At 35.6% G+C, this 144,179-nt stretch overlaps 4 protein-coding genes and 6 non-coding genes across 13 annotated transcripts; 4 read left to right on the forward strand and 6 right to left on the reverse strand.

The window, feature by feature from the left end:
• Positions 1 to 13,566: 13,566 nt before the first annotated feature.
• LOC105217239 (uncharacterized) lies at positions 13,567 to 27,330 on the reverse strand. The gene is made up of 3 exons (XM_011192148.3): positions 27,132 to 27,330; positions 25,392 to 25,609; positions 13,567 to 14,696 (listed from the first exon to the last, which is right to left on the reverse strand). Exons 1-3 carry the CDS (start codon positions 27,147 to 27,149, stop codon positions 14,339 to 14,341), a joined length of 594 nt encoding a protein of 197 aa, XP_011190450.1. The 5' UTR covers positions 27,150 to 27,330; the 3' UTR covers positions 13,567 to 14,338.
• A 32,568-nt stretch (positions 27,331 to 59,898) lies between these two features.
• On the reverse strand, positions 59,899 to 95,831 carry LOC128919707 (uncharacterized). 4 transcript variants are annotated; one of them, XM_054227328.1, is made up of 3 exons: positions 95,355 to 95,831; positions 84,815 to 85,416; positions 59,899 to 60,565 (listed from the first exon to the last, which is right to left on the reverse strand). In XM_054227328.1, the coding sequence occupies exons 2-3, from the start codon at positions 85,118 to 85,120 to the stop codon at positions 60,401 to 60,403; spliced, it is 471 nt and encodes a 156-aa protein (XP_054083303.1). In that variant the 5' UTR covers positions 85,121 to 85,416; positions 95,355 to 95,831; the 3' UTR covers positions 59,899 to 60,400. The 4 variants fall into 4 exon arrangements, with proteins under 4 accessions (XP_054083303.1, XP_054083304.1, XP_054083302.1 ...); XM_054227329.1 differs by having other exon boundaries at positions 84,815 to 85,403; positions 95,188 to 95,831; XM_054227327.1 differs by having other exon boundaries at positions 95,188 to 95,831.
• A 2,464-nt stretch (positions 95,832 to 98,295) lies between these two features.
• Positions 98,296 to 100,453, reverse strand: LOC128920437 (uncharacterized). Its single transcript, XM_054227666.1, has 2 exons — positions 99,852 to 100,453; positions 98,296 to 98,416 (listed from the first exon to the last, which is right to left on the reverse strand). Exons 1-2 carry the CDS (start codon positions 100,398 to 100,400, stop codon positions 98,369 to 98,371), a joined length of 597 nt encoding a protein of 198 aa, XP_054083641.1. The 5' UTR covers positions 100,401 to 100,453; the 3' UTR covers positions 98,296 to 98,368.
• Positions 100,454 to 100,635: 182 nt separating this feature from the next.
• Positions 100,636 to 116,799, reverse strand: LOC105217240 (uncharacterized). The gene is made up of 5 exons (XM_011192149.3): positions 116,578 to 116,799; positions 103,651 to 104,261; positions 103,355 to 103,496; positions 101,879 to 102,095; positions 100,636 to 101,821 (listed from the first exon to the last, which is right to left on the reverse strand). The coding sequence occupies exons 2-5, from the start codon at positions 104,198 to 104,200 to the stop codon at positions 101,600 to 101,602; spliced, it is 1,131 nt and encodes a 376-aa protein (XP_011190451.2). The 5' UTR covers positions 104,201 to 104,261; positions 116,578 to 116,799; the 3' UTR covers positions 100,636 to 101,599.
• On the forward strand, positions 114,190 to 114,262 carry Trnav-aac (transfer RNA valine (anticodon AAC)). Its single transcript has one exon. It is a non-coding gene; the product is annotated as a tRNA-Val (tRNA).
• Positions 116,800 to 125,651: 8,852 nt separating the features above from the next.
• Positions 125,652 to 125,724, reverse strand: Trnav-aac (transfer RNA valine (anticodon AAC)). Its single transcript has one exon. It is a non-coding gene; the product is annotated as a tRNA-Val (tRNA).
• Positions 125,725 to 126,113: 389 nt separating this feature from the next.
• On the reverse strand, positions 126,114 to 126,186 carry Trnav-aac (transfer RNA valine (anticodon AAC)). The gene has a single exon. It is a non-coding gene; the product is annotated as a tRNA-Val (tRNA).
• A 7,800-nt stretch (positions 126,187 to 133,986) lies between these two features.
• Positions 133,987 to 134,059, forward strand: Trnav-aac (transfer RNA valine (anticodon AAC)). Its single transcript has one exon. It is a non-coding gene; the product is annotated as a tRNA-Val (tRNA).
• Positions 134,060 to 142,659: 8,600 nt separating this feature from the next.
• On the forward strand, positions 142,660 to 142,732 carry Trnav-aac (transfer RNA valine (anticodon AAC)). Its single transcript has one exon. It is a non-coding gene; the product is annotated as a tRNA-Val (tRNA).
• A 162-nt stretch (positions 142,733 to 142,894) lies between these two features.
• Trnav-aac (transfer RNA valine (anticodon AAC)) lies at positions 142,895 to 142,967 on the forward strand. The gene has a single exon. It is a non-coding gene; the product is annotated as a tRNA-Val (tRNA).
• The last annotated feature ends 1,212 nt before the right edge of the window (positions 142,968 to 144,179 follow it).

Genomic DNA, 144,179 nt, shown 5'->3' on the forward strand with positions numbered 1-144,179 from the left:
TACTTCTTTCGGATTATACTAAAATATTTTTTTTTTACTTTTTTGATTTCTTTAGAGCATAAAATTTGAATTCTTCTGTTTACCATATACCATATAAACACATTTGACTAAACTAACAATTCATCATGGTGATAATTTAAGTCTTGTATAAAGAAATTCAATAATTTTGCATTAATGGAAGGTTTTATTTAGCACTGCTAGAAACATTCGATTTATGTAAAATATGTACAATTTGGTTTAAAGTTGTTGAGATTTGGAAGATAAATAATCTTATAGATGCATAGGTTAATATATTTTTAAAAGTTTGCCATAGACAGGGTCACGTAATAATCACTTGGTGCTGTCTTGGACTATAAGGTGCATGCAAGAGAACCTGCCAAACAAGCTTCCCAAGTTTCTATTGAGTTACTATCACAATTTGCCGCTTTTCACAATGCGAGATATAAATGACAAAAGTCATCTCTGTGAAAATAACGGATTCTTTTTACTAGACCTACTATTTTCGAATATTGGCCTTAATGCTCATATTTATCCTTAAGGGATAACCCAGTGTAACCCATGCAAAATTAGGCGATTTCAGTGAATTTTTTTAAAGAAAGTACTCCGTCGAATGTTTCGAAGTTTTCTGGACATAATAAGCTGTACTTTCAACTATATTTTAAGATTTTTATTTTACAAGAATTTTGACAAATAAAGGAGTTATGGGTTGTCTTGGGAAGTACCAAAAAAAAAAAAGTTCCCCAACTCCTGACATGATTCCGGCCGAATGAGTAACTGAAACACAAAAATTTAAAAAGGTTATTAAAGTTGAATATATTCCCTATACAATGACCTAATATTATTGGAAAATATCAAACATTAACTAAATGGCGTAGTTCTGAAAAAAAGCTATATTGCTGATTGCTGATTCGCTTTGAGAAAACGCGAATTTGAATAACTTATTTGTTCTATCAACATAAATCTTATAATAATAATTTATTAAGTTTTGAATATTAATTAAATCAATAAACAACTTCTTATTTACATATGAATTGAGTTGCTTACTTATTTTGTGATGCTATTTGACTTTGTTTTTATTTTTTTGCTATACTAATTTACTAAATAAAGTTGTTGATGAAAGAATCGGCATCGGCATCGGCCAAAATTTTGGTATCGGTCGGACACTACTATTTATTTATAATTAATTGTATATTATATAATAATAATGATTTTTAAAGCGAAGTAGATTTACATTATCATATTAATTTTGCACACACCCGTATCAAGATAACATTATAACTCTCTCTCATAACATTACCGCACCTTAAAGCATGTAAAATCTGTCAAACTTCAAGCAAATATCACTCATACGCCACGTAGCGCAGCTGCATCGTACACATTTCCCTTCATAACTAAAGTTTAACTAACGAATACCTTTCGCCATGCAACTGTTTCTAGTTTTGTACACAAATACGCATACATTTACATATTTACTTTATAAATATACAAATATGCTCACACACAGAGATTTGCATTTACTCGAGCTGCTAGAATCCACTTACTTACACATATATATGTATGTTATCGTGTGTAGACTCATAGCCTTGCATATGCATATCCGTTAGCAACTAAATTTGCATATCTGCCTATTCCGTTATTTGTTTGCACGTAGTTGTTTGGGGCATGTTAACTCCGTGATTAATACAATTTACGCTCGCCTACAGCGTTTCAACTTGCTGAGTACTGGAAGAGTGAAAAATATCGCCAAGCGCTGTGTATCCTTTAACCCACCTTCGTACATATATATTTCGATTTACATATATCACATCACATTTTAAATGCCAGCATACATTTGCGCGTATACATACACACCACTTGCCACATACATACATATATCGCGCATGTTGCAACATCCCAGTTGCATGGCTTAAGTGCAGTTGTAAATGTAAAATTTCGCGCAAAATAAGCGGAATCACTTGAAAATACGTTGAACCCATTAAAACGTCCACACGTACTAGTGAACACATACCCACGTATCCAGCAAAGCTGCGGCACCTTGCTGTGCTTTCACTTAACACCTGCCACAGTATTACCATTGCCACTGCGCTGAAGTGTTTTTATAGTGGCTATTGTAAGCCTCTTTTGCATGCAAGCACCCACATTTGTAGATATGTATGTACTTGCAATATGAGTCCTACTACGTGTGTGTGGCAGCAATTGCGAAAAAGTGTGAGCGTGGCAACACCAAAACTGCAGTGGCCAAACGACCGCTCTCTAGAGGGTCAAGTGGTGTGTACTATGTGTGCGTTCAAGAAATTTATAGCGTCAGAGATTTTTATATAATTTAATTTCATTTATTTAAGTGCATTTCCTTGCATTTAGTATGCCAATGCGGTCGGTTGCTTTTACTCAGGACACACATACTAGGGTACACAAGTCAGCTGATAGCACATATGACGGTATGTTTTGACACGCTAGCTCAGAAATATATACAAACATATTTGTTCATATAACTGCGCATGCATTTATGAAGTCTGCTTCCTTTCATATCCTGTGCCCATTTTTACTTGCCACCTTGTTGCAAGCACTCATGCCACGCAAGCTACGTATTGTTTCTGTAGAATTTGCAGCATTTTTATGCTGTTGTTGCTGTTGCTTGAGTTGCAACATTAATGAGTTCGCACGTACTCAGGTTTGGTGGCAACAACGGAACTCCGCGGAATTGGCGACTCGGCTTGAATGGAAGCATTGAAATACAGTTTTCCCTATATGCATACAAACAAACAAGCTTTTGATATATATTCACATTGCTTTTACTCACCCACACTCATAAGCCCTCACAATTCTGAGCCGCCTCGTCAATCGACCTCTGCTACGCCAAGCCAACTTCCGTTTGTTTTTGAATGATTGCATGCACATACATATACATACACACATACATACCCATCTATGCATCAATATCCTTCTACGCTCGTCTGTCTGTCTGCCATATTGTCTGCCACTGTGTCTGGCGCTTTAGTTTGGTTGCTTAGCTGCTGCTGCTGCTGCTGCCGTTCGCATGATTTATGAGTGTGTCCTCGCACTAATAATGCGTTTTCATACAGCACACACACTCACTCACTCACTTCAATATTTACCTCACATCACGTGTCGCGTCGCTTTGGAGCCCAAAGCTTTTCTAAAATTTCTATGCAAATTTTGTGTTGTTTGTGAGCAAAGCTGTGGTAAAAAAAGAGGAGGTTAACAATTCTAACTGTTCAGAATTTATTTGGGAGGCATAATCTCCAGTTGGGTCTATAATATTCGGACAGCTTGAGAGGTAGTTTCAACTTTCAACTGTCTCTGTTAGTAAAAGTATCATAGTCTTGGTGTTAGCATAGAAAGCTTTCATAAGTTAATTTATTGGTTAAGGCATTGAGCACTGTGTGAACTATCAAAATATATATCGCACGTTCTCACCATTAGGCCTCTCCAAAATGTTTCATATAAGCAAAGGCAGCGGTTAAATCCATTAATTGTTCTTGAGAGAGCCAAAAAAAAGTTCTGTCTGTGAATGAAATGATGAAAGCAATGAAATTATCGGCATTCTAATATTATTGGACCGATTCAATACTGCTTTAAAAGAAACTCTAACTTATAACTATCCATTAACTAACTGTTTTTATATAAATATGTCAAATGTCTAAGGCTATATATTTTGTAGTTTTGAAATACAGTCACTGTTGACAGTCATAACTTCGAAGTCGTAGATAATTTCGTATACCTGGAAACCAAAATCACTTTTTCCAACAGGTGCTACTTTGGACTGAGTAGGCAATTCAAAAGTAAAGTCCTCTCTCGACGAACCAAAATCAAACTCTACAAGGCGCTCGCGCTTGGACGATGTCAACATCAGATGAGACGACACTAGGAGTTTTCGAGAATACAATTTTGCGCAAGATCTGTGGTCCTCAGAACATTGGCAACGGCGAATATCGCAGACCTCCACTCCGTTGGAGGGACCGGATGGAGAGCGACCAGGTTACACTTGGCATCTCCAACTGGCGCCGAACTGCGAGAGAAAGAGAGGAGTGGCGCGCTATCATTTTCTACGCCAATCACATGCATACAAATACAGTTGAACTTCTCTAACTGGAATCACTATCCACAAAAATTTTCGAGTTAGAGAGGCTTCCGAATTACGGGGGAAATTTGTATGAAATTTGATTTCTATTGCCAATTTAAGTATTCGAGTTATGGAGAACTTCGTGTTATAGAAGTTCAACTGTAGTAAGTTTTTTTCCTGATTTTGTTTGTACATGTTTGTGTGTTCTGAAATCACGTGTTATAAAATTAACGATAGACAAATGCATAATATCAAGAGTTTAATAGAATATATATAGAAATTATAGAACCTAATAAACCTTTAGTCAAAAGTCGAATACTGCTGCGAATTATAAGTAAAAGAAGTCGGATATATTATTAAAACCTTAAGTCAGTTCTCTGAACACAATATCTAATAGACATGAAATCGAAATCAAACCAATTTTTATCCAGCCAAAACCTGGCAACTCAGCAACATTCTTCTTCTTTGATATATTACTATATTTGATCAAATTTAACAAGATAAGAAATCTCGAGGATCTAACTTAGAAAGTTAAAACCTTTTAGCCTCTTGTGAAAAATGTACACACAAATCTTATTGTTTCTAAGTTGACATAAAAAAGTTCAATCCTATTATTTTCAGAAATATCTTAAATACCTTGCCAAACACAATTTCAACTTTACATTTCTAAGTGAGTTCAATTTTTATCCAAAAAGGGTAACACTGAGCTTTTTGTATGACAACAAAATGGATGATGTCTCTCCTGATAGTGCAGTATATAAGTGCTGTGGATATTTGTTATGTCAACAGCATCGACATTGCCGAGCCCTGTGATAAAAGCGCATTTGATAATATTTATACATACATACACATATGCCCTGGCATCAATTTAGTCACCCTATATACCAACTTCAAACTTGAATTTCCCAACTATTATCATACAACTTAGGGAGCGTCAGATTTATAACAATTTTTGAGAAATTGGATTTAGAAAGGTAGTTCAGTATCATCGATGAATCACACATTTTTAAATAAAAAGAAAGATAATTTATACTGAACTTAGCAGTTCTGTATATGCTACCCTTTAGTATGGAACTATTATATCTCATAATTGGCGTTTCAATGCAAAATGCTTTTAAGAAAAGTAATATTGTCGGCTGACTAGTTGAGATTGAGGTTCATACTAGTTGTAAAGTAGTTTATAGTTAGTTCATTTCACTTCAGGATATTCATGTGCATACATACATATGTATGTATATATTAATATGTCTATAGTTACAATTGCACTAATCTGTGTTTGTATAATTTATGACGGAGTCTGCGATAAAATTGTTGTTAGTTCATTTGCTTGATTAAATCGGAGGTGTTGTTGTGCGTTAAGTACTAGCAACCGCACAGTTGCTTAAAAATAGTAATTTAAGGGCGACAAATTATATTCAACACTAATAAATTAGTTTAACAAAGTGTGGTTTTCATTATTTACATATACAGTATATTAAATACAGGATAAATAGTTCTAATAAAATAATAATAAAATATATATTTGCTAGCTAATCAATATATTTTCTAATTTTTTTAGACATTTTTTTTAATTTTTTCAAGTATTTGTGTAGTTGCTTTACCTAAATGCAACACTCATACAGTGATTCGTCATTTTATATTTCGAAGCACCTGAAAGTATGCTTCATTTTTTGCCACTTTATGCATTTTATTGCTTGTAGTAACAAAGAGAAAGCATTTAGTGGTTAAGAAGTTTAGCGAAGAGTAAAATGAAAACGAAATATTAAGGCATTAAAGAGAAACTTGTTTTTTAGTGAACTAAATTTGAGCGAAATTATAACTATTTTTAATTGAATTATTGGATATTAGTACTTATATTGTTATACATATATTTTTATTTTTTTAATTAATTAAAATATGTCAATAATTATTTTTTTGGTCTCGAAGCCGTAGTTCAACAATAAATAATCTATAAAAAATAATTATAACAAAATTAAATTAAATAACTAATAAAAATATGGAAATTTTGTTAAAAGCACTAACACATTCTATGACTCTCTACTTCGGTTCAATTTTTCAATTATCTAATAAGTACGATCTTACGATATTAAACATCGGTAACTAGGAGCTCTGAAATAGGGGTACACAGAACATTTCTTTACAAAAATATTTACCCTATCCTTACATTATATCCGTAAGCAAAGACCAGGCGAAAAAGTCTCATAAATTCTGAATAACCCTTAGCCAAAGACCTTACTATTAGTCAGTTGTTCCCTACAATAGTAAAATCAGGGTAGCTTGAAAATAATAATGAAACTACAACAACAACAAAGCTAACACTTAACATTTCTCACCTTTACAATGGTTTTGCTTGGCACCGCTAAGTGTCGAGTTGTTACTCAAGTGTGCAAAAGAACAATAACATCGCAACAGTGCAACAACTATCGTATTTAAAGGAGCGAGGGGAAGTGTTAAAGAGTGTGGCATATTTTAAGTGTAATGTCAGCATATTAACAATGCACCCTAACCGCTGCTCGAGGGTCGAGCGCAACCACATTAGGTGTTGGTGGTTTAAGTGAATGCGGAATTGGTTGAAGGCGCATGAATAAGCTACGCTCGCTGCTACTAGAATAATGTATTGTAGTTTTAGGTATTTGAAGGAGTTGGTCGGACGCTAGAACCTTTGTAAGTTCACAATGAAAATCGGTCTTATGCAGAAAACTTGCTTTTAGTGTTAAATAAAGGGAAGGTAGAGGTGAAGATATTTTCTTCTGGCTATGAACAAACTTATATACTCATATAGACGTCTTTAAGCATTTCTTATCGAGTAAAGTTTTATAAAATAATTTTACTAAAATTTATTGATCCCATAGGCTTATAATATTTTCTATAATACCGTCTTCTACATATATGGAAATTATTTTCTCAGCCGTTTTAATCAAGGAATAGAATCAATGATGCAAGCAATCTAATATAGTTCTTATTTTTTCTCACGCTCTCTCCAATATTCGTAAACCCTCCATATTCATTACACATTTACCCAAATTATACACCACCATTTGACAAATTTGTATGATGTAGCAAATCTTTATTGAATTGTTCGCTTAATTAGCATACAAAAGGCGACAACTCAAGTTAATTGACAACCCTTCTTTGATATGCTTGCGAGTTTATGAGGCAAATGTCACAATCCGGCTTGTATGCTGTGTTTCCAATGTTCCCTGTGAATCTATTATATGCAAATAAAGAAACCCAAAAATTGTTCTAATAAAAATTAACCGATATTCAGAATTAATTAATTTGTTACATGAGTGCGTCTGATGGATATATTTGTAGTGTAGATGTGAGAATATATTTATATTTTATGGAGATTTATTTCAATTTTATTATTTCGATTTCGTGTGAATTTTATGGTTGATATTATGAAAACATTCACTTACCAAAAAAAAAAAATCGAATATATCCCTAAATGATGATGAGTACATACTAGTATTGGACTAAACTGTTTTCTTCCGTGAGATTGAATAAAAGTAAAACCATTGCATTATCAAATTTTCCAACCCAATTTTTCTTTAAATCGAAATACTTGGTTTCGAAATTAAAAAAAATGGTTTTTCAATAATAATTATATCTTACTGCTAAGCTTATATGACAAATGCTATAAGTTACCCATTATATGTATATCGAAATATAAAATTTGTATTTCTTCGAAGATCTAACCTTGACTCTTCATCTGTTATATAAGCTTCAGCAAAAAAATTTATACATCACTAAATTAAGGGAAACATGTGTAGTATATCCCTATTTTGAATTTTCGGATACCTATATTCTATAATTAATAATTATTGTTAAAAAAAAGCTTCGAAACAAAATATTACGATTTCGGAGTCTAACTTCGGCAATTGGAAAATGCAAATTTTTTACTTATGTCTCAATCTCCAAGAAAAATTGCTTTGTCCAATACCCAGTAGAGTTTTTTACATTGTTATTTATAACTATTTCAATAATGTGAGTAGTTAATAGATGTACATTTTAATTTTCAAAACTAGAATTCTTGAATTGGCAATAGAAATCAATTTTTTTTATAAATTGCCTTCTTCTTTAACTTGAAGTCTCTCTAACGTGCAGTTTTTTTGTGGATTATGGTGATTCGAGTTGGGAAGTTCAACTGAATTTTCATCTGGCACTAAGTTTATTAAATTATTACAAACTTCCTTAAAGCTTTTGATAAATTATCTTCTAATCTTTTACTCCTCAAGCTATACATATTTTATTTTCACTCTGTACTCTTTAAGTGACTGCGTTATTTAATTTCATTCTAGTGATAATTCTTAATTTTAGCTATTTTTTAGGGTTAACAATTTATTGATCCCATAGGCTTATAATATTTTCTATAATACCGTCTTCTACATATATGGAAATTATTTTCTCAGCCGTTTTAATCAAGGAATAGAATCAATGATGCAAGCAATCTAATATAGTTCTTATTTTTTCTCACGCTCTCTCCAATATTCGTAAACCCTCCATATTCATTACACATTTACCCAAATTATACACCACCATTTGACAAATTTGTATGATGTAGCAAATCTTTATTGAATTGTTCGCTTAATTAGCATACAAAAGGCGACAACTCAAGTTAATTGACAACCCTTCTTTGATATGCTTGCGAGTTTATGAGGCAAATGTCACAATCCGGCTTGTATGCTGTGTTTCCAATGTTCCCTGTGAATCTATTATATGCAAATAAAGAAACCCAAAAATTGTTCTAATAAAAATTAACCGATATTCAGAATTAATTAATTTGTTACATGAGTGCGTCTGATGGATATATTTGTAGTGTAGATGTGAGAATATATTTATATTTTATGGAGATTTATTTCAATTTTATTATTTCGATTTCGTGTGAATTTTATGGTTGATATTATGAAAACATTCACTTACCAAAAAAAAAAAATCGAATATATCCCTAAATGATGATGAGTACATACTAGTATTGGACTAAACTGTTTTCTTCCGTGAGATTGAATAAAAGTAAAACCATTGCATTATCAAATTTTCCAACCCAATTTTTCTTTAAATCGAAATACTTGGTTTCGAAATTAAAAAAAATGGTTTTTCAATAATAATTATATCTTACTGCTAAGCTTATATGACAAATGCTATAAGTTACCCATTATATGTATATCGAAATATAAAATTTGTATTTCTTCGAAGATCTAACCTTGACTCTTCATCTGTTATATAAGCTTCAGCAAAAAAATTTATACATCACTAAATTAAGGGAAACATGTGTAGTATATCCCTATTTTGAATTTTCGGATACCTATATTCTATAATTAATAATTATTGTTAAAAAAAAGCTTCGAAACAAAATATTACGATTTCGGAGTCTAACTTCGGCAATTGGAAAATGCAAATTTTTTACTTATGTCTCAATCTCCAAGAAAAATTGCTTTGTCCAATACCCAGTAGAGTTTTTTACATTGTTATTTATAACTATTTCAATAATGTGAGTAGTTAATAGATGTACATTTTAATTTTCAAAACTAGAATTCTTGAATTGGCAATAGAAATCAATTTTTTTTATAAATTGCCTTCTTCTTTAACTTGAAGTCTCTCTAACGTGCAGTTTTTTTGTGGATTATGGTGATTCGAGTTGGGAAGTTCAACTGAATTTTCATCTGGCACTAAGTTTATTAAATTATTACAAACTTCCTTAAAGCTTTTGATAAATTATCTTCTAATCTTTTACTCCTCAAGCTATACATATTTTATTTTCACTCTGTACTCTTTAAGTGACTGCGTTATTTAATTTCATTCTAGTGATAATTCTTAATTTTAGCTATTTTTTAGGGTTAACAATTTCAGGGAGAATGTTTAGATTCATTTTCCATATAACTTTATTTTTTTAAATAGCGAAAACCGATTATGCTTTCCTTTAATGGTCGGATAGTTTGGGAGTAGGTAAAATTAAACTTCAACCACTGTTTCATCCCATAAAGTGTCATTTTGAACCCCAATGTCTTATTTAGGTTAGGGTAGGTTGGTCTGGTAGGCCTGTATGCCACGCATAGACCAATTATGGTCCTTAGTGATACCAGATGGAATGCCTCACGTATTCCCTGAGTAGTAGTTATCGTTTAGGATGGCTGCGCTTGACGTGACGATATCTCTTCCAGCTTATGTTATTCTGAAGTCCCTAAATATCTGAATCATTGTCTCGCTAAAGCAGGACAAACGCATAAGAGATGCGTTCTATCTATCTATCGATATATAGCAACAATCTTCCAAAAGGTGAGCTGTAAATATCTTTGACTATGCTTCATGATCCGTCATTGAATTTTGAGCGTGTTAGTAGCAATGAGTATTTTGTTAATTTAAAATTTAGCGATTCTAAAAATTTGGTACACTGTATATAGAGATACTGATACATTAAAATGGCTATCTCGTACTAAAAATTATGGCAGGAGTTCTTTATATAGCTTACAACCAGAGCCTTACCTTAAACTATTTTCATAAATTTCGCAGACATCTCTAGATTTATATTTTGCTATTTTGTCAAAAACTTACACTTATAAAATAAAACATACGCTGTCTTCGTTAATGTGTTCATTTCTTCCTTACAGAGCAAGTAATAATTAACGCAACTTCAAAAAAATAAAAAATCTCCTCTTTTCATCCATATATTCCACCTAAAAATACAATTATCTATCAAAAATCAATCGAATTTTGAATTCTCTTTGTTACTTGACTGCAACTCGATTATGTTCATGCTTTTCCGGGCTTCCGAAAGAAGCAATATTACTTAGAAGAAGCGCTACCTGTTAGCTCGCCACTGTCAAAAAGACACTCTCATGTACATGAATGAACATACACACGAAGCTATATCGAAGAGTATATCTAAGAAGCTAATGGTGCAAATTTCATTAAGAATTCTCTTTGTGCATCGTTCATCACTCACAAGATGCAAATTGATTGACAGCTAAGTGGCAAATGGCAGGTGGGGGTGTGTTTTGAGGGGCAGATTGGAACACATACATTCACAACCATTGTTACGGAAATTTAGGCAAGTGATGATGCAGAAAGGAAAACGGCAACATAAGTCAAATTTCCATGAAGCAAGAAGACTTATGCAGGGCTCAAAGGAAATTAGGGTGGTTCCCCATGTTTTTAAAATAAATTGGAACGGAAATTCAAAGTGTTTATATAGTACTCAAAACGTAAACTCATCAAAACAAAGACAAGCATGTTTTTTGGACAATGTTCGATTATATTTTATGTAAAGCGAGAGTAATTACTGATTAAGTCGAACTTCCAACCTTCGATATTATTTTGTACTCTCGCAACAAAGTTGCATTAACTCACTATCGAAAAACATCAGAAACACTAAATTTTACAGGAGAAATACCAGAAGGAAGATGCACTCAGATATTTTTGAAAAAATGGAAAATGGGCGTGGCGTCTCCCACTTATGGGTCAAAACCATATCGCAGGAACTACTTGACTGATTTCAATGAGATAGCAGATTAAAATTTTACAGAAATACTGTATTTGAGCTATGACATCCCTTGTGAAAAAGTTGTCGAAATCGGACTATTACTTTTCAATGCCCCGAATATCGAACATGGACAACTCAGTGTCTAAGGGTAATTTTTCACCGAAAATATCGGTAAATCTCTCACATATTTTATTTTAATCCAGAGGGAACCTTTTTCATCTAATAGTGTGTCTCTGTATCAAAAATGTATAAAATCGGGTCATAACTTCCCCTAGCTCCCATATACCTAATTATAGGTTTTTCAAAAATACAATGAGCTTCATACCTTATAAATCGGTTAATATGTGAAATATCTAAGCAAAATTAAATGACCACGTACTCTTGGTTATGGTGTACCTTGATGGCGAAAATGGGTGAACTCGGTTCAAGAAATATCTCTGCCCTCATATACTATATGTGATGATTTTCGTCATCCTATTAGACTTTAAGCTGAATATATGGTTCAATTTGTGTGTTTCTTAATAAAATTAAATCAATAAATTGCGAGAGTATAAAATGTTCGGTTAGACCAGAACTTAGCCTTACACTTGTTTATTCTTCGAGTTGTTTTCCGTTCAAAGTAGTCAAAATCTCGGCGAATAGCTGTTCTTCTTCTACTGAGATCTGAACAAGAAACAGTCGCCAGGTTCTAAAAACAAATTCAAAGGCCATTAGAGCCGCTTTATCATTGTTATCATTGACGATAGCGAAGGTTGGAGCTTTTTCTTATCCTTCAAATGAGCCTAATTTTCGACAATTTTGTCTGTTAAATGATCCATCAACGGTGGATTACTATATAATACGCGATGTTGTTATGTTTATGTTCCAGATACCCCAAATATAGGCATCTTAACTGTACCAGCTAGATTTGGCTTCATTTGGCTTGCTTTATATTCGGTTCATTGTTCGGCTCATTCGGAAGATTTTCGATTAGACTGCGCAGAGAGTTCATGGTGAGCTATCGATGAAAAAATTTCGTGGGAATAGCTCCAAACACTGCTCCAAATGATCAATTTACTATTTTTTGGTCGTTCGCGATCCCGAGCGGTACCCACAAAGCTTACGGAAAGCTTTCGGATACCAAAACATCCCCGAACGATATGTCCAACACGTTCTTTTGATATCTTTAAGGTGTAATTTATTTTATTTTACGGCTTATATCACGTACCAATTGTTCGAAAGCTGTATAATTTGTATTATCTTTTAGAGGTAGGGTCACCGAACAAAAAATAAATTGTTTTCGAAAATAATAATTGTTTTCGATCCTTTTAGTCAGTCTAGTATATAAAAAATTGTTCGAGTGGGTTGTGGGCTGTTTTATAAGACTTCACTTCAAGAGTTTTTTACACACAAACTGGCACACCCTAATAATTTTTATACTTTGCTTCAATTTCAATTCAAATTCAATTAGTACCTTAAGCTCGCTGTCAAAGTGAGTCAAACATAAAATCATAATAATAATTAACAACAACAACATGAACTACTGTTATGTATAAAAACGATCTTTATTAAATCCATCATCAACTTTACATTTCCTTTACATTTTCGTAATATGTTAATTAACTACTTACATACCAACACAAGTGCAGTGTTGCAGTACACTTGCACGTGTATGTATGCAAGTATGTATGTACTCTTTGTTATTAAGTAGATTACATAAACAAGAATAAAATCGGAGAGTTTAATTGAAATGCTTTAAAAATAAACAATTGGTGTGTCAAACAAAAATTAACAAAATTATGTGTGAGTGTATGAGTGTACATATTAAAAACTAAGAGAACAAAGAGAATAAAAATATGATTTTTTTTTTGTAATTTTTTTTTGTTGCTAATGAATAACGCATCCATACAAACTAAGTATTAAACAAACAAATAATAATAATTTATGAAACAAACAGTCGAATTGCGTTGATGAAATGCGCGCACAAGCAAAAAGTCGCTTAAGAGCTTAGAAGAGAGAGAGAGAGTGAGAATGGGAGAGTAGGGCGACTTGTAAAGAGCTCAAGCACGCACATTATCAACGCGACGCTTAATGGAAAACAACAAAAATTAACTATTTTACAAATATTTGCTGGCAAAATTCGAATAAAAAGCGCTTAGAGCTTTTAAGCTTTCGAGCTTTTGTAAAATATTTTCGCTAAAAACTCAAAAAAATCGTTGAAATTCGTATTTATAAAAAAAAAATAATAATTGCGGACCAGCAAAACTGGCACTTCGAGGCGTTGTTGGTTGTCACACGTCAAAAAAAAGTTTTTTTTCGCTTTTCAAATTGCTTAGTTAGACATTAATATAACAGTTAATAATAAAAACGAGTAAATATTAAAATCGTAGCGTATGTTAGTCAAAGTATGAGTTAAAATAATAGCGCAAATCTCCATTAAAATAAAACAAAAACAACAAGCTTAACTGTTAGGTAGTTTTAAGCGCGCAAAAGTAGACTACAAATTATGTGAAAACGGCATATTTTTCTTTTTTCTGCTTCTACTACACATACAACACTGCCACACGCTACTCAATGGATAATCTGCAACATTTTACTACTCGAAGATACGTCTCTGCTGACATACTACGTTTTAAACTTTATCTTTTCCCCTCTAAATAAAAAACTTTTCTTATTAACTACACCTGCTCCATCACTTCCTTCCTTCCAAGTATGCTTTGGATCTTTTTGTTTCTTTACTTTCCTATCTATCCATCATCCTTCTTCCTTCGCTTGCTTTGCTCTCACACACAAATTTAATGCGATGGTGCACCATATGATGAGCTGGGCGCTGATGGTGCCGATGGCGCTGCTGGTGCACCATAATCGCCCGATGGTGGTGGCGCAATGCTGTTCGGGTATGGACCGGTCTCTTCCTTTTGTGTCTTGTAGCGAATGAAGTATACCTCGGGTTTGCTGGGCTGTGTTGGTGCTGGTGTTGGGATGACAATTTCGGGTTGCTCTTCGGGCTTCTTGACCAACACATAGACCAGTGTCTTCTCTTCGTTTTGTGGTATAACTGGAATCACTGGTGCGGTTGGTGCTGGTGGTGATGGCGCCTTAATGAAAACGATTTTGTAGTGCTTCTGTGGTGGTGGGAAGACAATGGGTTTTCTGCAAAGATGGTGGAAGGGAGAAAAATGTGGAATTAATAAATGAATAGATAATAAAACTTTATATTTAAATATATTTAAATCGTGTTGCAAGCTCATAACAGCAGAGCTTTAATTGAGATTTTAAGCTTATAGGCTTTGAAAGCTCTTCTTCAAAGTAGTTAAAGACTATTTTTAAGGCTTCGGATAAACATTTAGCTTTTTGGCATCATTCTTCAAACAATTATAATAAGGTTCTAAGCTTTAGAGCTTTCAAATGACTGTTCGCAAATCGTGTGCTTTAGAGCTTTCGGTTTCTGTACTGACAAAATATGTGAAAAGCTGTAGAGAGAGGATTATTTATTTTATCTCTAATTAAGCTAAAAAAGTATAAACTACAGCCTTTTTAAGTGTCCAAACAAAAATTTAAGCTTTTATGCTTTCTACTCATAATGCTCTCGATCTTTTTCTCTAAATTTAAATGTTTTTTAAATTAAAAATTGTGCTCTATTGGAAGCTTTTTTGACAAGCTTTAACGAGAACAAACAAAAGGAAAGCTTTTTTGTGCCAGTACTTGCAGCTTTCGCTATACATTACATTAAATGTTTAAATATGGAAACAAGTATGGTATTTAGCAGCTTTAAATAGCTTTACTTAAGGTTTAGTAACATATTAGTTGTCATAATAGAACCTTTTTGAAAAAGCTTTTGAGCTTTCGTGTTCATTTTACAAAAATTAATGAAAGCTTTCTACTCAAAATCAAAGGCTTTACTCTTCCATTAGATGGATTATGTTTTATGTGCTCTTAATCCCGAAGGGTAGTCCTGTAATAACATCTCAATCTCTAAATCAGTGATTGGAAGTCGATTAAATCCGTCAAAATTGCACTCTTATTATCTAATAAATTATTTTTCCTTTGTAGATTTCGTAAATATTCAATTCTTTGCGATGTAACAGTTCATTTAAGAGATTCTTAAAGTTTAGTTCAGTCAAGTTTTCACCCAAGAAATCTTTCACATAGCAAAGCTTTCACATAGCAAAGCTTTCATATAACAAAACTTTTGGTGTTTATTAAAAGAGATGTATTAGACGAATCTAGTATTATTTTGAAATCATATTAACAAAATCTACAGCTTTTATAGAGATTTTTTGATAAGAGAAAAACGACACCTAGTGAAAGCTTGTTAAGCACAGTTATATACTCAGTAGTTCATAAACTAAATAGCTTTTTAATTGACTTTCATCACATTTTCTTCATCCATAAGTCATATCAATCGCTTTCATCAAAGCTCATGTCTTTTAAATCATAATTATTCCGCCCTCTCCACTCTTAATGACTTCAACGAAACTGTGTGTGAACGCGCGCACAGTTAATGATCGCTACACTTTTAAGCACATTGTCATTTATTTTAAATTTATCTTGTTGTTGTTGTGCTGTTGTTATTATTTTTTCTTTCATATAAGTTTAATTATCTGCTTGCCAACACATGCCGCAAGGCAAGTGAAGACAAGTGATTGCCACCACCTGCGGCTTATGCAAATGAGGCAACACCTCGCATTGTCGATGAAATCATTTAATGTTTATTTTGCTACAACACACCGCTAGCAATTCATTAGCGTCACTTGTGATTAGTTGGCTTGAGCTTGTGGGTATGATGAGAAATATGGGAAAATGAGTTATGAAGTCAGCGATCACAACATTTGTAATTACTAAAGTGAATAAGTATTTCTGTGTGTGTGTGATACAATTAGGTATGCAAAATAAGTACTTGCAACACGGCATACAAATTGTTGCAACAATAGCAGAGATTTTATGTTGTGTTGCATGTGGCAAGCATGGAACTAATTCATTATGTGCTCATGCGTTTGCTATTAATTTCAGTTTTTTTTTTAATTTTTTATTTTTCAAGTCTTCATTTCATCATTCAACTGCTCCATTTTTAAAACTTCATACACCCACTTGCTACAAACGCTCCACAAAATACGCACGCATCACTTGCAAGTTGCACCAACGTATTGTCTAGCTCAAGCGCGCAATTAGATCCTGCTGCGTGGGTAACCAACAACATCTACAACTATGTGCCTGCCACAAAGCTTGCCACATAGTATCTCAAGCGCTCATCTTTCACAGTAGCTGCGCCCGCTGCTGTTGCAACTACTGTGCGCCGCCCGCTGACTTTCGCAAAATTTATGCGATTTTTCCCGCAACTCAGCTGCGTCGCTGGGAGTGGCCGCTTTAATTGGTTTCACTTCAATGTGAATGAGTTAGTGTGGAAATTTGTGTGCGCAGACGCAGCCCGCAAGTGTATATAACACAGTCTATGCGTGCTTGTGGCACTTGCCGCGCGTATTGACACAGTTTTAAGCAACAACCTGTGGCTGCCTTACTATTCCACTACTGCTTTCCCAAGCGGTGCGGCATTTGCATTTTTCCAGCTTTTCACATGAGTATTGGGTTCAAGTAGTTCAAAGTACACGCAAGTGAAACTTAAGTGGGCGTTGGTGGGTGGTTTAGGCGTATAACTGTTTTTATAACTACTATTTTGTGATTTACTGCTTAACTGTAGTACAAGTTTACTTCATGCTTAGGTAAGTGATTTGAATCTTTACACGCTACTGATCTTAAATAAGCAAAAACTACCAGAAAGTTAAGAGCTAATCACATATTTGTACCAAATAGTATTTTTTAATGGAATTTATGAAATCTACTACTATTTTTATTTAGCTTTTTTCGCGTTATAAGCGAGAATTAAATAATTACTGATTTGTATACCAAAAAATATCTTTTTACTACTATTTTTTATGTTTCTACTACTATTTTTTTAATACCATTTTCTACTACTATTTTTAAAACTTATAAAATCGTTGAATTTGTTTTATGAAATAAATTTTTAATGTAATTATTAAGATAATTTAGGCCAATTTTACTTTTAACATTATATTTTGAAGTCTACTACTAAATTCTGAGTTACTTTTGTAGAAAAAGGCAGATTTTATACTGTAAAGTAGTTGATGGCCAAGACTTGTTAAGTTATTTGAACCTAAATAGCCGAAATTATGAACAAAATTACTTTTTTAGCAGATGTTTGGCAGCTGAAGTGTTGCTAAATGCCTACATCTGACTTGAGTATTCAATTTGGATAGTTTCTTAGAACCAAACAGACCTTACAATACAGTTTTAATCATTCTGCTATAAATATTATGCTAGATTTTAGCTTGAAATATTGAAATTTAGAATTATTTCATAATAGTAGTATTTAATATAACGCTTTCCACAATGGAAAACCCTTAAAACTTACTACGGTTATTATAATTAACTGTTTTCAACTGTTACTGCAATTATTTTTCATTTTCTACCGTTGTAAAAAATAGTAGTAGATTCTACTACTTTTTTCAAAATGCTATAATTTGAACTTTTATATGTTTTTCTTAATTGTTGAGATATCTAACTGAGGTTTTTTATTATTTACATCATCGATAGTACTCTCTTTCCCAACACTTCATCTCACTCTCTGCTCCAGTCATCATTATTTAACTCTAGCTATCACTTTCCTGTCATTCAAGATTATTTAATTTATTTTTCCATCAGAAATGTGCATTTAACTACGAAAACGCAATAAAACGTTTGTAATAAAAGTACTTAAGCGGAGCTTATATAAATATATCCACAAGTAATTTGATAGCATTCCAGCAACAACGACCTGTTACATCTCAAGCCATTTCGCCACTTGTTTTTCTCTCGAATTACTTTGCTATTCCTTCTTAAAATTTTTGCTACACAAACACCTTCAGTCAAGAGCCTTTCACTCACTGCCCAACTATTCCTCAAGCGTTAAATTATTTTGTAAATTATACGAAAAGCTTGTGAAGCGAATGAAGAGCTTTCAACGCAGAAAAGAGATCCATCAGCGTGACTTTTTATCATTACAAAAACAATAAAGGCAGTAATAATCAAATAAAATGAAATAAAAATAAAAAATAGGCGACTCATTTTGCCTAACAAAATTTTATTAAAAATTGTTGGTGTCATTACAACATTGTTGTTGTAATATTGTATATGCTTACATAAGTGCCTTCTCACTCAGTAATTGCCAGCGAAATGGCGAGCTGCAAAAATTAAAATAAATTGTGAAGGAAATCTCGGAATTTTGTTGAAATAATGACGACTTTTACTTTCTAAGTGATAGTCGCATCAAATTGCAAATGCAACTTTTCAAGAGCGTCATAATTATGAGAGATTAAAATGAAATTTTGTGATGGGATTAGTTGTAAGGCTCTTTGTCAGATTTGTAGTACTTTTCTCGAATTTGAATGGATTGTAAGTCCACAAAATAAATACTCTTCAAACGATCACGAAGGTGATCAGTGATCTTGTATAGATATTTCAATATGAAAATTATTTGTAGTGAACACTATTTTATTATTTATTATTTCAACCTTTCTTTATAAGATAAATGTCAATTTTCCCACAACCTTCTCTAAATATGATCAGTGATCTCGACTTGATCTCAACATAAAATTTTTGGGACATTTAAAGTTTGGAAATAGGAAGTATATTAACAGAGAAGTAGATCGGTTCTTCAAAAGATTCGCATATTTTTCATATTTAAAATTTGTTGTAAAAATGAAAATGATCTTGTCAGATCGCTAAGAGATAGTTTGATTAATCAAAACAGATCTCAAACTTTGAATTGTTCAAACTTTCAACTAGATTAATAATTTATTATGAATTTGAGCTAGAAAAGATTTTAAATATTATGAAAAATGTTAACTTGAATCACGCTAGAATATGATTTTGTGAGTGATCTGCTTCTTGAACTAATCTGAGAAAATTGATCAAAAATTTTCAAATTTCTATGGACTAATTGCACTATATTTGTATTTTATGATAGATTTGAAAGTATATTTTAGTGAATTAATGATACTGTGCATCATGAACTATAATTTCATGACTAGTTACAAAAGTGGTTCACTTGAAACCAGTTTGTAACTAGTCCGAATAAAAATATAATTTTTTGTTTAGCGGCTAAAATTAATTTAAAATGCATTAAATTTATACACGTAAGACATATCACACACTTTAAGTTTTATTTGCGGTCTAAAACCACTTACGACGCTTAAACGCAAGCGTGGGCGTTGACAGCGCGGCATTATATATTAATATAAGTAATTTTGTCTTTATTACATTTTATTGCATCTTTTACTGTTGTAATTTTATCTAATTGTCTGAGCGACGACAGCTTTGCCTCAAGAAAGCATGAAATGCCGTTAAACGTTGATGCCACCACCGCCGCCAACACACCTACATACATTCTCTTCGCGATGAATTTTCCGCAAAGTCACAAACAGAGCACAGATTACATGTTACATAAGTAGGAAGCGATAATACTAAATGCGGTAAAAAATGTGAGCCACAACTGACTAATATTTGTTTTTGTAGGCGTATCTAAGCGATTTACATGCACTATTTGCTATGTGGTGGTGTACTAAGGTGCTGCTTTTATACCTTTTGGGCTGCTTTTTCGTTATTTTAGTCAACGGAAAATTGAAAAAATAACGGTAAATATTTTAGTAGTATTTATTTTTAAAGTGATAGTGAGGATCAATGATCGCTGGAAAGCTTAAATGTTTCAAAAGTCGCTATAATTTATATTTTTGGACTTCTACCAACAATTGCTACTTAATTAAAAAATTAAATAATCCAAAAAGTGTTGACTTTTTATTTTTTATATTGAAAATTCCAAAAATAACTAGCTATACTTCAACTTCAACCAAAGTGGCAGCGACATGCGTGCAACTATTATAGCAAACCTACAAAACCGTAAACTATTTCAGCCACATTTACCGTTAAGCAGGCAGCAGGCAAAATACCGACGTTGATACACGCCCATGGCGACAATGTTGTCAGCGCCTTATGTGGCCTACTGGAAAATTTTTTGCACAAAAACAAAAGAGAGTTACTTTGAATTTTTGTACTTCCTGATTGCTGCTTTTAACTGTATTTCATTACAGTTGTGCATAATGCGTTTTTTTTTTTTGGCTTTATGATGTTATCGCTATTACCATCGTTGGCGTTGGTTGCTGTTGATGGTACCACTTGTACTAGTCACCCAAAGGCACTTATGTACTATATTAATAGCATACATTTTTGTTTTTTGTTTGGTTTTGTTTTTATAGGACGTTAAAATGAAAGTAAAGTTATAAATTTAAAGCAAAATATTTCGTGGCTGAACTAATTGGTTGTAATAACTAAATGGGGCTACATATACATGAATATGTAAATATATGTATATAAAAGAGTAGCCTACTTACTCATCATATTTTTTCGCTTTTTAATAATTACTTGAAAAATTAATTTTAGCTAGCACAACGCTGCAATAGCCGTCCTTATACAAAAATATATGCCGAAAAAACTAAATTTTGAAATTTTAAAGTGATCGTGGGCAAGTATTTGTAACGATCGTGATGTCACGATCGCTCATTAAAGCTTGTGAGTATATAATTCCCAAGTTCCTTGACAAAAATAGCTCAGTAAAGGGATCGCAAAATCGAGAAGTATGCACCAGCGATCGTCATTGAAGTTACTTGGACAAGATCACTCTCTAGAGTATTCAAGCTATCCAATATTTTGTAAATAATCTCAAGTAAAAAGATCAATAATTAAGGAAATGCATATTTGACGACAAAACTGGTATATGAGATTTACGTGAATATCAAGAGACTGAGTAAATATCGTGATCTTGAAGTGATCTTGTCACTTTTTCATAAAAGCAAATACAATTCGATTTGTTGGAGCTCTGATCTCTTATATATATTGTTTATTCCCTGCAAAGAATAGAGAGTATATTCTATAGTTTGAATTCTATACCTTTATTCTTATTTTACACAAAGAAACTGATCGTAGCAAGATCATTCAATTTGAAGTTGTAAAGTTTAAATTTAAATATCACTAATCACACTTCAATTATTAAGTATCAAGCGATAATTTTGTGAAGAGATCATTATATCAAACACTTTTCGCTAAAGGCAGTTGAAAGTGATCATATTGTAGTAGTGAGGATCAGTGTATAACTAGGCAGCTAGTTGGTAAAATGCTCCATGTCTTATGGATTAAAGCTCATTATTTGCCAGTGTTAAGCATTATTTTCGGCATTTAAAGTTAATTATGTCCTTGAAGAGGACTATTAGATTAGAATTTCCAACCTATAAATTGGTGATCATGTTAAGAAAAGATCGGAAAATGTTTAAGGTGGTTCAAGAAAGGATGGAGTCATATGTAGAAGTTCACGTAAGTGAGGAAAGTTTCTGACTGTCATTCACTTAGGAGTGGCCAGGAACGATTCTCTTACATGTGGCTCAAGCAGCTCACGACTTCCGGTCTTAGACCAAGTATCCTCTGGATAGCCAACAGACAACCGTTTGGAGGCGAGCTAAAGTGAGAAGGCGAAACCCGTCTATGCGGTTGTGCGTAGGGTTTGGGACCCACCACATAAAAACACCCCCCAATGAAAAAGAAAAAACAGCCTCGGATGAGAGACCCCAATTTTGATGACGACCACTGCTCTGGTGGAAGCAGAGGAAGAGGGAGACCTCCACTCCGATGGAAGGACCAGGTGGAGAGGGACCTGGCTTCGCTTGGAATAACCAATTGGCGCCAAACTGCCAGAAGGAGAGATGTGTGGCGCGCTGTTTTGGACTCGGCTATAACCGCGTAAGCGGTGTCTACGCCAGTCAAGAAGAAGAAGAGGTTCAAGAAATAATTTTGTGAATAAACAATACTGAAAATTAAAAGCAGACTAATCAATATATAGGATTTAGTAAGGACTGATCATAACTTAGTAAAGGATGATCAGTTTGTATAAAAATAATTTACTGTGAAAGCGATTATAGCTGGATTGATGCATCTAACGATATGATCAGAAAAAGAAGAAGAAGAATAGGATTCAGTTCAGATTGATCATAACTGTATTAAGTATGATCCTTTTGTATGAAAAATGTTCCTCGGAAAAGCGATCATAGCAAGATCGTTGCATCAAATGACGTAAACAAAAAAAAGGAAGAATAAGAATAGGATTCAGTTAAGATTGCATCAAATGACAAGATCAGTAGGAAAGGACGTAAAATCAATGATCACAAAATAAAATTAAGTTTTGGGAGGATTATTTTGCATTAAGTGCACATTTAATCCCACCATAACCAACGATCATCGTTCATACGATCAGTGACTAACTAATTGTTATATGAACTTTTCAAACTGTATATCAGCATTATCAAGCAAAACGAAAATAAATTTAATTATTTCTTTTTCTATTAAAATAGAAAGCTTTTGCGCATAATTTGCACTAACGTACTTCCTCCTTTCTTTGCTAACTCATCTATCATCTCATATATTTACTCAACACTCATCAAATGTTTCATGTAAATATGTAAGTCAATACTTAACTGTATGCTAAATGGTGTTAAACACATTGTTGGTTATATAAATTTGCATAATCGCAACGGTGTAGACATATCGACATTTAACACCTGCTACTTTAATAAAACAACAACAATAAAATTAAAGCATGACGACATCAATGCATCAAATCATCTCTGCTGCTGCCTTTCACCAGCGAGTGATGCTCAAGTTGCATATGCAGAAATCTAATGTAGCTAAATATATGTATATGTAAAATGCAAGGTGTTTTGCAATAAGGAAGCAAAATGTCTACAGACTGACATGCTATTGTCTACCGAAATTAAATTAAAGAAAAAAATAATTAAAATGAAATAAAAACGCAAATTTCCTCTTTAATGAGTTTTTTTTTCTTTTTTTGAAATCCTAGTCACTGCGTGGTCTTACACTCTGCTGCTGAAAAACACGTTACAAATATTTTAAAACACCAATTTATTTATTTATCAACATGAATTCGTTTTGATCACGTGCCCAATTGTGAGCGTTGCCACACTTACATAAAGTATGTACGTGTATGTGCAGTTCACTTGCGTGCGTTTTTGCCATTTTTGTCGCTTTTTTTTATTCATTTTCATATTTATTGCCACATTTTCCAATAACCATAAACAGCTTGCCGCATTTGAACGTCAATTGTCATTCAAACAGCTGCCGTCTGTCAGTCTAATGCGAGCAACTCGTTTGTGGCGCGCTGACATTGTGGCAATTATGGCTTGTGCTCGCGTATATTTTTTTGGATTTTTGGTTGTCATTTTTGCACGATTTTTAGGTTGCAGCCGTTACTATATTAACGGTTTTAAGTTCAATCAGCGCTTGTACGCGTAATTTCCGCTTAAATGCAGCGAATTCGTTTTAAGGTTTTGGAAATGCTGTCTCGTATGTGTGGAATTTGAACGTGTTTGTATTTTCATTTTTTTCTTAAAATTTTTCATTATACAAATATTTTTGTGGTGTTGATTTGGTTGTGCGCTTTGTTGTAGTGCCTAAGGAAGTGGTAATTAAGTGACATTTTTTTCGTTAGCAACAAAGCCAAAAGCAAAAAAAATGCATTTAGGGAAAATATACGAAATTAATTATTTTCTTTTATTTCATTTTTTTTGTGAAAAAATGCAATTTCTGAAATTTAGTTTGAAAATTTTTTTTGGATTTTTTTTATAAAAAAAATTATGTGGCAACTCTTTTTTATTTTCATAATTTTTTATGATCTTATTGATTTTTAAACACATTTTGTATTTGATTTTTTGTGTAATTTTGTTTAATAATTTTTTTAAGTTAAGTGGCAACCCTATATATTTAAAAAATAATAATTATGTCACTAGTCAAAATATAGATAATACAGTAATAAGAATCTATAATTTCAATTTTATTGCATTTAAAATTTCGAGTATTAAAAACAACAAGGCAACCCTACCCTATATTGCTCTACCCTTTAACTTCAACTATGATCCTTTGGTGACTCATTCAAATCTAGAAAATTCACAAATAATTTTAATTCTCTTTTTGCCTTTTTCTTCTGCATATTGATTAATCATTTGGCCTGCATTCGCTTAATAACGGCCAATGGCATGTCTCAATTATGCAATTCCAACACAAACAAAATTTTATATATTTTCCTCAGCGCCATTTGGCCATTAAATTATTACTGCAGTTATAAAAAAAAATATATGACGTTATGAAATTTTTATCGCCACTGTAATTGTCAACTGCGTAAATATTTTCATTGTCCGGCATTTCTGTGATTTATATGCGCCAGTTTAACGGCATTGTCTTAAGCAGTTTATGACAGCTTGAAAGGAAATGGTCGATAATATCATAATTCATATGACAAAAACAAAAATTGAATAGAAGTGACAATATTGACGGAATCAGAGGGAAATATGTGTTATTAACACAACATGTTTGTATTGCCAAGCTAATGCGATGTATACTGACTAATAGTTGTCCTAGTTTCGTCAAAAATGTGAGAATGACGAAACGAACAAACAACTGGTATAAATCGCTTAACAAATGGTATAATCAAATGAAGACAGTTTAACAGGCGATTATACCATTTTAATGATATCGAGTCTGTAAAGCTTCTAAGCCAAAATTCTCATCTCTCTAGTAAAGACTGGAAAACTTCAATGAGGCCGAGACTCTTCAGCTTCTAAACTAATATTATCTTCTCTCTAGTAAAGCCTGTAAAGCATCAATCGTTTTTTAGAACACTTTAGCCCTATTTTTATTTTCTTCCGGACTTTCGTCCCTTCATTTTCATCAACTTACCTTGGTGCCTGGTACTCTGGCTCTGGTGGTGGCACATGCACATAGACATGCTTATGCACCACAGGTGGTTGTTGTGGTGGTCCATATACCGGTGGTGGCCCATAGCCGCCGCTGGGCGCCGATGGTTGATAACTGCTGGGTGGCGGTGCGCTGTAGCTGTCACGTGGTGGTTCTGGACGTGCTGTGGCCAAGCCAGCGGCAATCAAAACAAGTAAAACCTGTGGGAGGGAGGAAAGTAAACAGAAAAGGCATGAGGATAATTCTCACAAACAAGTTTGTTGTCTATAAAAGCGTGTACGATCTTCATATCAATGATAGAAGATACTGAGATGAGTAAAAAAACATTTTTTTTTTCATAAATTAAAGTATTGAGTCTTGCTTCTAACCAGTTTGTTACTTATGTGACTTCTATTTAAGGAACTTCTCTTCCAATGGACTCTTTTTAGGAAAGCAAAAATTCTCCTGCAGAAATAATTTGAATAATTCCTATATTTGTGTACTCAAATGTCAATTATTTCTTTTCTAACTAAAATTTTTGTTGGAAATATGTTTTAATTATCCTTTAAGGGCTTAATGATCTTTAACGACTTTTATATATTTGTGATATTAAGTTTTTACACTTTTAAGGATTTTATTTATTAAAAAAAAATATTTTTTGAACTAATGTATGAAATTATTTATAAGATGTTATCAGAGAATTTCAAAATATTTTATTTTTATAAAAAAAACTGGATTTTTATTTGGTTCATATTTAAATATTTTTTAAATTCCAATATTTGCATTGAAATTTTGTCTTCGATTTTTTATCCTATGAGATCCTTCCATAACAAAAATTATGGATTTTTGATTTTCAAATTTGTTTTCGAAATTTTTTTGAAACTCTGAATTTGATATTTCAAATTTTTTATCGGATTTAGAAAGTTGTAATTATTTTTTATATTAATTTAAATATATTTCGAAAATATTTTTCTCCTGGAAATTTTGAAAACAGAAAACAATGTTTTATTTTTACATTTTTTTTTAATTTTTATTCATCCAAAATTTTTAGAAAATTTTTCAATGATGTGAAAAAAAATGGTTTTGAAAACTTTTTACATACAAATCTAAGATATTTTTTAAATTTATTTTTTTTGTTTTTTTTTTCAAAATTAATTTTGTATATTCTTTTCAAATTTTTTTTGTATATTCTTTAATTTTTTCAATAATGTGAAGAAATCTGATTTTTTCAATATTTTTCAAATGCAAATTCAAGATATTTTTTAAATTTAATGTTTTAATTATTTTTTAATAAATATTTCGATATTATTATTTATTTTAATAAAATTATTATTTTGGTTTTATATTATTTTAGAAAATTCTTCACTAAGTTTTAATTTATCTAAGATCCTTTTTTAATTTTATTCAATTCATTTATTTCTTGAATCTTTTTAGTGATTTTTGAGATTTTTTTCATCTATAATTTATAGTAAATTTAAAAAAAAAGTGTTTTTTTAAGTTTATGCAGTAGTATTTGAAACACAAGCATCAGCTTTCTCTATATATTCACACTTCTGTTAATCCTTTGAGCCTTTAATTATCCTTCATGAGTGTTCTTCTATTTCTTAAAATTTTCTTGTGAATTTTGTTTTATACTTTTCGGCACACATAACAATTTTTTTCAATATTAATCTTGTTTAAAATTTTTTCAAAAATTCAAAAATTTTCAAAAACCACTTTCAATATATTAACCATAACACGTACCGCACAAAAACGCTTCATTTTATTTGAGTTTTTCGAAAACAGTTTTTTTTAGTTTTTACGCTGTAGAATTCAAAGGATGTGCGGCGTTACGCTACTGGAGGAGGTTTAAAACCAATTACAAACACAAGTACACAAAGCGTCGACACAAGAGACCAAATTGACTGTACGGCGCGGCGCGTCTTTCTGCATGATTCTGCTGCGGAGTTGGTCGTTTATATAGGTACGCGTCGCAAAAACCGTTTCGGCAAAGTCAACGCTGACGATGGCAGACAGACAGACAGCGCAAAAGCAAAGCCAAGCAGATTGCTGCGCATGCGTAGAGCATCTGCAAATGTGCGCGCGCACAGGCAGTGCAGGCGCGGGAGGGTGCGGTGTATGCCGCGGCTTTTGGTGCAATTGAAGAAGACATGTGGAGTTGAAGTGGTGTACTTTTGCTTTCATTGTTGCCAATGTTATTGTAGCGCGCCGGTTGGTTATTGCTGTTACAGTTATTGTTTTTGTTGTTGCTCTTTTTGGTGTTGATTTTGTGGATCGTGTGCGATCACTTTCGGTTTCATTACCTCACCTAGTATAAGCAAAGCGACTGAAAGAAAACCCCACAACAAACTCTCTGCAGCTCCACAGCAGTTTTCCCAAAGTGAAGCGTTTTCGCTTCGGCGCGCGCTCTTCGTTCGCGTCGTCGCTCTCCACACCGCCAATCGTCTGCGCGTTGTTATTGTTTTCATTTTCCATTTCATTGTTATTATTAATGTTACTATTATTGCCTCGAGTCAGTCGTTGTTGGTGCTTGTGTGCCACCTAAATGATCATCAAGCCGAAGCTCATTAGCCACGTTTCGTTGCTCTCTTATTTGTTTTTATTTTCATTACATTTCATTTTTGTAGTTCCCTCAATTTGTTTGTGCGCTCAAATTGCTGTCTTTTCGCTTCGTTACTTCATTTATTTATTCATTTTTGATTTTTGTGTTTTTTTTTGCACTTTGCTCACTTCCAACTCAATTTCATCTGCATCTGCAACATCTTCGTCATGCGCCACAATCTCATCATGCCAATTGTTGCACACTCATCCAGCTGGCCGACGATCGCGCGCTGTTGACTGTTTGCTGTTTGTTGCTTAGCTTAGCTTAGCTTAGGTTCGTCTCGTGATCGCTCTCATTAGACCAAATGCCGCAAAGTGGCAGCGGCATGCGGTCTAATCGCATCGCTGGCAAACATTACATTCATTCAGTCAAACAGCTGCTAGCGTTTTGGCAACAACGTTCATTGCCAGCACGATCGCTCGCACTTTCGCTTAGTTGAAGATCACTCAAACGGTGCCAGGTAGTCAGCAACAGTTGTGAACGTAAAAACGTCGTTAGATTTTGGGACATATTTGACTGTGTTGGTCGCTATTTGGGGGGGATCTTAAATTTTAAATTGAAATTGTGATCTTGTTTTTTGTTCTAAAAATTAGTGACTTGAAATTAATATTACAAAATAAATCAATTATTTTTTAAGGGGCTATACCAGTGTAGCCCATAAATAAATAGGTGATTTTCGTGAATTTTAAAAGAAGAAAGTACTCGTTCGAGTATTTCGAAGTTTTTTGCACATAATAAGGTATAATTTCAGCTATATTTAAATTTTTTTTACAAAAATATTGAAAAATTACGGAGTTATGTTATCTCCGAAGGTGCCAACAAAAAAGTTCCAAAACTGATTACATGATTCCGGATGCATAAGTAGCTGAAACAAAAAAAAATTAAAAAGGTTATTAAAGTTGAAAGTATTTCCTATACAATGACTTAAAAAGTTTGAAAAATATCAAAAATTAACTCAATGGTGTAGTTCTGAAAAGAAATGTAGTTTTTTAGGTACAAAAACGTTATTTTTTAAATGCCACATTGACAAATTTCAACCAATCAAAAAGATCGTAGGTCTTTGTATAGTAAATATATTCAAGAATACTCAGTTGAAAATCGATCAGTCAATTCTCGTTGAGTTATGATGTCGGCAAAATTGAAAATAATCGTTTCCAAATAACGCGTTTAAAGTTCCAATTATACCTGTTTAAACTTGATCGTGATCGCTCTTTGGAACTCTGCCATTCAAAAACTATTCAAGATGCGACCTTACCGATTTCACAGAATATTTTTGAAAGTATAAACTAACAAATAAGCAAAAATAGAATTTTAGAAAATATCACACTGGTATAACCTCTTAATTAAAAAATAGGTATTATAGGTATCATATATTATTATAAATGCTTTCTGCCCTCTAAAAAATAGCGACAAGAAAGCAATCTCTACAGAGGGAGAGGAAGAAAAGTTAAACTTTTCAATGACAGTTTTGTAGCTTATAGTTATTATCAACGGGTTTAAGAGCTGAAAGTATCGAAGGGGCATAGTAAACAGAGCACAGCTCCAAGCTATAATGTTTCAAACTTTTAGACGACGATGCCTCAATCCATCCAATCTATTGAAGGTCTGTTTTGAAGTAGCAGATTTTCTTATCCTGAATAGCTGAGGTGTCTCTACTGGGGTCTTTAATGTATATTATTAGTAAAGAAACTTAAAAGTTTTTTTTGTGGTGGCTTTGAAAATAATTAGTTTTCCATTTTTAACGAACGTTATTAAGAAATCAGATTTCTTTGGATTATTTCTGTGGTACTTGACCTCACAACCTATTAAGTGTTACTCAGCTGCACAGTGATGTGCGCTATAGTAATTGATTTTGACAGTAATTGATTTTGAGATAATTTTATCAGAGGAAAACTTAGGCCATTAGCTTATTTTTGCAAGATTAATTTACATATTTTATATTAATTCTAAAGCTACGACTCGTGATCGTGATTATCGTGGGCTGGTTTTACACACTGTTTGATCTATACCGCCGAAAAGCAGTGGGTTCTTACGCTTTGCATTGTAAAACATGAACACATGGTACCTTTCTTTCTCTAACTTTCTAAAACAATTCTCGACCTTAACCTGATATGATTCCCCTATACATCATTAATCCTTTCGTTTACTTAATTATACACCCCTATTGCGAGTGTCGACTGGCAGTAGAGAACCGACTACTGAGCAATTGTCGACTAAAAGTGCTATTGTAAGTGTCGATCAGTCGCTCAACCATCGACTGTGAATGATTTTCAATCACTTATTTTTTGAATTTTGTCTATCACGCGATAGCAAAATAAAATATAATCGACTCATTCGACTGGAGTCTATTATACTGCCCGTCGACACTCGCAATAGGGGAGGATAGTCTCTAATGATATGGAATTCTGTACTTATGATTAATAGTAATTTAAAATCATTAAACATATTCTAGTTTTATGGTCAATAGTTCAGTCCTTGCAACACTGAGACATAACTATAGCTATTACAGTCAGAATATTTCACAATAACCAAGTAAATATATACATATGTATGTATGAACTAATAAAACTGATCTTCAGATTGATTCTATCCGAATATCTGGGTGGATGTTATCTAAGATAACATATTGATCAGGATATTATTCACGAAAGGTCACCACAGTCACAGTCATATATTACAACATACGACTCATCAAAATTTTAAGTTATCAGAGCATGAGCAGAGCTTAAATATACACAATCCTCTGATATCCTACACACCAGGAGTGTGTATTTTGTAGCACTGAGAATTTTCATAATATACATATAAGAGGTACATGAAGGGTATATGTTTTGCCAGTTGGCGAAAGGCTTGCGTTCTCCTGAGAATATTTAGAACAGCTTCTGCTATAGAAAGTGGACTTAAAGCAATTAGAAATTTATTTGTATGTTGTATTCATATAGTCATATTTAAAACATGATTTCTTATTTCTTTAAACTAACTACCACTTCACTGGTCCAAGAAAGGCAATCAAGTTTTTTTAATGAACATAAAAACAACTAGTTTTTTGGATAAAAAGAACTCTACTTTTGTAATAAGCCTATGTCGTTTCGATCCTTCAAACAATCTACGACAAAAAGAGAAGGGTCATTTTTGGTAGTTTGGCAATTGAATCCGATACCTTCGACTGAATGCTTACCTAATACTCGTACGCTCTATCGAAAAGTGTCAAAACGTCAATTAATGACCAAGTAGATCAGACTTTTACCACATCAAACACGCAGATCGTGGGAATCCAACAAAGCTCCTAATGTGCTCGTACCCTCGATGGCATATTTTCTTACACTTATGCAATGGCTCGTTATCGGAAAGAAAAGGCTAAAAAATGTTTGAAACCAAAAACAAAAAAACGTTTACAAGTGTACTCATCGTTAACTGTAACAAAAATAAAAATAATAACAAAAACAAAAAAAGCAGGAGTTAAAAAATTAAAGCACTTTCACCAAAAAATATTTTATTTTTATTATTTTTTTTATTTTTTATTTTTTTTTTTATATTTGTCTACACAAAATCTGTAACAAGAAATCTTCAATCAGAGCACATTTTCTGTATTGGAATGTCAAATGTAATGGCATTTTTAAGTGGCAACATTGACAATGCGGATGTGTGCGTGCGATGATGCAACAGCTGGTGGTTACAACATGCTTTACAGTTAGATGTGTGTAGGGGAGTAAAGTAAAAAAATAATAAAAATAATATTAGAAAAAATGAGAGTAAGAATAACAACAATAAAAATAATGACAACAAAAACCATCACAACAACAAAAACATTTCACCTGAGTCAACTTAAAGTCCAACCAAACGTCAATACTTGTGCATTCTATGCAAATGTGAAGCGGAAAGGATCCCACAAGCTTGGCTTAAAAGCTTTTTTCTTTTATTTCATGTGCTTTGCATGCGTTTCATGAGTTACAATTACCGATGATAAGTCTACAATTTTCCAACATAAAAAACCGTTACATTTTGTTTGGAGATGTTGCATGGAATTGAATTTTTTGTTGCACCTTATTATTATTATTTTTTTGTTGTTGTTATTGTTTGTTTTTTTACCCACGAAAAAGCGTGTGCGCTCATGAAGTGCAGTGCATCGGCAACGGCGCTGCAGCGAAGGTGCCAATTTACGCATTACGCAAGCGCACCACATGCAGCGCGCCAACCGATAGCGATCAATGCGCACCAAGCGCAGCAGCAGCAAGAAATTTATTTTTTCTCTTACGCACTTATTTAGTTTTCGCCTTCTTCCTACAGTCACAACACGACACAGTTGTTATTGACATTAAAAAATCGGCTGACCAACTGCAACAACAACAAATCGCAGATGGCAAAGCAGGCACTCAAAGCTATATACAGCAAATGGTGGTATCACAAAAAACCACAACAACAACAATAACAATAAAACGTGAGCAAAATGAAGTGGCAACAGTCAAATCACAGACTTGTGAACGCATTTGCAATTGCTATTTTTATGGCTACACTGCATTTCATTTTGTTGTTGTTGTTACAGCTCTTGTTGTTGGCTGTTGCTGCTCTTGCATTGGCCAAAGTGGCCAGTCGTGTGCACAAAGCGATGGGAAAATGCCGCTGTCGCTGTGACGAAGAAGCTGCAGCATCTATGTTGCTGCTGCTTAGGAAGCTGTTGGCTGCCACAAGTGCAACAACAACAGCAACTATCCACTAAACTGCAGCTTGACAACATCTCCGCAACAGCCAATGTTCGCTTTTTACAATCACTTTGAACTACTTTGCGCTTAAATAACTGCCACGGAATACTGGTAAAAAAGATAAACAAATTCAAAGCAAATGTACATATAACATATTAACCGTTATGTGTGGTGGAAAAAATTTGCTGGTGCATATTTTTATCCAGTGCTACGAAAAAGTTGAACGCGGTGGTCACCTACAGAGTATCACTTCTGTGTCCTATCTGATCTGATATACTTCTTATCCTCCACTTTTTGTCAGCGGCAATGGGAATTTTCTTAAGACAGCATAAGTTTCTGCTCTCTGAGAACCACTTCAATATTTTTAGAATCATTTGTTGTTTGCAGCTGGGAATGCAATTCCCCTAAACTGCCCTTGAACTTCCAGTTCTCTCAAGCGCTGCCTGAATATCAGATCTTGGAACATTTGCAATACGGGTCGTACCACCAAACTACTATGGGGTTATGTTGACAGAGGACAGACCAAAACACTTCTTATCTTGAGCAAAAGAGAACTAAGCTGTATCACAGGAGTTATCAAGGGGTACTTACCTCTAAAAAGCCACCTGCAGAGACTTGGTATAGTAGAATCGGCAGTATGCAGGGCGTGTGTATGTAGAGAAAGACATGACACTAGAGCATTATCTTTGCGAATGCCCAGCCTTCAGTTGGTTAAGAAGGGACATCTTCCATGGCTCTCAATACTCATACCTAACAGAATTTGGCCAGCTGGAATAGCAAAAAGCTTCGTCAACCGAGTCGACAGAGTTGTTTAGGTGATACTTATCAGGGTACCTTTGGGGAGCACAATAGGCCGTTTGCGGTCAGGCTCTCTTCACCTCCATTTTCGACCAACCACTAACCAACCATGAGCTGGAATCATTCCTCGTGTTTCCTTAACAGGTTTGGCCGGTACTTTACAGTCGTTTCCTATTTTACATTCCATAAGACCATCCATCTTATGTTGTCGGCTCAAAATGGAACTATAATAATATCGAAAAAACAAAAACTAAAAACTTGTAAATTCTGAAGAACCCAGTACTTGTATTATGTCCACATCTTTTCCATTTTAGCCCTTATTCATTTATAACTGATAAGTTTAAATTTATAGCGAGAAAGTGTTTATGAAACATTTACTTATTTTACTTATTGTCTTTGATCCAATGGCAGTTGTCTTTTGAAAGGTAAGATTACCATTTTCGAAAACGCAAAACCAGTACCGTTCTATGGCTAATACTCCATGGACCACACTTAGAAAAAATCCACTGTGATGCTAGAAACCCCGTGAGTTCCAGTTATTGAATCGACAAAGTACCTTGAACCCATCACAATTCTGCTCAGGTTAATTATTTCGATTCTAGCTTGTTCACATGTGTGGCTGAACTCTCCTAAAGGTGTCAGATCAATGGTGTCTTTCCTTAATGACACAAACGCTGTACAGTTAAATAAGATCGACATTGGTAAACATATGCACTGTATGTACGACAACATAGACAGCTGCATGATTATCAGAAAAATCAAAGCGAATGCAAATAAACAATGGATAATCGCTTGTGCATTTGTCCTGAGTTAGCGAGACGCTTCAGGTATTTAGGCGCCCCACAATACGATAAGTTGTATTTTATATATAGTTAGCGAGACCTCATAAACTCTTAAATTTCACGTCAAGTAAAGGCATCCTAAACGATGAATACCACTGAGGGAATAAGTGACGATACTCCATCTGGTATCGCTAAGGGCCATAACTGGTCTATGCGTGGCCTGTGGACCTACCAGACCAATCTAAACTAAACTAAATAAGACACTTAAATAGGAAGTTATGATAAGATGATACTACCTTGTAATCTTCCAACTAACTTCGACAAGTATTAAGGTTTCAAACGCCATTTAAATAACTGTCTGGTACAACTGGGAAAAGTTGAATCTTGCTAAGCTAGGAGGTCACTGGACCACATGAGATTTACTTAGGGTCAGAAGTAACTTGACCTTGCGGTTGTTCATGAAGTTCTTATAAAACTTAGGCATTCAGTAACATTGCTAATAGGTTTAAACGATCCGTGGACTACTCCTTAATGATTCAAAAGGAAATAAATATATGAAATTCTATATAAAATGAATGAAATTCACATCGGATAACCGGACGTTCTTTTATGACACGTTTAAGTCCAATTCAAGATTCCCGAAAGATGGATGGGCTGAGACATTTTATTTCATAATTTATTAATGTTATAGTTTCTGAAAATTAAACGGGGTTCTTTGTACCCGATTACTCTTGCAAAGGTTAATCATGGAAAAATCAGAAAAATAAAGAAAAATCACAAATGCAAGTTGCAACCACGTTAGCTGCCACAAGTGCGACGATTTTGTGCATTCATATTTTGGTCAAGTTGTCGGTCGCACTACAAAATACAATAACGAAAACAACAACAGCAACAAAGTTGTAATAAACTCGCGAAGCAGTCGATAAATGCTGTAAGCGCGGTAGCAGCTGCAGCAACAACAGTAGCAAAAACGCCACTTGCCACATTCCGCCTGCAGCACGCTGTGCTCTCGATGATTTGGAATTGTAACAAAGCAACAGCAACAAAAACAACGCACGTCATTAAGTGCTTGTTGTATTTGTTTTTATTGCCTGCTAACATTATTACATAGCAGAGCAGCAGTTGCTGTTGATTGCTACACTTGAGGGCAACATTTGCCACCACTGCCACAATGAGAGCAACTAAATTCAAGTGCGTTATGTTGCAATAGCCGCCACAAAACCATGCGGCACTGCACTCCGTCAACAGCCAAGCGCAGGCAGGCAGCCAGCCACTGGAGCAACAAATGCAATTGTACAATAATAGCAATAAAATTGCTTCAATATCGTGCCGGCAGCGCAAAGTTGGCGACATTAGACATAAAAAATTAGCGGCAAAAGAGTGTCAACAGCTTTGCTAGCGGCAACAGAGGCTGAGAGTTGTATCGAAGCGGGGGCAATTGCGGCTAGTGCAGACAAAAAGACGTCATCTAGTTGTGTAAATCACCAAGTTAGCTCCAGGCTGCAAATGTTGGTGAAGTAAATGGAACGATGACAGATTTATGCTTCCAAATTTCCAATCGGAGGGAAATGAACTTATGAATGTCTCTAATATGTTGTAAGATTATAATTTTAAGATATCCGATATGTGGAAAAGGTCTTAGATAAAAAGAAACGGGATTTTTAAAAGCAGACAGTTTTAGACAGAGCCTGAATACTCGTAAATTCGTATATACTGTCCCGAGAATATACAAAAATTATTAAAAACGTAGTCAGGGTACATTTGGTACTTCCCCGCAAGGAAATTGGCTAAATTTTGATTCTACAAAAACTATTTTCAGCCGACTTTGCACACTGAACTCTACATTTCCCAGATTTGTTGAAAATTTTGCCATTAACATTTTTTTTTTAATCCTGCTGATTTTTTACTTTGAAATTCTATACTACTTATGGTTCGGATCCACAGGTATGGGGGATCTGCCGGCTTTATATGAGGACCTTTGAAAAAGCATTTTATTCTAGAAAACCGTCATTATTTTAACGTTCCATGCCAATAAGATTAACTAAATCATAAATTAGCTCAAAAACACTTCGCTATGACTTTGGTAAATTTTTAAAATATTAAATTTATAAGACGGTTACTACCAGAAGTCCCTCAAGATCGCTTTTCGATCTTGCCTGCCCTCTCAATATGTGGCTCTCAATATTCAGATGTTTGTTGACTCAATTTAGGGTAGCAATGAAACTTTTCCACTCTGCAGAGAACTTTTAATTTAATTCACTTATGCTCTACACTCTACTCTCTTCACCACTCATTCATATAATCGTAAAAGAGTCAAATCTAGCTGACCTTTCACGGTATAATAATCAAACTGGATACTCCAGACTCAATTTTTACAGCATAACATGGGGAATGTCGAATGAAATGGCACTTACTTCTGTAGTATATCTGAAAAATACGTCATATTCCGCTCTACGAACTGTCTGATAACTTTAAAGACTTTGTTAATATTTTAACAGTTCTTATAAGCTTAGAAACTGCATTTTCGGATCATATATCTCTTGCAAACTTAATTATATTTTCTGGTTATCATGACATTTGTTGGACTTGTTAAAGAACCATTAAAGTTGATGAATCTAACATTCACTAAGTTGCCGGTTTGAATCTAATATTTTTTCAGTTGTAACTAAGTTTTAGAAATTATGTTTGAAGTGAGATCTTTTAAGTACAATTGGATCATACGATCTACCAGTTATCATGTTACATTTCAACATTGTGGTATTGGTTAAGGACTTATGTGTTTAAAATTACTAAAGTTACTTGTCCTCTTTTATTAATTTATACTATATATTATATTACAAAAATTATGGTTGTATAAGTCGTAGTGATCGTCTGTCTTCGACTTTCCAGATATAGGTCAAGATTCTACAACTCTATAAGCAAGCTTAAGTGTGACATTTTCAAAAAAATCAATTTTTTTTATTTTTTGCTTATTCGATAGTTTATACTTTCAAACATATCCTGTGAAAGCGATAAGATCGTATCTTAACTAGTTTTTGAATGGAAGCGTTCTAAAGAGCGACCGCACGCACGTATAACATCTCGAAACAATATTTCTCAAAACTTCTGACTTCATAACTCAACGAGAAAATGACCGATCGATTTAAAATTTAAACTGAGTATTCTCGAACATATTGACTATACAATAACCTACGATCTTTTTGATTAGTTGAAAATTGTCAATTTGACACTAAAAAAATATAATTTTTTTACCTTAAAAAACGATATTTTGTTTCAAAACTACGCCATTTTGATATTTTTCAATAATCGTAGGTCATTGCATAGGAAATTTATGCAATTTTAATAACCCTTTTTAATTTTTTTGATACAGCTACTCATTTGTTCGGAATCATGTCAACAGATGGAGAACTTTTTGTTATTTTTTTTCTCACCTCCGAAGACAGCACATAACTCCGTTATTTTTCAATATTTTTGTTAAAGAAAAATCTTAAAATATAGCTGAAAGTATACTTTATTATGTCCAAAAAACTTCGAAACATTTGATCGAGTACTTTCTTTAAAAAAAATTCACGAAAATTGCCTAATTTGTCATGGGTTACACTGGTATAGCCCCTTAAGTTATACGAGTATGTTTCTGTTATAAAAGACTTATCTGAGAACGAGGGAAATTTGAGACTTTTAATAAAGTTATAGATTCTAATCTAGAAATCAGTACCGCATTCGAGTTTTCTAACTCAAATCTGTTTCATATGAGCTTATTAAACTAAAAAGTAATAATAATTTTATTTCAATTTTCAAAGTTTTCGGCAATAACTTTTGTATCGAAATAATGAGCATGAAATTTATATACAAATAAAAAATGTAAATTAATGACCGAGCATAACCTCTAAATTACCGAAGCTGTTTATGAATTATATAAATTATATGCATAGCTTTAAAAATAGTTAGTCGAAAGGGCAAGCGGGCAAGTTAGTCAGAGTTATTACCTTCTAGGCTTAAATTTTATGATCTGAAAAAATTCAAGTGCACGCTCTAGACTAAAACACAAAATTAAACGAGCGCTTAAATTTATAAATAGCAATTGAGGTGACCTTCAATTTACCAAAGTCACAACGGCTGGCGGGGCTTAGTGGATGGGTAGTGGAAGGAAAATGTACCATTAGATTTGAAATAGATACTTTTAAAGCGTTTTGTAATGTTGTAGATCTGTATACGTATATTACAGCATAATTGTCGGTTGAAAATGTAACCAAATGAACTGCAGTGACCATGTTAATTTCAATTCGCGCTGCCTTCCTTTTCAAATTACATCTGTACTAGGCCCAATGAGGCTGCAAGCGCACATAAAATATATAGCTACTTACATACAGTTTGTATATATAATATATACATGTATGTGGAAATGACTGTATACTCATGTAACAGAGCGACGCATGTAATTTCGGTTTATCTACGCCGCTACGTGCAAGTCGCAACACTCACTCATTAAGGTCTACAATTTTGTTGAACATATGTTGCTGGTGTTGTTGTTGTTGCAAGTGTTGTTCGTAGATTTACGACCATAGCCATCATCAAGCGCCCGATGTGGTCACATTGTTGCTGTCCACTTTTAATAGTCACACCGGGTTGCGTTTGAATTGGGTTGAGTGGCTGGCTAGCACTCGTGTAATATACATATGTACATTATATATACATATATACATTATATACATATACATTATATACATATATACCATGTACATATGTATGTTTGTTTATATTTCACTAAATGCAGACCTTTGATTTGTGGACGTCATCGTCATCATTACAACGGTCACCAGCAAGTCAAGTAAGCAAGCAAATTGTTGTAATGTACAATGTTGCACGTTATGTTGCTGTGTTTGTTGCAACAGCGCAAACAAGCTTTAATTATGTCCACAAAAACAGAGAAATTAGTTTGTATGCATGTTTTTGCTACTTATATAGGTTTGCTAGTGTACGAGTACATAGGCGTTTCTTTACATGTTTGAGTATTAGTAGTTGCATTGGTTTGACTTCCTCCAAGCAACAGTTGCTACTGGTAAAAACAATACAGTTTTTTTATTCATTTGAATATTTTATTTAGCAGTAGTTTGAATGATCGAATTTAGATCAAATAATCAACATTTGTTCGATAACTTGTTCTCATAGAAAGCCTCGTCCATATTAGCTAAAAAGTCGATTTTCATTTTTCAGCAAAATCATTTGTCATAGATAGGAATAGGTAGTTATCATTTGGTGTCAGATCCATATTATAAGGTGAATGCATAAGAACTTCGCTACCAAGGTCCCGGAGCTTCTTTCGTTGTCCTTATGGAACCCAAGTCCGCTCTTGTTGGTCCCAGCTAGCTGCTTCGGAACGATTACCCGCTTTCTTCCTTCAAACGGTCCAACTGTTCATAGTAGTAGAGTAGTACTAGTGGACGCATCCCTGTCAATCCCGCCAACACATAGAGAAACTTCCCTGACCGTCACTCATCGCTTGACCATCGTTTCCGTCGGCTCACCGCTATTCGACCACGACCGTTTTCGCTCTTCAGAAATGTATCGCTTTTGTATAGGGCACCTATATATCGAGCTCCTTTTTGCATCCAGGCTTATTTAAATCATTTCAAACGGTTTTCCTCCTTGTTTAACTCCTGAGCAATCTAAACACTACTTACATGACGATCGGACCCGGCGACCATTATTTTATCGATATTTTCGACAATTGTCCTTTCAGAGTGAAATTCTCGGAATGGAATCGAATTAAGTTACAGTATCAAACCACAAACACTATTCATGGTGTCCATCTTTGGGATGTGTTTAAATAATACTCAAGTCAAAGACCAATAAAAAATTATCAGAATTTTTTAGTTGGAAATCTTATAATTTTTTTTATACAATTTCGCCAATTTTCCAAACAGTTTTTAACCAAACATAGCCGTCCTTCCTCTGATCCTCTTTCCGAATCCCATTAGTACTCTAACTCAATAGGCGCCTAAAGGAAACACGTTTCATGGCAGAGAAATATTCGGAAACCAATTCATCTCGTCTTACTCATCGTTTTGATAAATATAACACTAAATCTGGATGCAAATAATATTAGGTTCTCGACTCTATTAATTCCAAGTGTCATTCCTTATATTCCTTTAATTTTCAATCTAAAAAATATCTATTATTTCGATCAACATTTATTCCTCTCTTCTTTTTCATACTCTCATTTTCTGACTCACGAAATCCCACATATTTCGTACGCAACACTTTTTAATGAAGCGAATATTTTAGCGTATCTGCTTGGTATTTTGATTGTGTAGGAAAATAATAGCCTAGTTATACAGTCAGTAAGCTTCGCCATGGCTGCGCACGCGTATTTCAGCAATTTTTGCGGCACCACATGTGGCGCTTTTGGCATACAGCTGATCTCTCATCTTTGTATATATGCAGCTGTAGCGACCAGTGTGGACGTCGTCTTCGCCAAATTATTGCTACAACACATTTTTTGCATCGTCCCCACATGACATAAAAATATTTGTGGATGCTCTTCTATCTTACCTATTTGGACTTTTATATACATATTCATTTGATTCGATATGAATTTTCATGCGTGCAACAATTACACTGGAAAATATATCTTTAAATTGGTAGCATCTGGAATAGTTACACCAGGGCATTATTTAAATATCGCTGAAGATTTTGTCGTTGTTAGTATTCGGTATTTTGAGAGGATCTGAAGGTGAAATTGGGTTAGACAACACAGGTGGAAGAGGTTCAATTTGACAAGGGTAATTCACTCGGTTTGGTCTCAGAGCTTTAGGCGATATATGAAAGCCAATTCCGATTGGGAAAGTTCCTTGTTAAAGCTCGATTGGAAGCGAGATCCCTGAGTCATAATTCCACATCTTTCTTTCTTGGCAAGGGTTCAAATGGTACTAGTACTTATAATGAAAACGATTTCCATGACATTATCGAAGTTTATTAAGTATTAGTAAACTCAAAAGCTTTTCTCGCAGTGTACAAATATTTGGGCATGCAACAGCTGCAGCGACACTTATTTACAACTAAGTAAGGCATCTATGAAGAAGTATATATGTATGTTAGATGCACTGAAGATGGATAGTTAATCCAATGGCATGCGCTCAAACAAGAAATATTCGTAGCTGTATGTGAGCTTATGTAACCGACTCAGCTTTGAATCACTAAATCTTACTCATGCCAAACCTCCAGCAGGGTGCGTGTTGAACAAATTAGAGTTTAACTTGTGACTGGCAACATGTTGCGCAACATCCATATGTATATATCACATTAATCGGTTATCCAAACAAAGAATTTTGCGCGAACCGATAAAGAAAATTTGTTAATGAAGTTATTTAACGAAAAGGCTCTGAATAGAATTTTTTAATTAATTTAATTTCGATAATCAAGTAAAAATGGTGCTGTAATTATTTGTGTAGTATTATTCAACCCTTGCAATCTAATCTGATAGTCTATTATAGTTACTTCCTCCTGCGATTTCACTGAATAATTAAAAAATGATTGGTGCCTTTTTGACCCATACTATTCGAACCATGTTTCTTCTACCCATATTTAAACAGAATATCTTATTTTGATATATCAAAGTCCTCCGCTTTTTAGTTCTCTGGTACTCGCTGCAGATCAGCCTTTTCTTAGCTGATTCCGAAGTGTTTCAAAAAATACCTAATTACCGGTCGATACTTACCCCTCAGTTAGATCAAATATTCTCTCTGAGAAATGCAGATTCATCGCTGTAACCCCAAAATCATATGACGGAATTTGGGAAAACTAAACAAGGTGACCCTCTCAAAATCTCAATACTATTAAATGAGACCTTCTATGTTACACTGGCGTTATCCGAACCATTTTATCACATTGGTCCGGTATTTTACTAACGTGTACTCTTTCATTCAATTTCTGTATCATTGGAGGTGAAGCATCCCCTCATGCGGACGATCAGTTCGAGTTTTCTAATGAGACACGAGTAACCTAAGCAAAATTAAGTTCCCTCTTTTACATAATTACGATTGTCAATTTCTGGAGCCTAGATTCTGGGAAAAAGTTTACTTTTAAGAGTTCTGTGGACACTCGTCCAAAATTGGGTGAGGAGAAGAAGGGGTGAGTAAACTGGAACTGGAACTTTCCCGTCTGTTTATTTTTTATTATTATATGTACAAAAACGTTGGAGCATATGAAATTATACGAAATTAGACTTCCTTATATTATATAATTTATTTTTGTTGTTTTTTTTTCTAAATATTTTCTCAATTCAATTTTAAAGGTTTTTGGTTTTTTTCTCATTTCAAATGAATGCAACTCATTATAGATGTTAGCATTGTTAATTGATTTTAACCTCAATCTCATTATTTCCCAGACATTTCAATTTGTTGTCGATAAGTGTGCTCACTTAAGTATCTTTATTTTAACGAAGCGCTAACCGCAATGAATTGCGCCAGTCAAACACGAAAAGCAAAAAAGACAAAAATAAGAGTTCAAGTTGAAAATGAAATGCGCTTTTTGGCGTTTCCAACCTAATTTTCACATTTTTCCATGCAATTGCATTGCGTCTACAAGTGGCGGCGAGATTTATGTAATGAGTTACAACGGCTGATTCGGTGGGGCCCGAGTGCAGGCAGAGCTTCAGTCAACTTGCTGGCAGTCAATTGTTAGACTTCGACACATTTTCGTTTTGATTAACGCTTGTGAATTTTCTCCCCCTCAAAACGATTTAGAAACAAAAAACTGAAAAAGCAATTGCAATAACTTAAAAAAATACAAAAGTCAAAGACGCTTGTTCACCACTTAGCGGCTTGCGGCAGCCAGCTTGAAGAGTCCAAATTCTCAAACAGCAAGTTAGCAGTTGAGCGATTGCATCAAGATTGCAGTCCGTCCGACTTACCAACTGCCAGAGTGACATACTTACACACACGCTGTCTGTGGCGGCGTTTCCCCTTGGCTGTCACTTTTACCACGCTGTTGCAACGCGCCATCTCGCAACACTGGCAGCAAGCAGCACGCTTCCCGCGTCAATTGCCACCGGTGAAGATGGTGATGGTGTGGACGATGCTTTACCACACATATGTATGTAGGTTGCTTGTGCTTGCTGCTGCTACCTTACCGCTTATCGTTGCGATATATCACGTAATTGTTTATGATGAGTTTGCCGCGTCACAGCAGAGATTTCATTACACATTTTACGCCTTTTTCGCGTTTCATTGCACTTCCAAATACGAGATGCGCGTGCATATTTTCGACTTATGCACATAAAATTTGTTTATGCGTACATAAATTGGAAAATTGTTTAATGCAAGAATTCGACAAAAAAAATAATTCGGGATTTTTGCATATTTTTTTAAATTTATATTTATGACTACATTAAAAAAAAGTAATTACAAATTTTCGGGATTTATCGCAATCCCGAAATTTCGGGATCCATTTTTTATCTAAATGCACCAACTTTATAAAGGGGGTTTCAAAAGGGGCGGTACTTTTGATATTTCTCTACAGTAAGGTTTGCCATTTCATTATGGAAATATATACGATCCAATACCGATCGATACATATGCCGAAATTCGGAGTCACTGGCTTCAACTTTAAGAGCGCTTTGTCCAATTTTTGGTCGTCCGAAATGGATTCGTCAATAATCAAAATATGCGTTATTGATCAGGCAGCAATTCACACATACTCCTTGAGTCACCATTGCATCCCGAAAAAAACTACGGTTTGGTGCGTATTTCTTCCATGATGATCAAGAGCGGCACGTTACTGTGAATGGGAATCGCTACCGCTCAATGATAACCGAATATTTTTGGCCCGAATAGGATGATATGGACTTGGACAATATATGGTTCCAACACGACAGCGCCGCAAGCCACCCAGCGAATGTCACAATAGATTTATTGAAAACAAAGCTTGGTAAAGCGTTATCTCACGAAATGGCCCAGTCAATTGGTCGCCTCGGACGTGCGATTTGACGACGTTAGCCTATTTCATGTGGGGCTACGTCTATGGTCTATGCTGACAAGCCAGCGACGATTAATGAACTTGGTACGAATATCGTACGTGAAATTGTTTCAATATCGGCCGATTTATGCTTGAACCTTAACTTCAAGCTTCCCACGTTTCGGGATTACCATCACTAATTTCTGCATTGCCTTTAAATTGCAGAGTACCTTCACTGCAATAACCAACAATTGTTGCCAAGTTGTTGTGCCCGCTATCGCACTTCGTTATGTGGAGAGTTCAGGTGGCGTTGGGCGTTAGTGAAGGTGTGAAATTGCTTGGGAGCACGCTGTTTTTTTCAATACTTTTATTGTTGTAGTTTTCATAATGAAGTAATTTTAGATAAAACTTCGAAGTTGCAAATTTGTTTGTTTAGCGCAACAAGCGTTTGTTGTTGTAGTAAAGGTATTTGCAATTCAGTTTCAATTTTAGTAGTTTTCAATTATTTTACAAAATTGATGATAAAATGAGGTCTTGGCTCTTGACTCTCTAGTATAAGTATTCTAATCTATTGTAAGTCGTACAATTTTTGGACTTTCGGGAATGAATCTGTGTTCGTAAATCTTAAGGATGAATAATAATGGTCGTAAACTTCGGTTTGCCTCTAACAAATTAAAGCTAACTTGCCCCTTTGAAAGACCCTCAATCCAACAAACAATTATTAACCAAGAAAATCAGCCAATCTAGCCACTAGATGTATTAAATACCGGAGAGGGACTATTTTCCCTTGGTTCAATACTTTGAAATAATATACTTGAATCTCAAAACCTTTTTTCTGGTCCTCCGTACCAATTTTAGCATATTAAACTAAACTTATGGGACTATACCAGTGTAACCCATGAAAAAATATGCGATTTTCGTGAATGTTTTTAAAAGAAAGTACTCGATCAAATGTTTCGAAGTTTTTTTGACATTATAATATATAATTTCAGTTATATTTTAAGATTTTTCTTTTACAAAAATATTGAAAAATACGGTGTTATATGCTGTCTTCGAGGGTCCCAAAAAGGTTATTAAAGTTGAAGGTATTTCCTATACAATAACCTACGATTTTTGAAAAATATCAAAAATTAACAAAATGGCAAATTTCACAACTTAAAAGTGTCGTTTTTCTCGGTAAAAAATCGCCGTTTTTTTAATGCCAAATTTACAAATTTCAACCAATCAAAGAGGTGTATAGTAAATATTCAAGAATAATCAGTTTCAGTTCGCGAAAAACGCGAATATATATAGGGGTTTATATGTTTTATATGTACCTGCGAGCGGTCCCTCTGTCATTCAAAAACTATTCAGGATACGACCTTGCCGATTTCACAGCATATTTTTTAAAGTATAAACTGTAGAATAAGCAAAATAAATAAAACAGATTTTTTGAAAGTGACTCCAGCTATCCGTGTTGAGATGGAATTTTTCTTCTCCAGAAATCTAAAATTATTCAGAGATTGGATCCACCCAGGAAGGTCGACTAATGTAATCAACTTCGAGGTCAGTTCTTTCCTTCTTATACATAGGAAGAATACTGTACTGGATATTCAAAATCATTAAAGCTACATCGTCCGTAGTAACGAAGAACAAACAAGACCCCCTGTAATGAAGCTATTTTCGAGTTTTCGATTTAAAATAATTTTTGAAACATTTTGGAAAAAAGAAAGGACAGTATGACAAGCCATTGGCGAATCCAGGCAAAAATTACTTGAAAATACAAATGGTATATAGATTAAACTATGGCTAAATCGAAGATCGTGAATATATTTCTTTCTTTATTTTTCTGGCTGTACCTCGTTATTACTATTGTTTCACAATTCCATCACAATTATACAAGGTCTCTCGTTCTTTTTACATTTTCGCAATATACTCTTACTAAAAAATATAATAAAACCATTTAAAAATAAAAAATAAATGAACTGAGTGAAAAGCTTTCCACATTGAAATTCGCGTTAATTTTTTGCTGCTTTTCATTTTAAATTGTCCGCAACCAATCGTCTCATTATAAACTACACTCTTCTATTGTAGTTAGTCCACGACAAAAAAGAAACCTTTAAATTGTTTGTCTCATAAGAAGCGTTGAAAATCAATTGTGTTACTTGAATGATTAACCGTTTCGCAGTTACCTTGTACTTAACTATTGCATTACAACACCTTTGTATGTACGTCAATCACTTCTACAATGCTTGCTGGTAGCTTGGCTAGTAAATTTGTTTGCAGTTATTAAAAATCCATTATTTTTAACAATGAATCACTCGTTAAAAGACTAGTCAGTCAGTCGGATAACAATGAACTTGTTGTCAACATAACAGTTTTCTTAAAAAAATATCCATAAATAAAACTCTCAAAATATTGATTATGATGGAGTCATTAAAAGATAGTAATAATAACGCCAACACGTTTTGTAAAGGGTGTTTTATTCGAGTTATAAAACTGCAGTAAATGAAGGATTTTAGATTATATATGAAAATCATTATCTCAAATACAGATGACTAAAATTACTCCAACAGTTCTCAGATGAGCTCGTGCTCTCCAAGCATTAGTGCCTTCGACTCAGATAGCTCAACTCGTGTCTAATATATCAGAAATTATCAAGAAATAGTAATCCTTGGTCAAAAACAACTATCTAAAAGGGAGAGGGTTACCACAAATCATTTATGAAAGATGGTTACTTAGGTTTCTCTTGGGATGACGTTAAACCAATGAACTCTAATAAGAATAGTTGTATCGACTTTATCTTGGTTGTTGTTGTCGCGCAAGAAAACAGTTATCTAATATTTTCAGGAAAACTTCCGAGTTGACAGTTCAAGGTCTGATATTAATTTGGTAGATCCAACGGTCGAGAGAACTTTGTTGCTTTGGTTGCGCTTATGCTGAAGCGTGCCCACTTCCGGAAAAAATAATTCTTACCTCAAAACTACTAAAAAGTGTAATCCTGAGAGGAAGAATATTTAACCTTAAAGCGGAAGATATGAGTTTATTCAATTCTTCCTCCTTCTGAACTCTTCTCATTCTCTCTGATGTGATGAAAAAATAAAACGAGGTTAAATATCTGTTGAGAGAAAAGGTTCAAGACGTTCAAAAATAAAGACAGTTGTTTCCATATGAAGACTTAGAGATCCAAAATGTACTCTTTGATTTACCACGGATTGATCTTTGGAAATAAACGAAAGTCAGATTTATGAAAGAATGACAAATCCTTCCCCTTACCATTTTTAAAGTGAAGGCAACTAACATCAATTTTGGGGTTTTTGAGTTCTTAGATAGATTAGGGTTTGGTTTTGGTTATGAAAGAATGATAAATCCTTCGTTCTTAGCTAAAATGATCCTCTTTAAATTGGAGTCTACGAAAAATATGATGTTTTTGAGTTCTTAACCAGACCCTATGTTTTGATAATGAGTTTAGGCACTTTAACTCGGCTTCCATTGCTTGGATAATATAAGGCAAACCTGACCTAAAACTATATTTAAAGTAAGACACAGTGAAATATCTATTATAACAGGAAGCGGAAGACACTTAGGCAATGTTTATAATCGGAAGCGCTGAATTTAAATCGTGAGTGTGCCAATACGTCATATAAATGGAAGTGCACCCTCAAATGCAGAACGGCCAAAACACACTCTTCCTTCATTCAGTTGGATGGCTAGACAAATACTACTCGAAAAACCATTTCAAACGATAATCTTTAATCGCAAAGATCCATAATCAACTAAGCCTTAAACGTGTTCCCAGAGTACTCAATAGCTATGCAACAAAGTGCTAACCAGTTCAGCTTAGGGAAGTGGTGCACTTTGAGTACTGATTTGAGTTCCGCGTGCGGAGAAAACCAATTTCACAAGTGAAGCTTCCTTGCACACGATAAATCCACTCACACCACATCTTAATTCGATTTCAATCTAAAAACGATAAGCTTAAGGCACAACCGAAAAAAGAAAGAAATATGTGGCTTCATTGGTCAATTTTTGTCTGCCCAAAAACTCGCTGAACATCTGGGCAATCCGTCACCAATTGCTTGGTTGCACAAGTGTCTGCAGACGCTTCCTCATTTCAAATATTATATGTAAATATAGTGCAGGTGAGGAGAGATGGCTTTGCATTTATTTAAATCGCCTTAGGTGCCACTTTTCAATTGGCGATTTCATTCTTTAACTCGTCTCGTATGCGACTAATTCGCACATTTGCCACTGTCAGCACTGGATTCATTGACGCCGGCCTCGGCACTCACCGCCAACGCTGTATCGTGGTTAATAGTGGCTGTCCGCCAAAGCCTAAAATTCATACGATCGGTGTCATCGCAGCTGACTGTTGCCATCGTTCAACGCTCTGTTGTGTCTTCCTTGAATTGGGCAATTCGAAAGAGATGCAGAGGCTAGCAACGAAAATTTGAATCAGTTTTTTTACACACATACCGATATTAATCAAGAAATACGAGGTAAAGCATTTTCCTGATTGAATTTCGTGATTAAAGTCCATGGAATGATTTGGAACGAACGGAGATTCGAAATAAGGGCTGTGGCGAATCTCTTTTGTGTCTCAACTGACAACTATTCCCCGGATCCGTTCAAGCTCCAATTTAGTTCTATTACTAGTAATTCCATTCTATTTATTTTATTCATTAGTCCAAAATGTATATAACCGTAGTACGATCAGTCTTGTGCTATGGAGCTGAAATATAAGCCAAAAAGAAAAAACAAAATTGATGATTTTTGAATTGGACCTGTTCAGAATTGGACCTGATGAATGGAGGATAAGATGGAAAAGCGAACTTGACTAGCTAATTCACGGCGAAAACGTGGTGCGATTTATCAAAACGCAACGAATAAGATGGCTAGGACATATTACAAGAATGGATGATTGAAGAGCTCAAAAGAAGGCATTGGAGGCGAAAGCAGTCATCGGCAAAGCAAGAGGAAGGCCAAGTTCAAGATGGAAGAACGAATTAAACGAAGATATAAAGAAACTTGGACTGGAAAACTGGAGACAGATCGCAAAAGACATATGGCGTATTGTTAAGCAGGTCAAAGTTGGCAGAGAGCTGTAGAGCCAAATGATGATGACTAGTACTTCCACTTAGCCAATACTGACGAGCTTAGATATGAATTCGTCGTTCGACTTAAAATAAACTCACAGTCGAAGAGAACTAAACCTTCAGAACATAGTGAATGGCGAATCTGTACAAATCTTATTCTTATAATCACTCGACCCATTTTAAACTCCTAAAGGATTTAGTCAGTCCTCTTTCCTATAACCTACATCCAATTGAAGTCTCGTCAGAGCTCCGGGAGATCGTCAGACCTGAAGAGTTCCGGCGACGTGAAGAGGTTTTGTAATTTGTGTAGTCTCGTTCAATCATAGAGTCAGCTGATCATATACAGTGATTATACAGTTTTCTCAGACATGACTATAAGTAATGACGCTCGATGCATCTCTCTTCCAAGTATTTCCGTACTCAGGGGTCTATCAACCGTTTTTTCATGTTAAAAAATATATTCAGTCAATATTTGACTGGTTTATCAGACCGCCCTCATCTTTTGCCTACGATCTCAATCACGTGCTGTTATTTCAGTTGATTATAGTAGTTGAAACTAACTTACTTGCCTCGTCTTTCACGCCAACATGCCTCTAATAAATTTCGCAAACATTTTTCCCTGGATCGTCATTGTCAGTCATCAACACATGTAAATACAAATGTCTGGTAGCACGGAATCCAACACACTCACACGCTGTGGAGCTTGTGGCGCGCAATGAGGCATTTTACGATTTGTTATTTGCATTCAAGCATTCACGCATGCGCATCGTCGAGAGCGTGTGCGGCAGCACGGAATACACTCACGGCGCGCTTGTAGCTTGTTAGTAAGCAAATTTATATAGCAAAAGTTACCGCATGGAATTTGTACGCTGTCAATTTTAATGTTTAATACCCACAGGCATGGCGGCTTTTTCACATTTCGCATTTATTATCGCCGGTCGGTTAATAGACAAATATGAGTGCGAATCCATGCGAAGTTTTGTTACTTTGTCTCATATCACTGGGTGAGCAGTGAGTAGTAATTAAATGTACAACGATATTGTCTTGTGAATGAATGACGTGCCTTCAGAGCTGTGGAGTGAAGTTTTAGCATTTTTATGTTCATAAAATTTGAATTCCAAGAGGCATTTCAGGCTGTTATGTTATTGAGATTGATTATATCATGCCATTTGTGGTATACGTGATTGCGGCAGAAATTAAATATAAATATAACATAAAATTTAGGAGTACGGAGAATCAATGAAATAATTCATAATACTATTTGTAATTATGTATTAGGTTGGCAAAAATCTCCCTTCCGCTTTTTTGTTCTTTATTCAATGCTTTATAAAAAGTGTTCTTCTTCTTCTTGACTGGCGTAGACATCGCTTACGCGGTTATAGCCGAGTGCACAACAGCGCGCAACGCATCTCTCCTTTTGGCGCATCTCCAGTTGGCGCCAATTGGTAATACCAAGTGAAGACAGGTCCTTCTCCACCTGGTCCTACCATCGGAGTGAAGGTCTCTCTCTTCCTCGGCTTAAACCAGCGGGTACTGCATCGAAAATTTTCAGAACTGGGGCACTTTCGTCCATTCGAACAACATAACCCAGCCAGCGTAGCCGCTGTCTTTTTATTCGCTGGACTATGTCTATGTCGTCGAACAACACATACAGCTCATCGTTCCATCTTCTGTGGTATTCGCCGTTGCCAATGTTTAAGGGACCATAAATCTTCCGCAAAACCTTTCTCTCGAAAACTCCTAGTGCCGTCTCATCGGATGTTGACACCGTCCACGCTTCTGATAAAGTAGGACGGGAATGATGAGGGACTTGTAGAGTTTAGTGTTTGCTCGTCGACAGAGGACTTAAAAAGTGTTACAGTGATCAAATATACGCCGTTTCGTTCGATAATAAGTTTCCATCTAGACGGCAACTTCATAATACCCCCTCGTAGACGCCCTCTCCTTATTTGCGAAGAACTCGGACAGCCACTTTTCACAAACCTCTTTTGAGTTCAACTTTACACCACCAAGGGCGTTCGCCATGGACATGAACAGGTGGTAATCACTTGGCGCTATATCCGGGCTATATGGTGGATGCGATAAGACCTCCCATCCGAGCTCCGATAACTTCTGACGAGTCATCAACGAAGTGTGTGGTCTGGCATTGTCCTGGTGGAGCACTACACACTTCCTGTTGGCCTTCTTCTGGTCGATCGCCTGCTTCAAGCGGTCCAGTTGTTCGCAGTAGGTGGTAGAATTAAGCGTCTGGCCATATGGGAGCAGCTCGTTGTGGATGATTCCCTTCCAATCCAACCAAACACACAGCGAACCTTTCCTGGCCGTCAATCCCGGCTTGACCACTGTTTGGGATGATTCACCGGCCTTCGACCACGACCGTTTTCGCTTGATATTGTCGTATGTAATCCATTTTTCGTCGCCAGTCACCATCCGCTCATCTTTTACCGAGCATATTGTCATCATTTACCAAATATTCGCTCCTCTAAAAGTTCATCTTTCATTACCGGTACAATGAATTCCATCATTAATGGTCTATAGGTTAGAAAGTCATATAAGTACATATGCCTCAAAAATATTGAAATTGACTTATTTTTAAATTATTCATACCCATAACTTTTCATACAAACAGATAAGTACATAGCACAAATATACATTTGTATATCAAATTCCTACTGTCGCTTTTGCTCTATTTGTTTGCCCTATCGAATTTTCATACAAGCCACACAGTTCATCGGATGTAAAATTTGGAATGCGGAAAGTTTTAATTTTTATGTTTTTATTTATTATGGGAAACAAAACTTAAACATAAAGTTATGTACATTTATCGAAAGTCATTGCTAAAAAGTCAACCACTTCACAGCAAAATATGACTAAATGGTTCAGTGTCACGAAAGTTTTGCGCTTAAAAAACTATTTTTAATTTAATGACGTTCAGTCATTGAATACTTTTTTGAGCTATAACTTAACCATATACTACATAAATACATATAATATTAGGGTTACAACTTCCGAAAACAATCTAACCAAAATGTGCCGATAGTGGTAAAAGGTTTAGGCTACGCTCAAATCAGCTCGAGTATTTTCTTGTATTAATATAGAAGCATTCGCGTCTTGGCTCCCACGTCACTGTTGACAGTCATATCTTTGAAATTGTAGACAATTTCGTCTATCTTGGAACCAGTATTAACAGCAATAACAATGTCAGCCTAGAAATCCAATGCAGAATCACTATTGCCAACAGGTGCTACTTTTGAGTAGGCAATTGAAAAGTAAAGTCCTCTCTCGACGAGCAAAAACCAAACTCTACAAGTTCCTCATCATTCCCGTCCTGCTTTATGGTACATTGGAAATGGCGAATACCGCAGACGATGGAAGGAGGAGCTGTATAAGTTATTCGACGATATTGACTTAGTTCAGCGAATAAAAAGATACAGATGCGCTGGCTAGGTCATGTTGTTCGAATGGACGAAAGCGCTCCAGCTTTGAAAATGTTCGATGCAGTACCCGCTGGAGGAAGCGGAAGAAGGGGCGATCTCCACTCCGATGAAAAGACCAGGTGGAGCTTCACTTGGTATTACCAATTGGCACTAACTGCCAAAAGGAAGAATGAATGGCGCGCTGTTGTAAACTCGGCTATAACCGCAATAGATCTGTAGATTATTCTCTAAGATAATGAGAAATTTTACCTCTGTAAGGCTACCGTAACCGTTACTGAAATTAACTTAAATCAATGTCAACTTAGGAAGCTAAGGAATTATAAAGCAAATATCTTTCTACACTCAAGGATCATCCTAATATATATACATGTGAAATTATCGTTGAAATTTTTATTACATCCTGAAAAATCTCTTCTTCTGCCAATATTTAAAATTAAAATTTCCATAATTAATGAAAGCATTTAATTTGTGGTTTTCTTATTGGCGCCAACCGTTTCCCATTAACATTATATTTTTGGTACAAGGCGTCCATCGTTCCAAAACGATTCTCATGAAAAAATTTATGGTTATCTCATAAGCTTCATATAATATGGTACCCTTCGCGATACAGAACAGATTAGATTTCACAATTTAATGGATAAGTTCCAACAAAACTATTCGTTTCAGCGAATGCGACGGCGTTCTCAGGATATTTGATGTTTTGTGACTTTTTTAGGACTGATTAAGGGCTGGAAGCATTAGTTTTCCTTGATAAAATAATATGTGTACATATTCGGGAAACAGGGGCTAACCCTTAGTGAGGGTTATACCTTTGACTGGCACGAAAACTTCGGAATATCGAATTATGACTCAGAACCTAACAACTTTATCGTTATTGTGTGCGCTATGCTTTAGAGTGTATTGAACATCCATTTTGAGGTTTGCGGCATCACAAAAGACTGGCTTTAACTGTAAGGACCAGCCCTTTAACCAAACTTAACCTATTGATTGTGCTTAACATACTTTACGCTAAGTGTAATATCTATTATGTCAAGTACTTTAAACTTAGAACATATAATTTTACAAGAAACAGGAGCTTTAGTAGTCTCTTCGATCTTCCCTCACCATTCTATTATTATCTGTATTACTTAACGTAAGTCTTAATGAGCAGAGCGGCATTTCAATATTTTTATCGCTTGTTTCGAATCCAATATTTACATATTTTTTATTTCCATTATCGCAATTCATTGCAAAAATTCACTTTTATTATTCGTTTATGGCCATCATTTGCTGCGGCATGCTTTTCGCATTGATTTGCTCGCATTAAGAAAACGCAGTCATTTATTGCTTGCGTTGTGCCAACAACAGTTATTATCGTGCAATTCGAATTATTGAGTATGAATATTTGTAGCAATTTCTGTTTTACTCTTTTTCCCATCGTGTAGTAAAAAAAATATTGCGTTTTTTGGTAATCGCTGTAAACGATCATCATCATCGTGGTCGGCATGGCATGGTCTCATGGTCAACGCAAATCGGCGCTCACGTTTTGCGCATAATTCGCGTACACATTGCCAAAAATGTGGTAATGATATTACAAAAGAAGATATGGGCAATTTGAAAACAAATAATCAAAATAAAATCATAAATGAAACAGCCAATTGAAAGGGGTATACTCTTTTGGCAAGTTGTTTCAAAAGTGAAAATTTGTATGAAGCCAATCGAGGATGACCTCAATAACTTTGATTGAACTGAAAGCAAGAGTAACGAATTTTTGAGAAGTCATTAAAAGATAAGTAGAACAAAATCTGTTTGAAACTAAAATTATTTATAAATTATGGTATGCATGCGATGTGAGAATGCGATCATATTTTTGAAGGGTGTCAAATTTTTAAATTCTATATAAAGTGAGTAGATACTCCCTATATCAGAAGTAGAGGTATTACTAATTGTTTCTATATTTTTTTTTTTAAATACTACTTATATTACAGTCTCTAGGTTGTAGTATCAGTATACACATATGGGCTATGCTACTTCTATATGGTATATAGCTCAATACTCAAGCTTCAAAGACTCTCTGTATCACCTCTCTGTAACCGGACCAGAATACTCAGAGCAATAGATTAAGCATTTGCATAAAAGAGATCTTTAACGAAAATAACCTTAGATAGTTATCCAAACTTCCTTTCAATTTTACGAATGATATGAACTTGTAAAAACTTAACCTTTCTTTTTCTTATTTCAGGTAAATTCCGTTTGGTTTTGATGTATATTTTAAGATAATAATTCTTGTTTTTCGGTATATTATGAATAATATTATATTCGTTATATTATTAACCACAATAATAATAATAATATAATCTTACTAACATATCTTCGCTCAGTACTGATCAATTTTACTTTATTTATATAATCTGATTATATTATAAGTCTCGGTTAAGGTCGTTCAAAATAATTTACTTATTTGCGCTGAATCAGTCAGTAACCGCAGTTTCAATAAATAATCAATATGTAGACTGAAAGAAAATCAGTTTTCCCTCAGTCAAATCTGGATTATGAGACAGCACACTATGGCATTTAAATGTCCTAAAACTCACTATAATATTCGCCGATTAACGTTGAAAGGCTCTACCAGTGTAACCAATGAAAAATTAGGCAATTTTCGTGAATGTTTTATTAAGAAAGTACTCGATCAAATGTTTCGAAGTTTTTTTGGGGATAGTAAGGTATATTTTCAGCTATATTTTATGATTTTTTTTTTTACAAAAATATTGAAAAATAACGGAATTGCATTCTTCGGAGGTGCCAAAAAACAAGTACCTCAACTGCTGACATGATTTCGGCCGAATTAGTAGCTGAAACAAAAAAAAAATCAAAAAGGTTATTAAACTTGATACGATTTTTGAAAAATATCAAAAATTAACAAAATGGTGCAGTTATGAAAAAAATCTCGCTTTTTAAGTAAAAAAATTACCGTTTTTAATGCCAAATTAATATAAAAATTAAATTTTCAACCAATCAAAAATCATTGTATAGTAAATACATTCAAATACATTCAGTTTAATTTCAAATCATTTCAAATTCAAATTTCAAATCAGCAATTTTGAAAAATGTCGTTTCGAGAAAAGCGCTCTTAAAGCTTCAACTATAGCAGTTTACACCTGTGAGCGGTATATCTTTAGAACACTAGCATTCAAAAACTATTCAAGACACGACATTGCCAATTTCAAGGAATATTTTTGAAAGTATAGACTATCGAATAAGCACAAAAATCGATTTTTTTAAAGTGTCACACTGGTTTAGAGGGTTAAGGGTCCTTCAAAATAGTCGATCTTTTAAGAGAACACCGCGAATCCAAATAAACCCCAATTTCTTAATACTATTCAGTTCACTCCCTTGAACATTATAAGTTGGATGAGGAATATTCCAGTATACAGTAGGTGAACAGAGCGTCTTCTGGTTACACGATGAAGTATGGCGAGCGTTCTCATGGCTGTCTGCGGGTCTACGTGAACAAAATGGACCCTGCATGCTTCGTAATTTCTAATATAAGACACTTATTTACACTTGAAGATGTGTGTACATAATATAGGCATACATATAATATATGTCATTACAGGAATATTCAATACCGACGCTTCTATATGCTAATGGCAGAAGGACGCGGTCCTTTGTAAAGAAAAATGACTGCGCAGAATATATTTTTAGCCAATCTTTCATATTTTTGCATCTTTAGAGTTTCCTTTGACATTTTTTTGTTTTTTTTTTTTATCTCTTATGGTATTATTTTCCACACATCATCTATTTTCATGTGGCAATACATAAGTTTCGCACGTCATCAGCAGACAACAACGCAAAACATGACCGCAAAACAAGAGTGACAACCGCAGCGCTACAACAAAGGCAACAATGACATACTTACTTCCATACACATGTGTAAACAAATAACTTTTTTTTTCGGCGGTAGGGTCATATTTTGCTGTCGTTAAGGACAAGCGTTGTTAAAGAAGCTTTTAACTGACAGCGCCAACCTAATTATGACTTCTTAACAGCTTAACAAAAGCGGCTTTTGTTTTTGCGTTAACTTGTGTATTTTTCTTTCTTCTGCTGCTGCTGCTTCTTCTTTTTCTTCTCTTTATGTGCGCTGATGTCATCATTTACATTGTTCTTTTGACGCTTTTGTGTTTACATACTTAGCCGCCGAATGAATGATGGCTGATGCTTTAGCGAGGGCTCTTGACCTTCCCCGTCAAACTTGCACACACACACGCAGTTGCTAGCTTTTTTTGGAAATTTCTTTGAAGACAGCTCCCACACTTGCGTAGGTTTGCAAGAATATACCTACATTGACATGGTGTTAACATTACATTGCGGTGGGTGTTAAATTACAATTTGTAAAAATAATTTCTGTTTATTGATTATGTTCAAGTGCATAAGTACTTGGTGAAGTAAACTATTCCATTATGTAATTTGTTTTGCTAATTGATTAAGCTGTAGAGTATATGTAATGAAAACAATGTCTTAGAGTTCCCAATACCATTAGAGCTTAGAATCTGAGCATATACATTTATAAACCTAGTCTATTAGTTACTAGTTTTCGTCATTCTAAAAAAAGAAAACCCGCTGATCCACGTCAGACATAAAGATGTGACGGCAGAAAAAAAGTTTGTAGGAAGTTATCTTCACATTTACATCAATTTGATGAATATATATGGACTCAGCATCAACAACACCAACCATGTCAGCCTCGAAATCCAACGCAGAATCACTTTTGCCAACAGGTTCTACTTTAAACTGAGTATGCAATTGAAAAGTACAGTCCTCTCTCGGTGAACCAAAATCAAACTCTACAAGTCGCTTATTATTCCCGTCCTGATGTATCGTGCAGAAGCGTGGACGATGTCAACATCCGAAGCCTGTCTAGATGTTTTCGAGAGAAAAGTTTTGCGGAAAATTTACGGCCCTCTGAACATTGGCAACGTTGAATATCATAGAAAATGGACTTATACCACGACATTGATATAGTTCAGCAAATAAAAAAGACAGCGGATACGTCAGGTTGTTCGAAAGGATGAAAACACCCAGTGTTCGATGCAGTACCCGCCGATGGAAGCCGAGGAAGTGGAAGGTCTCAACTCCATTGGAAAGATCAGTTGGAGAGCGAGATGGTTTCACTAGGGATTTCCAACTGGCGCCGAATTGCGATGGAAAGAGAAGAATGACGCGCTATTATCGATTCGGCTATAATCGAATAAACGGTTCCTACATCGTCCTACGTAATCATACATACAGGACTGAATAAAGACAACAGCGGTTGTGTCCCTCTAACAATACAATGGTTTGCCTTTACAAACTTCCGATGAAACCATACTTTTCTAGATGCTAACAATGGGTCGTTTAATACCTGGCTAGTGTCTTCAAGAAATATTTCTCTGATTACATCGCCTTTCCGAATTAGCGATGTTACAAGGAGGTTTTGGTGTCAAAATTTCGATAAATTGTATGTGTTTTCGTCAAAAATTCTTGTTCTTTCTCCCTTAGTGGATTTAAGTCTGGAAAGAAATATGATGGAAGGATATCAAGCTGATGAATTCTTCACAATATTCTTGCTCTTCAACTCGGATTCTCGATTGCACACATAGCCAGTCCAAAATTAAGCTTCAAATATGACTTGCTAAATTTTGGAGGAAAAATAATATGATATTCGAGGTATGCATATTCCTTATTAATTGAAAGGCCCGTTATATTGGAATATTTCGATATTGATCAATCAATATCAATTAACTGGAACTGGTCCTTCTTGTTGTGCTTTCATCGTCTTGCTCCTGTTCACTTTTCTTCATTATTAGATGATATTAGGTACCTTTGTTTCGCGAAGTTTCCACTCTCACTTTTAGCCTAACCCTACAATGAAACTTAATTTCAGCTTTAAAAAAATGGTAGCAACTTAAGCTTTCATACTCATAACTATATATGAGCTTTCACATGAAAGCTCAAATTCTTTTCGAACACTACCACTGAGAAAAAAATTAAAACAATACAAAATATTTATAGTTTTCTCTTTATTGTTTAAACAAAAAGCTGCCCATTGGTTTTGATTGATACAACACATACATATGCACGAGTATATTTGTGAGTATTTATTTAAAATTTCACTTAAAATGTTTTCATTTGGTATAGAACGTAGTATGTATTATCATGGTATCGCCTTTACTATGTGTATATATTTGTTATATATAATTTAATTTAAAATATTTTTTGTTAACTCATTTAGTTTGTTTGTGTTTTTGTTTTACCGGTATTTTTTTCACTTTGTATTTGCTTTTGCCTAAAAACTACGAAAAATTATTGTTTTCATGTCAACATTTACAATTATAGATAATAAGATAATATGAGTAGATTTTTTAGTACATATTACATATACATAATAACACATATAATACATAACAGTTGTTTTTGTTGTCCGCCGCTCACTTAAATACAATTACACAATTTACATTAATATGAATGATTAAATCACTAAAATAACATGGTTTTTGGCAAACATTTTTTCTACTAAAAGCTAAATATAGTATACATACATATTGGATAATTATTGTTGTTGTTACATATATAGGAACATTTAAAGTTTTTTCTTTAGCACATACATACGAGTATATAGATCAATGAATATACATACTATATATATTACAAAGGAGAAATTATCAGTGTTTTTTTCTTTGTCATTTTGCAATAATATCGAAAATCCAGTGAGCTTCGGCTCATAATCTATTTAAACCATTCAAGACCGAAAGCTTATCATTTGCCCAAAGCTCTAGGTTAATAGTTTTTTTAATAAAACAGTTTTTATGTAAGCGAAAGTTTGCTACATCAAGAGCTTTCACTTTGACTGTGGAAGAATTTTTGAAGTGGTAGTAATATTAAAACTAATCAAAATATAAATAAATAAATTTTGTATAAAAAGCTCATCAAGTATATTTTAAGGGCCTTAAAAAGCTTTAAAACTGGTAATTGAAATTGAAAAGCTTACGAGAATGTTTTAAAGGATAAAAGTATCTTGTAATAATATTATTGAATTTTTCTAAAATCTCTTTGTGCTTTCTGAAAGCTTTCGCTTTCATTTAAACTTAAAGCTCTACAGCAAAAAGTTTGCAAAATTAATCTAAAAGTTTAGTATATGATCCACAACATTTAGGTGGAGCTTTTGAGTAAGTTTTTGTACTCTAAAAGTTTTCAATGTCTTCTCACAAAATATAAATCAATTAAAGCTAAGTGGAAACTTTTGGGTAAAGATATAGCTCATGGAAAGGTATAGCTCTGAAGATATGAAAGCTTTATCTAGATAGGTTTTTCTGCTAAGAAATTTGTCATGAAACAGAAAGACCTGAAAATTACTTTTATGGCATATTCTTTAACTTATTAAAACGCAATATCATAAAATAATTATTAGTAATTTCAAAATCAAATTTCACTTAAGCTTTAGCTAACGGTATTTCTCTTTATACATATAAATGTCATTTCACCTCATTTAGAGCTTTCTGTGGTATCTTTGGCACATTACTTTCTTCAAGCTTCATTTTGTTAGTCATCAATATGGATTTGGTTTTATTTCTGTAATTTTTTTGTCGTCAACGCCTTCACTTAACTGCTTTTCAAATTTATTTATACGTTTTTCCATAGTATATCATTTAATAGTAACGTCCATTGTCATACATGCCACGTGCGCCATATTTGCGTTGTGTCTCCACACCATCCATGGCATTCAACTTATTCAACCAGGAGGCACGTTGTGCCAATGTGTTGCCATTAGCCTCATTGGGTGGACGTTGTTCTTCGTTGCTGGACTCCAAGATCTGTGTGAAATGATAGAAGAGACGAAAATGCATTTGATAAAATGTGTTTTCATGTGTACAATCTTAAGAAATTAATCTTTCCAAACTTTCAATTCCAATTTATAATTATTCTGAAATGCAGAAAATTCTATTAATCTCTTCAAAATAAAGCAGTTCCATAAGTCCAACTTTCCCAGCTAAGCAATCAGATTGTAACTATACTATAAGGACGGGCGAACCGTAATTTTGCACACAACTTTCCGAATACATCTGAGTGTTTCTGAATATCCTATATTATAATACAACATTAAAGTCATATGGGTGATAGAACCCGGATCCCAATATTGGTGGAAGATCCCAATTACATTGCATATACAGCTACAAATCAGTAGAAAAATAGGTCCAATGTATAAATTAACGTTTCATCAATTGTTTCCCAGATTCTTAACGGACTAATTTTAGGCTTCGAATAAATTTTGCTGAATTTTCCATAGCATTCCATTACATTCACGTTATTTATTTGTGGATAAATAGATTAGCGAGTGAACAAGTGAACCTCGCTATATTTCTTCTAGTTATTAAGTTTTCGGATCATTTTTCGGTTATTCAGAAACAGAACTAAATACTGGAAAAAAGTATTCGTCATGTATATGATATAAAGTCCATTGAAAGTTGGAAACCCTAATATTAGCTTATGGGAGCTAGGTAAAGTTATAACCCGATTTCATTCACTGAGACATATTATTAGAAGAAAAATATTTCCAATGATTTTTTTTTAATATCTGAGAGACTTACTTTTTTCGGTAAAAAATTTATTCGAAGCTCTGAGGTCCTCATATTCGATATATGGGGCCTTGAATACTTTTAGTCCGATTTCGGCGATTTTTAGAAGGCGATGCCACTCTATAATTGCAGTATTTGTGTAAAGTTCTGTTCTGACATCTTCACCAGAGTTTACTTTATACATTGTAAAGTAAATGATTCAGAGAGACTTAAAAGTTTTAATATATAGGAAGTAGGCGTTGTTGTAAACCGATTTGACCGGATTTTCACAACATATCATTAGGATGGAAGGAAAATATTACAAACTGAATTTCATTGAATTTGGTCGAGTAGTTTCGGAGATATGGTTTTTGATCCATAAGTGGACGGAGCCACACCCATTTTAAATTTTGTATACCAATTTGAGTGCAGCTCTTACGTACGTTCTTTATAATGAAATTTAAAGTATTTATTGTTTTCCCTTACTGAATGGCATGGCATCCCCACTTCCCCAAAAAAATTACATCCAAATATGCCTTTTGTTGTCAACTAATCAACTTTGTTGATAAGTTTATCTTTCTCCAAGTTGTGCCAAATACATGACACTTAAGAAAACCTTTGTAAAGTTATTGAAAGAGGCTTTAATTGAAAGATATTTTTTGGATAAGGTTACCATCTATCAAAAAAATTACAATTTATTCATTTTTTAAAGCCGAAATTAGCTAAAACAAAAAAACGTTAACTTCGGCTGTACCGAAGCTAATATATCCTTCACAGGTGCACTTCTTTTAGCACCTATGTGTTTAAGCAAATCTAAAGACATAGGAAAAAGTAAGTAAAAAAAAGAAAAAATTTTGCTAATTCTTTTTAGCCGGGTTGTTTGCTAGAAACATTAAGGTTATATAGTTAACCGATCTGAACAATTTCTTCGGAGATTATATTATTACCTTAATCAGTAATCCATGTCAAATTTCGTGAAGATACCACGTCAAATGCGAAAATTCTCCATACAAGTCATTGATTCCGTTCGTTCGGTTTGTATGGCAGCTATATGCTATAGTGAACCGATCTGAACAATTTTTTTGGAGATTAAATTATTTCTAAGAACAATAACTCACACCAAATTTCGTGAATATATGTAGTAAAATGCGGAGGTTTTCCATACAAGCCCTTGATTCCGATCGTTCAGTTTATATGGCAGCTATATGATATAGTGGTCCGATATCGGCAGTTCCATTTGTCGAAACTGTAGCTTGTAACGGTAGCTTCTTGAAGAGAAAATAACATCTGCAAAATTTCAAAACGATATCTTAAAAACTGAAGGACTAGTTCGTATATATACTGACAGACGGACGGACGGACAGACAGACAGACGGACATGGCTAAATCGACTCAGTTCAACATACTGATCATTTATATATATACTTTATAGGGCCTCCGACGCTTCCTTCTGGGTGTTACAAACTTCGTGAAAAACTTAATATATCCTGTTCAGGGTATACAAATTTTCAATGGATCCATGGATAATATGTAATAAAAATACTATTTTTTTATTTTCTAATTGTCTAGAGCCATTAATTAATGATTCTGTAGAGAAATCTGCTTATCAAACTAAAATTTTTAACATTTATTACGAAGAATTCGCAATCATTTATCAGCAAGTGCTGCAACAACAATAGCAACAGCCTTTCTAACACCTACAATACATTAACATTTTCGACATGCAACACGCATAACAACACAATAACACATAACCGTTAGTTACAACAACAATAATGATGTGGAGGTTTAAGGAGATAAAGAAGAAGAAACCCAAACAAATTGCCTGTTCGCACACACTGTGTGTGGGAAGTTGGCAGATTTTCCAACAGCAACAAAACTAAGATGAGTAGGTGGCTTATATTTATACGAATATCTGTGTTGTGGCTGAAATAAATGTGTTAATGTGATAATGGCAACATTGTTAATGGAGTGTGTTGTGTATTTGGGTAACCCGCACGAACCTTATTGGAGCTGCCAGCCGTGTGGTGGCGAGAGCTTTAGCGTGGATGTTGCAAGCAAACAGCAGGTAGCAGTGGCACTCACACACACATTGTACAAGTGTAATAATGACAAAGCATAATTGATGTTGTTGTTGTTGTGGCTGCTGTTGCGCTCATAAGCGCCAAAAGTGCGATCTCATCAACATTGTCTAATCTCCATCGCACAGACTCACACATGCATATATGTATATTTTACTTCTCGCCTAGTCTATGCGCTCTAAACTCAACCAAAGCGCGACTTTAATGCTGCTGTTTTTGTTTTTGTTGGTGTTGATGTTACTTAAAAAATTACACTGACGCGATAATAACAAATTAACTTTAACAAATGAATTGTTGCTAATTAAAATGTGGCAACAAGCAGCTGCGAGGTGTAGATTGGGTTGGAGCCCGAAGTTGGTGGCAACAGATCGCTCGGTTGGGGAATGCGCCGAAACCTGGTGCCTACATAGTTGTTTGCTATTTGGCTTATTTGGCGTCTCTTACCCATTTGACTCACTGCCTTGGCCGTTCCATGCAATCTAATTATTAACTTAGCCCAGCTTATCTCTTCGTGCCACAATTTTTCTGTCAGTTTCGTTTAATTTTAGTAAATAGATGCCGTAATTGTTGGAATCGCGGCCGTCCAGCAGCAGCTGCAGCACCTGTCTCATCAAAAACTACCCACACAGAGGTACCAAAAAATCCTAGTACGAGTATAGCCGCTTTTCTTTATTACGCCCTGGTCTATTGCTATTGTTGTTGCTTTCATTTGAAATATTTTTAGCGATGAGTCTTCCATTTGACACTTTAATTTCGTTATCTGAAAATGATGTTCGTACTTTTCGTGGCTTAGCAACAAGTTGGCCGTCAGTTTGCGAGGGTTGATTGATAAGTCCGGAGCTTAGAAATGAGACATTCGAATAAGAGAAGTCCGAAAGCAATCTTCTTTGATTCTAGACTTACAAATGCTGAGTTTTCCCGAACTACTCGTCCTTTCACTAAACAGTTTTACCTCCGAACCATTTCAGTTGGTTAGAAGTCACAGAGGACTCACTTTAAAAATAAATGTATGTCCATTTAAGGCGTTTATCAAGGGAAGACTTACTAGTTACTAAGACTAATCATAAGAAATCGTCGCATTGTCTGAAGGCTTCTTCTTCTTTTTGACAGTCGTAGACACCGCCACTCCCCCACGCATCTCTCCTTTTGGCAGTTTGGCGCCAATTGATAATACCATATGAAGACAGGTCCTTCTCCACTTGGTCCTTCCATCGGAGTGGAGGTTCTTCCCTCTTCCTCGGCTTCCACCAGCGGGTACTGCATCGAACACTTTCAGAGCTGGGGCACTTTCGTCCATTCGAACAACATGACCTAGCCAGCAAAGCCGCTGTCTTTTTATTCGCTGGACTATGTTTATGTCGTCGAATAACACATACAGCTCATCATTCCATCTTCTGTGGTATTCGCCGTTGCGAATGTTTAAGGGACCATAAATCTTCCGCAAAACCTTTCTCTCGAAAACTCCTAGTGCCGTCTCATCGGATGTTGACACCGTCCACGCACCATAAAGTAGGACGGGAATGATGAGGGACTTGTAAATTTTAGGCTGAAGGCTTCTTAATGCTAAATTAAATCTCTCCAAGAAATTCTTCTCGGTTCTGAATATCTGAATAATTCTGTGACGTTTCTGAATATCAACGGTGATCTATCGACTTCAGTATCAATGATAATTCCCAACCGCTTTGAACGAAATTTATACTGATCATCTTCTTCAGTTGTTTCACTGTCTGCGTTCAGTAAACTAACAGTTACTCCGCAGAGAAGTTTTCAATATAGAGCTCATCTCTGGAAATATCCGAAAACATCTTACTCCTCGAACTGCCCTCGTCTTTGTATATATGCTACCGCTTCAAATTATTACCTACAATCAGTCCTCCGTCGTCAACTTTTCCTTGGTACTTATTGCAATCTCAGTTTACCTCTCACTTCACTTAACTGTTTGTTATCACTTTTGAGCATCTTCGGCAGTTAAATATAATTTCCTCATTTTAGCACTTATTTTCGGTGTTTACGTGCAGTCTGTACTCGTATATATAAATGTATGAAGAAATGTGTGGAAATGGTCGAAAATTGTACGGGCGTTAGGGAAGCTGGCCATCATCACGCAATCCACTTTACTATTTTCAGTTAAGAGTAAGTGGAGTAGTGTTGTGGTTGTAAATAAAATTTCAATTTTTCGTTACTTTGTTTGTTTATAATTTTAACAGTAGTCAAGTAGCTCTCTAAGTAAATGTACATAAACTACTGAGGATTGCAATGTGGTCTTGTTTCCAGCTCTCTCACCTATATAAATTGGTACTAGTACCATGACTTTCTTTCATCATAGGATTCGGAGAATATAAATAGAGATTTTAAATTAAGACCTCCTCGAATTCTGTTACCTAACAGAGTATATAACCTCTCACCGAAGGCTTCAGTATAGTGTTGACCATCAAATGCCTTAGAAGGAAGTTTAAAAGTGGCTTCCTTATAACAAGCTTTATAACTCTGCAGCTGGAAGTAGTAAACTGCTCAAGCTAGGAATACCTTTTCGTCCCTCTTGTAGGATAATTTTGTTTACTCTCAATAGACAGACAGTCTTATATCCATTATATTTAATAATCTAAAGCCCTTTCATATAATACGGAGCCTAGCCTAATACAAGCCAATTCAAGTATCGACTGTTTTCCTACGGATTGGTTCGAATTGAAGTGGGTGGAATCTTGAATCGGAAATGGAAAAAAATCATTCTTCGTTTAGATTCGTCTAGGATCTGAGATATTTTATATCTTCTCCAGCTATATGCTGTTCCAGAACTGTCCTAACCTCAATTTTTATGGTTCGTTAGACTTGTAAAGGGAAGTAAATCTCATCAGTGAGGTTAATTTTGTTTCAGAAAGTTGTGAAGGGCGAACATTAGGTACAATACACATTTTTTTTACTTAAAATTATATATGTTTTGCAGGCTTGCATTTTTGAAACCTTCACCCTTTTCATAGTCTCTGTTTCAATCCAGTTGCTTCAAAAATAATAATCCCCAGTTTATTACCGTCAACACACTTACTTGCAAATATTTTTTATGTGAAATGTATTACATACGTACACATAGCAACAATGAGCGCACAATTTAAGCGGCCATGCCATACCAGCCAGCTTAGTCCGGCTAAAGTCAAGCTTAATGTAATGCCAAAAGTTCAGCTTCAAGCTGCTACTTGTCAGGTGTAAATAATGTGCTGTATTATTGTTGTTGTTGTTTTACACATTTTAATTGCACACCGCACGAACAATTAAAATATAAATACGCATTAAAGCGCTCACCTTCATGCGTGCGGGAACAACACTGCCCCCTTACTGTTGCCCTTAAGCGGGAAATGCTAAGCCATTCAAGGCGATTTCGTAGCGTATTAAGGTCTCCACGCCGCTGCTTACTGCCTATTTTTAGTTAGCTCGTAAGCGCGTCACTCGTTTTTAGGCTGTACTGACCTGCGCAATAACGGTGTTGATGATCCACAAAATGTGTAATAATAATGATTATAAAAGCGGCTTAAAATTTTTTTTAGTTTTCATGTGTATGTATGCGTCGAATGGGGCCGCAAAGCAGTTTATAAATTCCTCTGTCACTTGACAACTATTCGCTCGTAAATAATTTTATAATTCGGCACATTTAATTATTTAAATACTTAAATTATTTAACTTTACATAATTCTTTTTTTTTTGACACTAAATCATGCTCTAATCTCAGCAGTCGTTTAATCAAATTAAGTTGATTTAGTTCATTATATTAATTAAATTAATGTAGGTGCTTCATTCATTAATGTTTCTTCGGTTGAGTCTTATTTTGGAGAAGATGAATGAATGGGTTTTCCCCCAACTTAAATAAAGGATTATATATTATAAAAAGTTTGAAAAAATCATCACGTGTAAGTCGTTTAAAATAAACACCATGACTTTGGAGTTAACTCAGAGTTGTATTCGAAGAGACCGTCAACGTAAAGTACCAGTCTCAGCGCTATATATTTCATCCGTCAGGGAAAAATAATATAAATACATATAATGAAAAGTTTATTGAGAAAAGAGCTCTATGGATGAAACAACGCAAGACTGTCTATACTGTCTATCTAGAAACTATATGAAAGCCTTGGTAGTTGCAAAAATTAAGTTTAATGGGTCAGGTCATGAAAATTTCCACAATGCCATCCTCTATTGATTTTGATCATTTTATTCATTCCAATAATATTCTTTGCATTTGCTTTGTTCTTGAATTTATTGAGTTCAACGGGAGATCTATTCTCAAAGAAAAAACTTTATTGAGATGCGGAAACCTGAATCTGAGATAAAAGTGGGCATACGAGCTTCTCAGACCCTCTAAACTAGATCACACTCCCGCTCACCGATTTGGATAAAATATTTCCTTAATATACCAACCGGAATCGTAAGTGTCAGTTCTAGGGATTTCATTTGAAAATATCGGTTTTTAAGAATCAATCACCATAACTTTACTAACACACGATTTATGAAAGGTTCTACCAAATTTATTAAACCAAATCCGTAGGACCTCAGACTGCGACTGGGTACAGACAAAAAACTTTTTCATAGCAAGAATACTCTCAGAAGTTTTATCTTGTCGGCCAATATTGGATATGAAAATCCTGTGTTGGGAATCGGACATGCGTAGTGAAAGGTTTATCACCATTGGATGCTGTTCCTAGATAGAGCATAGAATAATCTTCCTAAAGTACATTAAACCCCACAAAAATTAGTTTGTATACTTTAAGTTCGTCTGACTATCGCGTTCACTGTCTGAACAATTTAAAGTTCTTTAAATGGACTGAACTATATCAATGTCGTCGTATAACTCGTCCAGCTCATTGTTCCATCGTCTGCGGTATTCGCTGTTTGATATGTTCTGAGGACCATATGTAAATCTTGCGCAAAACCTTTCTCTCGAAAACCCCAAGAGTCGTCTCATTGGATTTTGTCATCGTCCACGCTTCAGCGCCATACATCAGGACGATAATAATAAACGACTTGTAGAGTTTGATTTTGGTTCGTCGAGAGAGGGCTTTACTTGTCAATTGCCTACTCAGTCCTAAGTAGTACATGTTGGCAAGAGTGATTCTGCGTTGGATTTCCAGGCTGACATTATAACGGGTGATTTTTTTGAGGTTAGGATTTTCATGCATTAGTATTTGACAGATCACGTGGGATTTCAGACATGGTGTCAAAGAGAAAGATGCTCAGTATGCTTTGACATTTCATCATGAATAGACTTACTAACGAGCAACGCTTGCAAATCATTGAATTTTATTACCAAAATCAGTGTTCGGTTCGACAAATCGAAAAATCGACAAATCGACAAATTTTGTTCAGCGATGAGGCTCATTTCTGGTTGAATGGCTACGTAAATAAGCAAAATTGCCGCATTTGGGGTGAAGAGCAACCAGAAGCCGTTCAAGAACTGCCCATGCATCCCGAAAAATGCACTGTTTGGTGTGGTTTGTACGCTGGTGGAATCATTGGACCGTATTTTTTCAAAGATGCTGTTGGACGCAACGTTACGGTGAATGGCGATCGCTATCGTTCGATGCTAACAAACTTTTTGTTGCCAAAAATGGAAGAACTGAACTTGGTTGACATGTGGTTTCAACAAGATGGCGCTACATGCCACACAGCTCGCGATTCTATGGCCATTTTGAGGGAAAACTTCGGAGAACAATTCATCTCAAGAAATGGACCCGTAAGTTGGCCACCAAGATCATGCGATTTAACGCCTTTAGACTATTTTTTGTGGGGCTACGTCAAGTCTAAAGTCTACAGAAATAAGCCAGCAACTATTCCAGCTTTGGAAGACAACATTTCCGAAGAAATTCGGGCTATTCCGGCCGAAATGCTCGAAAAAGTTGCCCAAAATTGGACTTTCCGAATGGACCACCTAAGACGCAGCCGCGGTCAACATTTAAATGAAATTATCTTCAAAAAGTAAATGTCATGAACCAATGTAACGTTTCAAATAAAGAACCGATGAGATTTTGCAAATTTTATGCGTTTTTTTTTTTTTTAAAGTTATCAAGCTCTTAAAAAATCACCCTTTATATACCAATATAATAGATTTTTTTCAAAAATACCAAAGCTAAAAGCTCTGTTCGAAATATTCAAAAATAAGAGGGAACATCCCAATTCGTTCAAACAGAAATGAAGCCTTCCATGACATTAAGCTTCGTGCATATAAACTAATTTCTCCGTTGGTCTTTCTAAATAGGCTGTAAATTGGGTCAGTCATTTATCTACATTAATCACTGCAATTCTACAAAAAAATAAAAGCCTTGAAGTACCAAGTAGTCAAATATAAATCGGTTTAAAACTTTCCCTTTCTTTAAAACATATAAGTAATTTGAACTGAAAAGCGCTGCTGGGGTTCAATAGGGCTGTGTTGGAGATAATTATATGCATGGAATTCATTTATCACCAACACTAATGATGAGTCTAACTTAATTTAAGTGTATTCGTAGAAATAAGAAAAAGTGCAAAATTATACAAATAGCGCCCACAACACGAAATATACGAGTGTACACTCTGGATACAAAAAACACTAAAAACCGCCTGCGGTGCATTATGTAGGAAAATACTAACTTTTTTTACTAAGATGTTATTGCGTCACAGAGACGCTTTTGTAAAGGGAACATTTTTGTAGGTTAGCAAAACAAAAGTTTTCAGTTCAAGTGCATGACCTGGATTAGCGCCAAAATATAGTGCACACATGAATGCAATAACAACAGCAATAACACGAAAGCAAGCTGCAGAGGTTGCCGAGGTAGCTTTAATCTATTTATGCATGAATGCATTACCTTAAAAAGCAAAAAGAAGCGTTGCGATTATGACGTCAGTAAGCTATAACAGAAATACTTTGAAATTACGGAAATGCATTTTATGGAGATGAATGGCGGAAGAAAAGGAAATCTTAGCAGATACTTGTGAAACTTTAAGGCGACTAACAATTCAAAGTAAGAATTTTTTGTAGATTCGAGGTTATTAGTAAGGAAAAAAATTTCAAAGTCAAAGGTGATGTGATCTTCATTAGATCGAATACAACCTTGAAGCTTCAAAGCTTTTTGACTTAAAATTTGTCACAGCTTTTGATAGCTTTCTGACCGTTTTAGATCCACTCAACATACGAATGAACAATGCTAATGTTTATGATATTATCATCTTGTCCCTCTTTTCTGTACATATCTACCATATAAGTTTCCATATCCTTAAACTTAGAGATCGAAGATCCCATAGGGAATACGCTTCGAATAACCAGTCGAATTCAGTACTCGTTAACCAGTCAAACCTACATTTACTGAGATCAGCTCTAGGAGAAAGTTGAAGCTCTAACTATTCGAGGAACATACAGAGGAAACCCAGAGTTCCGAGGTTCAAAGGTTCCGTAAATCCTTCAAAGTCGGTTGAACTTGCATTAAAGGTTTACTGAAATGTAATGTAGTAATCAAAGAAGTAGTATTTTAAAATCTAATCCATTGCAGTTGGGGGACAAAACGTACTCAATTCCTTGTGATCAACTGGATCGACTTTTTCTCTGACTTCTAGTAGTCGATTAAGTTTTTGTATTAACAGATGTTCCTTTAACATCCTTTATTAATTCTTCTGGATATATTTTGCCTCCTCATCACCTCACAATGGACTTAACATAAACATTATTTCTTTGAGCGTATACCGCGATAATTCATCAACTTTCGAGCAATGATTATTTAAAAACAATATTTCGATATATGGTCTTCGCCCTCAAGCTACTTCTTTCAATCAAAGAGTGCCGCACATCAAAATCACCGTCGAAATGAAAGCAAATTATTATATTTTTCAAAGTAACATAAAAAATGTGTTTAAAAATAAACTTTTCGTTACTTCATCATAATGATCGTCTACAAAATTACTCTAGTTAACCGTTTGTGGTAAGATACTACGATTATATATTACCGACTGCCGTTTGACCTCAACCGCAAACGATTTGAGAAGCAAAGCCGCCAATGCCGATGGCTTTTTGACGGATGTTCGGGTATTAATATGTTAGCGATTAGATGGTTTTGACCGCTTATAATTATGAACGGCTGGCGAATTAACGAAAATATGTGGTAGGAGGTAAATTGCGAATTATATGAATGTATGGGGCAAGAGGTTAGTGGAAAACCCCACAAAGTATGATATGTGATAGACAACTAGCAATATGTACAAATAATTGACTTGATATTGGCGAATCTGCAGACTTGCGGTAGACAAAAATAATAAACCGTTTTAACTTTTAATAATACTCCAAATTTTTCCTAGTCTTTACTATATTATATTCTGCCTATTTGCCTATAGATGTGCAAACTGCGGACATTTATGATTTCATAGCTTTGAATTATCACATATTTTACTTGCTGCAACTTTGTTTTTTTTTTTTAACATAAAAATAGCGTAAAAACATTAGTTGCAGCAATGACTTGTATAGCTGCTGAAAAGGCTTGCGAAAATGATTAATGATTTTGGGAATAGTTGTGAAAAATTAGCTTGTCATTATGTAAGAAAACGTGAATGAAGCTTCCTCTTCACACCAAAAAGACAACGAGTTTTTTTTTTTTGTTGAGTATAATTCAAAGTAGTCAGAAAAAAATAGAGACAAAAAGCTGACAAATGACTTACTGAGCTTAGAAAGTTAAGTGCTAGGATTATATTACAAGTAGTCTTAAAAGCTGGAGAACTTTTGATATTGATGTAGTAGAATAAACTGTCCTCATTCAAGTATATTAATACCTCAGGTATTAATTTGTTTTCATATTCAGAGGTTCTCTAAAGTTTAATCTGTTTTAGTTTCTATTTCACATAAAATATTTTGTCAATCAAGCCGATACTGTTTACATCTCGAGCCTGCAGAATATGCTAAAATCGACTACCTTCTTTGAATTTAAACTAGATTGAATCTCAATATCAGCAGTTCCCGGACATATAAACCGAGACTCAACCCACACTGGACGTCTTTCAAGACGTTTTTTCTTGTCTGATACGACATCATCAGCTTCATATGTGACAACCCACACCGAACAGGACGAGACAAAAACGCCTAGCGAACGGGTTTGTGCTGGAGCAAAATACGTGTTTATGTCTTATTAGTCAAAGACGTTTTTGACTAATCCGGTGTGGGTTGACTGTTTTGGGATCCATTTAACGGAAACCAAACCTGGGAAGCTCTCGAGTCCAAAGAACTAACTAAAATTGTATACATCCGTGAAAAGTATCCCAGTTTGGATATCAATATCAGTGGTTTCATGGAGTTATGGCAATGTCGGTACTCAAAGACCGTTAAATTAGAAAAATAGAACGCCTAGTATAGGAAGGAAAAGGTTAACTGGGACCTTTACAAAACATCAATGCTTCCGACATCTCCTAAATTTATTGATGAGGAGCTCTTCTATTAATGATAATTTGTCTTTTTCTATATTGTCAGTTAACGTAAAGTAAGTTAAGCCCCTGTTCCACCAAGTAATAGTCACACTTTCAGCACATTCGTCAAAATCTGATCAATAGTAAGCGGATATAAAAACAAATTGTTATACAAACTTCCCATTGTAAATAATTCGCGTCTTCCTTCGGGGCATCGGCACTTGTTACTAGAGAGTTCATATTTATTATGGTTGTTGGCTTTGTTGGTATGCAAATTTTAAGTATTTCGTATATCATCACATTTGTGTCAATTGCGTTGGAAGAGCCCACCCTTTTTCTTTTTTGACGACCTTCTTCTCGCTCTCTCTCTCTAAGGCAGTCCAAGTTAACCTCTTCCAACAATCACTTTATAGAGTTAAGCACTTTGTAAATCCATTGAGTAAAAAGAAAGCTTTTACCACACTCAACAGCATGACTTTTGAAAAATAATATGGCTGATAGAAATACTTGAAGACTTGGCTTGACGCTGGAAATCGGCAAATAATGCTGTTAATTGTCGTAATAATTTTTACACCCGCCTCAAATCAACACTTCAGCACTTAACTGAACACGCAAGAAATGAGCGGTGCGGAAAGGTATGTAAATGACAACAAAATGAATAGAGATAACAGTTGGGAACTCTCTTGCATATGTGTTTTTGCAGACATCTTGAGATATTTGAAGATTGAAGAGATTATATAAAATAATAAAAGGTCACACAATCGGGATAAAAATAGTGAGGATTATGGAGTAAATTATATGTTTTATACAGACGACCGGATTTATGAGCCTCGATACTTGTATTAAAACTTTTGTTCAGACATTTTATCTGAATCTTTTATCGTATTACGAAAATCTCAGAATCCAGAATACTTGATGTGACTTCCTTTTACTAACTAACCACGTTCACTTCCTTCTCACTCAGACCTCAGACGCTTTTTCCAACTACAGTAAGTTTTTCTGGGCTTGAATCGTATCTAAATATCTCGACAAAAGCGATAGATAACCCGAAATATTAGTGCACAACGAAAACCTCGTCTACCTATTAAGAAATTACAAAACGAAACTACAAATTACTGAATTTTACAACAATCAAACAACAAGTTTACCGATTTATTAGCATTAAAGTAGTAAATTCGCGGAATCGATTACCGTAACGAACCTTCAAAAATCGTAATATTTGTGGAATTTTTTACATTTTTTTCTTCATTATACAAATACTCATTCGTAATGCGAGTGCTAACAAAGTACGAGTACTCATTGACGAATATTTGATTACGACCAATAAGTTACCACTTAAACATTAAACCGAAAATCTTTTCGCTATGTTATTGAGAGCTTTTTGAAATGTTTAGATGAGACGACAAAAAAATTGTAAGTGCACGGTGGTATATTGTGGAACAAATCTTGGGTTAATTTTTTTTTTAAATATAATATAAAATAATTTCAGATTTTAAAATAAAGCTTCAACCATTATGATTTTATTCATTAAAAAACTATGTGCGATATCATCTTAAAACTCTTTCCGTCAGGAACACTTAGACTAAAGCCGATGCATTTGGGGTTTCGGAGAACCCTTAAATGGTTAGTTCTATCAAATTTAGGTCATCGTATGTACCTTGAAGAATTCTGATGCCATTTTGACCAAGATATACTTTATTGGTCTCTTCTTGACTTAAGCACTAGCAATGAAGATCTTCCAATTGGGTAGGTGAGATACCGGATACTGAAATATTATACTGGATACATCTTGAAGTCTAGGCCAATACCTGTTCCTTTAACCTAATTTTTTTATAGATCTCCTTTTCTATTAGCCTATTTGAAATTGCATAGGATCTGGATATACCTAGGTAATAACAATTCGATAGTTGTTATAGTCTATTCGTTAAACCCGAATTATATAAAGGATTCCTCTAATTTTATTGAAGTAGCGACATGAAGCATTCTTTCAAATATTTTTGAAAAATGGTATCGAATGACAACCTTAGGCCCATAAAAATCCAGATCCGTATCGGTTGCGTAGATTGGTCTGACGTGGGAGGGGTATTCATCTTGTTGTCTTATTCTGTCTTATACTTTCTCATAATCTTTCAAGATATGTTTATTATCTTTCCTTGGCGTAAAATCGCTCGATCTCGAAGTAATAAAATATCAAGATGCTTTAATGTATCGATAACCAATACATTGCCAAATCTTCTATGCAGTCTTTGAAAAGATTTTGATAGGCGACAATCCAACAACGAAACATTGTGCGCCGAAAAACCTATATAACGGTATGTACTTCAAAATAACTATGCCACAAATTGCATAAACGATTGCAAATTGTCTGTATATAATAACTTTTTTCTACCACAAAGAGATTAAACAAGACTTGATGGACTCTTTTATGAGTCAATTACAAAGTGTACCGAACAAAAAGAAACAACAAAAATATCAAAAGGACGAGAAAAACATAAGATTAATCCAAAGAATTTTGATCAAAAAAGAATCGATAACCAAAACACAAAATCAACAGAAAATAGTGAAAAATTAAGACTTAAATACCATCTAAATGATAACCTAAAGAATGTAAGTAAAACGTTAGATTAAACTTTACGAACACACATGTAGCACATTTTAGAAACAAATAAGAGTTTATGAACATTAATTTGGCAATACAATCAATAATATGTAGTTTTGTATGCAAAATAAAGTAATAAAAACTAAGAAAAATTCGACTGTGAAACTCATAAAGTTCGTGGAAAGCAAAAAATTACCGAAATTAGATAAGCCAGTGTGGCAAATGCATTAAAGCATAAAGTAAAAAATACATATACACAGGTGTTTTTGTTGTTTTACCGGTATATGGAAGTTTATTTTTAAATTTTTAAAGCATTCGAAGATTTATGGCTATGACGAATTGCTTACAGCAGCATTTCCTCTATTATAATTTTTATATTGATTTTTTATGGAGAAATTTTTTCAAAGGTCGCTCTCAAAATAGCTAATAGCGGAAGTGAACGAATGTCTTGATAAATCCAGAGTAACTAAAATTATGACATATAAGCGGTAAATTGGTAGACTAAATTTTGTAGACTTCCCCTAAAAAATAAAAAAATAATAGGAACAAAATCGAAGTAATCCCCAAATTGTTGCAGAGACCAGGAATCAGACAGCAAGCGATAAAAAAGTAGGAACTCAGTAGCATCATCTATACTTTTGTAGTACTTGACCCTACCAGAAATGATTTTGAGTTAGGCTCAACCCACGCCGGATTAGTCAAAAACGTATTTGACTAAGAAGACATAAAACCGAACAAGACATGCGTTTCTGTCTCGTCTTGTTCTGTGTGGATTGTCACATATGAAGCTATGGGCTGTTGCCGTATCAAGCAAGTAAATACGTCTTACCTATCCAGTGTGGGTTGAGCCTTAATTTTTGATTAATTTTTTTGGAAACTTTACTCATTTTTTTAATTTTTTTGGAAACTTTACTCATTTTACCAAACTTTGTATAAATTGAAAAACAAAAGGTACAAACTGGACTCAATGGCTTCTATAAATCCCATGTTTCGCTTGAGATGTTATGAACGAAACCCCATTTGTTCAGACTTAGATCATTTAGGCATTCCAAATTGCATTTTCTTATTTCGATTTCGAATATCGGTTCTGTAACATAATACCCATGAAAAATTCTGCATTTGATCGAAGATATCAACCATTAATTCAAGAAATGACCTTTCAACTTCTGCTGCTAAGATCAGTAGACTATAGATCAGTGTATATATCTCACTTTAAATATATTGCCTGATCTGGGAGATGTGTAGTTTTCCTTTTCAAATCGGGTTCCACTTATTCGCTTAATCGTCATCGTATTAGTCTTTCTTTTGTAGAAAGAGTCTCTGAGTAGCAGGAGACGGAATCCTAGCTTTCGTGGGAGATCTAGATCATTCACTTAATATTCCAAAGCAACTTTTTCTCAAATATCCCAACGTTTCAATGTTGTCATAGTACCGTTTAAGGATACTTCGGTAATATTGATTCCAAGACTCACTATAGCTGAGTCATGAACCTTGTTTGTCTGAAATACCCGAATATGGAAACATATCTCTTGAGACACAGTCAGCGCAAACTTCAGTCTTCAAGGAACAAATTTTATCGGGGAAGTTCCACCAGAGCTTCCGCTTTTTATTTCATGACCCAATCGTTTGTAAAACATTAGGTTTAGGTATGTATGTTATTGGCATTCAACCGTTTAGCCGATTATAGCCGAATGAGAGCGCGCCACTATTCTCTTTCCTTCGCAGTTCGGCGTCAGTTGGAGATTCCAAGTGTAACCAGGTCGCTCTCCACCTGGTCCCTCCAATGGAGTGGAGGTCTTCCCCTTCCTCGGCTTCCTCCGGCGAGTACTGCATCGAACACTTTCAGGGCTGGAGTGTTTTCGTCCATTCGGACAACATGACCTAGCCAGCGTAGCCGCTGTCTTTTTATTCGCTGAACTATGTCAATGTCGTCGTATAACTCGTACATCTCATCGTCGTCTGCGGTATTCGCCGTTGCCAATGTTCTGAGGACCATAAATCTTGCGCAAAATTTTCCTCTCGAAAACTCCTAGTGTCGTCTCATCTGATGTTGACATCGTCCAAGCTTCTGCACCGTAGAGCAGGACGGGAATGATAAGCGACTTGTAGAGCTTGATTTTGGTTCGTCGAGAGAGGACTTTACTGTTCAATTGCCTACTCAGTCCAAAGTAGCACCTGTTGGCAAGAGTTATTCTGCGCTGGATTTCGAGCCTGACATTGTTCGTGTTGTTGATGCTGGTTCCCAGGTATACGAAATTATCTACAACTTCAAAGTTATGACAGTCAACAGTGACGTGGGAGCCAAGACGCGAATGCGCCGACTGTTTGCTTGATGACAGGAGATATTTCGTCTTGTCCTCATTCACCTCCAGACCCATTCGTTTCGACTCCTTATCCATGCGGGAAAAAGCAGAACAAACGGCGCGGTTGTTGCTTCCGATGATATATATATCATCGGCGTACGCCAGGAGCTGTACACTCTTGTAGAAGATTGTACCTTCTCGGTTTAGCTCATATAATTTTTTCCAGCATCAGGTTAAAGAAGTCGCACGATAGTGAGTCACCTTGTCTGAAACCTCGTTTGGTATCGAACGGCTCGGTGAGGTCCTTCCCAATCTTGACGGAGCTTTTGGTGTTGCTCAACGTCAACTTACACAGACGTATTAGTTTTGCGGGGATACCAAATTCACACATCGCGGCATAAAGGCAGCTCCTTTTCGTGCTGTCGAAAGCAGCTTTAAAATCGACAAAAGGGTGGTGTGCGTCGATCCTATTTTCACGGGTCTTCTACAAGATTTGGAGCATGGCGAATATCTGGTCCATGGTGGATTTTCCAGGTCTAAAGCCACACTGATAAGGTCCAATCAGTTTGTTGACGGTGGGCTTAAGTCCTTTACACAGTACGCTCGATATAACCTTATAGGCGATATTTAGGAGGCGTATCCCACGGTAATTGGATTGTTGGATTTTTATGGATTGGGCAGAGCACACTGAGATTCCAATCGTCAGGCATGCTTTCTTCCGACCATATTTTGCAAAGAAGCTGATGCATGCACCTTATCAGTTCTTCGCCGCCGTATTTGAATAGCTCAGCCGGTAATCTATCGGCCCCCGCCGCTTTGTTGTTCTTCAAGCGGGTAATTGCTATTCGAATTTTTTCATGGTCGGGTAATGGGATATGTAGTCATCGTCATCGATTGGGGAATCGGGTTCGCCATCTCCTGGTGTTGTACTTTCACTGCCATTCAGCAAGTCGGAGAAGTGTTCCCTCCATAATCCCAGTATGCCCAGGACTTCGGTTACCAGATTACCATCTTGGTCTCTACATAAGGATACTCCGGTCTTTAAGCCTTCGTTAAGTTGCTTCATTTTTTCGTAAAATTTTCGAGCATTACCTCACGCATTTCCGCCTCTTTCTTTTTTTGTCTGCAGATGCGGTTAGGTTAGCATTAAATTGGTTTCTGAACACAACGATTTTGTTGTTATAGCGATTTTCTAGAAATTGTTAAGTTAATTGTCATCTAGGACATCTAACGGGTGGTCCAGGAAACGAGCTTTTTATTTATTATAGTTTTTAACTGTCCATCCGACTAGTTGAATCCGGAAGACACCTAGACTAACACATCTTGTGTTGTAATTCATTTACATAGACACAAGCAGGTGCATCAATTAAACTCCATAATGGCGCTATTATGATTGCCCAATATTTAATCACCGTCGCATAAACGAAGATCCACTAAAGAATGCATGCAACATTCAGTATACAACAGCAATAACTCTATTAACGAACGCATATTCGTCGAATCACCAAATTCCAGCGCAACACTTGAAGCGCAGCTCAGCAGCTGAGCAAAGCCGCAAATGTTGGTGTGTTTTTGAACGCTTCGCATGATTAGCCGTTAGCCGCCAGTTTGAGTATACGAATGTGGATGCCACAATCAATTTGCGCTTGCAACACACCGTTAAATGCAATTTATCGCACACACGGACGGACAGACGCGCATAGAATGCACCGAAAAAGGCGAAACGACAGCTCAGCCCACAGACGGACGCGCTCACGCATGCGCAATATGCGCTCGGAGGCTGGCATCGCTTAATTGCCGTTGTAGTATTTTAATGCAACTTCTAATTTTGGTTGGTGTTGTTGTTGTTTCGAACCTTTGAAAACCACATTTTTCCTCCTATATGTATATATAGAAATACGATTACGAAAAAAAACAGGAAATTCGACATGCAACATGCGCACACGTGCAATCTGTCATAATTCGGGGAGCAAGCAGCGATTTTGGAGTGGCATGCCACAACAACAAGTTGTTAACGTTGAGATAGTTGTTGTTAGTATTATTTTTCTCGTCGCTGAGAAAAGAAAAAGAAGAAGAGCAGCATACCAGGTGCAAGGAAAATGTTGCGATGTGGAAAAGAGTGGAAACCGAACAAAAACAACAACAAGTTTGGGGAGCTGCCACCTGCGCCACCGCAGTTTCAACTTAGTTGTTGTTGTCATTGTTGCACTGCATTAAGTGCAATTTAAGCACATCATCATTATTGGCAATTGCACTACAAAGCAACAACAACAGCACATGAATGCTTATCTTCTGCCACAATATGCGTGCTGCGCGTACGACGAGTAAGTGGCAACAATCTACTTAAGTGCGTTGCAACAGCGGCAACACCGGCAACACACCGCTGCAATAACTGCACTTGCCATTCTCTCTCCACTTAACGTTGCGGCCAATTAGTAAAATTTTGCACGCATTTTTTAAACAACTACATTTCCCCCTCTCTCCATCCATGCAACATTCACATTGTTCGCCACTTATGAGTGCCGTTGTTGTTGTTATTATTATTATTGTTGCGGTTGCATCTTTTTTACGATTATTGCTGCAGTTGCAGTTTTTTCATGCCTTTTGGCTGTGGTCAGCAAGCGTCTTTTGTTGCAATTTTCTGGTTGGTGTTGTTTACTTGTTGTTGGCGCCTACCGCTGTGACGTAATTGCGATTTTTATGTCTTTTATGTTATTGGCGTGACTCGTCAGCAGCAGCAGCAGCAGTGTGGTATGTCACACGAAAAAAACAATAATTAATAGTTAGTAATTGCTAGATTGTGACATTAAGAAAGTAGCTGATGCTCAGGATGACGCAGATGATTCAGTGGTGAGGTTCTTAATGAATACATATACATATGTTTCGAAGTATGTGTTTCATGGAAGTGGTTAAATAATACAAGCTTCCAATAAGGAAAGCCATCACTTGATTAACTTGTTTCTCTCCAACATTACTTAAGACCTTAAACTCATATATAGCTAACCTCTAAAGAAATCTCTGAAGCATTTATACTCTATAAGCAGTAATGGCTTAAGAAAACAATGAAACTGTAAGGTTTTCGAGAATTATAATAATAGCGCTAGCTATATACTAGAACCAAAAATTACTAGCCCCAACCGTTTTCATATTGTTTTCTCAAGGTATTCTAAAAACTTTTTCAGAGGTCTTAGATACTTGTTTCACATTTGTATCAAACTAAAAGTAATCTTAATCTTCTCGGGGAGGCATTTTCATCTCCCGACTTCAAATTTGGTATCCAATGTCCGGATTCTTTTATGGTAATTGTAATATATATATATATAGGAACCGCTTTAAGCGATTATAGCCGAATCCACCAGAGCGCGCCACTCATTCCTCCTTTTTGCTTTTTGGCGCCAACTGGAAACACCAAGTGAAGCCAGGTCACTTTCCACTTGCTCTTTCTATCGGTGTGGAAGTCGTCCTCTTCCGCGGCTTCCTCCAGCGGGTACTGCATCGAATACCTTCAGAGCTGGAGTGTTTTGTTTAGAGGACCATAAATCTTGCGCAAAACCTTTCTCTCGAAAACCCCAAGAGTCGTCTCATCGAATGTTGTCATCGTCCACGCTTCAGCGCCATACATCAGGACGGGAATAATGAGCGACTTGTAGAGTTTGGTTTTTGTTCGTCGAGACTTTACTTTTCAATTGCCTACTCAGTCCAAAGTAGCACCTGTTGGCAAGAGTGATTCTGTGTTGGATTTCAAGGCTGACATTGTTGGTGTTGTTAATGCTGGTTCCCAGATAAACGAAACTATCTACTACTTCGAAGTTATGACTGTCAACAGTGACGTGGGAGCTAAGACGCGAGTGCGCTGACTGTTTGTTTGATGACAGGAGATATTTCGTCTTGTCCTCATTCACCACCAGACCCATACGCTTCGCTTCTTTATCTAGTCTGGAAAACGCAGAACAAACGGCGCGGTTGTTGCTTCCGATGATATCAATATCATCGGCATACGCCAGGATCTGTACACTCTTGTAGAAGATTGTACCCTCTCTATTTAGTTCTGCAGCTCGTATTATTTTTTCCAGCAATAGATTAAAGAAGTCGCACGATAGTGAGTCACCATGTCTGAAGCCTCGTTTGGTATCGAACGGCTCGGAGAGATCCTTCCCGATCCTGACGGAGCTTTTGGTGTTGCTCAACGTCAGCTTACATAGCCGTATTAGTTTTGCAGGGATACCAAATTCAGACATCGCGGCATAAAGGCAGCTCCTTGTCGTGCTATCGAAGGCAGCTTTAAAATCGATAAAAATGGTGAGTATAGATTCTTCTCTCTCGGGTCTTTTCCAAGATTTGGCGCATGGTGAATATCTGGTCCATTGTCGATTTTCCAGGTCTAAAGCCACACTGATAAGGTCCAATCAGTTTGTTGACGCTGGGCTTTAGTCTTTCACACAATACGCTCGATAGAACCTTATAGGCGATATTTAGGAGGCTTATTCCACGGTAATTGGCACAGTTTGTGGGATCTCCCTTCTTATGGATTGGGCAGAGCACACTAAGATTCCAATCGTCAGGCATGCTTTCTTCCGACCATATTCTACAAAGAAGCTGATGCATGCACCTTATCAGTTCCTCGCCGCCGTATTTGAATAGCTCGCCCGGTAATTGTAATATAGACCTCGAAAATGTTCGGGATCGATTTAGTTATATTTATTTTTTTATTATTTGTGTATGAATAAAATAAATACTCGTCCTAGGCCTAAAAAGGTCATACTAAGTATAATAATTACATCCTAGAAAAATTAATTCCAAATAGAAAATGATTATCCAGATCTGGTTGACTATATTCACGAACTAAAAGATCTCTGAAAGATAGCTTCAAAAGTTTGTAGAAAGTAGTTACTTTTGGACAGTGGATTACAGGGAGTTTCAACTGTCAGGCCCTTCCAAAAATATGGTACAAAAGAATACATATGATGACAGTGTTCTTTAAATTATATTTCCCCATGTTTTGACTCACAATAATCAGAATAAATTTCTTGGTAGTAATAAAAGCTTTTGGAAAATAGAATTAATGATCAATTACTATTACTACCGAAATTCGCAGTCAGTGGCGTCAATTTTAAGAGCGCTACTTACAAAGCGATGAGGCTCATTTCTGGCTCATGAATGGTTTCGGTAAAATGGTTGTGGTAAAAATATGCGTTATTGGACAGACAGTAATCCACACGTACTCCATGAGTCACCATTGTATCTCGAAAAAATTACGGTTTGGTGCGATTTATGGGTCGGCGGCGTCATTGGGCCTTGCTTCGCTACCGTTCAATGATAACTAAATATTTTTGGCCCGAATTGGACGATATGGACTTGGACAATATGTGTTAACAACAGGACGGCGCCACAAGCCACACAACGAATATCTCAATCGATTTATTGAAAACCAAGTTTGGTGAACGAAATGGCCCAGTCATTTGGCCACCTTGGTCGTGCGATTTGACGCCGTTAGACTATCTCCTGTGGAGCTACGTCGAGTCTATGGTCTGTGCCAACTAGCCTGCGACGATTGATGAACTTCGTACGAATATCGAATGTGAAATTGCAAAAAATGTCTTTTCACAGGGATATAGAATTCCATTTATATCCCAAACCGTTTTTGTTTTATTATTATACTTTTGGAGCTTTCTATCTGATGGAATTAATACGATTGCTCTATGAGTGCAACAGGCTAACTTCTTCATGTAATGAGCTGTAAAATAGCGAATCGAAGGCGGCATACATTAACATAATATTTTTTTTATTTTTACTCCTGGAAAAGCCGGTCTTTAGCTTACCCCTAATAAGGGTTGCCAAAGAAAACGGAAAATTAATGTCTGCCATAAGATGACTTCAGTAGACTTTGGAGCAGATTACAAGTTCACTATTCACAAACCATATGAGGTTAAGAGTCAGTCCAGGATTTGTCTAAGGTATACTTTAAGACACTAAATATATTTTTCTCTTTGTTAATAGATATTTTTTCTGTTTAATGACTCTAGTGTTAAAGGGCTTGGTTCAGTCAACATCAGCACGAAAAGCCCTGTTTGCGAAGGATGAATCAGAGGACGAAATTATTTTGTCAAAATGTAAAGATAATCATATATTTGTGCTTAAAAGAGGGATATTCGATTCATTCAACTTTACTTCCGCCATTTATAAAGCCTTTTTTGAGAGCTCTAAACCCTTTACCGGAGTTTATTTATCTTCCTCCTCAAACTATTTGAAATATGAAGTATGAAGCTCGTATATACAATTACTTCGCATAATTGTCACTCCACTCATTCAAAAAATGTCTCGAATTTTTTCGCAAATTCCCCCCACGTCACTTCTTTCTCTACCAGATGAAAAGAAAAACACCACATTTTGCAGCCGTCCGCCGGGTGCGCGCGCATAATTGAAATTTAAGTGTTTCGCGCATGCGCGTCATACACGATTGGAATTGTCATTAATTTCGTTACGACTGATTAACTTTTGATTTATTTTCATTTTGCCAATATTTTTTTGTCTCTTCGCCATTTTGTTGTTCGTGCACAAATTGCTGGTAGCAAATATCGGCAAGCCTACCTGGCTACTGGCACTTTATTGCCACAATTACACCCCACTCATGTCCGCAATGCGCGTTGATTCGTTACAGTGGGGAGAAAAGAAATGCATACAAAAAAAAAATAAAATAAAATGGAAATTGCGAAAAGCAACCAATTTGGGTAGTTGCAGTTATGCGGTGACTACAGCGGGCATTCCCAGTTGTCGATTTACATGCATATGTGCATAAATATACCGTTAATAGCCATGTGGCAGGTCCATATAATTGCAGTTTGCTGCTGTGTGCGAAGCGAATTTTTGCAATTTTTTACTGTTATTTTTTGGATTTTTTTTGCGGTTTTTGCAATTTTTTACCGTTATTTTTTGGTTTTCTTTTTTTCTTGATTTTTTTTTTTGTAATTTCTTTTTTATGATTTTTTTATACCAAATTTTCATTTTTTCCTCCTCTGCGGTCATTACAAACACACACATTTGCATTTATCTTTTCACTTACACTACTACACATACATACATACACACACACTCATATTGCATTTATTTATTTATTTTTGGCACTCACCTGCAACATTAATTCGCGCAATTTATCCAAATCGTCGCCATGTGACCTTGTCGGCAGATAACGTCCCTCGCATGGTTGCTGCTGCCACGCCAACAACACCAACAACACAGGCAACAGCCACAAGCCGAGACTGAGTGATGGCGCTGAGGCAACACCGACGCCACCGCGGCGACATTTCACTTGAGCGCTGGCGCTGCCGCCATTGCTGCTGCTGCTGCTGCTGCACATAGTTCCACTCTGTTTCTTGTTGATTTTGTGTTGCTGTTTGTTGTTGTTGCGACGAATTGCCAGTTGTACTGTTACCATTGTGTTTCCGGTTGGTTTTATTGGGCGACGTGTGGCGAAAATTTCACTTTTATTGAGATTCCCTCTGCAGACTATGTTTCTGTTTCTGTTGTTGTTGCTGATGCGTGTCGCCGTTGGCTCGGTGGTTTTGTGACTTTGTGACGTTGTTATTGTTGCTGCTGCTAGACTATTGTCGTTGTTGGCTTCCCCAAATGGCGCCGAATTTTCGCTACAATTCAATTGCTGACTACACTACACTTTCTGCTGTTGTTGTTTTAGTTTTTTTTTATTTCGCCTCTCCAAGCTGTTGGAATTTTCTTTGTTGTTGTTTGTTTTTAGTTTTTCAAGTTTTCGGCGCAATAATGCGAATTGTTGCCAACAACAAAAAAAAAATCAAATACGCCCAACACGTAAGTAAAAGCGGCAGGAAGAGTGTAGAAGAAAAGGAAAAAGAAGAAAAAATTGTAATTAATTGTTTTGCCTCACAAGTGACTAAATGCCAACATATGTAGTTACATCTGGTCATATGCGGCTATAAATGTAACACATGTACTTCATATAAACTCGTTTATTTATTACCTAATTCATGACTTAACAATATTGTTGTGATACACAAATGAAAATATATACAGTGTGGTGCAGAAGAGTGTGATGTGCTTATTAAATACTTTAATACATACCTACATATGTAAACATGAAGACAAATATATGAACATCTGTATTGCACTAGTCTCTTTTATTGCTTGTTGACTGCTTTAGCTACTAGTCCCGTTATTTTCTATGTGAGTGGTCAACAGATCTCTCCTATATTTTCTATAGTACTATACATTTATCTTCTTCTCTTTATTTTTTTTTTCTGTATGCTTAAGATAGTAGTCATGTTCTTTTCTAATAGAGTAGACAAAAGAACACTCACTCACTGTCCTTGCACATACATATTTTTCGAACATAATCTAATTTTAATGAATGATATGTCTAACATGATTCCTTGATATCTTTAAAGTATCTACTATCTCTATAACCTTCAGTTAATGAGCATCCACATAGATTTTCTTCGGTGTTTTCGTGCGTAACTACCACTTTAGGAGGCCATTGGGTTCGATTTTTTGCTTTTTCTGACTCAGAGTACAATCCACATTCATCAATCCCATCGTTTTTGATATCAGCAGTATTTCTATCAACGAAAATGAACAAAATTCCAAAACATTTGCCCCTCAAAATGCTATATCTCACGATATATACTACGTTATCTTTCTATGCTGACATTCTTACAGATTTCGGGTTCTGGCTACATTACAACGACTTGAATATAAAAATCCCAACAAATATTGCTTACGAAAAAATTCTTTTGCTCTCCACGTGAAAATCAACGTCACAGATCCTTCTGTAGTGGCGTTCTTAACGCGTTTTCGGAGCTCTCAAAAATCTGTATCGAGTTTTGTTAGGTTATAATAATTACCGTATAGTTTACGAAAACTAATTCGAATAAATTTCATCGAGAGAAAATTGTATCACTTTACATAGAGCACTAAAATATTCGGAAACTGTCCGATATCGATATCTCTCTATATCAATTATTGTCTGGCTTAGGATTTGGTAGATTGATATTTTAAATATTTTAGGTCGGCGCAGTATACATAGTGTCAGCATGGTTAATAATGAACCGGTTTAAGTAATGATTAATTCCTGTAAATTGTATGGACTACAAACAAAAGATATTTTTTGGAAGATTTCAGTTCTGTTAGAATGTGGCCTTCTTCATCTGGTTTTTCCATGAGAGCGGTTTGTGATAACAATGAAATTCTTTACTCCTGCGAAAGTTCATTCGATGCCATTATGTATGGAACTCGATTTCTTTTGCATGGCCATCACGGGCACGCTTCCAGAAGTCCAAACGCTGTACCCAATTTTCGACGGTTTTCAAGCATAAATCGGCAGATACTGCTGTAATTTCACGGTCGATATTCGTACGAAGTTCATCATTCGTCGCTGGCTTCTTGGCATAGACCATAGACTTGACGTAGCCCCACAGGAAATAGTTTAACGGCGTCAAATCGAAGGACCTAGGCGGCCTATTGACTGGGTCATTTCGTGAGATAACACTTGGTTTTCAATAAATCGATTGTGACTTTCGCTGTATGGCTTGTTGTTCATATCATCCAATTAGCGATTTCCATTCACAATAACGTGCCGGTTTTGATCATCACGAAAGAAGTACGACCCAATGACGCTGCCGGACCATAAACCGCACCAAACCGTAATTTTTTCGGGATGCAATGGTGACTCATGGATTACGTATGGATTGCTGACTGACGAATAACAATATTTTGCTTATTGATGAAGCCATTCAGCCAGAAATGAGAATCATCGCTGAAGATGATTTTGCGATGAAAATCAGAATTTTTTTCAAGTTGTTGCTCAGCCCAATTCACGAACATACGACGATTCTGTTGGTCAAGCGGTTTCAGCTCTTGCGTCAATTTTATCTTCTAAGGATGTTGGCCAAGATCGCTTCACAAAATTTGCCACAACGGCTTCACAGAGATGCCCAATGGTTGAGAACGACATGTGAGAGACTAATTTGGGTCTTCCTCAATTGATGCGCTAGCGGCAGCAATATTCGCGACACTACGGGCACTTCTTTGTTTCACTGTCTCACGGGCATTTTATACTGTGCCTGTGGATTCAAATTTTTCCACTAGACACTCCATTGTTGATCTGACCAGACAATTATGGCGACCATAAATTGGACATAGCTCTCTTAAAGTTGAGACCACTGACACCGAATTTCGGACTCGTTGTTGGATCGTATATCTTGCCATGATTAAATGGCAATCCTTACTGTAAAGAAATTGCAAAAGAACGGGAAAAACATGGCGTTGTATGCTGTCCCTATCGGTCTACTTTTCACCCAAAAGATTCCCAGTAACTTATAAGGCATTTTTATAAATCTTTAAATATATTATTTTGTAGGCAAGTACCGACTATAAATTTTGCAATTTGTTACTACATTAAACAACAGTGAAACCATTTCACGCACCCCCTATAGAGGCACCTATCATTTCATAGGCAATCAATTTTCAAATATCATAAATTAAAGAGTGTATTAATATTTTTTTGGCAAAGCACACAAATTTGCGCGCACTTATCGTGGTCCACACACGCGCCCGGAAATGTGTCGTAAACGCTGTGAAAGTGCTTAATAAAAGCCAAAGCGGGGAGCCGTGTAAAATAGGAGGCATAATGATACTAATATACGAGTATAGTACGAGGCGTTCAATGCCCTTTCACATAAATATGTATGCGTATGTGTGTGACAAAAAAAACAAAGCGTTGAGTGGAAAATTCGCAATAAATTGAACTGCAATAATAAGTCGATAATTTATGACACCACAAGGGTAACCGAAAGCACAATTTGCACGACGAAGCGCGTTTTTCCCAACTCTTATGTGTGTGATTGTGCATTTCTTTAACCTCTATTCCATGTATGTAAGTGCAATTGGATGCTGGCAGCATATTCCCGTGGGCCTCTAACGGCAGTAGTCGTTGCAACAGCGTGATAAGCTTTAAACCAACGGCGGGAGAGAGGTGTTTATGGCGTGGAAATTGTTATCTCATACATTTCATATGCGATGATATTGATTTCTGTGTGTGTGTTACATTGTGAGTGGAATGACCTCAGAGTTAATCAGTTCAATCCCTTGTGTTACTACTTCAAGGCTTTTAAAGGGAACGATGTTACTAAACAGTTGTGCAAAGTCACTCGTAAGATCTCCAGAAAAAGAAAGTTATAAGTAGGAGGTTCTTCAAAACCGAATCGACAGACCCATACAAATGTCGGCTTATAAAGTTCTGCTCATTTAAGCCTAAAAAAAGTTGATCAGATGCTCATCATGACTTTGATGAAGAATCCCTAACACCTCTGTCATCTAACTCCTATCTAATATTTACTACCGTTTCCAAGAAGTACCTTGGAATACTGATTAGATCTGCGGAATGTTCCTTGAAAGGACGCATATCAACCATTAAAAAGTGTATTGTTCTATAGTTAGAAGGGTTATAATCTAAAATCTTGATAGCGGAATGGACGTTCTAGAGAAAATGAGGCTAAGTTCTAAATCCTCCAAATTTTACCAAAATACAAAATAGATTCTCATGGTCCTGAATAAATGATTCGTCCTTCTTTTTTGGGCTTAAAATATGGTATAGCCTTCCTTCTGGCAATAGTAATATAATGAAAGGGATCATAGCCTGTTTCGAGGAAGTTCGAGGTTACTAGAATGTGTATTCCAGCGAAAAAGTTTTAATCTTTAAATTCTAATTGAGAGCTTAGTTACGAGGAAGTTCGATGTTACTAGAATGTGTATTCCAGCGAAAAAGTCTTAATCTTTAAATTCTAATTGAGAGCATAATTGAATGTGTATGAATAGCACTTAAATTCATTAAAAACTGAAATACCTCAGAAAGTTCGTTTATTCTATTTGATTTAGAAAACCTTCTCTAGTCCCATCTCTTATTCGACATAGGCTGGATATATTTCATACTTGTATTTAATGAAAAGGCAATTTTATGTTAGTGATCTTAATTGATTGAGTGTGAATAGCATTTAATTCAATTAGTGATGTATTTGACTGAGAAAGTTCGCTTATTCTACTTGTATTACGAAAACTAGTGAGGTTTTTCGATTTATTATATGGCCAGACTGAATATTTGCATATTTTTTTAAATAAGAAAATTAATTTAATGCATGGAAGCTTAATTGAATGAGTGTGGACAGCACTTAATTGTCTCAGAAAATTCGCTGATTTCAACTAGAATTAAAAAGAGTTGATTTTATAATTTCAAATATTTCATTTATAATATTACCAAAACCTCTAGCGTCTGATTTATTTTATGACCTAAATTGAGTGTCTTCAATATTTTTATTCAAAAATTATATATTATTACAAAACTTTAATGGTTTTCTTCGAATGGAAAAACAAATAAAATTCAGCTGATGAATTCTAATTGTGTGACAGCTTAATTGAATGTGTGTGAATAGCACTTGACTAAATTAAGAACTTAATTATCTCAATTAAATTACCAACTCATCTAAAATTTGTAATTCCAGATTTATTAAGCCTAACTTTTAATAAGGGTATGAGTAAATGTGTTCAGATTCCATGACAAATGAATCTTTTTGGCGCTTTCTTACTTTCTGAGTTTAAATTTTTGCGTAAGTAATTTGTTTTCAGTAACTGTGTCAGTCGGGGGTCACATATGTACTGCAAGTATGTTTAATATCACACCCACTACACATATTTTGGCTACACTTTCTTCGCAAGCCCCTTAAGACGTGGTCTGTGGTCTCTTTAATTTCGGTTTTTTTTCTCAATTTTTCTGTACCATATTTCTGCCGTTTTGATCTGCGGCTGTGCTTCTTTCTCGCTTTCATTTGCATTTGAATTTTTGTGAAAAATTAACGAGCCATGGCGAAAGAGATGAAATTCAAAGTAGTGTATATTTAACTATTTTGTAATTGTAGGATTTTTTTGTTTTTCAAAAATGTTTTTTTTTTGTTTGTAAGCTTATTAATGACTTTCTACAAATGTGTGGTGCATAACGTGCTGTGTTGTTGCCAGTGCTTTTCAATTAAAATCACAGCACTCCAGTGAGCATTACGAAAGATGTTACCAGCAAGCGTTTTAATTTTTTTTAATTTTTTTTTCGTTTTTTTAGTTTTTTTTCTACTGTGTGGTTGTTGTTGTTTTGGAATTTTTAGTTTTGTTTAAAGTCAGATAATTAAAGCAGTAATGTTTGTATTCGCATGCTATTTTGTCTCCACACACACACTCACTGCTTTGCTGGTAAATAGGTGACTCCAAAGCGTGTTGCTAATGTTGTTGTACAAACATATCATCAAGCTGGCACACCAACCATCCATATGCATTTATGCAGATGCGCAGTTGCCACCCGGCTCGATGGTACTTAGACTTTTTAATTAGCGTGGTAATTATAACTGCCACCATGACAAAAGAGTGCGAATAATTTTATTTTTATTTATTTGTATTTATATTTATGCGGATAGCTATAGTGGAGTGAGTGATTAAATAACTACACCATGTACATATGCCTTAAGTCTCATGCGATGGATTGCGGCATGTTGCGAAAAAGAGGCGTGTTTTTGTGTGTGTGTGTATATATGTGTGCTGCGTGACAAAAATGTTGTATTTAAATGTGATACAAAATAAATTCAGATATTATATGTAACTACATGGATATATCACATAATATTATATGCTTATAGTCTTACTTAATGCAAGCACTCGGTATGGAAGAATACTTTGGATTATGACATGGGCTAACAGCGTTTTAAGGGGTTAGGAGTAGTCAAGTCTTCTTTGGAGAAGACCCGTTAAAATAGGATCGACACACACCATCTCTTTGTCGACTTTAAAGCTGCTTTCGACAGCACGAAAGGGAGCTGCCTTTATGCCGCGATGTCTGAATTTGGTATCCCCGCAAAACTAATACGGCTGTGTAAGCTGACGTTGAGCAACACCAAAAGCTCCGTCAGGATCGGGAAGGACCTCTCCGAGCCGTTCGATACCAGACGAGGTTTCAGACAAGGTGACTCACTCTCGTGTGATTTCTTTAATCTGATACTGGAGAAAAGAATACGAGCTGCAGAGCTAAATAGGGAAGGTACAATCTTCTATAAGAGTGTACAGCTACTGGAGTACGCCGATGATATCGATATCATTGGAAACAACACCCACACCGTTAGTTCTGCTTTTTCCAGACTGGATAAGGAAGCGAAGTGTATGCGTCTGGTGGTGAACGAGGACAAGACGAAATATCTCCTGTCGTCAAACAAACAGTCAGCGCATTCGCGTCTTGGCTCCCACGTCACTGTTGACAGTCATAACTTTGAAGTTGTAGACAATTTCGTATACCTGGGAACCAGCATTAACATCAATAACAATGTCAGCCTGGAAATCCAACGCAGAATCACTCTTGCCAACAGGTGCTACTATGGTCTAAGTAGGCAATTGAAAAGTAAAGTACTCTCTCGACGAACAAAAACCAAACTCTACAAGTCTCTCATCATTCCCGTCCTACTTTATCCGATGAGACGGCACTAGGAGTTTTCGAGAGAAAGGTTTTGCGGAAGATTTATGGTCCCTTAAACATTGGCAACGGCGAATACCGCAGACGATGGAACGATGAGCTGTATGTGTTATTCGACGACATAGACATAGTCCAGCGGCTAGGTCATGTTGTTCGAATGGATGAAAGTGCTCCAGCTCTGAAAGTATTCGATGCAGTACCCGCTGGTGGAAGCCGAGGAAGAGGGAGACCACCACTGCGTTGGAAGGACCAGGTGGAGAGGGACCTGGCTTCGCTTGGTATAACCAATTGACGCCAAACTGCCAGAAGGAGGGATACGTCGCGCGCTGTTTTGGACTCGGCTATAACCGCGTAAGCGGTTTCTACGCCAGTCAAGAAGAAGAAGTAGTTAAGATTATCAAAAAAAAATCATTTTTTTTTTGCATTTTCGTTAAGTGTATGAAATATCTTAAAAACACTCTCTGAAAATATGAAGTTAATCCGATAATTGCTTTTCGAGTTATTCAAATCTAAAACGCTAGTGTGAAACTTTAAATGAGTTCTTCCTAAAAACCATGTTTTTTGTACTGGTGACAACAGTAACTCGAAAACCGCTCAGTAGATTTTAATGATCTTTATACAGCTTTTGGAACACATAATTATCCTGGGCCGTATCGAGGCTTTTGCTTTTTTCAAAAATTTCGATTTTTTAGACCAATTAACTGTCGATATTTAACGAAAATCTAGAAAAAAATTCCTGAGGCTACCATTTTGTTAATTTTTTAAAAAGGAAAAAACTTAATTTTTCTTGTCCGATGGATTTTAGATGAATCGATAAGTCGATATCAGACTAGGCAAAAAATGTTGCTTTGACAATGCTCGAACCAACGAACTATAATTTTTAAGGCCTCAGGTACTGAACATGAGAACCTCAGCGCCAATAGCTGAATTTTTTTTACCGAAAATGTCGATCAAACTCTGAGTTGTTTTAATGAAACTCAAAGAGTTTCTTTTTCTGATTATAGTATGTCCTGGTTTTCAATTAATTAATAAATGCGGTCAATACTTCTTCTCACCACCATACATCTATTATAATGATTTTCAAACATCCGGTAGGCTTAATACCATACATAAAATCATAACGTAACCTTACTTTTTATTTATTATTAAATATTGAAGCCAAAAATTTTACAGGCTGCTTCTAAATCCTGGCAATTGAAAATTTATAAGACCAAACAGACCACTAATTGAACAATTAAGAGATTTCATCACACTAAAGATTTACAAAATTTTATTTTCTTTTAATTTTGAAATACAGTTCGTTCTTTATTTAGAAAATATCAGCCAATTACAGCAAGTGCATATAGTTTTAAATTTCAAAGAATTCAAAAAGCATTAATATCATAGCACATTTTTTTTAAATTTCAGTGTTCTTCGGAAAAATTCGTAAAATTAGTTAATTTTTCGTTGCAATAAAGTGTTGTAACTCATGCGTGACATTTCTGCATTTAACACTTAATTGAATTTAACTTAGCCAATAATTAATTAATTACAGATTAGTAAATTGATTGTTTTTGATTGATTGATTTTATAGCACAAAACATACTCTTAGAATTCAAGTTTTATATATTGATAAAGCTTTTAATATATTTTTTTTTATAATTTGTATTATTTTAAATAAAAAATGGTATTTATAATGGTACCCTGAGGACTTGTAAAAAAATGTTTGCAATTTTATTATAAAAGAAATAAAAGAAGGCTTGTGACTGAAATAATTATTTAGTTCCCTTTATGAAATTGTCAAGTAATACTCCAATTTTTTCTGTAAAAATTATTAATTATTAAATTAAATTATGTAATTAAGGAAAAATTAGTTAATTTACTCAATTAAGAAACATGTCAGAAAACTTTATACGGACAAAATCGAATTTGATAAAGAATTAATATTCTCGTACTTGTTATATGGCTTCAAAATAGTCTGACTCCCATTTTAGGCAGTATTTCATTCTTGACACAACATCGAAACGTCTTGGCTCTCACTCTTTTAAACATTCCGGAGTACTAAATTAGTCATCTTACATCAGATTTATTATGGTGTCAAAGCATTTTGTCGCTTTATGAAAGTCTATTTCGTGTACACTCATTGATATATTAGAATATTGATTGACATTAACCGTGAACGAACCATAGTGAATCAATCCCAAAAACCTAACCAAAATTTAATACAAACTACTACAAAACTACTTTTTCTGAGGCCGAATTTCAACAGTTGTTTTCGTGACAATTCGAAGTTTGGTGTATCATTATTTTTGAGAGCCATAAGTCAATTTTCCGTGAAACTTTTCATTCATAAATAAATACAGTTGAACTTTCCAAACTCGAATCACCATAATTCACATAAAAACTTCAAATTAGAGGGACTTCGAATTATTGAAGTTTCCATTAAAACAATTTTTCAAAAATCTGTAAAATATAGATTTATGGAAGAAAGAAAATTTTTATGAAATTGGTCTTCTATTGCCAATTGAAGGTTTCGAGTTCGTGTTATAGTAGTTAGACATTCTAAGTTCAAAGTCGAATGCATATTATCCATATAGATGACTATATATTGTATTTAACCGTTAGTAATGGCGATATCTTAAGAAATTGTTGCTAATAAAGTGAAATCGTTCAATATCTTTCTTCAAGCACTTTCTTCCTTTCAAGCATACATACATACATTTCTCTTAGTCCTTTTATTTTTAAAGTATGTATTATTAGTAGTAAAATTTACTTCGAAAAGAAAAAAGTGAGAGTTCTTACTTCGAAACTATTATTCTTAGTTTCACTAATATTTTCAAGCCATTTGAATAACTTAATTTAATTCAATTTACATTCAATTATACTACGCATCATCGATGCACCACCTTTCTTCAATCAAATCAAATCAAAAGCACTCAACTGTCCGCTATTCGAATTAACGGTTTAATTGAAAGCAATCGTCACTTTAATGCACTTACTCTTTCTCTCTTTCTCTCAAAGATATTCACTTTTTAATGGCAATTTAAAAGTACCACTGTTGTGCCACACAAAATTGTGTCAATTACTTTGTAAACGAATTAGTGGCACTTGCACAAATTAAAAATAGTTAGATATCTCTTATATATTTCCACAATTTTATGCTCACTTCAATATACACTTTCGACTGGCTCTACTATAGCTGGTTCGGTTGTTTTGCACGCGGCGTAGATTACGGCTAGGATAACTGTGTCGCTTTAAGCCACATTCTGGCCAGAACATTTGTATTTATAGGCGAGAAGTCAACGCTGTCTACAGAGAGACGAACGACAATGGCAACAACAACAATAATGCCAAAAACAATAGCAGTGGCGACAGTGACGACAGCGCTGGGCTGAGCTAATGGACGCAACAAAGAGGTGGCAGAGCCGAAAGGAGGGCGTGTTAGCAACGCGCTCGGTTTGGTTCGGTGGTCGGTTGGTCCTTCGGTCGCTCGGTTACTACATATGTACGTTGAGTGAAGAAGTGGCGTGCAACGAAAGGATAGGCGAAGCATGGCGACGTTGCCCCACAAAACACAACACTTTCACGTACGTAAAATTGATTTCGCTTTCGCCATAAACAACGTTTCTTCGGAGTGTATGGGTGTGTTGGTTAACATGTCCTCTACAGCTAGTGTAAACATAAAATAGCAACAAAAGCGCCATTGATAATGGCGACAAGCAGACAAAGCGCAAATCGGTGTTGGCAGCAAAGGACATGAAGAAGCAGCAGCAGCAGCCATAACGGTAGTGTAAAATAACAGCAACCGAGCAGAAGAGTCAGTGCGCAGCAGCAGCAGCAACATTTATAATATTATTCTGCAGAAAAGCCATGTGATGTGGCAAGTAGTATGGGTAGTAGTAAAAAAAAGTTGTCAATTCGCCAGCGAATGTTGGTCGAAACCACAATGGAAACAAGCTGGCTGTAGAATCACAATAAAACAACAACAACAAGCAATATTCAATATGAATTACAGCAAATTTGTTGTGTACTGCTTATGTTTGTGTTGTTGTTGTTGTTGTTGTTGTTCGCTGCTGTTTTGTTCTTGATTTCCGCTACGGGGCTGCCAGTCTATGGTAGTGTTCAGACAGAGCAACTTTTGTTTCTCATCATGCCGATAATGACTCTCTCGCTCACTCCCTCTCTCTTTCTTTTTATATATCTCTCCCTCTCTCTTCGTCTCTTTCACTCTCTTCCTCTGTTTCTCTCTCTTCCTCTATTTCTCTCTCTTCCCCTCTCTGGCAAATGGCGAAGTTTTCTGTTTTCGTCAATGTTTTTACTCTGTTGTATATTGTTTACATTTTTTTATATAATCCTCCGATAAAAATGACTGTTCCGATTTGCCATTATGCTTTTTTAATTTTATACAATTTTCGGTGGAGACATATCTAAACTCGTACACGGTATATGGACAATCTACGTGCCTCATTGTCTTTTCTATCAACTTTAGTATGGTGTGTAGAAAACCTATGTAAGTGTCTGGTCTCCATTCTCGAATCTAAAAAATTTTGCAATACAATTGAAGCTTTGAAAATAATCCTAATTACCTTCGCTATGTCTTTAATTTGCTTGACCTGTACTGGAGTGTGTACAGTGTGGTTCTCATCCATTACGCCCACACAAATATGCTTTATGTTAGCCAAATATCCTTGTAGAAACCAAAGAAAAGACCTTGGATGATATAAAATATCATCCTTGAAACTATTTTCTTTAATTAGTTTAGTCTCGATGAATGTAAGTTTATTGATTTCATCCATATCATGCCTAGAAAACAAATGGTTTATGTACAACATTAACAATAATTCATTCTTCAATATATATTGGTTGGCAAATATCTCCTTCCGCTTTTTGCTTTTTATTCAACGCTTTATAAAAAGAGTTACGGTGATCGGCTTTTGTTCAAATATGCGACATTTCGTTCGATAATCTATTTCCATCTAGACGGCAATTTCTAATACCCCCCTCGTAGAAGCCCTCCTCCTTATTTGCAAAGAACTCGGACAACCACTTTTCACAAACTTCTTTTGAGTTCAACTTTACACTACCAAGGGCCTTCGCCATGGACAGGGACCAATGGTAATCACTTGGCGCTATGTCCGGGCTATGTGGTGGATGCGATAAAACCTCCCATCCGTGCTTCCGTAGCTTCTGACGAGTCATCAACGAAGTGTGTGGTCTGGCGTTGTCCTGGTGGAACACTACACCCTTCCTGTTGCCCAATTCTGGATGCTTCTGGCCGATCGCCTGTTTCAAGCGGTCCAGTTGTTCGCAGTAGATGGTAGAATTAGGCGTCTGTCCATATGGAAGCAGCTCATAGTGGATGATTCCCTTCCAATACCACCAAACACACTACAAAACCTTTCTGGCCGTCAATGCCGGCTTGGCCACTCTTTGGGACGATTCACCGGCCATCGACCACGGAGGCGTTGATTCCAGAAAGTTTTTTTGGCGTCAAATCATGCGTCTTCCAAACATCAAGCTTTTTTGTGTATCCAGCCTTCTACAGATGGTTTAAAATAGTTTGGTAAATAACTCCCATCTCCTGGGCGATGTCTCGAGAAGCCACAAGCCGGTCTAACTCGATGTTTTCCATGATTTGATCGATATTCGTCGTCACAGGTCTTCCGCCGGCTGACTGATCCATGGTGTCGTTTCCACCCGCTCCGAATCGTCGAAAACATTCCTCCGCAGTCCGAAGTGATAGAGTATCATCCCCCAAACACCATTAATCTCACGGAACTTTTCTCTAGCGGATTTGTCTTAGCGCGAATTTCAGCGTTAGTGAACTCCATGTTTACACGTCTATAACTGTTGAACGCAATATCTAAACCAATCATACACAGTGTCGTTTTGTAAGTTATTATGTCAAGTCCTTTCAAAGATGTATAGTATTGCCAGATGCGAACTCTGTAGCGCTTTATATAGAGCCGCGAAATTCAAATGACAAAAAAGCGGAAAGGTATCTCCCTTGTCAACCTAATATTAGGTATTTACTCAAGGCCTGGTGGTTCAGTGGTAATGAGTAATTATTATATTTCGTTACTTACGTGTTTATAATCTTATGATCCGATTTAACGCCGCCAATTTTTGCTGAGTAGATTAGATGGAAATCTTTCATTACAGTTTTGAAGATGCCATAAACTAAGTCATTAACAGGAGTGTCAGTCGTAGTATCCGAATCGGTATTATCTAAAAAAATATTAAATTTAAATTTACTATATTCGCCATAAGCACAATACATTGGATACTGGAAGTATACTAGCAGCCCTATTCTGTGCACTTTACAAATTCAACAAATTTCTAATTTGTAAAAAATTGAAATTTATCAAGCATTTCGTATTCTGTGTCTAAAATAAAAAGCTTTTTTCTTTATAAGTTGTTAAGAAGTAAAATGCTCTTGACAAATAAAATATCTCGCTGTGGATAGTTGTGAAAGTGAATTTGTAGCAATGGAGATATTTTACTTTTGTCGTTATTTCTATACAAAGAGGAAAAATATGAACATGTTGATTGCTCGCGGTATTGAGCCGTTTTTATATTAAGAAGTTTATTTTTCCCTTTTTTATATAAAAAAATTAAGATAATGAGGGTAACTTTGAGGACATTGTTTTCTCTGTATTACATACGATTACAGCTTCAGCTTTTTGCCAATAATGAACAAAGATTTCGTAGTCCCCAAAAACTTTTCTGAAGCTAAACATAACTACCAACTAAATCAAAATTGCATTCCAAATAGTTTTAAATATATTGTGAAGGACATATGTACATATGTATATGTATTATATTATATAGTATTCAATGGCTTTGCGGGGGAGCAAAAGATTAGGGGGGATATGGGATGGAAAAGCGAATAGCCTCTGCCATCCGATTATCAATTAACCTCATTTACGCGTGACACTCCCTGTTTGGTTAGTGAGGCTAACGAGGCTCTGGCGACCGAGTAAAGGCGGTATAACCTTATCATCTATATAGAGTAAATGGGGTTGTAAAACCAAACCAAATACTTTGCATCAGGTCCGGGACGCTTCAGTCGATATCTCGACATCAGAACCGGATAGATAGGCTGATAACCGGTCAATCGTAAACCAAACTTATTAATGAAGCTACAATGATGAAGGCTCGGTTAAAACAAACACTCATACAAATAACGACTTTATGTATGAAAAATAGGGCCAGATTCGGAGCATGGAATATTTGCGCACTCTCAGAAACTCACGTCTAGACCAAGAGCAAATGATTTATTCTGAAATTGAAGTTAAATTACCAACTATTTTGCAACAAAAATTGAAATGCATGTGAAAACGTACTTTATAGAATAATTCAAATAAATTTTTCAATTCATTTCAATATAATTGGACAGAAATCAGCTGTTTCTGTTTATATTATTTTGTTTCCCACACGTGTGGGGAAAAGCTATGCGTACTCAAGCTTTTTATTTTATCAAAACTGTCACAGAATACCAAAAAATTTTTTACTTGATAAAAATTTGAAAAAAAATTCAATTTTTTTGTTATTTTGTCAAGTCCACAGAATAGGGCTGTAGGTCTACATCTAGATCAGCGCAATCTAATCCCAAATCTCTGCCAACTTCAAATAAAGTACTTTAATACATTTCAATACCCACCAGGAAAACATAATTGCCAAAATGTACGCTGATATTTTCACGCTCGTTGTAGGTCCAAACTTCATCACGCATATGAAATACACCACAATATTTCGTAACGTAAAACGTTACATAATTATATTTATTGATTATGAGACCATGCGGTATATACATAATGTCTGTAAGTATTCCACGTTGACATAGAAACACTTTAACTTTGTTTTTCGATTGTGTTTGCCATTTTTCTGTCGCCGCATTCTTATGCGGTTGCAGAACATTTTCATCGGCTTCCATTACGTATTTCTCCACTTTATTGAGCACAAAATTGGCCTCACTATTATGCCTATCAATGGTTTTGTGTAATTCCTTTAGATTATATGATGTTGCTTTCGGCTCTTTAAAGAATGGCAAATGTACTTCATCGCTAAAATTATCATTGCTCAAGCAAGAATAAAGTGCATGGATTTTAGGTGGTACCAGTGAGACAGCATGCTGATTTTGAACCATTATTGTACTTAGGTCCACTCGCATTATAATCCTATAGTCCAGACTTGTAGTAGTGGAAGCCATTGGTAAATATTTTCTTCGATTTTTGTTGCCGTTTGATGTCTGTATCCGTTACGTAATTGTACTTAAATATATATTTAAAACAAAAATGAACGAACAAAAATTTTTATTTAAATAATATGTTTAAAAAATTGCTAAATACCAGATATTTCGAAATAGTAAATCAGTCATGTTTAAAATATATGAACATCTGAATAAGATATAGAGAAATCCCCAATGAAAATATTATCGCACCAAGGACCTCTCGGTGCTCTTGTTCTATCCTCGTTGCTCGCACTCCAACTGACTACGAGTTGCCGCAACTAAAGTCGCCCTGTCTGAACGGACACTACATATGCTGAGCCATGCGGCAAGACATGCGCATTACCCGATTTATATGATATACTTGTTGTTCTTGATGATATCTAACAGTGCATTAACTTGTTGGTGGCAAGTGCAACGAAAGCGCTGTCGACGGCGATAGTTTTGTGGCAATCTCATGCTTGAATGCTATCAAAAGAAGAAGTTTGGTAGTGTTCAGACAGAGCGACTTTTGTTTCTCATCATGCCGATAATGAATCTCTTGCTCACTCTCCCTCTCTCTTCGTCTCTATACATATATCTCTGGACAAATGAGCTTCGGTCTGCCATGCATCTCAACATATAACACTGACACTCGTCAACTTCACCATTACGAAATAACCATAGAACACAAACACTGCACACTCACCACCTCACTCAAGAGAACACTGCGTACCAATGCACACACAACTACACCCATACACGATGAAAACTGCATGATGACACTACACGATGACACCACATTGCACATCCGAACACAACAAACAAAAGGGACGTACAAAGCGACCCGAACCCCACTTCTCTTTTATCGTTTTGGGATACCGCATTCCCGGTCACCCGATCAGCGACTATTCTCCGCCCTCCGTCGTATTTTAAATAAATAAAATTGTCATAATCATTTTATAAATTCAATATATATCAAATTACCTTGAAAGAAAACATATAATATAATATATTAAAACAGAATACACATCAATACTTGCGCTTCCTTATTTTAAAACCATTTACCAATCTTCCATACGAAGGTGAGTAAAGAAACAAAGTAAGTACTTAAAATTATACAATCTCTTTCTCTCTTCCTCTATTTCTTTCTCTCCCTTCCTCTTTGGCAAACGGCGAAGTTTCTGTTTTCGTCAATGTTTTTACTCTGTTGTATATTGTTTACATTTTTTTATATAATCCTCCGATAAAAATGACTGTTCCGATTTGCCATTATGCTTTTTTAATTTTATACAATTTTCGGTGAAGACATATCTAAACTCGTACACGGTATATGGACAATCTACGTGCCTCATTGTCTTTTCTATCAACTTTAGTATGGTGTGTAGAAAACCTATGTAAATGTCTGGTCTCCATTCTCGAATCTAAAAAATTTTGTAATACAATTGAAGCTTTGAAAATAATTAAATTTATATTATTACTTTCGTTATGTCTTTAATTTGCTTGACCTGTACTGGAGTGTGTACAGTGTGGTTCTCATCCATTACGCCCACACAAATATGCTTTATGTTAGCCAAATATCCTTGTAGAAACCAAAGAAAAGACTTTGGATGATATAAAATATCATCCTCGAAACTATTTTCTTTAATTAGTTTAGTCTCGATGAATGTAAGTTTATTGATTTCATCCATATCATGACTAGAAAACAAATGGTTTATGTACAACATTAACAATAATTCATTCTTCAATATATATTGGTTGGCAAATATCTCCCTTCCGCTTTTTTGCTCTTTATTCAATGCTTTATAAAAAGAGTTACAGTGATCGGCTTTTGTTCAAATATGCGACGTTTCGCTCGATAATATGTTTCCATCTAGACGGCAATTTCGTAGAAGCCCTCCTCCTTATTTGTAAAAAACTCGGACAACCACTTTTCACAAACTTCTTTCGAGTTCAACTTTACACCACCAAGGGCCTTCGCCATGGACAGGAACCGGTGGTAATCACTTGGCGCTATGTCCGGGCTATGTGGTGGATGCGATAAAACCTCCCATCCGAGCTTCCGTAGCTTCTGACGAGTCATCAACGAAGTGTGTGGTCTGGCGTTGTCCTGGTGGAACACTACACCCTTCCTGTTGCCCAATTCTGGACGCTTCTGGCCGATCGCCTGTTTCAAGCGGTCCAGTTGTTCGCAGTAGATGGTAGAATTAGGCGTCTGTCCATATGGAAGCAGCTCATAGTGGATGATTCCCTTCCAATCAAACCAAACACACTACAAAACCTTCCTGGCCGTCAATGCGGGCTTGGCCACTCTTTGGGACGATTCACCGGCCATCGACCACGGAGGCGTTGATTCCAGAAAGTTTTTTGGCGTCAAATCATGCGTCTTCCAAACATCAAGCTTTTTTGTGTATCCAGCCTTCTGCAGATGGTTTAAAATGGTTTGGTAACTAACTCCCATCTCTAGGGCGATGTCCCGAGACGCCACATGCCGGTCTAACTCGATGTTTTCCATGATTTGATCACTATTCGTCATCACAGGTCTTCCACCGGCTGACTGATCCATGGTGTCGTTTTACCCGATCTGAATCGTCGAAAACATTCCTCCGCAGTCCGAAGTGATAGAGTATCATCCTAGCGTATTTGCCTTTACCGAAGGAAAAATTTAAAATAGCGCGAATTTCGGCGTTAATGAACTCCATGTTTACACGTCTATAACTGTTGAACGCAATATCTAAACCAATCATGCACAGTGTCGTTTTGTAAGTTATTATGTCAAGTCCTTTCAAAGATGTATAGTATTGCCAGATGCGAGCTCTGTAGCGCTTTATATAGAGCCGCGAAATTCAAATGACAAAAAAGCGGAAAGGTATCTCCTTTGTCAACCTAATATTAGGTATTTACTCAAGGCCTGGTGGTTCAGTGGTAACGAGTAATTATTATATTTCGTTACTTACGTGTTTACAATCTTATGTTTAGATTTAACGCCGCCAATTTTTGCTGAGTAGATTAGATGGAAATCTTTCATTACAGTTTTGAAGATGCCATAAACTAAGTCATTAACAGGAGTGTCAGTCGTAGTATCCGAATCGGTATTATCTAAAAAAATATTAAATTTAAATTTGCTATATTCGCCATAAGCACAATACATTGGATACTGGAAGTATACTAGGTCTACTTCTAGATCAGCACAATCTAATCCCAAATCTCTGCCAACTTCAAATAAAGTACTTTAATACATTTCAATACCCACCAGGAAAACATAATTGCCAAAATGTACGATTATAATCTTCACGCTCGTTGTAGGTCCAAATTTCATCACGCATATGAAATACACCACAATATTTCGTAACGTAAAACGTTACTTCATTATATTGCTTGATTGTGAGACCATACAATATATACATAATGTCCGCAAGTATTCCACGTTGACATAGAAACACTTTAACTTTGTTTTTCGATTGTGTTTGCCATTTTTCTGTCGCCGTATTCTTATGCGGTTGCAGAACATTTTCTTCGGCTTCCATTATGTATTTCTCCACTTTATTGAGCACAAAATTGGCCTCACTATTAGGCGTAACAGTGGTTTTGTGTAATTCCTCCAGATTATATGATTTTGCTTTCGGCTCTTTAAAGAATGGCAAATGTACTTCATCGCTAAACTTATCATTATTCAAGCAAGAATAAAGTGTATGGATTTTAGGTGGTACCAGTGAGACAGCATGCTGATTTTGAACCATTATTGTACTTAGGTCCACTCGCATTATAATCCTATAGTCCAGACTTGTAGTAGTGGAAGCCATTGGTAAATATTTTCTTCGATTTTTGTTGCCGTTTGATGTCTGTATCCGTTACGTAATTGTACTTAAATATATATTTAAAACAAAAATGAACGAACAAAAATTTTTATTTAAATAATATGTTTAAAAAATTGATAAATACCAGATATTTCGAAATAATAAATCAGTCATGTTTAAAATATATGAACATCTGAATAAGATATAGAGAAATCCCCAATGAAAATATTATCGCACCAAGGACCTCTCGGTGCTCTTGTTCTATCCTCATTGCTCGCACTCCAACAGACTACGAGTTGCCGCAACTAAAGTCGCCCTGTCTGAACGGACACTACATATGCTGAGCCATGCGGCAAGACATGCGCATTACCCGATTTATATGATATACTTGTTGTTCTTGATGATATCTAACAGTGCATTAACTTGTTGGTGGCAAGTGCTACGAAAGCGCTGTCGACGGCGATAGTTTTGTGGCAATCTCATGCTTGATAGCGCCTCGGTTGTGGTCTGTTAATCATATGCCGATGAGTTGCTACTATCTGTGACAATTAGCTGGATAGTGTTGTTGTATACCCTCATAGTATATGAGCTGGCCTGACCGCACTTGGTTCGCGGTAATTAGTGTAAGGCTTTTCCCAGCGGTCTTCCATACATTTTAATAATGTCTATATTAAAATAGCACAACATTATCAATATAAGAAGTTTGAAAAATTGTTGGTAGAAATCACACAGTCTCAGGAAGTTATCCCATACAGCCATGTGAAACCACATTCAGTTCTCCTCTCAGCTATATATGATAGCCAAATTAAACATAAAAGATATTTTTAGATAGTGATTGGAGCTCCCAAATTCGACGTGATCCTTGACGTTCTAACCAATTCCCTTGAAATAACGCCTTAACTGGAGCCAAACTAATAAAATGGTATTAAGAAACAGTTGTTCGGTGGTGTTCTGGAGGAAATCGGTTTAGTATTACGTGATCCTTGACGCTCTACCCAATTCTTTTGAAATAGCGCCTTAACTGGAGCCAAACTAATAAAATGGTATTAAGGAACAGTTGGTCGGTGGTGTTCTGGGGGAAATCAGAAATCAGAAATCGGTTCAGATTTCCCGTCATACACATTGGATTTCTTAATTCGGTATATACTAATCATGTAAATTCGGTCTATCTTCGACATTGAAACGCTCACTAAGCTTTAAATTTGTGGGAGTCTACTTTACCTTTCCTTTCCTTGATATAACCGCAGAAAACCAATATGACGGACAGCATATTTTAAATTCCTCGGATTCGCTTGAAACTCGCTACTCCTAGGTTTTCTTGGGCGCTGATTTCGAATGCGGTGTCGATTTTTCAAAATTCAAAATAGCGGATGCAATATAGTTTGAAAATATAAATCTACCAATCTTCCAAACTTTCTTACGCCATATCATTACTAGAAACTAATTGGGGGGCATAATCCTCGACAATTTAACGTGGTCTGGGTTGTTTTTGTTAAGTGACATTTAAAATTTCCCACCTCTCAGGCTACAGCCAACAATGTAAAATGATTCACTTAACAGAATTAAAATGTCGGACTTGCGCTCCCACTCTCACTTAAACGCCCACGCAGCGGTAGAATGTGAGAAGGTCCGCGTCCTACAAAGCCAAACGCTAAACTTTTAAGCATGAATCACAAAAATTTTCTAGTCGCAAAAAGTGTGCCAACAACAACAAAAGAGTTAAGAGAGTAACAGATAAAGAGGAGAAAGAGCGAAGGACGATTTCGAAAACGGTGTTGGCTGCACAGACGCTTGTATGGGTGCCATACAATCACATATGCACATACTCACTCACTCATATGCAATAACTTTTTGAGTGTCTGGCAAGGCGGCAGCCTTGCTATATGGTAATGAAATAATGATGACGACATTACCAAAAAGAAAACCGAGAAAAAGTAAATGAAGACGAAAACAAAGCGAAAGCGATATCCTTACAAGAGGTGAGAGTGCATCAAGTTCATACGTGGCTACATGGGTGTTTGGGGTGTGCATATTTTTGTAAAAAATGCGTTTTTGTGTGAGCTGGAAGTCTGTGACGTAGTTTCTAAGCTATCTACTTATGTACTTCTTTTTCTTGTAGTATACAGTAAAATTGGCTAAAATAGACTACGGAAAACCATGAACAATGACAAAACTTGTAAATATTATAACGGGATTTCCAGTAAGTTCTAATAAAAACAGCGGAATCAATTACAATTGAGAATCTCAAGATAGAAAAGCGAAATTATCCTTTATCATAATATCCAATCCATTCTTCTAACTGTTTTAAGACTACCTAACCTCTTGCTGCGTTTAGACGAGTCCTTTCTGGTATGTCTCCATAGTCGACTTATAGTCGTTAATATTTATCACTTCAAATATCTTCTTCTATATTCTATACAATTTTTAAATGATAGCTGGAGGGTCTTGTGTTTGAAATTTTCACTCAAATGTATTCGATTGTTTTTTCTCAAATGAAAAAGTTTTTCATAAAATCGGTTCAATCTTCGAAGACTGCTTGAAACATAATAGACTTTAGGTGGATAACACCAACTTGCACACCTTAAATGTTAGTTAAATCCCAAATTTTATGATTCCGCCATATTTAGGCAATCCAGCATCATCCTCATCGTGAAACCATCCGTGTTTTATATTCTCAACGCATCAGCACCTTTATAAACCCTGAAAAACTATCTGCATTATCTGTAGAACCATCGAGAACTCTCTTCTTACATTACATATTTATGTCTCATTGGTCATATATACTGCGAAAGCCTCATATTTTGGTGTTTACTTATCGTGGTTTCACTGTAAATATTTTAAGTTTTTCATTCGTACCATATAGTTTATTGAACGATTTATATATAAAATGATGACATATACTTTGCATGTGTGACTATTTGTTTACTTGACTCTTCCATCATTCACATCATCCATAAATCCATCCATTCAAAGCTGCTGCTGCCGCCACCCTTGTTGTGTGCCACATCATCTATTATGCTCTTTCTTATGGTAATTGTAAGGACTCTTTATGTCCTTAAATCTGTTGTATACATGAATTTTGATGGTAATATTTTCGGAAATTCCTCTTTCTTTGGCTTTTTGTAGTCGTTGGCTTTTAGCTTTATCTACATATTGGTGAAATGTGACAAATATAATGGAAATGACGATATGATGAGACATCAATGAGTAGATATGCTCGTATACTTTTAGTGGGATACTCAAAATACTCAGAGTCACAAGTGAAAAAAAAATTTTGAATCATTAAGAAAAGTATCATTAAGCACTATGCTACGTAGAGTTGAAACAGTCTTATCATTGAATTGATTTTTGTGGAATTATTATTATCTTTACTACTTTTTCTTGGTTTCAGAATCAATTTTGACTAAACTTCCCCTAATCTGAATTCGATTTGTTGTTGTAGAATTATACGCGATGTTTTTGACACACTTGGATTGTAACATTCTCTCATTATTTCTTATTCCATTATTATCAGAGTGTGAATGGGTCGAAGCTCAGTTGTTTTTTTGCAGTCTATTGCCGTATGGCCGAGCTTCATGTGGACTCGTAAGCTTCTGACGCAGAGCAGAGCACTATAGATACATTGAACTAATTGCCCTCACCAAGGTTCATATTCCTACACCAGTGTCCGATTACTGGTGCATTTAAATTTGTCTGGAAGAATGTAAGGTTATAACATCTCGACTCTTTCTCTTCGACTATCCAACTTTCGCTAAACAGTGTTGGAAACATCATGGATGTCATATTTTCGAGAAAATCGAGATATGAGATTCATAACTAAGGGGTTTTGGCATGACAAAGGACCAAAGTACTAGGGATCAGGGATTAAAAACATTCACATTTACAGTAATAACCATATTTCTCCCAAAATTTCAGAAATCGTTACCAGTGCAACTTTTTTTTTCGTTCTCAACACTTTCAATATTGTATCACCACTTCCCATCCTACGTGAAATTCACTGTTATTTTTGCGTTTCAGTGGCGATTAAATGTGACCTCGATAAAAAATCATTGTATACTTCGTTGACTCTTTATTGTTGTGTTGTACATATGTATGTGTATGTAATTCTCCTTTTGTAAAGATATAAATATGTGAAATCGAACGAAGGGATTTCCAAAAATAGACATAACTTTGTAAGTAGAAGATTACATACAAGATTACGTACGAGTATGTGTGTGCTGCATGTTTTGGTATTTCGCTAATATTTTCTTTATTTATTAGCCAAACACTTACGATAAAACAATTTGCCATAAGTCTTTACTGTCACATGTCACGTTCCACGCAAAATTAATAATAAACTTTCTGTATAGTTAATGAGTTGTTGTATGTGTAAGTATGCTTGTAAATTACATATTAGACGTCTTCGATTGGTCACTTCTTTGTTCAGAATTTTTTTATGTGTAGACAACAACAAAGTTATCTCTTGAATCCAAAACGAATTTATACGAAAGGTTTATTCAATTCACTACCCTCAAAAGTCTCTTAAATCCAAGGATTTTATTATAACTTATGTATTTCCAGCACTGTATAGTAACATGTAAAAAGAAATAATGAAGGTACAATTTTGAACTTCTCTTAGGAATTGCTACAGTTCTCACACGAATTAAATTAAATTAAATTGAATTAGGTTTTTAATAAAATGAAAAGTGGACGAAAGATTTTTATACTCTCGCAACAAAAGTTGCTAAGAGAGTATTATAGTTTCGTTCACATAACGGTTCTTTTTAAGTCATGAAACTAAACGAGTTAGATATAGGGTTATGTATATCACAATGATCAGGATGACGAGACGAGTCGAAATCCGGATGTCTGTCCGTCCGTCCGTCTGTCCGTGCAACGGATAACTTGAGTAAAAATTGAAATATCTTAACGAAACTTGGAACACGTATTCTTTGGCACTCTGAGGAGATTGCTTTCGAAATTGGGCAAAATCGGACCATTGCCAAGCCCACAAAATGGCGAAAACCAAAAACCTTTAAAGTGTCATAACTAAGCCAAAAATAAAGTTATAGAAGCAAAATCTGGAATAAAGGATCGCACTAGGAAGGGGCATATTTGGATGTAATTTTTTTAGGGAAGTGGACGTGGCCCCCCCCCCAAACTTTCTGTAGTTGGTTCTCCTACGTACCCCACCACACACTATGAAAATAGTTGAAATCGGATAATAACCACGCCCACCTCCCATACAAAGGTTAGGTTGAAAATTACTAAAAGTGGGTTAACTAACTAGCGAAAAACGTCAGAAACACTAAATTTCACACAAATAATAGATTTTTTTACAAAATGAAAAATGGGAGTGGCAACGCACACTTATGGGTCAAAAACCATATCTCAGGAACTACTCGACAGATTTCAATGAAATTCGGTATATAATATTTTCTTGACACCCTGATGACACATGTGGAAAATGGCCGAAATCGGTTCACAATCACGACTACTTCCCATGTAACTCAATTTTGCATTCCATCTGATTCCTTTACTTTATAATGTATACTTAAGGAACCAATGAAGATAGCGGAATAAAACTTTACACAAATAGTGCATATCATCTCTAGCTTCACTTGTGAAAAAATTGTCGAAAACGGACTACAACTTTTTAAAGCCCCAGATATCGAACATGTTGAACTCAGCGCCTAATGGTAAATTTTAAACGAAAATATGGGTAAATCTCTGAGATAATTTAATGTAATACAGAGGAAATTGTTTTCTTCTAATAATGTGTCTCTGTTCCAAAAATTATTAAAATCGGGTCTTCAATAAATTGCGAGAGTATAAAATGTTCGGTTGTACCCGAACTTAGCATTTCCTTACTTGTTTCTTCTTGAAATGGATTACCAGGACAACTTTTAACCACGAATATGAATATTATACCCCGTTAATAAATATAATAAATACCCGTTAACCTAACCATACTTTAGATTAAGAAATCTCTCGCTATTCTAAAAATGTACTCCATTAATCTGCTTTCTGTATGGTATATATTTTTTTCGATTATTAAACTTTTTTCTGATCTTCTCAACTCAGACCGTCACCACATGCCCTTGCCTAACAGTTGACGTCATTATTTCCAATCAAATACATATATATTTGTTATCGAATTTCCGTTAAAGCGCAATTTTGACAGCGAGCCAAGGCGGCGAACCACGCAATCAGCCAAAAAGACAATGTCAATGTCGCCAACGCGCCGTCAAACGGATACGCAACGTATGAAATTGACTCCAGTAGGCGATTACAGCTGCAATGACTACGAAAAAGATTTCAAATTTACTACGCAGATTTTTGTGAATTTCCCATACAATTTTCATTCATGCGGTCCTTGGCCCGCACTTCGCTTTAAATGTTTTCCCAATTCATTGTCGCTTTTCATATTTTCATTGAGAAATTCAGTGCTTTCTGTATTCTTACTCATATATGAGGATTGATTGTATGTACATATCTATACAGTCTATCGCTTGGCGTCAGTTGCTGCCAGACGTTTCGCCTCCAATTTGTCTTACGCCTTCGTCCTTCGCTACTCTCTTTCTACACGTTTCATCTGCTCCCTTCGAATTTTCACGCTTTCTACATTCTACTACTCAAATATGCGTAAAGCATTTATAATAGTTTCACATTTGATGGTCTGCAAATTTTTGTGAAAATTGAATTTTCTTGCCATTTTTCAAGCTCACTTTCCACCACTTCTTTCACCCGTATCCTTGTACTAACTGTGTCACGTGCCGCTATTGCTCATCGCATCGTAGAAAGTGTTCACTTTTATTCCACTTGCAAGGACACATTTAATGGTCAATTTATTTTGTTGATTTATAATTTATTTATTTAAAATTTTTGTTTGCTTTCTTTATGCCGTTAAAATAGCAAATCTATACAAATATTTATTCTAAACTGATAAGTGATGAGGCTGTGTGGCCCGTCCGTGTAGAGTAATGGTATAGGGTAGAACAGTGTTTTATTGGCTTTTGAAAAATTCTGGCTTGTCTGGCTTGTTACTCATATATGCATATAGGGTGTTCTATGTCTTTTAATTTTAAACAAGTAAGGAAAGGCTAATTTCGGGTGGAACCGAACATTTTATACTCTCTCAATTTATTGCTATATTTTTATTAAGATAACACACAATTTCACCCATATATTCGGCATAAAGTCCAGAATCAGATAGACTTCAAAATTGAATTATATTGAAAGTGGTCGTGGTTGTGAACCGATTGCATCCATTTTCCACACGTGTCATCAGGGTGTCAAGAAAATATTATATATCGAATTTCATTGAAATCTGTCGAGTAGTTCCTGAGATATTCCATAAGTGGGTGATGCCACGCCCATTTTCCATTTTGATCTGAGTGCAGCTTCTTTCTGCTATTTCTTCTGTGAAATTTAATGCTTCTGACGTTTTTCGTTAGTGAGTTAACCCACTTTTAGTCATTTTTCTAATGTTTGTATGGGAGGTGGGCGTGGTTATTATCCGATTTCTTCATTTCATTTTTGGACTGTATTAAGAAGTGGCTAAAAGAAACGACTGCAGAAAGTTTGGTTTATAAAGCTCTATCGGTTAGCGAGATATATACAAATAACCGATTTGAAGGCAGGGCCACGCCCACTTACCAAAAAAAATTTCATCCAAATATGCCCCTTCATAGTACGATCCTTTATTTCAAATTTAACTTCTATAACTTTATTTATTGCTTAGTTATGACACTTTATGTGTTTTCGGTTTTCACCATTTTGTGGGCGTGGCAGTGGTCCGATTTTGAAAGTAACCCTCTCACGGACCCAAGGAACATGTGTTCCAAGTTTCTTTAAGATATCTCAATTTTTACTCAAGTCGTCCGTTGCACGGACGGACGGACGGTGACTCGTGTCGTCACCTTGACCATTTTGATATATATAACCCTATATCTAACCCGTTTAGTTTTATGACTTACAAACAACCGTTATGTGAACAAAACTATAGTACTCTCTTAGCAACTTATGTTGCGAGAGTATAATAATTTGAATTTTTTGTCAATGAACGTCGAAAAAGACCCTATCGAGACCCTAAGATGATGGGTAATAAAATTTATACATCCACACTCAACTTATTTCTTGTCTTTGTGCTCGAAAATGCATTATATTAGCAAAGCAGAATCGGAAATCCTCTCGAAATCGTAAATTCAATACACAAAGTGACATTTGGACGGAAACTCCGTTTCGATAAACTTTAAGCTTCCAAGAGAGATGAGAAGTGATTGAAGACATGACTTTAACGTTGTTAGATGTCAGTAGAAGGACACGCTAAATCACATAACATTCGATAAAAGCGGTTTATCGTGACAACTTCCGAAAACATATTAATACATGAAACCCGACCAAAACTTTCGAAAAACGGAACCATCGAGATTGGATTAAAATCGTTTAATCTACATAATATAAAGCTGAATATCTCCAATAATCCAATAATAATTCCTTAAATTGATGTTTATTATTTTTAAGACTACTTTAAAGAACACCCTGTACATACTCCTTTAAATATTTCATGCAAACACATGTGCCATTTGAATGAGCGATGGTATTTTCGTTCGTTACAATTTATAAGTGTAAATATATTTTTTTTATTAAAGAAAAAACTCTTCAGGGTCAGTGAGTAAGTGGAAAATATTTTCCTCATAAGCTCAACACTAAGGCATTAAAACTCCGAATAGATTTTATAAGAGTAGTCCTACGTAGTATTAGTTAGTTTAGATTCGGATAGGTCACACGTCAATCAAATATACAAATATACACAAATTCTTCGACCCTCATTTTTAATAATTTATAATAGAAGACACTTGATGATTAGTAGACTAAAATGAAACGATGAAATCTCAAAATTATATTTGAAAATGACCCTTTGGTTTTTTAGAAGTTAAAAGCTTTAAGCATTTGATCTTGATAGTGAACCTTTGAAGCATAAATGCTTTCGAGTGAAGAAATAGAAGACACTTGATGGCTACTTGACCAAATATTGAACGATGAAATCTCAAAATTTTATTTAAAACATACACTTTGGTATTTTAGAAGTTAAAAAATTTAAGCATTTGATCTTGGTAGTGAGCTTTTGAAGCGTAACAGATTTCGAGGGAAGAAGTAAAAGACACTTGATGATTAGTAGGTCAAAAATGGTCCATGAAATTTCTAAATTGTATTATACTTTGGTTTTTTAGAAGTTAAAAGCTTTAAGCATTTGGTCTTGATAGTGAGATTTTTAAGCATAAAAGCTTTCAAGTGATATACTGTGTACTGAGGTTGAATATCGTAGATTTAAAAAAAACATTATTAGATATATGTACATATGTAAGTTTTAACTAGAATCGTAGGTACTACTTCCGCTCTAATTTGCGCTGTAGCAGTACTTTAAAGCGCTATGCTAAAGCTCTTTGATATGTACACAAAACCCTTTCTCTAAGGCATTATGATTCATTCGTTGAGTCATTCAAATTAAATAAATTAGAAAAAAAACACAAATTATGAAATAATAATTTTAAGTATGTGGTTAATGGCGTTGATAAGCTATTTCAAAAGCTCCACAAACACACCATCGCACATTATCAGCCACGGTATTCAAAGCTATTTTTTTTTTTCTAGATAAGCATTTATGCTGTGCTACTACGTTGTTGTTGCTATGCGTATGTGCATAGCACACCCAACCGGCTGCTTGACAAGTTTATTTTTAGACGAGACCACATTTACAATCAGCTTAAGACCACTTACCGGTCACTATTGGATCGTTGGTATAAATTGTCAGAGCAAAACAAAAGGAAAAGTGACATACGCGTGCGGCATACCTTTTGCTTTGTTGAGTAGTATCTATGTCCATTCAATTGCATATTTCATCGATAACTTGTGTGCTTTGAATTTGAGTTTATTGGTTTATTGGTTTGTTGTTATTGTTTTTTATTTTTTCTGATACTTTGTGTTATTTGCCCAGCGGTGTAGGGATAACTGTTTCCGTGGTGTAGTGGTTATCACATCCGCCTAACACGCGGAAGGCCCCCGGTTCGATCCCGGGCGGAAACAGATGTAAAATTTTTTTGTAATGAAAGTATTTTGGAAGAGAAACGCTAGTATTAAATGCATATGGTTAGATCTAACAATTAAAATCTTCAAATCAATGTAATCATTGAATAAATTTTATAAATTTGTATTGTTTATATTCTCCGGATCTAGCATCCAGCCTTTTTTGTCTGATCACTGACCTCATAAAAATTTGAACTGGTAGGAAATGTTGCAACAATGTAACGAAAAGGCTTTGGTCTGACCGATAGATAGCGCTTAAAAACAACAATTCTTCTCTATTCTTGACAGGGAGTACCAACCTTAACTAGGATAATATAAACGTTTCTTGACATTTCATCCAATCGTTCTCAAGTTAAAGACGATTCAGTTGCCGGAAGCTGTTGAAGCTTGGTATACGTCTGATAAATTGTAGAAATACGCTATGAACTAGATCTCCAACCACCGTATTGGCCAGATTCGGCCTTCCCAGACTCAAAAAATTACTCTTTTGAAAGCAAGTTCATTCAAATTTATCGAACCGATATCGAAATCTTGGAACTACAAATGCCTTGCTCTAGATGAAGATTATGTCGACGAGAAAATAATGTAATTTCATTGTAATACTAAATACTTTTCAGACCTTGTATAACATCTATTCTACATATTCGAGCTATACAATCTTACTTGTACATCATTTCGAACCCTTTAGTTATAATTTGATACATTTTTAAACCCCCCCTCTGTCATGATTACAACAAAGGTACTGTAGAACACTTCAATCGTATATCCTATTGAAACTTCACATACACTTTTGTATGCATTCATTACTTAAAGTGTAAATTCATTCAAATTTGGATTATTTGATTGAGTATCTGAGTACAAGAGTGTTTTCAACTGACAGCTATACTTCAGCAATCAACTGTCAATCAGATGAGAGATGAGAATCTCATTGCTACAGGCATCACCCATTTGAAAGTGATGCCCTTGAATAACGCACAAACGTACATTTACACAAATTTTTAGAATATACTGTTTAAGCAAATGGGTTCATTTGATATTTTTGCTTTGTACTGTTCACCCTTTATCCCTTGTATAAATAGATTGAAATAGATTCAAACATACATATGCATTTAGAATTGGTATAGAAAACGAATTTCATATAAGAAGCGAAAGCATATACATACATACTTCTGGGCTGGTAGCCCTTGATCCCTTTTGTATTGAGTTTACAAGTACTCTTTCAATACCCTTAATGACCAAGACATTATATCTAATAATAACTACTACTAATAACTACTAAAGCTATATCAAAGTAACTCTCAGGATTCGTTTTCTCAGGCAGTCTGAAAATGGAGATATTCGGATTATAACCGCGCCCACCTCCTATACAAAGGTTATGTTGAAAACTACTAAAAATGCTTAAATTCAGTAAGGAAAAATACCAGAAACCTTAAATTTCATTATAAAGATCATACAGAAGAGCTGTACTCAAATGCTTCTTAAAAAATAAAATTTTAAATGGGCGTGGTTCCGCCCACTGTTGGGTCAAAAACCATATCTCCGAAACTACTCGACCAATTTCAATGAAATTCGGTTCATAATATCTTTCTGTCTTCTCAATGATATGTTATGAAAATAGTCCAAATCGGTGCACAACCACGCCTACTTCCCATACACCAGAACTTTGAAGACGATCTGAATAGTTTACTTTACAATATATAAAGTAAGCACTAGTGAAGATATCGGAACAGAAATTTGCACAAATTTTGCTTTTATATCGTGGCATCGCCCTTCTAAAAATCGCCAAAATCGGCCCATAAGTTGTCAAGGCCCCATATATCGAATATGGGGACCTCAGAGCTTCGAATATATTTGTTACCGAAAATGTAGGTAAGTCCGGTATGTTAAGAGCGCCAACTTCTAGACTTCATTATCAAAATATGAACCGAAATTCCGTCACCGACAATAGTTGTTAACGTTGTTCGCTGCTGATTATATTAATTCATTAACAAAGAATAATCTTCTACATTCCTTAGTACACTTACTGTGCGTGCGTTGACACATACATACATACATAAATTCAATTAATGCTAAGCACAACCAAAGTTCACCACGGAAATCACACAAGAAAAAAACTGGGAAACATAAAGATAATATTATGCTACATGTCAAATTAACACAATCAATTCGAAGCACAAAAATGTAAAGCATCAAAAGCCAAAAGTCATCACAACACAATACATTATCCATGCATTACATGTCCGTATCAGTTACCACATGACTACCCGCTCTAACTACAAACCACCTTCCATACTACTACATATGTAGCTACTTACCCGCTTTTGTGGACTCTTTTATCACCACTCAACTTGAGTATGCTCCAAAACTATTCAAAAGATATTCGTCCTTTCTTTGCGCGCAGAAGTTGTGGAGTTTGAAGGACACGTGGCGCCTATTGGACACAAGCAGACGACAGACGAGAGTTAGATCAAAGCACTAAACCTCAACTAGTTTGTAATTCTCACACTTCACTGTACAGTTCTTATTGTTACGAAAGCTATAAGTGCACTGAAATTTAATATTCGCCAAATTTATAAGCAACTGTGCTTAATATTGCAGTTTTTTTTTCATTGTATACATACATACATATTTACTTTTATAAATGTTATCGGTCATTTTGTCCTGAAAAAAAAACTACATAGTGACTAAATTGCCATAGTGACGAATTGGCTCTTTGATTGTGTAGAGAGTATTTAGAACTGTGAGTGTGTGTGTGTGAATTCTTTGAATGAAGAAAACAACAAAATTCTGTAACAGTTCCAAAACAGATAATCCATCAATGCTCCTAAAGGAAAATCATAAAAAAATTGTGAATTTTCTATGAAAATTGCTTGTAAAGGCAGGCGCATGAAGCTTTTCACAAAATTGTATTCATTTTAAATGCGAAAACTTTACACTAATTACTTTTACTAGGGCTTATCCTTTAATTTCTATATTTACTCTTCTCTACCTTATTTTTTTCTCAATTCTAACAAGTAAGAAAAAGCTAAGTTCGGGTGCAACCAATGCAATTGCAATTTATGATATTTATTAAGGGAGGGGTCTGGGTTTCAGCGCAAAAAAAAACAATTTTTCTGTGATTTTTTATCTCAAATATCGATTAAGCAATTTTATTCAAACCTTCGATACATTATTGAGCATAGTTTTGACTATGTTCTGTAAATTTTTCATGCAAAAATATTAAACCATTAGCCCGTGACAGAGCTTCCCCTAGGACGTCTTGAAAAAAAAAAAAACAATTTGCGGTGTTCACTGTAACTCGGCCGGAAGTTATACGAAATGGAAAAACCATGACAATTTAGTTAAATTTTAAACAAATCTTCCCCCCAACGTTCTCTGATTATTATTTTTTTTATTTAAAAATTTTTGGCGGCCATCTAAAGTGTGAACCGTTATTTTCGACTAAAATTTCCGCCATTTTCAGGGTGGAGAACAGCCTTAATGTTAAAAAAAAAAAATTTACCAAACGTAGGGGGGAGGTATTTTATTTGAAGAAAATGTGTACCAAGTTTGAAATGAATCGGTCGAGCAGTTTTCTAATGGCAGTGAACACGGACTTCAAAAAAGTAGTTTTGAGAAAAACGCGTTTAATGAGATCCGCGCACTGCAATCCCAACCGCCCGTAGCAGTTAGAGTTAGAGCGTTAAAGGCCCCGAGACTAATTAAACAATAACTTCAAGAATATTGCTTAGATCGGATTAAAATTTTGAGGACATATTCTTGAAATGTTAAACAATAAGATAAAACAAAAAAATTCGATTTTTCGAAAGTGAAAACCCAGACCTCTCCCTTAATATAGGTTTATTAAGATAACACACAATTTGACACATATATTCGGCATTAAGTCTAATAGGATGCCGAAAATCATCATATATAGTAAATGAGGGCTGAGGTTAATCCTGGGGCGATTTCACTCAATTTTAATATCAAGGTAGGTATATACATTACATCCACGACTATACGCTAACTTTTCAATTTTGCTAAGATATCTCACATATTAATCGATATATGCAGAATAACGCCCACCGCAATTTTGAAAAACCTATAATTAGGTATATGGAAGCAAGGGGAAGTTATGAGCCGATTTCAACAATTTTTGGTACAAAGACAATTTAATGAAAGAAAAAATATTCCCTCTGAATTACACTAAAATATTTGAGAGATTTACCGATATTTCCGGTGAAAAATTACCCTTAAGCACTGAGTTCTTCATGTTCGATATCCGGGACCTTGAAAAGTTAAAGTCCGATTTCGACAATTGTTCCACAAGTGAAGTCACAGCTCAAATACAGTCTTTGCGTAAAGATTTACTACAAAAGTTTAGATGGGATCCTAAATTGAGTTATATGGAAAGTTGTGAACCGATTTCGCCCATTTTCAATCCATGCCAGCAGGGTGTCAAGAAAGTGTTATGTACAAAATTTCATTGAAATCGGTCGAGTAGTTTGTGAGGTAGGGTTCTTGACCCATAGGTGGGAGACGCCACGCCCATTTTCATTTTTTTTTTTAATCTGAGTGTAGCTCTCCTCTGCCTCCGATGCCCTTTTTAGAATTTTCGACTTTCTATTATTTTGCTATAAATTGTTTCTGTTTTTATCTAAAAAAGCAAAGTTGTTCCAAACCCAACGGGTTGATCTCGAAATTGCGAAATTTTTGTAGCTAAAGATCTAGTAAATTTCCTAACTTTGAAGGACATTCGAATTTCCGAATCGCAAATCCCGATCCCGAAGTACTAATCCCGAAATCCCGAAAAAAGTTTAGAAGCCTGCAACTGTAAAACTAGCGAATTTATAAACTTTGAATAAAATGTTGATTTCAAAATAAATACATATTTAAGCTCAAAAATTCCATTTAGAGCATATTTTTTTTTAGTTGGAGTAAGCGAATGTTCTCTCCTAATCTAATATTCCGTCGTCCTTTTATTTAATTTCCGTCTTCAGCTTTCAACATTTTATCATTTAATTAGATATATCAAAGCATTCCAGCTAGTTTCCCTCCCAACCTCCCTCCTTCGTCTGTGTTAAGTGCGTGCGTAATATTCGAAACTGTCACTTTTATTGGTGCCAACATATTGCCAGCATAAATACATACATACATACATATATATATTTATATAAAGCTAGCAAACTGTATATTTCTACATTACTTAAGTACCCTCTCACTCTCGCCGTCTCTCTGTGTACCATATAGCACATTCTAGCTTGCCACTTAACTCATACTCTGGCGAAATGCATGCTCGCAGCATATCTGCGTACAATGTTGCATGAAATTGAATTTTATTACGCTACTTCATTACATTTATTTTATAATCCGTTGGTTTGCACTGCGCACTCTCCGCATATGAATGACAATCATTATATATACGCCAAATACGTGACAACGACGAAAATCATATTGCTACTGTTTCAAGCAAAGTCGCTATGCGAAGTTTACTGTTTCTACAAGGCACTCTTTATTTTTGTCGGCGATAAGGAATTCCTATTAAATTAGTCAACTTTTTAAAATTATTCTAAAACTAAACTTAAAGAGAATTTAAAGAAATATATATGTACATATGTATGTAGGTATTTCTTATTTATGACTCACTCACATTTTTAGTTAGTTTGTGATTCCCGTTTTTATTTTTGCCTCGTTGCATTGGTATGCCGAAAATCTTCATTGGCTATTTACTCGCCGCTATTTCTTATTCGTTGCAAATTGTTGCGATTTTGTACGTGTCCTGCATTGTTTAGTATCACTAAACTATTTTTATTTCGAACTCTGTCGGTTTCTTATTTACTCAACTCCTTGTTTCACACCACCGAAATCACTGTTTGTGACATCTAAAATTGTCTTTATTGTCTCTCTTGTATGTATGTAGATTATAATCTGTTAATTTAAGCACGATTTAAGGGACAAGAAATTTGTGAATATATTTTCATAATTTAATTTATGGTATGTTAGACTACCATAGTTCAAAAGTTATGTTATCCAAAATGTTAAGGCCTTTAACAGAACTGTTGGAACTTTTTAATTATGAAGACTTTACTCCTAACTAATAAGACTTTTTTCGGATGTTTCCATATTTCATAATTAGAAACTTTACCTACTTTTCTGATATGTATAGCTGATTTTTGTTTTTATACTCTCGCAACAAAGTTGCTAAAGAGAGTATTATAGTTTTGTTCACATAACGGTTGCTTGTAACACCCAAAACTAAACGAGTTAGATATAGGGTTATATGTATATACCAAAGTGATCAGGGTGAAGAGTGGAGTTCAAATCTGGATGTCTGTCCGTGCAAGCTGTAACTTGAGTAAAATATAAGATATCGTGATGAAACTTGCAAACTTGTTTCTTGGCACCATAGGAAGGTTGCTTTCGAAAATGAGCAAAATCGGACCACTGCCACGCCCACAAAATGGCGAAAACCGAAAACATATAAAGTGCCATAACTAAGCCATAAATAAAGCTATGGAAATAAAATTTGGTATGAAGGATCGCACTATGAAGGGGCATATTTGGATGTAATTTTTTTGGGAAAGTGGGCATGGGCCCGCCTCCTACTAATTTTTTTGTACATATCTCGTAAACTACTAAAGCTATATCAACAATATTCTCTGGAGTCGTTTTCTCCAGGCATTTTTTTTATATAGTCCAAAAATGGAGGATATCGAATTATAACCACGCCCACCTCCCATACAAAGGTTATGTTGAAAATGACTAAAAATGCTTTAATTCAGTAGGGGAAAACACCAGAAACCTTAAATTTCATCATAAAGAATGTACAGAAGGGCTCCACCCATTTATATACAAAACTTTAAGTGGGTGTGGCTGCGCCCACTTATGGGTCAAAACCCATATCTGCGAAACTACTGGACCAATATCAATGAATTTGGGTTTGTAATAATTTCAATTTTCCAAATCGGATCACAACCACGCCTACTTCCCACATACCAGAACTTTGAAGTCCATCTGAATCGTTACTTTACAATATATTATATAAGCACTAGTGCACATATCCGAACAGAACTTTGCAAAATACTGCATTTATAATGTGGCAGCCCCTTTCTAAAAATCGCCGAAATCGGACCATAGGTTTTCAAGGCCACATATATCGAACATGAGGACCTCGGTGCTTCCAACTTAATATTAGGGTTTCCAACTTTCAATGAACTTTATACAATATATATGACTATAATGAATATGTGGGTCAAATAGTCTGTTATATAATATTAAATAAATAAATTGCGAGAGTATAAAATGTTCGGTCACAACCGACTTAGCCCTTCCTTACTTGTTCATAATTAGAATCTTTACCAATTTTTCTTTACCTAACCGAGGTTATGTAGAAACCTGGACAAATTCCTCCCTGATAAGCCTTCGAACTTTAGAAAATGAGAGTGGAATTCAAAAACATTTGTATACATACTTATGTATGTACATACATTTATCATATTTATAGCTGACAACCCTTCAGGTATCTAGGGGCCCTACTAGGTTGCAAGAGTTATCGTCAGTGAGGCCTCATAATTTCTTAAAATTCGCGTCAAGCGCTAGCGTCCTAAACGATGCCTACTACTCATGTAATACGTGACGGCACTCCATCTGGTATCACTAAGGACCATAACTGGTCCTGTTGTCCCACCAGAATAACATAACCTAACCTATAGCTGATTTTCAGAATAATTCTATTTCGATATGCAAAGTCGACTCTAAAATCAGAGTTTGATTCCAAAAAATTCCTGCATTTTAATATTTATTCACATACTTCTTATCAGTCGTTCATTACCCACTCTCATAAATCAAATATCATCGCCCATTTTTTTCAGTTATTATCGTTATTCTCAATCACAAAACAATGCTCAGCAATTACTAATTCCTTACAAATTACCACAAAAAAAAGAAGCATAAGAAATGCTTTATTATGTAGATTCTCATTTGTTATAGCTGTATAAATGTATCATACAAATTCAACGACATACTCCCTCTCACATATGTATATGTAGGTAAATTCATCGGTTCTGAAGATCACCAAAGTGTTGAATGTCACACCCCAAAATGTAACCAAAGGACAGTCGCTTATAATGAATGATTTGAATGCGATCAGTGTGTGTAGATCGTAGATAAGCTCTTAGGTTCTCTGAATAACCTTTGATAAGCTGAAACAATTTCTGAAGAGCAAGGGCAATGAACTTGAAGATATTTTATTTATATTTTCATAGAAGCTTGTACCTTGGAGTGAGATCTGATGAAGAAGTAGTACATATAGGAGATAAATAAACATAGTAACTAGACTACTAGTATAGTACTCCTGCTTTCTCCTAACATTTGAAAGAGGTGAATCGAACAAACTAATGGTATAATAAAATAGACTACAACATAAGAAGAAGAGTTGTTGCAAGTTGTTGTCCTGGAGTACATTTTTTACAAGAGAGCGAGACCAAATTTCTCAGGCAGAAAATAGATTAATCGAAATATGCTAATTTTAAAGAATTGTCTAAAAATACAAAATACACGCCGCTCTTTCTCGATTGGCTCAATAACCAATAACCGAATTCATATTTGATACTGCTAGTTTCCAGCGCTCGAGATCGAGGATTAATGATATATGAGAAAGTTTATGAAAACTGAATTCTATGGCTTTTAGGTTTAGACGGAAACGAGTTAAAAATTTACCAAAATTTTGGAAGTTATTAGTTAGAAGAGGTTTTGCCAAGCTGCATAAAGATATGCCTAATTTTCTGATTTAAAATCTTCAATATTTTATAATATGAAATATCGTTCAACTATTATTCATTGACTTGGACCAAGATACTACAAATTTAACACGAACAATTCGATGTGATTTACTGAAGGCCCTTCAGCTATCTCCTCGAAGGTCCAGATAATTTTAATGTTATAAAGAGAGAATATGTGTCTTAGCAAAATCATGTGTGACTCTTTAATTACTCCTTTAGCCATATTTTTTTTTATTTTATTTATCTTTATTTTATCGCTTTTTCAATTTTTTTTGCGTATTTATACACTCGCAAACTTTTTATGAAACCATTTCCAATCTGGTACATCCATTCAAACGAAACTTTCGCCACATTGCATGAGTTCCACAACTTCGCTTTGAAGTATTATGTATTTGTTTATTCCAATAGTTTTGCCTACTTGCTCCTTTCAATCCAGTGCATTCACATAAAAGTCATTAGTAGTCAATATAAGGAATATATACAGTTATATGTCCGTATGTAAATAGTTTTAAGGCAAAAGTTTTGTATAAACAAATGCAAATAACTCGTATAAATCAAAAATAGATAACAATAAACAAAATAAAAATGGCAAAAGTTTGGATTAATCTAAATGCCAAATTGCTTGAATGGAAGAATGTGGACAGAAATCAGAATTAATCTGATTTGTTGCTTTGATTAAAGAAATATTGTGTGGCCGTATGGGGTAATTTACAAACTATTGACATTTTTTCGAAAATATTTTAAGATTTTATTTTTTTTAGCTGCAAAGTAATCCAAGCTTACTGAATATAGAAAAAAATATTTACTTTTTAAATGCCAAAGAGAACTTCTTACATGGTACCATACAGGCCAATATTTCCACATTAACTGCATGTCTCTGAAGTACTTGGTAACTGGCATTGAGCCTTAACTAATCATTAATCATACAAGTAGGCAGCCGATTGGCTTATCTTTATTGTCGTTACATTACTCAAAATAGACTGTAAGCTGAAGGTTTCTTTTACGAGGCATTTTATGAAGCTTTACTTATGTTCAGGCATGTCGTCAGAAGCTTGGCAATCATGTGCAGTTTAAGACACTTAATTCAAAACTATAATAAAGACCACAAGAATATAATAGCTTTTAATTTTATGCCGCTGATATTTCGGCCATAAAGAATTTTATTGTTGCACTCAAGGTTGCATACTTGTATAGCATATGAATTGTGTGGATGCATTTTTTTCACGATTATTGTATTTCATTGAAGTTTATGGGCAACATGACCTGTTAAAAGTCTCCATTCGGACTCATGCATAAGCCTAGAGCCTATTATAAATGTCCTCTGACAGCAGGATTTGTTTTTTAGCAATTTTTTTCCATTGATTTCCCACTGAAGTTAGTTCAGGGTCGGGAAATAACTACTTCCCAGACATCGCATATTCCTTAGAATATCTTTCTATTGTTAATTATTTTCCAAATTTTATTTTTTATAATATTTTACGAATAATAAATATTCCTTCTCACAGATAACATGACCAAACACATTATTCATCATCTACTTTGATCAAACCTAAATGATAACAAGAAAAAACGTTAACTTCGGCTGTACCGAAGCTAATATACCCTTCACAGGTGCATTTCTTTTAGTAGCTATGTGTTTAAGCAAATCTAAAGACGTAAGAAAAAGTAAGTAAAAAAAAAAGAAAACATTTTACTAATTCTTTTTAGCCGGATTGTTTGCTAGAAACATTAAGGTTATCTAGTTAACCGATCTGAACAATTTCTTTGGAGATTATTACTTTAAGCAGTAATCCATGCCAAATTTCGTGAAGATACCTCGATATGTAGTAGATATGTATGTAGTAAAATGCGGAAGTTTTCCATACAAGCCATTGATTCCGATTGTTCAGTTTGTATGACAGCTATATGATATAGTGGTTCCGACAAATGAGCAGCTTATTGTACAGAAAATAACATCTGCAAAATTTCAAAAGGATATCTTAAAAACTGAAGGACTAGTAGTATATATACAGACAGGCTAAATCGACTCAGTTCAACCTACTGATCATTTATATATATACTTTATAGGGCCTCCGACGCTTCCTTCTGGGTGTTCAAACTTCGTGACAAACTTAATATACCCTGTTCAGGGTATAATTAGAAGCCTGATATTTATATAGGAATTAGATTTGCTTTTTAGGTTCTTCGAAGATCTCCAAAAGGTGTAGACGGGTCTTCCTGCCCCATACCAACCATTTACCACTGCTAAACACTAAACTTTCCACATATAACTAATATATAGCAAAGTTGTTGGATCCATAACCCCTATAAGCTAAACAAATTTTGAGACCTTGATGTGTAGTTGTCTATAACAAGATTTTGTCGAAATATCTTTGATTAAAAAAACCACTTGTCATTAGCTGTTCTGACGCAATCTAAAGTTACTATTAATAATCATGAATTTGTGTCCATGCCAGGGTTTTTATTTATATCAAGTATAGGGATTATAATACACTATGCGCTAAAACTCTACTTTAGTTCAGATACATATGCGATTTCACTTTTTTAATATTTGTTCCGGTTTCTTTACAAGTATCAATTTAATACGATTTGTTTTTTTTTTAATTTCAAGTGTAATAAAAAGTTGTATGTGTTTCCGCCCGGGATCGAACCGGGGGCCTTCCGCGTGTTAGGCGGATGTGATAACCACTACACCACGGAAACAGTTGGCAACCCTGTGCCACGAGTATAACTTCATATCTTTTGACCACTAATTTTTTAAATAAATTTTAAGAAGATTATTATAATTTTTCTCTTAAAAAAATAAAAAGTACGCACCGATTATTTAATAATAGACTAATTATTTAATACTAGACTTTTTTAAATACAAGAATAATAATAACACAATTTTAGACATAAAATATACAATATAATACAATGTAGAAATTTATTGTACTCGTAAAAGTCTGTATTTGATATATGAATGCAATGATTTAATAGTAAAGTACATACTACCCTAATATAATACATGATTTCTCAAGAATTAATTATATTAATTATTTTTATTACTTTTATAAATTTTAATTTAAGAAAAAAATTTAAAAAATTTTACTTGTTTCCGCCCGGGATCGAACCGGGGGCCTTCCGCGTGTTAGGCGGATGTGATAACCACTACACCACGGAAACAACTATACCCAACTCGTCAAAGTGCTCTTACAAAAATGTTAGTGGTATGAGTAGTGTGAGAGATTGAGTATCATTTTTCACCACATGGTGGAATACTTGTTTATTTTCGAAAACTCAATAGTGGGCATTGTTGGATATATTAGCAAAAATGCCTACTTAAAGTATTAAGCATAAACTATTTATTGCATTTAAATAAATTTAACAAAGTAAACAGATGAATTGTGACAGTATTTCTTTGTTGTACGAAAAATTTAAGGAAATTATATTAAAATAATCAAAAATATCTAGCTATATAGTGCATTTAGAAGGTGTTTTCGTTCTATTGAATAGAAATGAGAATGCTCAACTTTCAGAGAATTTCTTTTAAAGACACCTATTTCTCAGCATCGGTCATGAAAAATTCGAGCAGGTTTCACCACGCCAAATAAAGAACGTCTGACAGCATAGGTTCTTTCAGATAATAGTCCAATTTTTTTTTCTTTCATACAATTTGGAAACTTAAATGAGTATGATTTGCGGTCAGAGTGATAAAACAAAACAATAGAGACCGACCGATTAATCGGCCTTGGTATCGGCATCGGCCAGTATCGGCTACAAAATTCAGCATCGACATCGGTATCGACATCGGCCATATTTGGCCGATTCTTAGCCGATTCTTTCTACTTCTTTCGGATCACACTAAAATAATTTTTTTTTTACTTTTTTGATTTCTTTAAAGCATAAAATTTGAATTCTTCTGTTTACCACATAAAACACAGATTAAACATTTGACTAAACTAATAATTCATCACGATGATAATTTAAGTCTAGTATAAAGAAATTAAATAATTTTGCATGAAATTGAAGGTTTTATTTAGCACTGCTAGAAAGATTCGATTCGATTCAGTTTTTTTAACAACATTCATACAGCATTCGTAACTAGGAGAGTCTATTTTTAAAAGTTCTCCATACACAGGATCATGTAATAATCACTTGGTGCTGGCCAGGACTATAAGGTACATTCAAAAGAACATCCCAAACAAGCTTCCGAAGTTTCTATCATGACACTATCCCCATGTGACGCCTTTCACAATGCGAGATATAAATGTCAAAAGTCATCTCTTTGAAAATATTTCGGATTCTTTTTACTAGACGTACTATTTTCGATTATAGACCTTAATGCTCATATTTGTCCTTAAAGTAAAGAGCTATATTTCTGATTCGCTTTGAGAAAACGCGAATAATTTATTTTTTCTATCAACATACAGTGGAACTTTCATAACTTTCGAACTTCTATAACTCGAAGATCTCCATAACTCGATCATTTGAATAGGCAATAGCGTTTAGAAGCCAAATTTCATACAAATTTCCTTCCCTAACTCGAATTTCTATAACTCGAAGATCTCCATAACTCGAACTTTTGAAGTGGCAATAGAAGGCAATTTTCATACAAATTTTCTTCCACAAATCGAACTTTTTGGTCAGGGCATAATACTAAATTTAAAATTTTTATATCGAGGTAGAATTTAAGAAGAGTCCCTCTATATCTTATGGAGGCGAACAAAAATATGATATTACACTTATGAATTGCATAAATCATGTAACAAAGGCATGAGATACAAACGTCAAGAACCAAACAATTGCAAAATGCAACAAACAAAAACATGTTTTAATGTATTTAAATAAAACTTTTTGCGAAGTAAATAAATAAAACTGGGTATAAAGCTAAATTTTACTGCTTTTTGAAAAATTATATTTTTAATGAAAATTCTATAACCCGAAATCTCTCTAACTCGAAGTTTTTTTGTGGATTATGATGATTCGAGTTAGAGAAGTTCCACTGTATACCTTATCATAATAATTAATTTAGTTTTGAATATTAATTAAATGAATCATCATATGAACTGAGTTGTTTACTTATTTTGTGATGTTATTTGTCTTTGTTTTTTGTTACTTTACTAATTTACTAAATAAAGTTGTTGATGAAAGAATCGGCATCGGCATCGGCCGATTCTTTGCCAACTGGCCGATTAATCGGCATCGGCCAAAAATTTGGTATCGGTCGGACAATACAAAACAATGTATTGTCATTGTCATGAAGAAGTCTCAAACGATGTAGATGACATTGAAACAGTTCCAACTGATTTTCGAACAAATATAAAATTATCTTGAACTAATCTGAAGATAAGTGTTCTTGACTTTGAGGTTATGCTCTAAAACCTCTATCATTGAACTCTTTTGTCATTAAGGTGTTCCTTTACAACTATAGATACTTTAGAGAACATTCTTCAGGAGAATGTAGTTTTGAAAGAGAACTATAGCTTTAAATAAGCTTTAAGCAACTATATTCGGTCAGCTTCTGGGTTATTTAAAAGTTAGTTTTACCAAGAGATTGATGTATTCTCTTACAGTTTGAGATCAAATGGCAACTCCAATGACCTTGACTGTTTGCATATCATAGCGTCAGACAGCTATTTACTGTTTCTTTTCGAGCCAATCTCTTTTTTGAGAGGGTGTCATATTATTTGGAAATTTGTTCCCGGATCTACAAGATATTTTAGATGAGGATTTGATAGTATAAATATTATAAAACCATATTAACTGTTATAAAATACCCAGTAGACGCTTACATAGTCTACATACGACTACTGCTTCCTAGACTAAGCTTTATATATGTATGTACATATGCATACTCCCCAACGTCCCCTTCTCCAAAAGCATACTTTTCAATTTCAATTCACGCACGCAGCAAGTACTTAACAACAATTACAAATAAACTTCAAAATCCTTGCAGCTGAGCTTAGCTTCGCACTTTGTCTTTGAAATTACATACGTGAGTGAATTTAGCGTTGAGTCACCCTCACAACGGTGAGTTATTGACTGGTTGACTGTTACACTGGTGACTTGAGGCGACGCGCTGCATGTGATGTCACGAGGGCGACTGTCAGCACCATATGCTTCTCTGCTTTTCAGCTTTTCTAATTTGCGCTAATCCATTTGAAACGAATCAAATGAAAAATCGAAAGGATAATAAATTGGGCGGAAAGAAAACAAGCTGATGCAGCTAAAAAAGGAGTTAAATACATGATAACTAATACAGGTTAACAGGAGAGGGAAATACAATAAGACATATGAGCAAATACAATGTTAGAATTATTTGCGAGTGTGCGGAAGTGGAAGTGGAAATTTTCGCTGCACAATAACAACTTCAAAGCTAACTTTGTCAAGACTATTTAAATTTGAAGTAAACAAAGTGACTTCACAGTGCCATATTGAAGACACATATGTTCGTGTGTGTTGTTGTTGTATTCTGGGTGAGCTGCAGCTGCAGGTTGTTGTAAGAAGCCTGCGCTACTTGCAGCAGGATTTGCTTAACAAGCCAAAGGTAAACAAGCTGTGCGTTTGAAATGAAAAATAAGCGTGTAAATTCACCGTTAGTTGGTGGGAATGTGAGCATGTGGGTGGGAATTACCTCGGCGGTGAAGGAGTTAACACCCTTAGCACAAGATAAACTTCATCAAGCAGCTGATGACAAGTATGAAAAGCTGGTGAGTTGAGCTTGAAGTTGCATGACAAACACACACACTCGCACATTGCCACACAGACATTGACATTGAAGCAATTCCCCCTCACTGTTGAAGCTCATATATTGTCGTATGCTTGTAATAATATTTAAATACGCGCACACATTGACAATGCAAATGAAATAACTGTCGGTGGGGGAGTGAGTGCTTCTTTCTTATTTTCAACAAATGTCTTTAGAGCGTCTTTTGTTATGACGCTCATATAAATAGTTATTTCTACATTTTGACAGCAGTTGGAGTTGTTAACACGCGCAAACACATATTTCAGTACTACCTCAGCATTTAATTTCACTACCCTCACACTTATTATCTTACCCTGCACCTTTATTATTTGCCATTGGCAATTGTGAGCTGCAGCTTAATTAAACTTTTCAACTTTATTTGTCTCTTGCAGAAATATTTACACAATTTACAAGTGGTGCGTTCGTTAGGGGAGACTTTGGAGACTTTTTAAATAAAAGGATTAAAGATTTTGAACTCGAAAGGCATACTTGTATATAAATTAAAGAACTTATTGGGTCTACTAATGTATATAAAGATATTCGAAAACTCGCCACCTTCCTAAAATTCACTCCTATATGGAGAACCTGAAAAAACCTGGTCAGCTTGAAATTCCATAGACCTCACTGAGGAAAACCTAAAACAGTGTTAAACCCAGTAATCTTGAAATTTCAGTTCTTTGACGGAGGTCCAACATCAAATTACCGACAATAACTTATTAAATTAACAAGGTGAGATCCAAGTAAAAAGATCTCTCAAAACTGGAGCTATTCTTATTCAAGCTACATATATAATCTTTGACTTAACACTTAAATTTGATCTTGGATACAGTTGCTATAATATTTAAAAGGACTTTCAATAATAATAAGCGCTACAAAAGTAGCAATATTCTTGATACTACGGGCACTTCTTTGTCTCACTGGCATGGGAACATTTTGTACTGTGCCTGTGGATTCATATTTTTCCATTAGACGCTCAATTGTTGAACTAACAGGACGATTATGACGACCATAAATTGGACGAATTCTCTTCGCCTTCCTCCAAACAACTTTGGCAACTAGCATCTGACTTGATCCCTATCCTCACCGCGAGTGTGTTTATTGGGCTCTTACCAGTAAGCACTCAAATGATCGCGGTGGGATCAGTCTTACTGAGCGACAGTAGCTGCAAAGGCCGTTTTCGATCCACTGTGAGATAGAAAGACCTCGCTACTGCGCAAGTGCTGGTTGTTCACCAGCGCCTGACGAGCTCACTCAAAGACAGTGTGTCCAGCGCTCTGGCGCAAGTGAACCAGGGACTGCCCAACTTCGGCGTTAATGTTGCTACGGTACCCTCTATTGCAAGCTGATCTGTTTTGCATTTTCCAGCGATTCCGCGGTGACCGGGTACCCACACAAGTCTAATTTTAAAGAAGTTCGAAGCTACTGATAACGATGTTAGGTACTCCCTTACTAGCTTAGAGCGTGCTGTCATCGAATCCAAGGACAGTATCGCCGCAAATTGGGAACTGAAATTTCATTCAAGTGTTTTCCCTATATGTGTTATAGTTTTCCCCAGTACAGTCGAATTGAAGAAATTTAAATAAATCAATTTGCTGTTGATACTGGAGAAAAGAGGAACTCCAGTTGAAAAGATGAAAGTTATCCGGAATATAAGCAGTTACATTATAGCCTACTGTTTCCTCTGCCATCAAATCTCGCATTATCAAATCATAGATGACAATCGAATCGAAATTAGTTCGAGAATCCTTGATAGTTCGGCCATTGACGTCACGGTACATAGTTGTATGAGTAAATTTACTTTAACTGCTGTATCTAACCTATGGTAACACTTCTTGCGGTTTATCACAGCGTTTCACATGAAAGTATGAAGATTTAAACTACCAGGTTCAACTCTTGTTCACATTTGAATAATTGCTTTCGAAAAAATTCTGATTACTTCTTACTTAGTTCCTTTTGGAATAGAAAAAGAGAGAAATGAAGTAAAAACGAACTTATTAATGAAGATGATGAATAAGAGGAGCTAATCTCAATAAGAATTTATTTGTAACTTTCTGCGATCACAAGTTTTTTCCAACAAACGAAACGAAAGAGCTTCTGATTGAACCTTCGAATAGGACACATTATTAAATATATTCATCCCAATAGATAAGAGTCATCTTTGGTCTATCGTAAATATTCCTTAAAAAACCTATTTCATATATAAAAGAGGTATAATTTTGCTTCAGCGGTAAAATGGAACTGTTCATTTATAGTGTAATATAAACAAAGTAAGTCTTGAAGCCTCGCTCTGACTCTTTCCAGCAAGGAAGTAAGGACCGTGAATCTGAAACATTATTTTTCGTAAGAGGAAAGAGCATTTGAAGATCATAAATGCATTTGAAGAATGCTAAAAAACACAACATTAAGGAATAATAGATGGTTCACTCTTCATAAAAACCTCTTTAGTTGAAAAAAAAAAATTACAAATTCTTGTCAATAAAATTTAAGAGTTTTATTTAATCAATCACAGAAAGTGTAAATATTTTTTCAGTCATCCCAAAATACAATACAAGATTTTGATAAATGCAATTTCTTGAGTAAATATTTTTTCTGCCGCCACGTGTCATGCAGCCGACAGGAGACATAACACATCTCGAGTGCAAAGAACCACAAGCAGCAAACCCAAATTACCGAAACCGTTAAAAAATGCGCAGCTATTGTTTGCAGATGAATTGCAAACGTTAAAAAGACTCTCTCTCCGCAGTGACATTACTTACAAATTATTTATTTAACAACAATAAAAGCCTAACCAACAGCGCTGATGCTTAAGCTGACACTGCGGACGCAGTCCATTGTGGTCACGTGGCGCATTTGGTGTGTTAATTTTTGCAAATTATACTAAAATTGGTAGGGCGGTTTTGAAAGAAAGGAGAGAAGACTTCGATGTTAGGAGGTAGAAAGAGATAGCACTATGCGAAGAATGATAAAGTGAAATGAGGGGTTTTACCGTCGATGAAGGAGCATCTTTAGAGGTTAGGTTGATAGATTAAATTTATATTTTGATTATTTTCAAATATTATTTTCTCATTTCATAATGTCAACTAAGCGCTGTTATTAGAAGTATTTGTTTAAGTATTTCTTTTTCACTCAAATAACTGTCTACAATTTGAGGTGTCGACTCTAATTAAAATCTAGTTAACAATGGAAGAAGGTCGAATGCAAGAAGCTAAGTGCTCTTCGCACAACCACTCAAAACTCGCCGAAAGGATTCCTATACACTCTGGACCAGCGTAGGTCAGCACATACTAGACACACAAGGACAAGGCAAAAAGTCAGTTGTTTAAATCAAAAGCAGTCCGTTTAGTCTAGTCGCGAAGTGGAGACAGTTTCTTTTCAATTTGTTCACTCCACTCCATTCATAGCATTAAGGCTCCGTTCTTTCTTCGCATAAGTGCAGCAACCCATTGACACCAACTTCAATGCGCTCATTAGCAACGTCAACTTCGGCAAACCATACAATTTCACTGCAAAACAACAATAAAAAAGCAACAAAATTGGCGGCTTACAAACTGTCACGCTGTAGAGCTAGTCTATTTCTTATTGTTGTTGCTGAAGTTTCAAATAAAAATAAGAGAAATAAAAATTAAAAAATTTCCAACTGTAAATACGAACAAAAATGCGCGCACATAAAATTACAACAAAGTTTGTAGTTACATACAGACAAACAAACAAAATTGCAACAATGAAATTGTTTATTTTTATTTGTATTTTTTTAGGTTATGTGCAATGGCAACTTCACAAAAAAGTGTCGGCGAACAGCACAAAAAAAAAAACAAAGGAGCCAGCGTCACGTTGAAGGTCATTAACATTTTCGCAGAATTCGCAAATATTTTTTTCCTTTCCTACCTTCGTTGATCTTTCAACCTTTTGTTGCTTTGAAAAAAAATTAAATATTTACTTGGTCATTGTTGCGATTGGTTATTGTGTAAAGGCCTTTTTTTTGCTGGCTCATTGGGTGTCTACAGAAATTGCGTACATAAAAACTTTTTAATGTTTCCTAATAGAAATAACTTTTAAAATTTTATTTATGACTAGCTTTTTAAGAAAAAAAGAGTAAACAAATAATTTAGATTGCAAAAGAAATAAAAAATATATAAATAACGGTACAAATATACCAAAACAAAAAGATCGAAAATATTTGAAATCCAATTTGATTTTCAAATTTTCATAATATTTGTTCAAGTGTAAAAATAACTGTTTCCGTGGTGTAGTGGTTATCACATCCGCCTAACACGCGGAAGGCCCCCGGTTCGATCCCGGGCGGAAACAGATACACTTTTTTTTATATTTTTTTAATATTTATTTATTTTCTAATATTTTCTATATCGATTATTTATTTTGTTAGTTACTATTAATAAAGACTTTAGAATATAATATTAATCAGTACAAGGAGTAATGAAATCGGGCTTCATCAAGTAAGAGCTATGGAAGAAGGAGGGAAGGGTACTGCTACAAATGTTTGGGCTGCGCCAAGGGAAGTCATATCTTGGTTGAAGTGAACACGTACAAAAAGCTTCTTAGTCTCCCTAGAGTCAAATTATTATTCCGAGCTCTTTAAAATGCTGGAACTAGAGGAGGTAAAGTGAGCAAAGGAAACACACAGTAGATCAAAAGTCGCTGGCTAATCCTCAATTCTCTTCTATCTATATGTATATCTTTAGTTGTGATATTACCAAATTTCGAAAAAGTTCTCTTCCTCCCCAAGTAAATTCAATACCTCTTCCTTAATTATTTTCTAAAGTGGAGAATTTGTGTTGTCACACTAAAAATTGGTAAAACCTACTGTTTAGGATTGCACTAAACACTCAAATGAAACACGATTTAAATAATTCACAAATTTATTAGGTACGCTCTAAGTACCATGCGATCACCTGAATATGCAGTTGAATAATGAACAATCAAGAAGGATGATTTATGCTTAAGCTATGCTTATATAGAAAAATGAGGTGTAAGAGAATAAACATAAGTAATAAGGTTGTTCTTGTAAACGGCGTAATGGCATGACCCAAGCAACGGTAGAATGGTGTGACATGCCAAAGCATAAACAGATCATCTGATAATAGTGATGCCAGATTGCGCACAGTAAAACCTAGATTAATTAAACTTAGTTCTGATATTTAACATTCCTCCCCGGCTGAACCGTCAGGGTTCAGAACTTGTGGATTTGGATCGATAAGGCGACAAATCTTCTGCACTGGTCGTTGGCAGTGGTGTTTTAGAAAAAGTCCTTCAGGTGTACGCTTGTCACTGTTGTATTCGACAGATACTATTCGTACCAATCCGTCATCTCCTGGGTGAACTTCTGTTATGCGTCCTATGCGCCAATGGGTGGGGGGTAAATTCTCATTTTGAATTAAAACGATATCTCCCTGCTGTAGATTCTCACGTCGTCGTTCCCATTTCCGACGAGCTTGTAGGCTAGATAAATATTCTCGGTTCCAACGCTTCCAAAAGTGCTCGAACATTTTCTGCAATTGTTGTGAATACAAAATACGATTTTCTGGAATATCTGCAACAGGCGGCTCTGGTCTGGAATTGATCGGTCGACCAATGAGAAAGTCGCCAGGTGTGAGTGCGAAGCTACCACTTGGATCGTCGTGAAGGGGAACTAGTGGCCGGGAGTTTAAACAGGCTTCAATCCTGACGAGTAAAGTACTCAGTTGATTGAAGCGTAAAATTTGACGACCAATTGTGCGATAGAGATGCTTCTTTGCGGAACGTACAGCTGCTTCCCAAAGGCCTCCATGATGGGGAGCGGCTGGTGTTATGAATTTCCATTGTGTGCCGGAAGATGCTATATGCTGGGTTGCATATAAATTTCTCCAATCTTCTAGGTCTTGTTTCATAACTCTATTAGCACCTACAAATTGAGTTCCGTTGTCGCTATAAAGTACTGAACATATACCTCGTCGGCTTATGAAGCGGTCAAACACATCGATGAATGCTTGCGTTGATAAATTTTCAGCAAGTTCAATATGCACGGCCTTCGTAGCCATACAAATAAAAATCGCACCGTATGTTTTAGAAATAGTGGTGGATCGCTTTCCTCCGTGACGGACGTTGAAAGGACCACAATAGTCCAACCCGGTATGGGTAAATGGTGGAGTTACCGTAACCCGTGATCTAGGAAGTGATGACATCTGTTGCTGCTGTGTTACTCGTGTGTGTCGACGACATACGACACACTGATGAAGATATGACTTGACCATCTGACGTGCATGCAGAATCCAAAATCTCATGCGTAAGTACTGCAACATCTCCTGTATCCCACCATGAAGACAGCATTTGTGAGCATCTGCTACGAGAAGTTTGGCTAAAGAACAGGTATTTGCAAGAATGATGGGATGTTTTTGTTCATATGGTAGTTCGGAATTTGTCAACCGACCTCCTACTCGGAGTATACCTTCTTCATCCAAGATTGGGTTCAATGGAAGCAGTTTGCTCGAGGAGTCGATGCTAGAATGAGACTTGAGTGCTCTGATTTCAGATAGATACATATTACCTTGACTTTGACGAATATGGACGATCAATGCCCACTCTTTCTCTTCAGCAGTAATTACTTCATTTGAACGTTGACTCCTCAGTGACGGAATAAAACGACGAATTCGTGCAGTTGTGTTCAATAATGCACTCAATCGGCTAAATCTTGCTACCAAAGGTATTCGCTCGGCTCTAAAGGATGTCAATAGCAAACCTGTTCCAATGCCAGCGCCAAGGTGTACCTTTAACGGCCGGCTCTCTCCGGTTAAAATTTGTTGTTGCTCAGCTGTGAGATTTGGTAAGGGTGGTGATGATGAATCACCAAATGCGTGGATGAGGGGTGGTCCCTTCCACCAAAGTTCGTTCTCTCCGATGGCGACCGGTGTGATTCCGCGGCTCGCGCAGTCGGCTGGGTTGTATTCTGATCGAATGTGGCGCCACGCGCTCACATCCGATTTTGCTTGTATGGAAGCTATGCGATTCGCTACATACTGTTTCAATGAAGACGGTTGTCGTCGAATCCAATGGAGGACAATCGTGGAGTCGCTCCATAACGTGTAAGCAGTGTCTTCTAACTGCAAAGCACGACGTATGTTATTCATGGTTGTAACCAATAGCTGGGCTGCAGAAAGCTCTAGACGAGGGATCGTCATTTCTTTCAGTGGGGCAACTCTCGTTTTCGCCGCGACTAGTGCTGTATTGGATTCTCCGTCAGGACTGGTATTTCTCAAGTAAATAACTGCCGCGTAAGCTTTGGTACTTGCATCGCAAAATCCATGCAACGTCGTTACAGAGTTCTCCCGGATTCCTAGCCATCGAGATATTTTGATTCTCTCGAGAGCATGTAGACTGTTCCGATATTTCATCCAAGTCTCGCAAAGTTCAAATGGTAATGGCGTATCCCAATTCAGTTTCGCCAGCCACAGATTTTGAACAAAAATCTTGGCGGTAACGACAACTGGTGCCAACATACCCAATGGATCATATAGTCTCGCTATATCACTCAAAACAATCCGTTTAGTAGGAACTGTGTCAAAGTTACATACCTTAACCTTGAAAAATAAGGTGTCTGTACTAGGATTCCAGCGTAGGCCCAATACCGTTGTGCTGGAATCGCTAAAGTTAATCTCCGATGCTGGTGCCTTAGAGCCGCTGATTCCTTCCAGGGTCTGGACGCAGTTGGAGTTCCACTTATCTAACTCAAATTTACCTTGTTGAAGAATGGCATCTACGTCATGTGCACGGTTGATGGCCAGTTCTGTCGTATGTACACTTTCTAAGTAATCATCTACATAAAAGCTATGAAGGATGCTGTCCCGTGCTGCGGCTCCCCGGCTGACGTCAGCGATCACTTCCCAATTGTCATAGGCACACTGTCTCAATGTCCTAATCGCATTAAAAGGCCCACTTGCCATACCATATGTCACCGTTTTAAGTTGGTAGGTCCGCAAGGGGTCCCTTGGAGACTCTCTCCAAAGGATCTGTTGCCATTTTCGATGTCTGGAATCTACCGTGACTTGTCGAAACATTTTCCTTATATCCGCTGTAAGAGCTATTGAATACCGCCGAAATCGATGCAGTATGTCAACTAAGTTGTCTTGTAGTTGTGATCCACACATTTGTGTATCGTTCAGAGATACACCGTTCGTAGTTTTAGACGAAGCGTTAAACACTACTCTGAATTTGGTCATAACAGCATGGTGAGGGATGTAGTAACAGTTATCCAAGTCAACCTGATTACCACCTATCGCCTCCATGTGCCCCAAATTAACGTATTCCCTCATGAATTGAATGTATTTATCTCTCAATGTATAATCATTTGCCAATGTCCGTTCAAGTTTCAAAAATTGTCGAAGTGCTGCAGGATGTGAGTTTCCAAGTTGAGGAGCGTCAGCTCGAAATGGAATCTGCACAATGTAACGACCATCTGGATGTCTCGTAACTGTATTCACAAAAATTTCTTCACATGCGTCCACTTCTGGTCCGATGCTGTTGACAGGTTCTTCGATTTCCCAGAATTTCCGTAAGAGATGATCTGTAGAAGAATCATCGTCGTGCAAGCCAGCAAGATATGAAAATGAAGTTGGTTCCGACACGTTCGCCGCTGCTGGACCTAGTACTACCCAACCTAGACGGGTGTGTAGTGCACACGGTTCATAATTTGAACCAACAATAACGTCGTTTAGGACAATAGAAGGCCATATGTCTGCTCCAATGAGTAGCTCTACAGAACCTGGTGTAGCGAATTCAGAATCTGCCAAATGAAGACCTCGTAGATGATGATTCGTCCGAGTGTCTACAGTGGTTGCAGGAGTCATAGACGTGATTGAGTCAATGACATAAGCATTGAAATTGATTTGAAATTGCCGATCCGCATGAGACTGCATACTGACACCGACCATGCCCTTGGTCCGTGTTGAAATACTTTGGTCAATACCTTCAACTTGAAGCTCGCAAGGGGTTCTATGAAGATTTAAAACGGTTACTAACGATTCACAAACGAAGCTCACCTGAGAACCCATATCGCAGAGTGCGCGACATTCTTGCACATTACCCTTAGAATCAGCAAGTAGCACTCTTGCAGTTGCTAAGAGAACGGTCCGGTCACTCTGTGCGAGAAATGACTGGACCTCGCCGGTTGGTCATTGTTGTCGAGGAAGTACTTTAGGCGCCACCATTGGCACCGTAGCTGACGTACCAGGAGTGTATCTGGTATGGGTACCCACGATGTCCTTCTGCTGTGACCTTCTGCATAAGAGGGTATTATGTTTCTGCTGACAATTGAAACATAGCCCAGATGAACAGTCGCGAGCGCAAAGACCAGGTCTGAGGCAATTAAAACATAAAGTTGCGTGCTTCACTAGCTCCCAACGTTTCTCTACTTCAAGATTGCGAAATTTATTGCACCGTACAATACGATGATTCTCATTACAAGACGGACAAGTTGCCATATCTGAAGATGCTGACGAGTGAGGCATTCTTCCGCTGTTTGTTGTCAAATGCGCCTTCACGATTCTAGTTGATACGCCTTTGCTGTGAGTATTCGCAGTAACTGGCAGGTTGGCTGCGCGCCGTTCCACGAACATTATTACGTCTTCCATCTTCGGGATGTCATTGGTTTGTAGACTCATTCCCCACTCTGTACGGGTAACCACTGGTAGTTTCGGTAGTAGCAATGGTACGGCTAGGGCATCCCATTGTTTCACTGGTACGTTCATCATTTCAAGCGCTCTGAATGAATTACGAACACAGTCCACGAAGTTTATCAACGTATCTCTAGACTCTGCTGGCTGGTACGGTAAGTCTAACATATGCTGAACATGATGCTCGGAAAGAGTACGTGGATTGTCGTAACGTTGTTTGAGCTGAGCCCAAACTTCTTCATACCCACCTGTGTATAAGCCACCTACTAACGGAACGTTTTCCGCCTTCACATATTGCCGTAATTTTCCGAGTTTATATGTGGGCTGCAAATCACTTCTGTTGTGTACAAGCGTCTCGAACATATCCTTGAACGCCAACCAATTGGCGGGCTGTCCATCGAAGCTCGGAATTGAAACAGGGTCCAACCGCATGTCTGGTGCTTGACTGTACACCTGGTTGGGAATCTCACTATACGTTGACATCTTACGCTTTAATCTGATGCAAATGTTGTTAAACGTCTCCTCCGTTGAAGCTAGGAGATCGTCGTGATCTACCATTTCACCTTCATGTGCGCTGGAGACGAGTGCAAAATGATTGTCCATGAAACGAGTGAAATGTTGGCGAGCGCTACATAAGAGCTGTTCACTTTCGACACAGTCTGGATTGTAGCTTTCCGATTGGATTTGTGTCCATATGCGCAAAATAGATGTACGCGCTGATGTACGTAAATTTAATGCCGACATATTAAAACCACAATTAACCTTAACACGTTCCTCACAGGAGGCACCAAAAATGTTTAGGATTGCACTAAACACTCAAATGAAACACGATTTAAATAATTCACAAATTTATTAGGTACGCTCTAAGTACCATGCGATCACCTGAATATGCAGTTGAATAATGAACAATCAAGAAGGATGATTTATGCTTAAGCTATGCTTATATAGAAAAATGAGGTGTAAGAGAATAAACATAAGTAATAAGGTTGTTCTTGTAAACGGCGTAATGGCATGACCCAAGCAACGGTAGAATGGTGTGACATGCCAAAGCATAAACAGATCATCTGATAATAGTGATGCCAGATTGCGCACAGTAAAACCTAGATTAATTAAACTTAGTTCTGATATTTAACACCTACTATTTCGAACTATAATTTTATACTCTTGCAACCTAGTTGCTAAAGAGAGTATAATAGTGAACTGAACGAGTTAGATATATGGTTATATATATCAAAATGAGCAGGATGACGAGACGAGTCAAAATCCGAATGTCTGTCTGTCCGTCCGTCCGTCCGTCCTAACTTCAGTAAAAATTGAGATATCTTGTTGAAACTTGGAAGACGTATTTCTTGGCACCATAAGAAGGTTAAGTTCGAAGGGCGTAATCAGACCACTGCCACGCCCACAAAATGGCTTTAACCGAAAACAAATAAAGAGCTATAACTAAGGCATAAATTAGGATGAAGGGGCATATGTGGATGTAATTTTTTTGGGGAAGTGGGCGTGGCCCCACCCTAAACTACTAAAGCTATATCAAGGGAACTTTCTAGAGTCGTTTCTTTTAGATACTATCTTATACAGTCCAAAATAGGAGGAATAGGATTATAACCACGCCCACCTCCCATACAAAAGTAATTTTGAAAACTTCTAAAAATGCTTTAATTCAGTAAGGAAAATCTCCAGAAACCTTAAAATTCATTATAAAAATGGCACAGAAGAGCTGCACTCAAAATGGTATTCAAAATTTTAAATGGACGCGGTTTCGCCCATATCTCCGAAACTACTCGACCAATTTCAATGAAATTCGATTCGTAATATTTCCCTGGCATTCCAATGATTTGGTGTAAAAATAGGTCAAATCGGTTTACAACCACGCCTACTTCTCATATACCAGAACTTTGAAGTCAATCTGAATCGTTTACTTTACAATCTATAAATCAAGCTCTAGTGAAGATATAGGAACAGAATATAGGCAAAAATACTGCACTTAAAGAGTGGCATCGCCCTTCTAAAAATTGTCGAAATCGGTTTAGTTTTCAAGACCGAATTATCGAATATGAAGACCTCAGTGTTTCTAAACAAATTTACCGAAAATATAGGTGTCTTTTAGATATTTTGAAAAAATTCGGAGGGAATATTTTTTTCCAATAATATGTCTCCGTGCCAAATATTAGTGAAATCGGGTCATAACTTCCCTAGCTCACATATACCTAATATTGGGGTTTTCAAACTTTCAATGGACTTTATACTTCTACATATATTACTTGTTCTTGTTAAATTAATCCGGATAAATAGCACTTTTGCTACACTTATGAATTATAAGTAAATACATATGTACTATTTGAAACAGGAAATACCAGATGTAACATACATTTAAATACATAAAATCGCATATTCATATTTGTATAACAATATTAAATTAGTTAAATCATTGAATTGGTCACGAAATCTCTGAATTTTTAATAAAATTTATTTTACCTCAATTTTTTGTAATCACACATACTTACTTATGTAAGTGTAAGAGCACATTAGTCTACTGGTCACTGTGTATGCCTCTATTTAACTTTATTTTATTTTAAAATTACTATTATTGATATAATGACATACTTTAATACGATTGTTGTTGCTCTTGTTAGGGAATTTAACAAAATAATTTCAACAAATTGTGTCGTGTTGATCGTTCTTGGCTGGGTATAAATCCGAAATCTGGTTATATAGACCCTACCATTGTGCATAGCTACTTTGCTACTCATTTACATCTAGTCTCCCAGCGGTGTATTTTTTCCATTCGGAGCTTCTTCTTTTAGATATGTCGTGCCATTGCGAAGTTTCCTCTGGGAATCATTTAGCTTTGGAATCATCATCTTGCCTTAAATAAAAAATAACCATAATACAGGGATCTAATCCTTGAACATCTGCCAATTGCAATCTGTCTCCGGGATTTCGATTAATTTCATTACGAGTACATACTTACTCGCAGCCAACAAGTAGTCATAATATGCCATCGAACTATTGAAGTTAAGCAAATACCGTAACTTAATGATATGTGACTGGTTCTGATGATAGGTGTTCTTGGTTCATTTCTTCCCTTGTAACCATACTTTTATATATATTTTATACTTTGGAACCATTCTGAATATTCAAAGTCCTTTCCAGATTGCGAATAACTATAACATCAATTTAAAATTAATTTTTATTAAAAACAATCAAAAAACCGTTATCTGAAGGTTCATACCATAAATAACTGTTTCCGTGGTGTAGTGGTTATCACATCCGCCTAACACACGGAAGGCCCCCGGTTCGATCCCGGGCGGAAACAGATTTACTTTTTTTATTTGTTTTCAACTTATTATAAATTAATTGAAATAAGGTTTGAAGGTAGTTGATAATATTTGAGAATATGTTTATATTTTTTACTTTCTGTTGGTTTTAAATCAATATCCAAAGCTTTTATGCGATTCCGTTAATACGTTTAATAACTGTTTCCGTGGTGTAGTGGTTATCACATCCGCCTAACACGCGGAAGGCCCCCGGTTCGATCCCGGGCGGAAACAGATAATAACGTTTTTTAGTTATAACTAGTTAATAAATAATTGGTAATTGAATAAAGGGAGGTTTTGGCTTAAATTGTTACTTGATTTGAGGACTTTGTCGACGCACGTAGTGTCATGTATAATAGTATGTAACATCATCGGACCTAGCTCCTTCCTCAAAATTAGGATATATTGCAGAATTTTGATATACACTGTATTCTGCTAGCCATAAAATCACAAAAACTCAAAAATGTGTCCACATTTTAATTAAATTAAAGAAGACAAGGTCACAAACGTGCCGTAAGTGTGGTAAAGGCATTAACTTTTATTTACCTTGATACAAACCTGTTCCCGAAACCACCACAAACCAATTGAATTCCAACGCGTACTGTCGTAAAAATTAGAGCGCCCACACTGAGCTTTTTAATAGCTCAACAGTTTAAGTACTGTTAGCGTGGACTGCAGCAGCTACACTTGTTACCAATGAAATGCAATTAAAATGTGCACTATAAACTAGTACAGAAGGGAAAAATTCACGCACCAAGTGCTCACAAGAAATCACTTCCATGTAGGAAATCTTTAACGAACTGACAGTGGAGATGCGAATAACTACAAAATATAAGAGCTGCGGCCCGACAGCCTTAACATACCCAACGCGGTCTTTTTGTTTTCTTAGGTTTCGGCGCTCCCTCAACCAACGGACTGTCAGTGCAGAATTTGCCATGTTTTTCTTCGTGGTCGCGCTGTTTCGGAGCACCTGAACGTGGCTAATCGAAAGCCTACTAGCGAAACATTAAATTTCGTTGAACCAGTTTCATACTGTCGGCATCTAAGGGAAAAAGTAGACAGCAGCTGAGCTCTCTTTGATTATACTGTATTATACTGTTAAGTTTGCATCCAAAAAACTTGAATCACTGACAAATTCTATCCTTACACCAGTTGCAATCCTTTTGCATCCATCACATTCCAACAGGTTCGATAAATCCGTTTTATCTCACTTCTAATGTTCACCACAACAGCCACCAAGGCACTCCCAAATGACCATTCATTGCGACGAGTATGAAATTATTCCATTAATGTCATCACCCAATGCAATCTATACATAATTCAGTGATGATGACATCGACTCCAGTTTCGCACCCTCCGCCACAATCCAAACCGCGACCGCTCCCATATAATCCCAGCAAGTTTGTGCGGCTCAGACACAAAGCGATTAAATGCAGTTGCAAAAAG

The sequence above is a fragment of the Zeugodacus cucurbitae genome, chromosome 3, assembly GCF_028554725.1.
Source record: "Zeugodacus cucurbitae isolate PBARC_wt_2022May chromosome 3, idZeuCucr1.2, whole genome shotgun sequence".
Taxonomy (NCBI): domain Eukaryota; kingdom Metazoa; phylum Arthropoda; class Insecta; order Diptera; family Tephritidae; genus Zeugodacus; species Zeugodacus cucurbitae.

Excerpts from the sequence above, each read along its gene's own strand:
- LOC105217240 (XM_011192149.3), bottom strand. The coding sequence starts at position 104,200 with ATGGCTTCCACTACTACAAGTCTGGACTATAGGATTATAATGCGAGTG. Across the intron at positions 102,096-103,354 it reads AAACATAAGATTGTAAACAC|TCATGATATGGATGAAATCA; the intron begins GTAAGTAACGAA and ends TTTGTTTTCTAG. Across the intron at positions 101,822-101,878 it reads AAATTAAAGACATAACGAAA|ATTCGAGAATGGAGACCAGA; the intron begins GTAATAATATAA and ends AAAATTTTTTAG.
- LOC128919707 (XM_054227328.1), bottom strand. The coding sequence starts at position 85,120 with ATGGTAACAGTACAACTGGCAATTCGTCGCAACAACAACAAACAGCAA. Across the intron at positions 60,566-84,814 it reads TGCGCGAATTAATGTTGCAG|ATCTTGGAGTCCAGCAACGA; the intron begins GTGAGTGCCAAA and ends CATTTCACACAG.
- LOC128920437 (XM_054227666.1), bottom strand. The coding sequence starts at position 100,400 with ATGGCTTCCACTACTACAAGTCTGGACTATAGGATTATAATGCGAGTG. Across the intron at positions 98,417-99,851 it reads TTGGCAATTATGTTTTCCTG|ATAATACCGATTCGGATACT; the intron begins GTGGGTATTGAA and ends ATATTTTTTTAG.
- LOC105217239 (XM_011192148.3), bottom strand. Across the intron at positions 14,697-25,391 it reads CCAGAGTACCAGGCACCAAG|AAAACCCATTGTCTTCCCAC; the intron begins GTAAGTTGATGA and ends CCATCTTTGCAG.